This window comes from Neoarthrinium moseri (genome assembly GCF_022829205.1).
Source record: "Neoarthrinium moseri strain CBS 164.80 chromosome Unknown scaffold60_Wmoseri_CBS_16480, whole genome shotgun sequence".
Taxonomy (NCBI): Eukaryota; Fungi; Ascomycota; class Sordariomycetes; order Amphisphaeriales; family Apiosporaceae; genus Neoarthrinium; species Neoarthrinium moseri.
In genome coordinates, this window is record NW_026055174.1 from 1 (window position 1) to 133,217 (window position 133,217).

Here is a 133,217-nt window from a genome sequence, read left to right on the forward strand (position 1 = left end):
CCGCCCCCCCCCCGGCCTCCCTCTGGCCTCGTCACAATGCGACCAGCGCGACTGGTATCTTCAACCAGTATGAGAGCACCCGTGCATCTCATAGTTCGTATCCCCATGGGTACTGTGAGTCCTCTTATATTACCTGCTCTAAATTTTTCAATCCAAAGTGGCCCACACGCTACGCGAGATAATCTCACAATGTTCGTGGTGAACGTGGCGGGCGATCTTCGACAGGCCTACCCGGCTCGAGTGCCTCTCAGGAATTCGTTTTCGGCCTAGCCTGCCGCTTCCGCCAACCGCTTCGGGTTCCACAGCGCCCATCCATAGAGTGCCCAGGTGGGTAGTCAAGGCAGTGGCTGAAGTGCCTTCGCCCAACGACCTACCAGAATAAGCGAGCGCACATTCGACAAGGCCACTCTGCGCGGGGCCCCTACTATGTACAAGTGAGAGAGAATGGAACTCTGCTCAAGATAGCCTGACCGCGACGAGATATTCGGGCACCCAGGTAGCTGTTCCCAGGGGACAGGACCCGCCTCCAGATGGAATTTCTCTTCATCTCTGGAAACCAGGCTTCGCCCAAGTATCGTTTCAGACATGGTCCGGGTGTCAGGAGCTCGGCCCTGCTGATCAACCGTCTTGTCCCTAGGTTCCTCAAGGTTCCTCTACCACTGATCAGCCAGAACCTACAGTAAGTTAGTTAGTCTTGGAGTTGCGTACCTAGGTAGTGTGGATCTATCTGCAGCTTCCAACCGTCTATTCGTCTGTGCTAAAACCGGACCATTCGCACTCGCACCATGCCGGTCTGAAGGCTAGTTACTCTGGTAAGCTGGGTCGTGGGGTTATCTCGACGAGGCTGCAAGGAGCACGATGAATGGACTTGCTTGGGATGACGCAAAGAATATTGGCAACGACCCGGACGTGTCTCCATCGAAGCCCCAGTGCCAGATGCCAGGAAATGATTTTCTCCTTCTCTGGCTGCGAAGATATATCTAACTTAACTTGTCAACTATCGCGCAAAGTGAGACAAGCTTTTTATTAGCCTCTATATCTCCGCGCTCCCACCGCCAGAATGGCGGTACGAGGGTAACCACGTAGTTTAGGTCTGGGCAACGCGGTAACAAAGTACCCTCGGACGCCCTGTCTTGAGCCCAGGTGCTCTAATGCACTCCATGTGCGCAGTCCCATACGTGACTGACCTCTGTACGCCTTGGACAATGCGTCTGTTCAGCGCTGTCATGGCGTGGATGCCATCGAAGCACTGCATTGCTGTTGCGATGTGGCAGCAGCTTAAAGCCATCAAGATTCTGACACAAACGGCATTGTGTGATCGGCGGCTACCCCCTTTGGGATGGCTTGCAGCACCAACGGAACGGCTGTCCTTGGAGACAATAGGCTCCAGCAACCCAAGCAATTACTTCGTCCCTCTTCCAATACACGAATCCAAACCCAGATGCTACGGTCGACGAGCTAGTGCATGTCTGCCAAAAATCTTCGCCGCGTCTGAGTCAGTCCCTTTGCGATCATGCACATTCATGAAGTGTTCATTTCTGTTGTGATGCTGGAGCTGCCGCCACCCCCTTGTCCCCTGGCGTGCGCCGGCCCAGGGGGTGGAAGCGATTGGACGCGCTGGCGGCAAAATGAGCTGCACAAGGGTACACGACGACGGTGCATACCTAGGTACATAACAGGGCAGGGCCCTACGGAATTCGCCATAGGAGGGTACAGGAAAGATTGTTGATATCGGCACCAGACTGCACCAGAGGGTGAATCATGAGCGTGTACAGGAATTTGTTTCTATGCCAATGGTAACCTCCGAGTATTGTTCTACATACAAACGCTAGTAGACCTTCGGAGACATTCTCTCGTAGTCTGAACCCCGTTGGAGGCTAATGACCTTGACGTTAGATCTCCACCGGTAGTCATTAACTAACTTGGCTGGCTAACTTGGTGCTTGGTTAGCTCTTCCACCCAGCTGGGTCGGCAGATTGGGAGCAGCTAGACCAGATGGGCATGGGATTTGCGCCAGTCAGACTCGCCGGGCGGCCGACAACATCACTCGGCTACCAGATTGCGCGTCTTTGGACGAAACGGCTGAGGGTTCATTGGAGCCGCATGAAGAACCGTCGAAATCGTGATGTCGATATAACTCGGTCCAGGGTCAGGAGATTTGTTCGCGGGTTGGACGATATTGATAAGTCAATTATCTGAACTCTATGTCGGCCACTCGTGCTGAATGTGTCATGTCAACGGCATGCATGTTGGCTGACTCCATGTCGACCATGTGCTGCACACGTAGGCTTGGGCAGTAGGGCGAGGAAAGGGGTTGGGCCGTGGGCTTCAATGTGGTCGCCATGCATGAGGCTTAAAGAGGGCGTGCCGGGCCGCACCTAAGGCTGGTCAAGAACAGATGACAGGCGACCGCGGACCAACAAGCTCGCGGTGCATGCATGCCCACAACCCCAACTTAGAGTGTAGGTGATTAGTTGGCTACTGCTCTATATCATGAGCTTGGGGAGACGTCGAGCCCCTGCAAGATCGGATGTAGGAACCCAGTGGGAGGGCGCAAGCCATCAGCCCGCGGGGTGCTGAGCTCTGCTGCGTTTGCCGTCAACGTTGAGCAGAGCAGCACGACTAGAAGCTGCAGCATCTAATAAGTTTAGTAGAAATGGCAGTAACTTGGCTTTTGTATTGAATGCCAGGCCGGGCGCCGTTCTCCACGTGCCATCCCCGCCTCCGTATCGGGTTTGGCGCCCCCGCAGGCCTCCTCGGCCTAGCTCCGACGGGCAGGAGCTCTTGGTGTGACCGGGTTCGTAGGGGTGGTGGTGGCATGCGACAACCGGTGTCCGCGACCACGTCCACGACCACGACCACGACCACGGCTACGACTGGAGCAGACGACGTCCTTCCTGCCCGCCCGCGACCAGCCTGCGTTCAATGAGACACAGAGGCCGCAGCCCACTGACGGTCCTGACCTCGAGCCTTCACATCATCACCGCGTCCCCCCGCCCGTCCGCCCTCGGAGCCTCGGTCTGCTTCCCGCGCTTCTACTCGCCCGCCGCCAACATGGCTCCTCCCAAGTCGGCCCTGGATTTTCTCGACTTCGTCAATGCCTCTCCCACCCGTGAGTGCCGTGCCGCGTCGCTTTCTACCCTGCCTGTGTTTGCCCTGGGGCCGTTCTGCTGACTTGGTTCCCTCGCCCGCCAGCCTACCATGCTGTCCAAGCCGCCATTACCCGCCTGGAGAAGGCCGGCTTCTCCAAGGTCAAGGAGCGCGACAACTGGTCCTCCTCGCTCAAGCCGGGCGGCAAGTACTACATGACACGAAATGCCTCCACCATTGTAGCCTTTGCCATCGGCGCCAAATGGCGGCCCGGAAACCCCATTGCCATGGTCGGCGCTCACACCGACTCGCCCTGTCTCCGCATCAAGCCCGTCAGCAAGAAGAGCAACGTTGGCTTCCTTCAGGTCGGCGTCGAGACCTACGGCGGAGGAATCTGGCACAGCTGGTTCGACAGAGATCTCAGCATTGCCGGTCGCGTGCTGGTCAAGGATGGCGCCGGCAACTTTGTCCAGAAGCTGGTCAAGGTCGACCGTCCCATCATCCGAATCCCCACCCTCGCCATCCATCTCGACCGCTCGAGCAGCTTTGACCCCAACAAGGAGACCGAGCTGTTCCCCATTGCCGGCATGGTCGCCGCAGAGCTCAACCGGACTGGCTCCAAGGACGTCCCAGTGGCCGACGATGCCACCAACGAGACGTTCCAGCCGTTGAAGGAAATGACCGAGCGCCACCACCCTTACATCCTCGAGATTATTGCCGAGCATGCTGGCGTCGAGGTCGACAATGTCGTTGATTTTGAGCTGGTCCTGTACGATGTTCAAAAGTCGTGCCTCGGCGGCCTGAACGAGGAATTCATCTACTCGGCGCGTCTTGACAACCTGAATATGACGTACTGCAGCGTCATGGGCCTGATCGAGTCCGTGTCATCAACCAGCCTCGACGACGAGACGTCCATTCGCCTCATTGCGTGCTTCGACCACGAGGAGATTGGTTCGACCTCTGCTCAGGGAGCCAATTCCGATCTCTTGCCAGCTGTCGTGCGTCGCCTTTCCGTCGTTGCTGGGGACCGCCACGGTGATTCTGCCTCCAACAAGTCGTGGGAGCACGTCAGCGCAGATCCCGAAGTCGATCTGTCCACTGCCTTTGAGCAGACCGCATCGGGATCTTTTCTCGTCTCTGCCGACATGGCTCATTCGGTACACCCCAACTACGCCGGCAAGTATGAGGCGAACCATCAGCCTGAGATGAACAAGGGAACCGTCATCAAGATCAATGCCAATCAGAGATACGCCACCAACTCCCCCGGGATTGTCCTCTTGCAGGAGGCGGCCAAGCGTGCGGGTGTTCCGCTGCAGCTGTTTGTCGTGAGAAACGACTCCTCATGCGGGTCAACCATTGGCCCTATGCTTTCAGCCAAGATGGGCGTCCGGACACTAGATCTGGGCAACCCTCAACTTTCCATGCACAGCATCCGTGAGACCGGAGGCACGTACGATGTGGAGCATGCTATCAAGCTGTTCGATTCGTTCCTGTCACACTACTCAGAGCTTGAGGCCAAGATCTTTGTTGATTAACCGTTTTAGCCTATCAGACTCGTCAGAGTTTACTAGGTTTCCACAAGGAACTCTTACATGTACTGAGAATGTCCAAGCCTTGAGCCCTTGCGATACATACTCTGTTGGCTACATCTAGCCTTCGAACTGTACCACCCACTGTCGAATACTAGTTTGATTGAATACAATTACTGTTTGGCAGGTGCACGCGTAATCCATAGAACCCTTGATGTACTCCCCTGTTCTGGTCACACTGGAATGGAGTAGTTCCGTGAACTTCACTCTATAGCTTTGTGATACTCCCATCTCGATATTCAGCTTAGGTGCAGTACAGTCCCTAAGTATCCAGTTCTTTTCCCTGTTTGCAAAATACTCCTCACTCCCTCTTTCCGGGATCGCTCCCTACATGATTTTGAGCTGCTTTATGATGCAAGAGGCTCGTTTGAAGTGTATCCTTGAGGCGTTGTCGCTTTAAGTCTTGCAATAACGTCAGCAACCCAGCTGGCGTAAGGTTGTCATTGCCAGCAATGTATTCCCTTCTGATTCCTCTTGGTCCTTCTTGTCTTCTTGAAGAGTCCTTAAGCCTAATTAGCAGTTGACGTACTTTCCCCAAACATGAGAGTTTACTTCTCCATACCCCGTCGGTAAATTACCTCAGAATACTGCCGCTTATTGTAATTTCACTCAAAATGGCGGTTACTATCTCCATTTCCGTTTCCTCGGTCGTTTTGAAATTGTCCTCGTCATTTGTCATCAATCCTGGACCGTGAAATAATGTACTTCCTTTAGAGTCGTCAATATTCAAGGTTGCCTGGGAGTTGTTTAGTGCCCCAGGATCCTACAAAATCCAACATTGCAGCTTGGCTCTAGACAGCAAACGTCGAATACCTCGATCTGTCTGAACTACTCGTCGCAAGAGTTTCCATTGTAGTTGAGGAGGGCCTCATAATGTAAGTCCACGCACTACACATAGGGATATCACCACATCGGTACAACAAACCCTTCTCTTCAATTACAGCTCCCGTGCTTCCTAGCCAGGCTAAAGCACTGTAAACCGAGCCCTCGTTCTGACACCATACAACAGCAGACTTTGAATTCCACGGCATCCTCCCTGGAAACATTCGACGACACGCATGTTAATCATGCTTCCCCCCAGCCGGCAGCCAAATCTCGCAAATAGAGATCGTGACACGATGGCATGGGGCCCAAGCAAGCGGAATGAGTCACAGGCAACTTGTAGCGAATATATGGCCGCCCAAAACGATGAAATGTCAGCTCCGAGGGAGGTGCAGAGGCAAGCATCACTACCGCAGACCGACGAGTCACGCGGCTTGTCCTATAGATATGATAATGCTCAGCCGACCCCAGTGGATTTACTGCAGCTGTGCCGAGATATGGAAGAACACGACTTCATACTGGGTCTCCAAAACCCGTTCCCCATATCATCACTCGCCCCACCACGACTCAGCTTGAGCCAGGCCACATCCCCTTCAGTTCGTACCGAGGAAAACAACGAGTTAGTGCAAGGCTTAATCCAGATCCTTGGACAGCCACGATTCTCCAGCAGACACCTACCACGGACGAGCCCCGCCGAGGGGATCATGGTGCAGGAATACTGGCCCCATGACCCCGACTTCCAACGTATGAGTGAATACTCCGGGGTTGCCCCCGAGGATCAGACGCCCTGGAACCCTACGATTGGCAGACGTGAGGCCTTCTGGAATGGATGGAAGGTTGGGACTGCACATGGGTACACCACGGACTGTAGCGTCAGTATCGATCACCCGCCTGCGGCTGAGCGTATTCCGGGATACCTGAACGGATTCATAGAAGGCTATAGTACTGGATATGAAGCGGGGAGGGAAGAGAGGCAACGTATGCAAAGGGAAAGTTCGTCTCAGTTGACACAGCACGAGGCGGCGCGCATCGACGCGAGAGGCCGGGAGGTACAAAGATCCCTCGAGCTCCGCCTGAGAGCAATATGGCAAGTTCCTACGGAGCTATAACATGCAGCCAGACGGTTACGGCGAACCAACTATTGGCGGCTTGGGAGTCATGCCCTATCCGGGTGCTCTCAATACAGACTGCACCAATGGCACAGCACTTGAATCGAGGGGCAATTCAAGCTGCGGGAAGCGTCGGATTCGCTGCCCGACCGAAGAGCTTCCCGAAAACTCACACTGCTTCGTTGGCTACCTCCGAGGCAGGCAAAGAAGCGTCCTTCGATGAGCATGCCGCGCCTGTCGAAGTCAAGGATAGGGCTCACCGCGGAGGCGCATCTGAGAATACCCCGAGGCAGGAAGCCTGACCCAGGATCGACGATAATCATCATGCAGCAGAATATGCTTGCGTTGGGTACGAGATGCAACCCAGGCGAGATATTGGAAACGACAGGCGCCAGGAATCCCCCATGACTGCCAGGCAGCTCGCGTGTGTGCAGGGACTTACAAAACAAGGCATGTCCGCACAAAGGTCCGACCTACCCGACAATCGAATATTTGAAGGTTCCCGTATATCATAGACTTGTTTAGGATGATCGGGGAAAAGCAGCCTGCGACCAACAGGGCTTCCAGCGTCCCTGAACCTTGTCTTCGTCGGAGCTCAAGCTTACTAGATGGGGCATGTTAGCTGCTAGGGATTTGTGAAATGGCAGCTCCCGCTACTTCTGGTCGATAGCACATGTTAGACGTCAATGAGGCTATCTCATTTAAACGCCCCTTATATCGTCACCACACATTCGCACCTTGATGCTTCCGATACGGTATTGGAAATAATGCCCAGGGACACGCTCAGACCGTATGGGGATGAAGTATTCACTTATTACAAGCGTTTGACGCCCACTTCTTTTTGTTAAATGTTTTACAAACGAGCAGGTAAAGCAAGTGAACATCACAATAGGATACCACATCAGACACAAGGAAATTTTGAGGAATTGTACCATGGTCACAAGAAAGAAAGGTTTCGGCATCAGCCAATCAAGAAATCTAGATTCCGCCAGCTAGTTAGAATTGGTATAGTTCACCGAACTCCTTGTGTATGCATATGCTAGGAATGCCACTGCATGCCATCCTGAAAACTCTGGCGTGAATGGTCATGGCTATTCCCTTTTGTCTATTGTCTGAACGATTTTTGCAGCTCCTGCAGATACCTGGAGAAAGTCTTCCTATCGGTTGAAGTAGTCATGGGCCTGAGGAAGTCGTTTCCGTCAATGCCCAACCCCGGGAAGAGGGAAGATTGCAGGTGTTGGATGAAGACTTCGCCGGTTTTGAGGTAGATGGCCTGCTCCAAGCCGGCGATTTCCGTCAACACCTGCTTAGTTTGAGCATCTTGCGCCGGTCTGAACTGCGGGTCCCGCATGACCTCCCAGCACAAGGAATGGAACCGATCGAGCAGGAATTGGTCAAACCCGGGGATGGCTGGCGACGGCGACCCCGAAGGTGCAGAAGGAGATGCTGCTATGTTCGCGACATCCGGGCCTCCCCAGACAGCTGCCATTTTCGCAAGGAGCCCGAAAGCGAGGCGGCTCGCTGCCAGGTTTCCGGAACTTATATCCCTCGCCAAGTTCAGAATGGAACTGATCAGGGAGTCGAAGAAGCCCTGGTTGGCCTCGGAGACAAGCACGCCGCCCAGGTCATTACTGAGAATAGCGCCAAGGAAACTCAGATATTCGCGTCGCAGTTCGGCAAGTTGGATCTCGTCATCAGTGCCGTCCATGGGCTCAGACAAGCCGCCAAAGACTCGCTGTAGCAGAGGAGTCAACAGAAGGTTCAGAACATCGTAGATTTCTGCCTTGAAACCGTAGACTACCTGATCCAAGAGACGTAGAAACATGGCCATCTCATCCTTCGAAGAGCCTTGTGATAGGAGACCCTCGATCCACTGTGGTAGCTGTGGCAAGACTGCCGCCCCGAGTACTCCCAGCAGTCGAGAGAACGCAGACCTGCTGGCGGCACGAATGTCAGGAGAACCGTTCAGCTGGCCTAGAGCGATCAGTATAGCCTCCGCGGCCCGTGCAAACTCGTCAGACAAGACTTTCTCGGGTGGGGGACGCTGCTTCGCGGATTGCGAGCCAGGAGTCCAGTCCGAAAACCCGTGTGCCAAGGTGCCCAACGCCATAATGATGTGGTGAATCTGGAGGATTGCCTGCGCGTCTCCGGCCTTCGCACGCGGAAGGTGCTGCTCCATATCCGTGAACAATGGGTCCATAACAGATCGCGCGTACAGTGCTTGCTTGTCCGGCGGCGTACTGGAGGTCGACGAGATGCAGCCAATGGCCTCGAACAGATACAACTGGCTCGTGAAGAGGGCGTCGGCCGAGTTGTCGGTTTGATCGGATGACATGTCGTCGTCAGCATCGTCGCCTGGGACCTCAGCTTTGATCGGAAGCAAATCGCCGATAGAGTGGATGATGGTTTCCGCGACATTGCCGACATGAGCCCGAAGATGCTTCACGAACCGGTGGAACAGATACCATGAGCGGCTGCGTATGCGGACATGATCATGGTGAACAAAGCGGACAAAGTGCTCGAGCACTTGTGCTATAAGCGACGAGTTGTTGTCCGTCTCGAAGAAGCTGCAATAACGGACGCAGATTTCCATGTACTGGAGAATGATGGCCGGGTGAGGGAAGGTAGCCACGCCTGGTGCATCGTTAGTCTTGTGGGATCTGCCATTTCCTCGGCCCAACATACCTGATTGCACCATTTTGGTCATCAAAGCCATGAGCCTCTCAGAAGCGGAGGTCGGGGGCTGGTTCTTGGAGCTCATGCCTTGGGAAGGCATGGCCAACTCGCCAAAAAGGTACATCTCATGCAGGGCCACATCCAAGTCCCTCCAGTCCATCTGCGAGCCGTGTTCGTCTAGCCGCTGGAACGTGTTGGCGACGAGGTTGCTGAGAACTTCGATGTAGAGGTTCTGATCGACGGCTGCCACGCTCTTCTGCAGAAGCTGCAAGCGTTTCCTGAGCTCCTGGAACTCGGCCTCGTCCGTTTGCTCGTCTTCGTGGCCCCAGGATGATGTTTCATCATATCTCATCTTCATGATGATGGCGTTCAGAATAGGGGGGAGCAGTTCGGCAAACGGCCCGGGCAGTTGGGGCAGCTTCCGGAAGTAGGTCAAGATATCCGTCAGCGATGGGATCACAGTGGAGCAGATCTCATCAAACTCGTCCGAAAAGAAGCGGAGGAGCAGGGGGAGGAAGTCCTGCAGTTGCTGGTTGGCCTTTGTCCGCGTCTCGTCGTCGGTGGTCTTATCCTCGAGCACGCGGATGAGATCGGCCACAACGGTGTTGACCAGCTTGGCAACGGCCTCACCGAGGTCTGTATCATAGCGAGTGGTGCCCTTGTACTCGTTCAGCGGGGGGCTGGCGATGAGCTGAGAAATGATGTCGCGGAGGTTCAGAAACGAGATCATGTTGGTCTTGTCAGCGGGGCGCATCTTTTTGCCCACGATCTCGGTGAAGGCATCGACTGCAGCGTCCCGAACCTTGTCATCTCCACCATCAGGGCTGGCGCGGCCAATCAGAGGGAAAATGAGGCTCATCATGGCATCGTTGATGATCAGAGAGATGTCGGTCCAGCTCACCCATTTCCCGATGACCTTCAAGGTCGTCTCTGCGATAAGGTCGTTCTGGTGGGAGTACTCGGCAAGGAGGTCCTGCCAGGACTGGGCGATCTTGCCAACATCTCGTGCCCTGACCAGGTCCTTCAGGCCGGTGTGGACCTTAACATCGTTGCCCTGGCGCATGACCATCTGGTCAGCGATTTCATCGTGAACATTGCTCAGGAGGCGCATGTACAGGATGACGCCGATGGTGTTGTTGCGGCTCGAGCTGCCAGGCAGGACGGTGAGGGCCAGGAAATCGTCAAAGAAGGAGGCCCAGGCCTGTTCGTACAGGGCAACAAAGAGGTACGTCAGGGTCTGGGTAAGCTTGTTCTGCAGGTTGGACGAGTCGACCAGGTCGGGGTCGTTGGTGGCGTAGGTCTCCCTCACGTAGGCAAGCAGGGCGTCCCTCAGGTAGACGAGGCTCTGGCCGTCCAAGAGCTGGGTGTGCACAATGTTGCTGAGGATCTCGAGGCAGACATGGCGCACGATCTCGGAGGGGCGCGGGGTCCTGGTGAAGAGACTGACGCAGACATGCCAGGCCTGGGGGTCGGAGCGAACTTGGTTGAGGAAGTTGTAAGCCTGAGACTTGAGAGACTGGTCACCGGATGGGTTCCATACGATCTCGATGGCCTTCTCGATCTGGGAGTCCATGTTGGGCTCGGTCTCGCGGCGGCAGCCCCGCGGCTCCCGGTGGAGAAGTGGGTGATGTCGTCGGTGTGGTCAGACGCTGGCTATACTCTCGGCAGCCCTCGGCAGGGTGCATGCAGCATGCTTGAGCTGTCCACGGGGAGAGGGTCGTCCGTAGATCGTGTCTGCTTGTGCTTGGGCAGTCAGTGGGCGACCCGGGATTCCGTTCTGCGACGTGTGTGTGTGTGTGTATGTGTGTGTATGTTTGTACGTTTTGTATGCTTGTATGTATGTATCGCGCGGTGTGGCCTGGTGTGATGTGCGGTGCCGTGGTCGTCTACGGTACGCGGGGCGGTCTTGGTTGCTGGAGGGGCAGCTACGGTATTCGGATGGCAGATATGTGTGTTTCTCTCTCCCTTTTTCTCTGCCTTCCTCTCTCTCTCGCAAGTTTCGGACGGAGGAAAGCGACGGCGATCGGGACGGCTAGGCCTGTGAGTGAGAGGTCTGCACCGGGAATGCACAAGGCAGAGTCAACAGTGGGAGCACAGTCGTCAACACGTCACAGTCACAGCCGGCGGCCAGCGAGCAGCCCAACTTTGGCATTTTTGTCACCCCACCTTGACCTTGGCTGGGCTCACTAACTAGGGTCTTGGGATTTTGCCAGCCCGGGTTTGCCTAAGGTCTAGGCGGTGAGCGAAAACAAACAGGCGGGGGAAGACGGTTTTTTTTTCCCCCTTCCTCAGCCAACGGGTGCCACGAGGCTGTCGTGCAGGCCTGTCTTGTCTTGTTATTGTCCGATAACAAACGCACGTGCCAAAACCGTCCTTGGCCAAGGAATGCCTTGTTGGTACGGGTGCCGAACTCAATCAACTGCGACAGTCCAACCGTACGTCCAAGGTAAGTGGTAAATAAATGTGGGAATACGCAACGTTGCTATAAAACCCCGGAAACGTGCACATACCCACCGCCATATCTACCCTACATACCTACCAACCGACGTGTATGCTCATTCTAGGCTGTTATCACTGCCTCAACATGACGCTGGCAGACCTCCAAACTACACCCGAAAGGATGCCTACCTGGGTACCTTGGCTTTGCATCGCTGGTTGCAACCACCTAGATTGGCCTTGTGTCCATATACTATGGTACATACATACTACTCAGATACGGACAAGGTCCCTCTCTGGCCACGATGCTGTCGCACAGCTCATTAGTCCCTTGACTATGCCTCTTCAGTAGTCCATGGGGGCATCCGAGGTGCCCTGATCATGATTGTCCATACATCGCAAACCGGCCCTGGCCAGGTGGTCGTGGTATGTTCCCGAGAATCCTGGTCGTAGGGTTGATGATATAACCGCATATTTCCCAGTCAAGTACTGAATACTTGGCCTGTGGTACCGCGCACCCAGTCGCCGCCGCATGCAGAACTCCTGGCGTTCCGTACAATCTTTCGTATCGACCGCCATACCATCGTCTTGCTCGTCACTAGTGAGTTTGGCACTTGTTGGAGTCGCATCCTACTTCTTGACTCTCGGACACGCATCGGGCCATGGTACATCGAGCTGCAGACGTTTCGCCTAGGACTTGACTCACCATCATCCATCACCATCATCAAAGAAGCAAACTGAACTCGAAACGCCCTCTCAGGAAGTGCGTACCAGGAAGGAGAATTTCCTGATTCGAGCATGACATCGCTGCTGTTGTCAGGGGTTGGATCCCGAGTGCTACGCGCGCAGAGGCAACTCGACAACTAGGAGATCCCCATCGACAACTTTCTCTGTTTGCCTCGGTCGCTACTGCTCGCAGAAAGGTCTCGCGATATACAGGCAGGACCTGTCAACGTAACGAGCTCGGCCCGGATAGATGACGATACCAGAGGCACACCTGCCACCGCTTCTCTTGATTATACTCTGCAATGATACATCAGTGGTTCAGAGGCCTCTTGCCAGGTTGTGTCCGCGACGATCCGGTGAAACCTGCGAGGGTTCTCACAAGGCTGAAAGAGTCGCATATGGCTTGGAGGTCGAGGTTCAAGTTGAGATTGTTAATAAGCCTCGATCGAACAGAGTCGAGATATTTTTGATATTGGTTTAGTTGAGGAAGACTGGGTCGCTGTATTTGGCATGTCGTGGATGAAGCGGTGCTGCTCCGCCTCGCCCTCCCCAGACACAGCACTTGATGATTGTAGCACGAGTGCGCTATAATTAACAGCTTTCTGCATGTCAGCACCAGGAGCATACCCATTAGGCGCGCTTTAGCCCCTGCCATCGAGGGATGTGACGACATCATATATCATCAACGCGTTTTGCGTCTTTGATTGCTTTTGCCAAATTGGACAATCCTGTGGCCAGCCCAGACAACGGCATTAAGGCGGGCGCTCAAGCAATGTGCAACGCGGGTGGAGGTTGCTGATCTCGGAGCGGTTGTCGCACCATCAGTGATAGCTACTGACGATCCTCGCTCCATCACCGGGGGTCGGGGGAACCATGCTTGCCTTGTCCCTAATTGTGTACTATGTACGTACATCATGATTGCTCTTCACATGTACATTATCGCACAGTGACGCCCATTGTTGTCGCTACAAGGAACGGGGAGAGAGTGCTGGCATAACCGCCGCATAGCGAATGGTTCGTGGACCCAATTCTGGTGCCATCATGAGCAAATCACTATCATCCATCATTATCAGGTCGTTCTCCGAGACGAGAGTGCGAAAACTTTGAATGTGGTACATGAACATCTTACAGTCTCCACGGAAATGGGTGGCCCTGGCCCGTTGGCTCCAGCTGCTTGGCCCTGGCAATCCTTGACCTCGTGGCAGCATGTGCTTGAGGCAATTAACTATGAGTGCGTACTACCTACTATTAAGTAGCACATTAAGCATCGACCACGCGGGCCAATAGATTGCTAGCGACTCAAGTCGAACGAGATGAAGACTGGATAGCCTGGTGAGCCCTGGCGCTTGGCAGACGAAGCCCTCTTCTCTATTTATTCCTGATGTCCTGTCTTGACTGCATTGTGCCCGAACCCCAAGGGCCGAACAGCCTGGACTTGAATATCGGGATTAAGCTTGAATATTAGCGGATGTGAGGGGGCGCCCCCTTCACCGACCATCATATCCCAAGTCGCGACTAAACGAAATTACCAACGTACGCCGTGCGATTCTCCTGCTCTCTCCGTCGTTGGTTCGTGGGAACGTGACCCCCGAGCAAAAGGCGCAGGATAGGAGGGGCGCCAGTACCTGCATTAGCTCCCCCATCCTCCGCTGCTGTTGGCGAATTGTTGCATTGCCCCTCCAGCCCACGCGCGGCCGGTCCTGTCCTTTCCACATTCCTGGTTGGGCCGGCGGGACAGGGACCCCTAAAGCACCCCGGCACCCCTTGGCATCCCATCGCGAATGATCCATAGATTCGTCGGATTCGACTGCTGATGAGCGTCTGTCCACCCCTGGTGCATTCATTGGGTTACCTCAGGTACTTGGCGCTCAAGTAGACGGATGTTTTCGCGGGGAATCCTAGCTCACGTGTGAGCACGCACGATGCTGGAAGGCAGGCAGACCAGCGTCGATGAGAGAGACGCTGACGATTCGCCATCGCAAACTGTGCTGCCATTTCTTTTCTGGTTCTGCACAAGAGTAGAAGCAGAGTGGCGGTCGAACGTTGCCGTTGAATGTTCCAGCCATGTGGGAATAGCATTATTGAGTTCGGGTCCCGTCGGCAGTCGGGTCTCCAACTCTCATTGGAAATGAAGTGCCAATTCTTGCTTATTGCTGCTTAACTCGAGCAATAAAACGATCTAGGCACATACTATAGGATGTATGTCTCTCGTCCAGCCCTCGGGTCGCGAACGTCACGTCAAAGCCTCATGCTGTTAGGAAACGAAAAAGGTCGGATGGAGAGCTGTTCTTGAGGGTTCACTTGTCTCGAGAGCCTATCGCCATTGCATGCAATTCCCGTTCTATAGTTGCTTGAATCTGCTTGGGCCGCTGTCTGGTGCTGATGATGGACGAATTTCGGAGATACTTTGCAGCCAAGTAGTGCGAAGGTCTGGTTCAATGAACGCGTCCCACTTTGTACCACGTAGATTGCAGACAGCCATCAGCCCAGCGGTTTATGGAGTAAGCCCCCCTTGTCATCCCAAAAGTCAAGCACCACAAATCAGCATTCGCTCCAGGGCCCTCACGCCTTCTCGGAGGAAGGTCAATCTCGCAGTGAAGGCCGGACTGCGATGCGCCATTGGGTCAGCACTCGCTGCTGAAGTGGGCGTACTAGCCGTGTCTCGGAACGCCTGCAAATCAGGTGAGATCGCATCGTCCAAGGTCGTGTGCGCCACGCGATGGACGGTCAAGATTCTCCCCATCCCCATCCACATCCACGGCGGCTGCGTCGTGCGCCCAGACGACTAAAGGCACGGTCTTGTCGATGACAACTTTAATCTGTTTGCAAGCCATGGGCCAGGGGAGGGGAGGGGGGGAGGGTTGCCGGGGGGTTGCCTCTCCCATGCCCTTCACCCCGTCCTAGGTGGAGCGGCGGTCACAATGTCAACCAGCGCTTGGGAGCCCCGGTCCGCCTTAGTTTGCTATTCAGGTAATTTCCCACAACCCCGTCCGTTGCCTCCTATCCTTTGTAGCCTTGTGCGGGTGTGTCTATCCTATCCTATTAATACCGACCGTCGTCCGCCTTGTTCCATCTCTCCTTTCTTTCCCTCTCCAGCCAACAAGCCAATTCAACTGACTCAACTTGACCTCGGTCGTCCATTCTTTAAACAACCACGCTCAAGCTTCACGCTTATACGCTCTCTTAAACCCACCAACCAACCAACCAACCAACCTCGTCGTTTTTTCAACGTACAATCCAAAACACCGCCAAAATGCGTTTCGCTACCGTTGCCGCTGTCTTCGCTGGTGCCGTCTCGGCCAAGACTGTCTACTCCACGGACTACGTCACCGTCACCTCTTGCGCTCCTGAGGTCACTGACTGCCCGGCCCGCTCGACCGCCACCTACAGCTCGGTCTACCCCGTCGGCCCTGCCTCCAGCTCTTACCCGGTTGTCCCCAGTGCCAACACCACTGCTCCCTACCCCGTGAGCTACCCGGCCACCACCGGCCCGGCCGTCCCTACCACCGTCAAGCCCGCCACCTCCGGCTACCCCGTTGAGAGCAAGAGCACCAGCCCTGCCACTGGTGTCTCCTCGGTCCTGACCATCTCCACCACCACCTGCATCCCGACCGTCATCTACTCCACCGTGACTGCCACCCCCTACACCGTTTCTTCGGCCAAGCCCTCCGCCGGCACCACCATCCCCGGCCACAACGCGTAAGTCATCCCGATGGACACCATCACCGCTCGCAGTTACTGACCCGTCGCAGCACCGTCCCTGCCGTGCCTTCCTCCACCTACCCCGTCACTGCCGGTGCCGGAAGCGTTGCTGGCTCCCTCTTCGCCGCTGCCGCCGGTCTTGCCGTCGCCGTCATGATGTAAATCTCTTTCAACATTGGAAGGAATTTGCACAGCTGCTCAATGATACCCGGGGGAGTCCAGGAGGAAGAAGCCAGCGGGCCTTTTTGAATCTGGCTTCGGTATTCGACTTCATGTCAATACTATCAATGTACCTAATTTTCTAATTGTATTTACGGGCGTCGGATGCCTCATGACAAACAACCATTGACGTCTGTTTTTGCAATCACTGTTACGCTTTTTGGCCCATTATCAAAAATAACCAATATATCCTCCCGTGAGATCCTAAACATGCGACCTGGGCAAAAGACGGGGCGGTGCTACCCATGTACCGTGAGTCTTGCCGACCAGCGACCGCTGGCTTTCCGAATGCGTGGGGCGGCGATCACTGCTTGGTTTCAACTCCATCAAATTTCTTGCCCCTGTAATTGAAACGCACTATCTGCAGGTACGTACAGGGCCCGTCATGGGTATGGGTGCCGCATACCGCTTAGGAGCTCACCAATGGGGAAACTGAGGCCCTGATAGGCCCAAGTCCTACGCCAGCCATTCCGAAAGTAAAATCAGACCTGCTCCCAACGGCCGGTGACCATATCAGGTGTCCGGTCGCAAAGCTGTTCATTTCCGCAGAGATCATCGCAAGCTCATTTTGTTCTTGGACTTGCTGCGGCAAGTCCATGATAGCAGCTAAACTCACTCACTCTTACGAGGTGACGTTGTCTGGGGCTCGCGGCATTCGGCTCCGATAGCCCGGTTCGTCACACGTCACTCTGTGGTTATTTTTTCGAAAGCCGGGTCGCACCTTTCGGCACGTCGCAGGCGAGATGGACTGATAAACAAGATTTCAGTTGACAGGCGTTGTTTTATATGTTTTTTTTCCCCCCCAGTACACCTTCTACAGTGGCCAAACGACCGCGCGCTCCATTTATCTGTTCGCTAAGTGATAGCTTTGCAAAGTCACTATCCTTTTTCCACGCCTCCTTGTGGTTGTTTTGATAAGCTCAGCCGGACCAATGATGTCCACTCAAGATGTCTCTATTAACTGCGATAAATAACACGCCAAATGCATCCCACCATCCTTCACTATTACTGCTTTTGGCGTGACTGCGCTTCTATACGCAAAGGCTGACGTAATAACTACCCGGTTTCTACAGGTCATAAATTTTGCTTCGTCAGTGAAGTAGATTTGATGTTACAAGATATATACAGGTAAAGAAAACACCTCAGCCATAGCAGAAATAGCACCAAAGACTGGGACGTCCAATGGCGTAGGTGTGACTTGGTTTCCCCAGGCAGTCTAATACTTCTTTGGAAGACACATAGCAAACCAAGCTATGTAGACTGTCAGCCAAGTCTACCACTCAAGCTCGAGCGCATATGAAGCAATAGTGACTGAATCACACAAGTGATAAGAATAAGCGCATAGAGTGCCAGCTGCTGAGCAGCTTCAGGGGCTCATACGAAGGGGCTGTCAACTTCAGTGCGATGTCAGTATGAGACGAGCCTACAGGCAATTGTTATTATGCAACTTTGTTGATGTAATATAGAGATCTTGGATGTATTCCCAACCTTCTATCTTCGATACCTGACGTGTCCTCTCAGCGTTGGATACACCAGTAAATGGTCAGGGTTATCTGAAGATGCTGCACCTGTTGATTCGTTGTTCTGCGCTGGTTTAGCGTTTACTCGGGGGCACCCCTTGTCATTGTGTGTAACTCAAGGATCAATGGTGTGCGACACGAACACGAGCGAACTTGCATATATAACCAATTTTGGTGCTGCTCTCCAGCTCTGATTATTGCTCGTGGAATTTAATCACCGATGAAGCGAAAGCTCTCCAGCCAAGGTCAGAACTAGGACTCGGCGCGTTGTCCGTCGTATGTGCAATGCGGGAATTATGGGCATATAGTGGTTGGAGACAAGGCTTCCCCGATGTCTCATACCTTGTGAAGGATATGCAAAAAAGCTATGTGAGAGAACCACTACTCAACGAGAGTATGATGGTCATGCTGGCCAAGTGAATTCACGGATCAGATCGTAGGATCATTATATTACGGTTTTCTGCAAATGAGGACTCTTTTAACAAATGGTGGTGATTGTTTCCGTTACTATTAATTATTTGAGTAATTGGTACTGATAAGTTGTATACGGTAAATATCAAAGTACCTCGTTGTCGGGCAAGTGAACCTTGAAAGGCGCACTCTCGCCCGCTTTTCACTGCTCCTTTATATTCTAAGTAGCTGCCATGACTATCATCAGCCGAAGCTGTACACTACACGATGGCGAAGTGCTTCTGCAACTCACGGGTGGAGCTCGACTCGCTTTGGGCGTCGTCGTCTTTATCCTCCCTGATAACCTGGGTCTCGATCGTCCGCTGGATACCACCCTTGGGGAAGCGGTTATGGTGGTATGAGTCCTCAGTTTCTTCGTCAATTCGCGACTGTGTGCCAGTGTTGTGCCCAGTACGGACCATCGTGGTCATCTTGTGGCTTCCTTCATGTCGGTTCGAGTGAGAGTTACCGTAGGATCCCGTCTGGTGCGGGTTCGATGCCTTGACCACGCGGGCAATGAGATCCGCAATGTTCATCTCGATGTGTAGTTTCACCAAGTAGATGAGGGGGTGGAACTGAACGTAGATGACGCTGTTCGGAAGGGACATGACACCAATGAGGATAATCTGATTGAGATGTTAGTGTTCATATCAAACATCGACTCTCTTTCGCCTCCTTGGAGGGTTGCATACATCAAGTGCCAGTGAGATGGCGATCATGCCCAGGTTGAAGTGGAAGAGCCTTGTATACTTCGTGAGGCCGTTGGCAATGAGCTTCGCCCGGACTAGGTGAATGAAGTAGAAGTTCAGACCCATGTCGACGATGGCGATAATGGCCTTCTCGCACCTATCCCACACATTGTTGACATTGACATAAGTCTCGCTGATTTGCAACCTGGCGGGAATCCAGATACAGAAAACGCTGATGTTTATGGCAGAGATGATGGCGAAAACGGTCCAACGGATTTTGCGTGCTTTTTCTTGGCGGACCATGAGGAGGGCGATTCGGTTGATGATGATTTGCATGATGCATTGGATCTGTATCACCCACAGGCAGAGAAGGAAGAAAGCGAACCAGAAGCTAGCAGTCTGTGAGTTGAATGCACCGATAAAGAGCTATCAGCGGGGCGTACCTTATAGGGATGACACCCCTCAAAAACAGCCAGCTGATCACAGAAATAACCAGACAGGCTAACCATTCAAGCCATATCATGACAACATATGCGTTGACGTTTTTGGTCCTTCTGTAAGAGATCCAACTTTGCCGCGCACCCTTCACAAAGGTAAAGCAGGCGCAGGACAGTGAAAACCCCCAGATGATACTGGCGATGTTCATGTCCTCATCCGTGGGAGGGTCTGTGTGGTACCATTCTGGCACGAGGAATCCCCTTTGAGCCATGGCGAATTCCACTGTAACAGGCCGGAGTTCCTGCAACACGGTGTTATAGAGGTGCTGTAAAGAAGAACGGATGGGAAAGGGAATCCGGAGTCACAAAATGCATTGCAATGCGGTCGAGATATAGGGTGCCCTTCAGATAGGGGTCCCGCCCCCATAGGGGTCCGCTGGCTTCCTGATTCTGCCATTCGCGTTGATGGCAAGTCATGTCATCTCTAGAATCACGTAAAGCTTCTGTCGTTCTGGGCTATCGGCTTAGCGTAACCAACATTCCCCGTGTAGCATTACAAGGTCAGCCCCGTCACGTGGCGGCTGCACGACTCTATGACAGTTCCTGAAAGAGGAAACCGGTGCTTGGACCTAGCGGCCCACGAGGTTTAGACCGGCACCATGGCAAAATCAAGCAAGCCAAGGGATTCTCTTGGAACAATTTAGGACTAAATGTGATGGATCGGGCTTACCCGGATCTGTGCACTAGCAGCGCCGGCAAACTCAGATAGACACTAAACCAAGCAGCCGGGTCTAGTTGGGCTTCTAAGACGTTCTCGACCTAATGCCTGGTCTTGAGGGGACAAAAGAACTTTGCCTGTACGATATGGCTACGGCTTCATGCCTCTGAACTGCTGAACGACTCGCGAGTAAGTGCCGTTAGCAATGGTCCTCAAAACCCCATTAGAAATAGAAGACTCAGGGCGTCTTTCAAGCGCTTGCTTGGAACCTCATACATCAGGTCGGGGGGTATTCCTACCAGCCTACCACCAGCAAGTCACGTAGCGTCTGGATCTATTGATTTTCTCACAGTGAATCGATCTGGCTTTAGCAGAACGACGGTCGGCAATAGGAGATTTCTGAACGGTCCGACTGTGACCGCCCGAGCATGTGTCAGCGCTACAAGCTACTACTAGACGGAGATTGACAACCCGGGGTGCCTTGGCACATACGGCGTAGATACGGTTTGCTGGGAGGACTTGAGAGCAATATGGTAATGCCTATACTATGGTGAGGTCTCAGGAATATATCCGGCTCGAGCAACTCGACGCGGAGCCAGAGGTAAACACTACATGCTGCCTACCAGGGTGGGGAAGTGGCGTCAACACTGCACAAAATGCTGCATACAACTGACTGCAATGATTACTCTTCAATGCCACGCTATGAGTGCCGGGGGCGTATTTTACCTATGAACGCCCCATATGGGGAGACCCATGCCGGCCTGGGGGCAAACTTGAGTATGCATCCGCTAGCCGGTGCCGGCAACACAGGCAATCGGACGGGTACCCGCCGAGGCCGTAAATGCCCAGGGCAATCCAGATCCGCTGATCGGCCTTCTGAGATTCGGACGTTTTTTGCGCTCCAGAGTAGCTTACTAACGCCAAGCCTGTGTTGCGTTGACTCGGAAGTGCAGATCATCATCACCTTATTTCTCATAGCTCGCCATAAAGCTGGAGGCTACTTCCATTTTATGTAAGCCCTACGCTATGATCGCCTTTTGAATAGGACTAGCAATGGCACAGAGATGCCGCAATTTTTCTTACCCGCAATACAGCTAGCTTGGGTCTTTTCCACCGGCCATCGAGCTGGATTGTTGCTGCCCTTATTGATTGCAAAGTGCTACCTGGCATGGCTGGAAAGAGAATCCTTCTCACCGGCGGCGTTCCGATGATCGGCACAAGTTCATTTACCAAGACCTTTTCCTCTAAGATTTTGAGCGACTGGTTGATTCGTCTCCTGCACATTACTTTGAGTACATGACCGAAAAGATAGGCAACACTTCGGTGGCCATGATTTGGTCGGTTGGCCCGAGTCAGCTTCAAATTCCCTAAGTTACCTAAATTGTCCTGTTCCCAAAGGAGCTAGTGGACATTCAAGTTCAAGAGCCTCCAAGGCACATGCCCACTGTAGTTTTGCTGTTGAGAAATGGATCATGTTGGCTCTACTGTAATTTACTCTAATTTCACAAGTCACTCAGCGATGCCAACTATGCAAAGCTCAGGACGAGCTTCGCGACAAGCAACGCAATTACGCTAGCCTTGCTGTCCCATTGACGGAAATATCAATTGCACCGAGCACAGGCAGAGGCCATTACATACATAAGTACATTGGCAGATTCGCATAATGGCCGGCCTAGGCTCGAGATGCGGCGCACACTTCCATCCTCTTGCCAAGCTGCTTGCTTTGCGGAGCCAACATGAAGGATCCATGCGGCGCAGTTCACGGACACATAAATGTTGTATCGGATACATAAAACTAGTTTTTTTAATTTTTTTTTTTATTAATTACAAAAACATCTACCACACGGATGGTAATGTGAAGCATATCGAGCAGGGGACGTGCCACTGTGAGATTCAAGGCTACTCATGGCGTGAACCGAGGGGGCATAGTTGCAGCATGATGAGCTTCGTGATGGAAGGCTGGACATTATTACAGGATGCTGAAAGGAATCAGTTTACCTGTAGGGTACAAGTTTATAGAACGTAAAGAGTTGCTAGCTACGGTATTACAGAAATCTGAACCCAAGTCGGTGCGATCAAGTCAGAGAGTTGAGGTTTGATAAGTCAAGATTTGAGCCATGCGCCGTGTCTCTCAGTATCGTCTGCTTTCGTTTGAGGGTTGTGTAAGGCCATTAAATTGGTGAAGCTCAACGTATCCCAAGGCTTGCTGCGTGGCGATGATTCAAGTAACTGTGTTATGTGCGACTGATGTGGCTCAAATCGAGTTTGTGCTACCCCTGTCCATAGGATAAGGCGCTAAGCCCTGCAAGCATTGATCCGAACCCTGATGAGATGAAACCATTGCAATCTCCAGAGAATCCCAGTTTTGTCGTCGAAGCTCCCGAGAACAGGCTGCGAGAAATACTAACGTTGGCTTGAGCATCACTGCGGAGATCCTCACCACGAAGAAGACACCTTGTGCCCGGACTAAAGATGGTCGCATGCATGTGGATCGTCAGCTGGCTAGCCACTTTGGTAGTCTGCGCCAACGCCTGGGGACTGGTGTCCCCCATTGAACTAGAGAGCAAGTTCAAGGAGTCAAGCCTAGTTGCTGTAGCTTGTGAGTATTGCGGATCAAAGGCCGACTAAGCTCGGACATCAAACTAACAGCTTGCAGTCATCGCTGTGAGTGGCCCTTCACCCTTAAAGCAGAATGAGTATCCTGACCAAGGAGGGTAATATCAGCCATCGGAGTAAGTCCAGGTCAGGAAGTAATCTGGCCCAGCGTGGCGCTGACCGTCTGCAGAGCAAAATCACAGTCGTTAGAGACACAGTGGGAGGGAGCTGCATCTGAAGCAAACATCCCTCTGCTTAGCATCGACTGTGTTGCTAATGCCGATGCCTGCAAACCCCATACAGACTCGGCATATCCTACCGTGAAGCTGTTCAATAATGGCGAGGCTACATCGAAATTCCAGGGACCCAGAAGGGCTACAGCGTAAGCTGAGGGAGATAGCTGCTCGTGTCAAATACCTAACCGCTACACAGTATTCTAGCTTGGCTTGAAAGGACGCAACGACCTGTCCTTTCTGATGTCGACATCACGTCCCTCACTGCGTTCAGATCAGCAGATGAGACGGTATTTATAGCCTATATCGACCCGGAGGATGTAGAGTCTCGAGCTGTGTTCCAGGATGTGGCAGAAGCATTTTCTGCCGAATTCACCTTTGGCATCAGCACCGACGCAGAAAGTCGCGCATCAGAGGAACTACAAGCCCCGGCTATCAAGTGCTACAAACCTATTGACGGCGATACTAAAGTTTTCAAAGGGAAGCTTGATCAACAATCATTGGAGTCTTTTGTTAAAGAGGCATCGGTATGGAACCCCTTCCCCTTCCCCAAGCATTGCTGAAAGGCTGACTTATACAAAACAGCGTCCTATTATCGGCGAGTTGCTTCCCCATACCCACCAGCGTTTCCTAGACGTAAGTTGGCCAGTGCCCCCAAAGAATTCCGAGGTCTATAACTCATGCAACTACGCCCTATATAGCGCGAGTGGCCTATGGTGTATGTATTCGCCGAAACAGAGGCCGAGCGCACAGAGCTGCGGCAGTCGCTGAAGAAGCTGGCTCGCAGCCAATACAAATCACTGACCATGGTCACGGTCGACCCATTGGAGTTTCCGGAACTACCAGCCAAGCTTGGTCTTGAGGCAGGCGTCTTCCCATCTGGTGCAGTCCACCAGCTATCGACAAACAGGATCTATCCTTATCCTAAAGGCCAACCCATCAACTCCCGCGCTTTGCAGCAATGGGGATTGGACGTTTGGCAAGGACGAATCGACCCTTGGACGCCTGCTGGCGCTACTCCAGTGCCAAGGGCTGACACACCCGGTCGAATCAAGGCCACACGCAAAGTTTCCATGAGGAGCTTTCCAGGCATGAAGATTAATATTGGTCGCGATGAGCTGTGATGCCTTGACATCTCATTAATTGGAGATTTTTAATGTGGAATACATGGCCATACACCGTCGATAGTTTTGTATTTTCAGGTTAATCGGCAGTTTTCTCGACAATTTCTTGCAGTGCCTGCGTGTGTGCTTGTTCGGTCTTGTATAAGCCAGTGTGCATGAAGTCTACGGTGGCCCCCAAACCGCATTGCATCTTTCAACAAAAACGGTGCTTATTTTCTAGCTGAATTTGATATTATTTAATATAGTTATTCTCATCTTGAAAAGGAAATAGCAAGAAATCATGTGGTATCTGTCTATATGTGGATCTGTAACCCTGATCCGTGCCCCAAATACTGCCGAACGCCACTTGATGCAATGCCACCCACCACCCAAACCCAGTCGCTATGCATTTTAAATGCTTTTCGAAACCGAAACAAATAGTATAGCTCGGCCACTCTTTGAGTCACCCCCCTTTTCCTTTACTTCTCTTGGCTCTTGATTGGAGTGTCGATCACGCCTGCTTGACTTACAACCGTGCTGGTGTCAGACATCACGCCTCTTGTTGTCTCGTGGGGAAATTGCTTTTCTTCAACGTCTACCAGTTCAGCAACAGTCGGTTCGTCGTCGGCGGTGCTGCCACGCATCTTTGCCAGGACCTCGGCAGCCTCAGCAGCGAACTTGCACTTGAGTCGGATGGCCTCTCCATAACGGTAGAACAAGAACGGGAACGGAAGACAGGCCAATGCCAAGAAAGCTGGAACCGAGCTGGCCCAGTGTATTCCCAGGTTCTTGTACATGTCTGAAATGAAATTAGCGCTAGTATTGGAGTGGACTTGGGAATCTGCCTACTTGTCGTAAAGAGTGGGAAGGCTGCACCAAAGAGGGATCGGAGAACCGAGTTGGCCGCCAGCACTGACGCAGCGTAGATCACGTCTGGGGAAGCGTTAGTGAAAGTCCAACCACATAGCCAATCGACTGGCACTTACAGCTGTCAATCAGATAATTCAACAAGCTCAGAAATACAAGAACAAGACCAGCTCCAAAGAACCCGGACGCGATGATAGGAACAATCCAGTGGACGTTCGTGCCTATAATTTCACCACCGTTAGTTGAATACAAGGCTACGCGACTTGATGGGAACTGACCGTTGGTCCATGCAAACCAGAACAAGCCGATAGGTAGCAACACGGCCCCAATCATGGCGCCGGGAAGACGGGCCTCAGCAGGTGCGAGGCCGCCGTGGGCAGCAGCGATCCTTGCGTATCGTTTGTTGTCATACATGCTGTAGCCGACAGAGATCATCATACCAACAGCAACTCCTAGGAAGGCTAGACCTCCGATGCCGGGAGACCACCCGCGCAGCTGCTGGAAGACAATCGGGAAGGCTGCGAAGAGCATATACAATGTACCTGTGTATGAAGCATCAGTAATCAATGCATCAACACTACGATTCGGGGAACACTTGTTCCGTAGAGACCAAGCTCTGCGTCGGAGAATAGTGGTAACCCAAAAGGGGTTGGAAGCTTCAGGCGACATACCATAGACTATAGCAATGTACAGCGAGACCATCAACACAATGGGCTCTCGGAACAATAGAATCCAAGGTCGTGTTAGGGCGACTCTGAATTCTTGGCCAACGGTCTTTCGGGGTCTTCCAACGTCGAGCTTCGACATGTAGGAGTGACCTGTCAACTTCGAAAGCTTCTCCGCGCGCCGGCGTAGAATTACTGGCGCATACGTCTCGGGGACGAACAGTGAGCAGATAATCCACAAAAGACCTGTGAAACAGGCCATGAGGCCTTCAACCCATCTCCAAGAGACCTCGCCCAGAAATCCACCAGCGATTGGGCCAATACTCGGGCCAAGGAAGGGTGCTGTGGCAAAGACGGCGGTGGCCATTCCTCGCTCGGAGGCCGAAAACATATCAGCAATGACACCACCGGCGTTGGTGAGGGGAGATGAGCCAAATGTCCCGGCAAAGAAGCGAAGTACGATCAAGGTTTGGATATTCGGGGCAGCAGCAGCTCCGGCATTGAACGCCGTCAGTGCCAGGTACGTTCCGAAGAACAGAATCTGTCTACCAAACAGTTCTGATAGAGGAGCCCACAGGAGGGGTCTAGTTGCTAAGTGTTAGTGAAATGAACCAAACGAAATCCTAGAGGTACGGCATTTCCTTACCCAAGCGCGAATCCGGTAACGAAAAGAGAGATTCCCAAGATGGCAATAATCTGAGCCACTTGAAACTCCCTAATCACCTCGATGATTCCTCCCGAGAACGCTGTCGACACAAAAGCCACCGCCAGGACAGCCCAAGCCTGCATGATAGTAATCGTCCACTTCTTCCATTGCGGGAATGCCATGGGATTCTTGGGGTCGTTCTCGAGGAAATCCACCACGAAGGGATCTTCTTCTGTTCCCTGGCCCTTGTATCTCCATGCCAAAACCTCCGGAGTAACGCCACCTTGGTCCAGCAACAGCTTGAAATGCGAGGTAAGTGTCCGGGACTTTTGTGACTCAAGGTCTCGCCCCGGCTCGGTGGCCGTGACGGACGAAGACGACGAAACCGGCTGCGACGACATCGTTCGCGATAGCTAACCCGAGATAAGATAGCCGATCAAGATCTCAGAGCAAACTAGAACGGTGATCACGAGCGGGTAAGTGAGAGACACGGCAAGATCATCGGTCAGGGCAGGAATGCCCCTGGGGCCCCAGCAGATATATTCCTCGGCACGGAGTTCCTGCAGTGCTCCATTGCGGTGTTACCGTTGTCTTACCGCACAGAAACCAGGCCGAGTTCCATAAGCTGAGCCCCATAATTGGTGGGCCGTATTCCATGATGGCAATGTGCGATTCTTTAGAGATTAGAAATTCGTTGGCCTCACGCCGAGTGATATTTGCGGCTAGGTCCGAATGAGTATACACCTCCGCCAATTCCGGCACAGACCGTAGCACCAAACACCCACACCCTTGTGGTTTCGGCTGACTCTTTGGGCGAACCCACTGTGTCGAACGGCCTTTCGGGCCAACTCAACTTTGGAATCTAAAGAACGACCTTCTAAGCTCCACGCTAGAATCTACCAAGACCCGGCCCGCTGCAGCCTCGCCAAAGGTAATGCCTGTCGCACACTCGTCGATCTTCCGAAGCGACATTTGAAGAAGACGAGATTCACCAATGGCATCAACATGATCAAAGTCATGCTCTCTGTTCAAATACCTACAAAGAAGGACAACTCATCCAGTGCCTCTTGGATGTCGCATGTCGGCATGGGCCCTATCCTGTGCCCATATCGTATCAGGCATCCTTGTCGGGAATGTGCCATGGAATTAAGTGACACGCGGAAGTGGATCCGCGACAAGGAACTTATCAGCCGCCTCCTGGATCGCGCTTGCGATTTTTCCTGGAACAAGAGCGAAAAAATAAAAATGTATCCATAATTGCTGACGATGCCGAGGTCCTCGGGGGACTGTCTACCATTCTGGCCCAGCAACATCCCTTTTAAGTATGCGAGGAATCGACTGCCTGACGGCTGGGATTATCGAAAGTGGTTGAAGACAAAGCTTTCAGGGCCATCTTCGGGTTCGTTCCAGGTGCAGATTATTATCGATCCTGCTACAGATGGCGACCGGCACGCCACTGTCACCGAAAAGGCCGTCGGCGAGTTGTCAACAAAAACTACAAGACGGCGCGGCCATAATGGTGGAGCCATCCGCCGGAAAGGCCGTCTGTCCACTTTCAACACGGGGGTTTATGCGGTCGTCTCCATTGAGAACTTGAGATTGGTCATTGTTGTGCATCATCGTCATGGCCAACGATCAGTATTGGCGGTCTGCACGTTGGCCATTCTCCTTCGTACCCCTGCGCAAGGAAGCGGTAAATTTAAGCTTAACCACCTTTGCCGCCGTAATAGTGATCTGCGACACTCGATAGACATTCTCGTAGACTGGTGCAGACCGGATTCGTGGGGTAAGGTTATCATCTGGAACATCTTTGAATCCAAGGCCGCACCTGGCGTCTAAAGGCATCAGATAACCCATTACGGCATGTGGATTCTGGGTTCGTAATTATAGCAATGATATGCACATGGGTGTACAGTTCCGAATGCCGGTATGCTTGCTCTGCCCGTTTCGACTCTTCCCTCCTGACGGCTCGGGGCCAGGCTCATGTGATATTAGTGGATAGACTCCAACAACAGGCTGGCTGCCCGCCCGAATTCGAGTACCAGGCTAATCAGCAAAACCATCCCATTCCTCCGAGTCGCTCTCACTTCCGTCTCCGTCGGCTACAGAGTTGTCACAAGTGGCTGTTGAGCGTTGTGAGGTCTCGTTCGCCTTCGATTGCGGCATCCCCAGTACATCCCTGACAATACAACCTTGTTCGTCACGCAGATATGGCCCCTCGTCGTCAACCATACCTTCAGGCGTCTCACGAACAAATGCTGCGACAAAGAAGCCCATAACGCCCATACCATCATTGTTATAGGAGCGTATGCAGGCATCTGCAATGGTTCGATCGCCATCAGCACCATCGATTGTTCCTCGAACAGGCCACTCCTTCATCCCCCGAACTTGACGGTCTCGTGTTAGTATTCGCCAACCGCGAGCTCTCGCCACATTGGAGTGTAGCGCCTTCATGACGACTTGCTCATTCTCCTGGGAATGAATCGAGCAAGTAGAGTATGTAATTCTCTTCGCCGCTGGAAATTTGAATGCATGCTCCAGCAACATTAGCTGGAATGACGATAGGGTGTCTAGACGTGCTTGTAGCTCCTGCTCAGAAGACACGACAGTCTGTTGACCATCGTCGTCAATCAACACCCGTGCCTCTGGCTCCGCAGTGTCGTCTGGCGCCCGTTTCCGCTTACGGTCCTCTTTGTTCTTAGGTCTCGGGGCAACAGAATCCTTTGCTTCCGGCAAGTGAATAATGGGCAACACCTCGCGGCCAACAATTCCGCTTCCGGAACAACTTGGGTCAAGAAGGAGGCATCCGACATTCTTGTAGAGCTTGTGTTGGGGATCAACCTTTAAAAAGTCCTGTCTGGGTGTAACGTGGATGATTTTGTTCCCGCCAGCCAGCTTCACCATGCTTTCTAGAGTTTTGGCACGGTGTGGGTTGCGCTCGAAAGCGAACACTTTCGGCGGCCTGCCGTCTGTCTCAGGTGTGTGAGAAGAGATTATCGAGGCGAGGTGTGTTGTCTTGTTTCCTGGCGCCGCACATGAGTCAATGATGTCTCCGTCCTCGACGTGGGGGTCAAGAAGGTATGCGGGAAAGCAGGATGCCTTGTCCTGGAGTATAATGGCACCTGTCTTATAGGCGTTTGTTTTGATGATCTGGAAGCTTGGCGTGATGGCGATAAGATTCGGGACGTGCTCATCGATGTATAATGAGTTTTTACTCGTTAAAGTAACGTCTCCAATTGCATAAACTCTTTCGAAGGCTTTGAAAGTACTTTCCAGCTGCTCCTCGAGCGATGATAGGAGAGCATTGACCCGTACCCAGCGAGGATGCTGGGGGGTTGACTTTGCTGATTCTGCCTCGACCTGTTGGCGCAGGGCATCTATGGATGCCGCTTTCCTCTTGATTCTGGCTCTAGTCAACTCTGACGCCAGGCGGGCCTTGTGACGCTCAATGGATGCTCTCAGCCCGTGCGAAGCAGGGAGAGCGATGCCGCCTTTCGAGAGGAGCAAGTCGTGCACCAGCAAAAGGGCCAGGACAGGAGTGAGCTGGGTAGTTTTAGCGAGCTGAAGAGCGAATAAACAGGATCGCAACAGTCTCACCTTGCGCTCGAGACGGAGAATGTCTGCGTTCTCAATGACCTCCTTCAGAACAGAGCTCCACTTGCACGTTTCTGCAGCTAGGGCGTAGATCTGCTGAGGTGCGGTTTTGTGATCCTTCTTCCCAAAGACACGACTCTTCAGGCTGCCGCCCGTAGAGGCCGGCAGGGATAGTACCTCGGCTGTCTCATAGTATAAAGACATGATGAAATCCTGTCATTGATCTATGGTGTCATGGCACGCTGAAGGTCGTTGCAAGGGCCAATTCCAGAACACCTGGAAATTGTAGGTCGAAGCTTTTCAGCCAACCACAAGGAAAAATAACCAGACCCACCCGAAGATGTCCCGTTTCTGTCCAATTGGAAACGCCCGTGAACAGCCCTCCAAAAAAACTGCATTTCCTCTCTGGCTTCTTTTTTTTTTTTTTTTTTTCTCTCCTGGGACAAGCAAGGTAACTGCAAGAATAGAGCCGGCGCTGGTTCACAAGTGGTCTGAAAGAAACCCGGGCGCGAGCTCTCACTGAAGCCTCAACCAGTCATCACATCACAGCCAATCAACCGACTTTGGCGCGCGCATGCATCGAGCGCCATCGCAACCCGGCCCCTGGCATCATGCTTCCGGCTCACCAGCAAAGAACGTGAAAAATCCGAGTATGAGAATGAGTTGATCCTCAAGAGAATTCGGTTGGAAATCAAGTCCAAACGGCTGCATGCGCCCAAGAATGTGATGCCCAGTACTAGCTGTCCCTGATAGAGACCGTAGGGCCTCCCAGAGCCGCGGCTTGCTCTGTTGCTACTACGAGAATGTGCTGCACCAGAGCCTTCTGCCTTTCGTCAGTTGCCTCTTGCCGTGTCCCTTGATCCCATTCTAAATGACCATCCGATATGTCCGTTGATGTGACACAAGCGTTGACGGTAAAGGTTTGTCATGATCTATACATTTGAATACCGGTATATGAAGCTCGGCCTCTCAAGTGGTGGCTGAGTGTCTGCTAGGTAGCTGATCTAAAGAGAGCCTACAAGTTGTAGGCAGGCAAACCCTACATGCTGCTGCATTGTGTTATGCCCCTCGAATCGAAGAAAATAATGGAGACAGCAGAATCGAAGTGGCAGTGCAAAACTCAACACGGCGATGGCTATTTCGTAGCGTCGTGACATATCCAATATACAGACCCCGAGCCGATGCCAAATCCAGCCCCCTTTTCTATCACCCTGTTCCCTGCGCCTCTCCCTAGAGTATGTATACAAGAATTGAAGTTGGTTGTTTCATGATCTTCCCAAGTGACCAGATCGGCGGTGACGAGCCAGGTGTCCATGGTTCTGTCTCTTGACGTGCGCGCTTGCCTCGGCGTAAACAGTTTGAGTCTGGGTCACGGTGACGATGTCCCAGACGGTAGAAACCGCAGGGCCATTAGCAGCGGCCGGAATCGACGGTTGATCGGCTGCCACCACCGTTCCAGTGGTGGCGTAGTTACCAACGGCCTCGGGCAGTTCAGACGTGGAGGGAGCCTTGCCCTTCTGGCCGCCAAGACCAACACTGTGCCCTACGGAGACTTCTGCAGGGCTGCTCGTTTGGGCATCAGAAATGGCTGTATTGGATGTTGCTTGAGAGCCTGCTGAAGTTGCTTTGGCGGTTGACTGCTGAACGGTACCTGACGCCGGGTACGACCCAGCATCGTCGGAGGAGCCGCTGCCGCTGGAGTCGCCATTCACGCCCCAGCCAGACACTGGGTTATTTCCAGGAAGCGCCAAGAGGGGCCCCTCAAGACTGAGGGTTTCCACAATGGGCGAGTCGATTTTACAGTTCATGTCGGTGTTCAAGCCGCCAGGGATATCTGGGCAAGTTTGCATACCAATGGAACCAACGTTACACGTATCAATAATGGTCTTAAGCGTGGTCTCATCCCATCCAGATATGAAATCGGCGTGAGAGCTAAACCCAGTGCGGTCACCGTTGGCCAGTACGAAAGGCTGGTTCTTGCCGTCAGGTGTCCACAGATGATCGAACTTGGGCGTGTTCCAGTACAGCTCGAAGAAGATGTGAGGAACGTGGATGTGACCGGACGGGCAGTTCTGCTTGCCGTTTGTGACTGTGGGCCAAGCCATGTTATTCTTGTAATCCTCGAGCCCGACCTCGGGGTTGTAGCATGAGGGGAAATGGATATCCGCTCGGAGAGGCGCGCCGCTGGTGTCACAAGGGTAAAGAGGGAAACCAGCACCGGCACCCTGGTTATGCGGATCTTGCATGCCTGCCATGGATCCATCCGAGTCTGCGGGATAAGAAGGCGGGTTATAGCTGGTACGTGGGCAGGTGAACTGGACAGGTTGGATAGGCCCGGAATCGGGGTTCAGGTTGCTTCCACCACCGAACGCAGGAGGATCGCGGGTCTTGGCGTCACCAACTACCATCTTCAGCCCCGGAGGGAAAGACTTGATCTCGTCATCTGTTGGTTCGAAGCTGCCGTTATGATCAACACATGGTCCCCGTACACTTGATTCCGAAGGGTGCTTACAAGTAGTAGACGTTCATGTAGAACAAAGGCACTTTGGTGAAAGTCCCGTTCTTGGGGTCCTGAAAATACACCTGAGGAGCCCAGTAGTTGCTCTTGTCGTTCTTGATCTTGGCATTGGTGCAGGTCGAGGAAAGAAGTTGGTCGCCGACGACAGTGGTCCCAAAGGCATTTCCACCCATGATTCCGTGGAAGTGAGAAGCAGCCGTTCCGGGATTGATAATGGGATCTACCCTGCCTTCGGTCATGAACCCGTCACCATCGAATCGAAGGACTGCGAATGTACGTTCATTTTGGGCAGCGGCTGCCAAAGTGGCAATAGAAGCCAACACAGTCGTTGTTGGGGCTCTCATTGTGGATGTTGGGATGTTGGTTCAAGTATGGGTTACAGATATCTCTAGACTCTCAAGTGTCTATTGTTTCGAATCGAAAATGGTTTATGGTGATACCGGAGCACCAGGAGGGAAAGTATTTAGCTCAGCTCAGCTATGACTCGAGGTCGAAATCGTTGGTGATTTGGGTTGACAATGTGTGCACGTGTGGCCTGTCAACAGGAGAATGAAAGGACAAACAAAGACTGTTTGGCAAATGAATGGGAAGTCGGACTCAGCCGGTGAAAATGAAAGTGGTGAAGACAAGGAACGACGAGCGAAGCACAACCTCGGGCCTGATGGGGTCAATACATAAGTAGGAAGACTCGGTGTTGAAGGCCAAGGGTGGGACCGAAAGTTAATATAGCCCCGTCGACTAGCCCTGCCCAAGTCTTCCCAACTCAGCTTTATACAGTGGGGGGCGAGGCGCTGGCAAGGGACCAAAAAGGAAAACCCCCTAGTTACATTGGTAAGTACGAAGTACCTGGCACGTAAACATGGTGTGCACCCCAAGGGTACCAGTCGACAAGGACGGATTAGTTAGAGGGAGTTATGCAAGATAATGGAGTGGTCCAGTGTCGCCAGGGAGAGTATCTGACTGTCTGTCATTCGAGAGCAATTGTCCATGAGTCCCAAAGCGGTGGATGAGAATCCCCAGTATCTTCCATCAGCAAAACTAAATAAAGCAAAGGCGGGTGCGTCGGTGCTTCCATGGACAGGCTCATGCAGATAATAGACTGAAAAATCTTATCTTGGCTGCGTTGTCTGTATGCAGCATGTACTATGAATGGCGAAAGAAGGCTGCAAGCTCACAGGGGCTGGCTATATTGGGCTAGTTCTAGTCAGCAATCCAGGCACAGTTTGCCAGACCATCCAATCGGGCCAAACGCTGGTCCACCCCTCGAGGCAGCGCCAAGTCTCCGGCGGTTGTGTTGCATGTGGTTTTCACGGAAGGGCCACGACGGATTTGCCAGCGGCCAAACGCTAAAGAAAAGATTGTGGCGTTTCCTGAGACGTTGGACGAGATGCCAGGACCTTGGCTGCTTGGGTGTCTTGGTCTTGGAAGACGCCCGAAGCGCCCAACCGTTCTGCAACCCTCCTCAGCTTGAACCCAGCGGCTCTCCCACGTCGCGATTTATGAGCGAGCACGCAGAGCTCACGCAGAGCTCGTTCGCCCGCGCCGGTGTACCCCGGCGGCTGAGTTGCGAATAATCCATTTGCAGTCTGGCTGGATGGACTGGACAGGGTAACTAGCTAGGTTGGTGAGCTTTGCTCTTTCTACTCACGGCGGATAGCGTCTGCGGGCTTGTGCCGAGTTTGAATACTTTGAAGTCGGATATCGACTGTCGGATGACGAAGCCTAAAGGTCAATCATCCGCAAACGTGATCCCAATACGCGGTTCGTCCCATCTCTGCATGCCGGAAGGCGATCATATTCTGGCGATCATCGGCGTAGGTGGTAGGGAGCACCATGTACTGAAATGTCGTCCCTAATCCTGGCCAGAAAACGGGGGAAACATTCTGTCTCTTTTTCGGCCAAGCTGCCGACCCAGGGAGGCTTGCAGTTGAAACGCGCTAAAGGGACCGCCAGCCAGGATCAATTGGACGGCATCGGCGCTACTAGATGACTTACCAGGTCGAATGGTGTCCGCCTTTCCCAGGCGAACTGTGGTAGGGCGGGAGGGCGCCCCCGGCCCCATCACCCATCCATTACTCCCGAATCTACGCTAGCCCGGGGTTGGCTGACTTGAGAATCCCCCCAATGCATTTGCAGCATGACTTGCTCCATGGCACCGTCGTGCATCCAAAGTCTAGCATCCAAAGTCTAGACTTCTGTCTAATGAGACTAGTATTGCGATCGTAGCAGCGGACGTTATTCCCTGAACCTCAACTTACCAGGGTTGGGTCCTATTAGGGTTTGTTGAAGTATGCAGCTGCCGAGTAACTTACCTGTTGGAAGGAGCCTGCCATCGTCCGGGGTCCTATGAGCTCGTCCATTTTGCGACGCTGCCTCCAACAGCACTGCGTGAAGAAAAATATCATCATCCCCAAGCAAATGCGCGCTGGCTACTCGCCTAGATGTTCATCCAGGTGGGTACAGGAACCTATCGATCTGGACAAGATTATGTGGTGGCTTCACAAGAATCCTTCGCCGCCTGTGGACGAAGCGAGATATCCACGGATTGTCGCCCCTTGTAGGTAGAATCCTGCCAGCCCGGTAGCCTGATTTTTTCTACGGATCATGGAGCAGCAGGGCCCGCTGGCGACTAACATGATTTGGCTTCTCTGTATGAAATGAGCTCAACCCTGCCTCAGATCGTAAAATTGGGACGTAACGGGGGCTCTGTTGCACCACTGCTGATATAACAATTCAGACTAATTATGCAGCAAGTTTTGCTCGGGCCTGTCCTAGCTTTATTCCATGATTCCGGTCTTTGTCCAGAACTGACACAACCCATTTCTAACTTGCACAAATGTGTGTAAGCATGTAAGTGGCGGTTACTCTGTCTTTGCCCGCTGAGGAGTTGCCTCCCCTCCTCTGCGCTACCCATCCGTGAGGTTCTGCGAATCTCTAAAACGCACTATGCCATGGAAAGAGCTTCCGGCGCCTACAACTACGCGGAAAATATTTGTCTAGAGCTGCACCCGCTAGCATTGCATGCAGCTATAGCGCCAGGGGTCTATCTGCTGCAGACCATATGTCTTCCCGCCACCAATACATTGGCACAGGCGATGTCAGTTTAGATCTGCCATAGCATTGGGTGGATAGTACGCACAAATGCTAATCTCACCACGGGTGGAGGTGAGGGGGAAAGTCGGCGAGAAAGAAGCGTTGATCATGACTGCGGATACAGTGAGACTGCACCCCTGACGGCTTACTCCGAGGTCCGTTCTGTTGCTGATATGACCGTTGGTACTCATTGGCCGTTCCGGTGTTTCTTGTGCGAATCAACAAGCCCATCTCAGTACCACTGGCACTCACACTTGCAGACGCTGTCTCTCATCATATTGCAGTGTACATACCTAGCTGCCTAAAGACTTATCTATTTCAGTCGGACGTCAGACCAACATCATCCGGCCAGCAGGTGCCTACCTCCAAATTACCATCTGCTGTCTCTTCAAAAGAAAGAACAACGGAAGCGCCCAACTGTAGTGGATTGTTCTCCCACAAGACCATATCCTTATTTGGCTTCAATCCCAGTATATCCTCGACGTTCTTGGAAACTAACCGGACGGCATCATGTTCACTGAGCCCTGCGTACTTGGCCGTCCACGCAGCCTCTATGGCCAAGGCATGTATGCGTGAATCTGACACTGGAACTATTTCATTGGGTCGCTGCGTCAGTACTCTGGGGAATTAACGAGGGAAAAAGATCTGTCTTACCGTCGGCCGCAACCGAAATAGCATAGCGCACTCCTGCTTCGCTTAGGATGCTTGCAGGGCTTCGTGTCAAGGGCGGGCCTATCAGGCTGTCCTTCGTCTCCCAGGCGCCGGGCCCGGGACGGGTAGCAGATAGAATCACGGAAATGTTCGCTGCTGCGAGTTCTTTGGCAACCTAAAATCTACGTTAGTGGCTGCTCGTCTACGATCCTGCTGAGAAAGAGCCTGAAATATGAGAGAGTGAACAGCTTACCGAAGGCACGCCATGCCCACCGTAGATGACAATGTTGACTCCTGGGAAGTCCCTCTTAATGGATACGACTTGCTGAGTATACGCCTAGGACATGATCTGTCAGAGAAGATGACGTGAACACAGTATCGTGGTTGACATACCGCCCTTTCCACTTGTATGATCAGAGGAAGCTTTCCATCCGCCACAAGGCCATATGCGCTTTCGTTTCCTTTGCCTGTATTCTCGGCTAGGATCTCCCGCAGGGTCTTGACCGCCATGCTCACACTTCCGGTACCTTTATTAGCCTCGCCGATGGACACATGCAAACCTACGTCACCCTGAAAGATGCCGCCGTCAAGGATAGTTTTAGTGCCGCTGGTCTTGATGCCGACAGAGACGCCCCGGAGAAAGCCTGCAGGCTCGTCTTCGACAGTCGAAAGATCCGGCGCAGTTACGGCTCTGGTAACACCGCCGAGCCGTGCTCTAGAGAATGCCTTGCCATCCAGGAATACCCCGTACTTTGCGTAGTCCACGTAACTCGGGTTCTTGACGTCCTTCACATCCGCGGCCCCATTCCCCGTAGCTGGCTCCATGTATATCTCCTTGATGCCAAGAGTGTCAGTTACTGCCGTGAGACCCGGCAGGACATGGCCATTCTGCAACGCGATGTTGATTGCATTGTTTCCCACTGCAGTTACTTCCCTGTGACATGCTTCTGCCATTCCTAGACAGGATATCTCACCCCTCTCCACGACGAGCGTCAGATTATCGTTTCCAGACACCGATACAGAAGCCGCCACGTCAGAGTAGTGATCTAGGAACGATTTCCTTATGCCCGAGATCACGAAACTCTGGCTCTTGCGTTTTGCGAGGGCACAAAATTCTCCTGACTCTTTCTGTGACTTTCTGAGTCGCATGATGGGCTCGGGACTATCGGGTCTTTCAGATGATGTCTCCATAGAGTAGCCAGTAGACTCATAGACAATCTTTGAATCGAGAGTCGGAACACCATCGATGAAGACCTGTTGCGGTGTCGCACCTACGGAGAGAGGATGAGAGTCCCACTTCAATATCATGTCAGTTGCGGTTCTTCGTCGAATAAAACTACCACATTGAATAATAATAATGATAATAAAGAAGAGGGGAGGTCGGGGTCTCATCAACCTCAAGAAGAGATCACCACTTACAACAACTATGTCGGCATCATAGCCCTTGCGTACGTAACCGATCCGGCAGTCCAAATCAAGAGCTTTCGCCGGGATCGAAGTGACGGACTGAAGAGCCTTGTTGGCTGGTAAATGGAAAGCATGTCCCGTTGCAGCTTGCGACCTGTGAAGGTTAGCGTTGGGAGAACCCAGATAGACACGCCGTATACACACATCACATATTTAGCATCCGTAGACTCGCCGGCGTGGTCCTATCGTAAATTAGCAAGGTGGCATAAAGGATGATTTCTCTCTTTCCCATGGCACTTACAGATTTATATGCGACCGGCAGCCCGTGGGCATCTAGGATCGCTCCCGCATAAAGACTCGGGTTGTATGCCTCGTGTTTATAGAGAGCATCCTCGGCGAAGGTGGCAATTGTGACATTGCTGAGACCGGTCAGCACTCACCCGCGATGATAAATGAGCATCTCAGACTTACTCCCCATATGCCTTCAGCATCTCGGGCACCTGCCATGCCTCGATTGCATGGTGGAACGCGCGGACGCGAACACCGAACTCGTGCATGACACCCAGCATCGTTTCGAAATCCTGTGGTTCGTAGCAGTGGTTGTGCATCAGCACCTGCCCGCGTATCAACGCTATCGTGGACTCGAGCTCGAGCTGCTCCGGATAGCCACCCTTGTCGTCCACGAAACGGGCCCGCTCAGCGGTGTTGTGGAGCCCAGAGGCAGTATAGCACCAGGCCTCTTGCTTGTCCATCAACTCTCGGGCGCGTGTGAGGTGACGACGGAGGATGTAAGCCAACGCCATCCGCGTGTGGCTGTAGACGCGCTTGGGATTCTCACCGCAAGCAAACTTCATGTACCGGTGCCGGTCGGAGCGTGCAATACCATGTTCGAGGAGCATCTCTTCTACTACATACTCCCCGAGCTCACCAGGTTTCATGAGGTTCTTCACAACTGTCCCCTCTCCACCCATAGTGTTCGCAGAACCGGGAATTATCAGACTAGACGTTACGCCTCCAGAGGCGATGATTCTCGCCGCCTGATCGTATGCCTTCAGCGACTCAGTGATCCGAAGGAAGGGGGTCAATGGGCCAAAAACGGGGTCCATCTCTGATGACATATCAGCTCTGATGGCTTAACAAGATTGTGGGCAACCCACCGTTCCCATCTGTTCCAGTCGCTAACAATGCCGGCCAGGATTCAACCAGATGGTGCGAATGCATGTCAACGATCCCCGGGGTCACAAACCTCCCTTTCAAATCATATTCAATCCCCGAGTCCAATATCGACTCCGCGGCGGACGACGGCGAGACGGACTGGACCTGCCCCTTGGAGAACACTATGTCCACTGGAGTCGACAGGAAGGACTCTCCATCAAACAGAGTGGCATTGCGCAGAGCAATGGTCTCGTTCTGCCCGCGCACCGAGTTCCACCGGGGATTCCCCTCGCGTGTCTCGGGCGACACCTGCGGCGGGAGATGATTGCGCGCCGCGCATAGTCTCAGGGAATCGTCAAACCTCTGCAGCAAGAGCGCGGCGGACGCGTCTTCGGCGGAGTACTGCAGCGATACCTGCCTCTCGAGCACCAGGCAGAGATACAGAATCGTGGAGATGAGAATCAACGCGATGAAGCGCGACAACGAGCACGCCCTTTTGAGCCGTCGGTTAGCCCACGGGCGCGCGTTGTGTCCATAGGCCTCTACTTCGTAGGGCGGAGGAGAGTTGCCAACAACAGGCTCGTATTTGAGCGAGTCCATATGGGCTCAGTTCAGCGTGTACTGCCCAAAGTTAGTGAGACGCCATTCCTATAGGTTTCGAGGTGCAAGTACCTTCCTCAGGTTCGGGGAAATCTTGCTGATGGGGTTTTGGATGGTTGCAACCCACTGTTGCCTACCTTTACGACTGTATCAAGTTGTCGTCTCACAATGGGTTGTAGATCGTTCAATTCCGCGATACGGAGTTCGGGTATATCAACCTCAATAAGCTAGCCTCGTGCAAGGGCGTCTGCAGTACTGAACCGCCTGTTTGGGACGCTTGCACCGACCGGAAAGGTGACGAATTCCGAGATGGCGACCCCTGTTTATTATGAGGGGTCCCAAACCTTGAGACCCTCATCTTCGCTGATAGCAGTACAGCCTCGTGGGTTATGTACAATAACTGCAACGCAAGTCTCTGGGGGCTTTCAATGAGTATCCGTTGGTCCGACGTGGTTTTTGTCGTTATACAATATTTCTGCGGATCTATAATTCGAGTTGCGTCTATTTGACAGGTGCGACTTTCGATTCGAGCAGTATTCTTATCTAAGTTCTCAGCGCACGAAATGAATTCACTTACCATATCTAGGGACTTTTGAACGGACATTGACGGTAAGAGCTGATTGACGTCGACAATACCGTGTTCAGGGAGCAGCGGCCTATTTTTTTTGTGTACATTTAAATGGGCCAGATCGATGCAACGATGTTCTGTATAGTTCGGCGCCTGTTTAAAAGGGTATATATAACTCGCATTTCTAAAGGTGCCGAAGCCTACTTCACCAGCGCCATGCTTTGCATAGATATTGTCTATCCCCCAGATGTCCGCGGTTGCCCGCGTCTTCCAGTCTTTGACTTAATATACAATTCAATATGTCATCTACCACCCCTCCGGCATACATTTGGGGCATCGGCTGTTGCGCTGGGTCTGCTAAACCTGCGATGCCTTGGCCCCTTGGGTCAACTGGCCGGTACCCATACCAATTCCCTTCCGGCGCCCCCTCACAACGGCTTCGAGTGCCTTGCCGACGGCAGCCAGATCGCCAAGCATAGTAATGTGTCCTCGATCAGTGCTCACACGGCCGCCGTTGACGACGTCGTACCCCGGAGGCAACATGGCCTCGCGGGCGAGGACGACGCCGTCTCCGCTGCGAAACAGGAGGTCATCGTACGCGTCAGTGCACGGTATGGCGTCGCGGCTCGTTACGTGGACCGCGTAGACTGTAGGGATTTCCTTGCCGTACATAATGGCCATGGGAGGATATGAATTGGACTCCGTGAGATGCGGCTGGTGTTGTAGCTCTGCGCGAAACTTCTTGGTGTCGGCAAGAGTACGCTTCAGGTAAGCCATGTACCTTTCCCTTTCGGTGAAACTTTTGGGGCTGGCCTGCTGCTGCTGGGCAGATTTAGAATCCGCCGCGAGCGTACCCATTTGAGGAGCCAAGGTACGATCGTGGTGGGCCTCTGCTCGCCGCATACCATCAACAAAACCATGTCGTGTCGGTGAACCCTGAGGTCGTTCGCTCGCCGAACTGTTCCCACGGCTCCTCAATGGTAGATTGGGCAAGCTGTTTGACAGATTGAGGAACGAACCTAGAGAACTTTGCCGAGCGTTGAAAGCTGGTAATACCGTCTCGACACATGGAGAAAGGCTGTGTTTGGCCCAGTCCTCAGCATCGTAAAAATCTATAGGATACTCCTCGCCCGTGTACTTATTGATGAAGCAGAAACCATCTTCGGGAAGGAAGACGAAGCTCGTCCGGAGCGAAAAGTTGACCTGCGCCGTAAGCACTTTTTCGTTCAACAGCACGACATCACCGTTGCGAATCGGGCCCAAGATGTTGATACACCTCTGAGGAGTGCCTGCGTAGACGACACCGGCAAACAAGTCAGGCCGCTGATTCACAGCATGGCGTGTTATGAGACCACCAAGGCTATGCGCGATGACGGTTGCCCCTTTCTCCTCTGGGGTATCCGACTGGTTCGAGGGCAGCTTTTCTAGGAACGAGACCAATTTCCGGCTCAGTAGATATGGGCTGAGCCGCCAATCCCAGCCGTAATCCCAAACACGTAGCTTTCCGTTCTTCGCGTTCTCGCATTCCCGTAACCGCTTGAACAGCCTCTTAGAGATATCGACGGGGCCGATGTTCTGAAGCATGCCGGACGGATATATTGATTCCTCCATGCGCTCCTCATCCTCAGGGTCCAGGCCTACCTCCAGGTTGACCTTGCGAATATTCAATCCAACTTTCACAGGAACCCACACTTGTCGGTTCGTCTTTGTGGAGCGCAGTATGGATCCTCGGTACCCGCCCATGATTACCACATCACCCGTCAACATTTCCAAAGTGCGGTCAAAATCTGAGACTAAGCCGTCTCGGGAAGATGAAGCAAATTGAGACGTAGTTGGCGACTGAACTGTTGATCGTGGGTCTGGCGTCTCGGAGCCCAGTAGAGAATGCCGTTTCAAGACGTCAGGCAGCTGAGGTAATTTGAAATTTGGCCGATCTATACTTTCCTTAATCGCCTTGAATCTGATGTTTGTTTGCTCTCGGACATTGCCCCATTTGTCGTCGTCCCCTAGTGAGGACATCCTCGAGAGCGAATGATACAGCATGGACTCGTCAGAAGTTGATTTCCTGATTAGCCGGGGTCTGCTGGTTGCCATCGTACCGGGCCGGGAGGATGCACTAGGCGCTGCAAGCAGATTCGTGCTTGCGCCATCATCGCCGCTTTGAGTGGTTTGCCCAGGAAGAGGCGGAGCAAAGCGCGACTCGGAGGTGCCATCGAGGGAGGACTGTTTCAACTCCTGATTCGGGCTCTTCTGCGACGTATTCCCTGAGAAGAAGGAAGGAGACGTAAGGCTTGACAGGAAGTTGGTCGGGAGCGTTATGTTGGGCAATGCGTCCTTCAACCTCCTGAAAGCCTCAGCGCCGCCCGAAGAAGACCTTCGATGCCTGGTCGAACCAAACACGCTTGACAACGCCGGCCTCGACCCTGATCCGGACTCATTCTGGATCACAAGCTCCCTTGGTCCTGACTGCCAGGGCGATGGGAACCTCGGACTCAAAGGTTGGCTCGGCGGTAGTTGCCCCAAAGAAAACCCTCGATTTTGACGGTTTGGAGCTTTCACCAGCTTGCGTGGTCCCGGCGCATCTTCCTCTTTTCTGACTGATGCGAAATCCGACGTGGCGGTACCCTCAATAACGCTGAACAGATCACTACTGGGTATCCTATCCATTGCCGCCGCTTTCTCAGCTGCCGGTGTCCTTGGTGAGGTAAGTCTGGTAGCTTGCGGACTTAAGGCGGGCTGGACGATGGACTGGGCATCATCCGCGTCAGCAAAGAGCGATTCCTCGTCCCCTGCACTGTCCGAGGTCTCCCCAGGCGACACGACCAAGCCTTCCGGTTTCTGTTGGGAAGAAGACAACATGCCGCCATTCTCCTGCGGCTGAGGCAGAGAGGCGTTGGCCATCTCTGCTCCTTGCACCGGCTGACAGATCCTTTGTTGTACAGGTCTTCGTGTCACCACCGATTATGTCCTCAGCGTGTGGACGATGTGGCACGTATTTATGTCAGCGGGTACAGGACTTAAAACGTAACAGGCCATCCGTGCCTCGTGGTGTAGTACAACAGCTCACAACTCGACTTTTGGTTGCGCCGAGAGGGCAGAGACGGGCCGGATGCGCCGGTATTGCGGGAACTCGACTCGGTTAGAAGACCCCGTCGAGTGGGTATGCCCAAGGGTTGTGGGATTTGACTATGAGCTTCCTGGACGGGCTACTGACAACTGACGGAGAGTTAAGGTGCAACAGGAAATAACGCAAAGTATCGGGCAATTGGAGCTGTTCGTGCTGGCTGTTCCAGAAAGAGATGCCAGGGCGTTCAAGTAAACAAGTATGTATCCCGGCCGGGCATGCCAAGTCCAGGGTCCCTGCCGAAAAGTCTGTTGATTGCTGACGCCGCGGCGGTGCCACGATGGATTGGAACGGCGCGCCCCCGTTTTGGCCCAAAGCCCACTAGGGACCCCACGGCTGCCGGATCACTGCCTCACTTGAGTCTTTGGCTGACAAGGCAGACGGATTGCTCGCCTGCCAGGGGGTCTTTCTTCAACCACGGACCAGTCCAAGGCATTGGATGCTTCTCAGGGTAATGGACGATCCTCGTGGCTGTTCATTTCGACGGTGACGACGGCGGCAAGGAGGCACGTGCGGCGCGTCAAGCCTAAACTTTCGGACTGGTATTTTTTGACGTCATGGTGCTCTGCAAGCGTAGACTGTCATCATTCATGGCAGATGGTTATGGCGGGCAGTTTTAGGCCCGGGGAATGGTCTTGTCCGAGATCCGTTGATTTATCACTACTATAACTTCATCCTGCTAGCGAGGGAGGGAGGACTCCATGCTGGGCCACCTCCCCCCCCTATTGTGAATTGTACGAAATTGTGCGGGAAACATGCTGTCTGGCTCTACTCGGCAGGTTAGCATGGGGCAGACCTTTTCTTTCCCCTGCACATGGCAGCTGGAGTTGCTGGAATGCTGAGTTCAGCTGGTGTCTACATACGGATGATTGCTGACATAATTCGCCTATCACGGCCAAGAAATGCATCTAGTTGGTTGGGTCGTGGGGTTGACTTAGGCAGACAAATTAACAGCACAGCCCCCAAGGAAGCAAGATCACCCAAATTGCGGGATCCCGCAATCTCATCGTGGCTAGGGCTCAGTGCGAGGGCTCAGTGCGAGGATGAGTATGTAGAGGCTGCCCCATTCATCTGGTCTATTCTAACGTTTGAGTGCGATGGCCGCCCTGGAAGCCTTGGCCAATTGATTTGCTTTTGATTTACCAGGCTTGCCAGGCTGCTGGGCGCTTTTGGAGTCCCGACAAACCATACTCCAGCCTGTGATCGCCCGTTGACCGCATAACCCAGTTTTATCTAGTCATGAGAAACCGCCGTTCGAAGTTCTGCTTGACAAACCCCAGCGTCATTTCTTCACGACGGAGCTACTAGACATCTAGTTGTCCGCACCCCGGTCACATATGCAGTGTCTCCTCCACCGTCCATTGGCCATCAATATGTTGCTAGAAACCTCGCACGCTCGCTGATGCACCTTTGTCTAAACCACCAATAAGTGAGAGTGAAACGCGGAACTCCCTTTCCAGGGAATTCGAAACTTCAGGATAACGCCAGTCCGATCTAAAGATGCCATGATCCGCCCATGTAGTACAAAGCGGACGCGGCGGCACTCCACAGCGATGCCGCTGTTTTCTGCTCAGTTGCCAAGGGATCGCTCAAAACCTCTGTTCGATGTGATGCAAGAAAAGAAAACCCAAAAATCCTCCTCCTACCCCCCTATGAATCAAGGACACCGCAGCCTGAACGTTGCGATCAGACATGACAGGGAGGCTTGCCGTTTACCCCTTTGACTTGCGTGTTGGCTTTCTGCCTCTCGTTGATGGTGGTGGAGGCTGTTCACTGTGAAGATGGCCGAGGTCTTCCACAGCCATTGTATTCGACCAGTTCAGGCACCGGTATGACGGCTGCGGCTCCGGCGAAGGCTGGTTCGTTTTCCGGGTGCTCATGCGCTTCGGCTCCTTGGCCTCCTCCTTCTTGTCCTCTCCGTCGTCCTCTTCGGCCGCGTTCAAGTACTTGCTGCGACTCTCCATGCCGTTGATGATCTTATCCTTGAAGTTGATAAGTTCCTTTCGTAGCTTCAACTCGTTGAAACCTCGGGGATCCAGCCAGTTGAGTAATGAGTCCACATCGGCCGGGTCGGAATAATAGCCCCATTGGTAAGCGTTGAACACACTTGTCCGGCCCTCCTCCATCTTCTTCCGCTGAGGCACCGTGATCTTGAACTTTTGCTTGTACTCGGCCTGGTATTCAGGAGCAAGATCGATATAACCTTCTCTTTCTAGGTCGTCGGGGCCTTGCACCCAGATGCAGCCATTGGCGTAGCCCGCCTCAGCGGTCGAGCTTGTCGGCAACCCACCGTAGGGCATGCCATTCCGTTCAAACCAGTAGTATCGGTTCCAGAACCTGTCTTTGCCCAGGACTCGAGTGCGACCACAGTCGGCTTCCCGCAGATCGTTTTCGATCACCCCGACTTCATCCTCGCACTGTTTGATGTAGGCCTCTTTCTTTTCGATGTCCTTGAGCAGCTTTTGGAATTGCTTCGTCTGCTTGGACTGCTTGGCGTCCGCCTTCGCGGCAGCCTTCGCCTCTTCGGCCTCCTTTCTCCGCTGTTCTTCCTCCTCACGCTTTCGTTGGCGTTCGGCTGCCCGGTCGCCGCCACGGCGAGTAGTGCGGCGGGCGTGAACATCCTCATCACTCTCGGCAGTTTCTTCGTGAGGCTCTTCAGCTTGCGACTCTTCGGCATCCGTCATCTTGACATCGCCGTTCGTTTTGGAGGCTTCCTCAGACTTGGGAGATTGAGGCATATTCTCAGGTAGCAGAAGCTTGCGCTGGTCATTTAGGGCCTTGAGCTCCTCAACGCTGAACCAAAGAGTTAGTATGTGCAGTACAGTACCGCAAAAAGGGAGAATCTCGACTTACGCCTGCTTCCTATTCCTCTGCCACTCAATCTTCTCCTTTCGGTAGCCTGTCATGGTCTCGGCGCAGTCCTCCATGTATGCACGGACGGCCTTGGTCTCGGCGGTCAGCATGCAGATAATCTGCAGGGCCTGGATGCGAAGGTTGAGATCGAGATTTCCATAGCATTGGCGTACGGTCTCTTGAGTGGGTTCCTCCTCGTCGGCGGGGACCAAGTGGGCCAGCAGCTCCTCGCAAACCTCGGTCTTCTTGGGATTCTTTGACAACTGATGCAGCAATCCGACCATGATGAGCTCCCAGCCTCCCTCCTTGAAGTCGCGCTTTTTCAGATGCTCGATCCAATCATAATCCGCAAGCACCTCGGTGGCGCGGTGCTTCACGGGCGGCTCGGCAGCCTCCTCTTCAGCAGCGGCAGCAGCTTCAGCCTGCAACCTCTCGGCCTCGGCCTTGGCCAGGCTGCTCCGGGTTGCGCGGGTTGCTGGCTTTGGTTGTGGCTCAGGTTCCGGGGTGGCCGCTGTGCTCTCATCTTCGTCGTCGTCGTCCTCATCCTCGTCGTCTTCTTCAAGCTCGGGCATGCGCACTTGAAGCTTGCCACCATCCGCCTCGCTGCTGACCAGCTGTTTCAAAACTGCACAGTGGATCTCGGTAAACATCTCACATGGTAAATCGGCAGTGGTAACCTCCATGGCCTGGATGAAGTCGTCAAAGGTGAAGGAGTCGAGCTTGAAGATCTCGCAGTATACGTTCAGGGTGTCCCAGGTTTCCAACAGCGGCCCAATGGACTTCATCAGGATCTTGTCGTTCCGCGCGTCCGTGTCGACGACGCCCTGGGGCGGATCGCTGCAGAGGAACTTGAGCGGAGGACGCACGTAATCGTCGCGGGGCTCCAGCTGCAGATCTTCGATCGGATACTTCGGGGGCGGTGGTGGCGGTGGCGGCTCGGGTGCTGAGAAGACGGTCGGTGCAGGCGGGGGGGCCATGTTGTTCCGAAACGAGACGGGGAACTGGAATGGGTTGTTCCCAGGCATGTAACCGGGGTCAGGCCCAACGTGAACGCCCTGCCTCCCCTTGAGGGGCGGCTCGTGATGCGGGTGCCCGTGCTGGTGCTTCGCCATCTTGTGTGCCTTGGGCGCGGGCTTGAGCTCGGGCAGTCGCGTAGGGCCGAAGGTGTTGTGGAAGGAGCCGTTGGACAGGTTCGGCTCCTGCACGCCCAAAGCCTTCCGCTGGGCCTGGTGCTGCTTCCTCTCCAGAAGCTTGTTGTCGTAGCGCAGGTGCGGCGGCACGCGCGTGTCAATGTGGTACTGCGCGGCGACATCGTGCTTGACAAGCCACGGAGCTCCGTTCCAAGCCTCGCGCGTGACCGTCTTCTTGATGAAGGACCGCAGGACGGATTTTGTAAACACCTTTCTGTCCCTGTATATGTGATCCTCGTCGACTACGGCCTCGTCGTCGGGTCGGCCGTCTATGCTGGTGAAGTAGCGCGAGTAGGGCGGCGTCATGGTGCCGTCCGGGAGGACCTTGCTGCCCAGGCGCGCCTTGTCCCTGACCACACCCGTCATGCGCTCGCCGGTAGAGAGGTGTATGGAGACGGCCTCGCCGGGGTAGTAGTCGGCCTTGAATTCATCGTAGATCATGTCCACGAGGTTGTCGATTCGCGAAATCGTCTGGAACTGGACGCGTCGCAAAACGGGGCCCTTGAGCGCTTCCGGGAAGGCCTGCTCCACCTCCTGCGCACCGGCCTGCTCGCTCCTGAGAGCGGCAAAGAAGGTGAGGCCGGAGTGGCCGGTGATCTGGCATATGAATCGCGGCTGTACAGGATCCGTGTTAGAGAGAATCCCAAGTTGTGTGTTGGTGTCTTGGTGCTGGTGGTACAAACCTGGTTATAGAAGTCCATGCTAGGGTACAAGTTAGTGTCATGCATGTTAGATGCGACAAGCCAGCCAGCGCAACTCACCGGTTGAGGTAGTCTTCATACGAGAGGAATATCTCGCCAGTCTGGGTGATGTGCCAGACCTGTGGTCGGATCTTGTCAGCTTGGGGGTTGCGCGGAGTATGCGCCGCGTATAGGCAATTATACAGCTGGGGCGCGATAAGTATAGGTACATACCTCGACGGACTCATCGTCCACGACGGGCGTCTGCAGGAACTGCACCGGCTTTCGCTTGAAGAGCACCTGAACGCGTGAGAAGGGCGGCGGCCAAGTCTGGGAGCGGCAGCACGACTTACCATGGCGGCGGCAACAGTTGGGTGAAGCCGGCACGGGGCCGGAGGACTAGTCGCCGATCAATCTGCAAGGCTGAACGTCAGCCTCGTGCGTGTAAGTGGTAGGGTGAGAGCCGGAAATGGGAGATTGAGAGGGAGGAAAAGTCAGAGGCAGACAGGAGCGGCGCGTTGAGTTGAGGGCAATGTTGTGGTGTTTGGTTGGCGGCCATGGGGCCAAGGTGGGTAGTGCAGGTTTGGTAGTCAGAAAACCCACGGGTCGGGCGGGCACATAGGCAAGGGAGGGAGGCCGAGTCTACATACGGGGGGGTCCAGGGTGGGAAAACGCGGTCGGAGCCGGGCAAGACGCGTCTAATCGGGCGCAGGCCGGTCCAGCGGATGGCCAGCTCGGGGGTGGTGGGCGTGCGAGGAGGACGCTGGCGAGCGCGACGATGCAGGGCGAGTATGTTGTTGTGGAAAAGTTTTGTCGAGGCACGGGGAGTGAGTAGTAGCTTTGACGGGGGAGGGAGAGGAAGAGGGCGAGGGCGAGGGCGTGGGCGTGGGCGGGCGTGCGTGGGAGAAGGACTAGGGAAGAAAAAAAAGGCGAGCGGCCTATGCATGTAAGTTATGTACCTGGGTAGTGTGTGTGAGGTGCCGGTAGGCAAGTGTGTACCCAAGGCTAACAAGTTAGTTGACTTGGTACTATTACCGTCCAGGTATCCATAGGGTCCATGGCTTGACTAACTAATAAGTGCCTTGCCTTACTTACTTACCTGCAGTCTACGGTAGTCCACGGTAGTCCACGGTAGTCTGCGGTACCACCAGCAGAACCAGCACCACCAAGGAGGCGGACGCGGACGGGAAGCGAGAGACAGACCGGGGTCCCACGGGTGGGAGCTGGCAGAGCTGGGGCGCCGCTGGGGCCAATGCCGCACGCTGACTGGCTGCGCGCCGCCGCCGGTGGGCTGCCCATCTGCTCGATTGGGTCGCGGAGCCCACCTCGATTGCAGGTGGGCCGTCGACCGCACAGCATCACCTCCTACTACCCCGTCGTCTTTCTTCCTTTGCGCCTGCATCACACCGCACCCGCCCATCCAACCCGCCTTCTTATACTCGATCTGCTCGCCACGACGCGGCGAGTCGCCAGGGCTTTGAACCGCGGTTTTTCGTCGGGTTTTGCGCCGTCTATGCCCTGCAGAGCCCTTTGCCCTTTTCTCGCGCTCAAGGTAGGTCAATCCGCGCCACCATGTCCTCCTCACGACCCAAGCCTTTGTCGAGGCGCTCCCGCTCCAACAACCCGTCGGACACAACACAGAGAATGCCGTATATCACGTTTGGCCACCAGCCTATTCGTTGACACCAATTTCCAGCACATTTGCGCCCGGTTTGGGCGAGGTGCAGCCTAGTATAAGTCGACCTTGATTTTACTCCTCCTTTCCAGAGGCGTATAAGACAGGTATAGGGCCAATCAATGGCCCAATTCTACCGTGAATATTACCTGGACCACCCGTATTCCTGTCATGGACGCGTTGCCACATGCTTCTGCACCTGACTGCCGTCTTGATTCTCGAAAACTTTGAAAGCGTGTCGTGGAGCTCCATGGGCCTTGGTGTGAGACTGAGCCCAGCGGGACTAGTTAAGGTGGCCGACAGGGGTCTGTGGGAACGAGGCCAACCCTGGGCCTAAACATCAACCATCCTAGGGGGGTTCAAAATTGCCAGTGCCTCGCATGACGACACGTACGGCAATCACACACGGCCCCAGAACCCACCCCTGACTCTGCAAGAGGACGTTGGTATCGGGACATCTCAGAGACGGGAAAAAGCAATCAACTCGCGTTTCGATTCGCTGGGTATAGCCATCTATAGAGAACAAGAAAGAGATCTAACTAGCTTTTTCCTAACCACCGCTACCAAGAAAGACTCACGAGGTGAAATAGACCACCATGAAGCCCAGCCAGCTCCCCACCACTCCTATGGCGGAATAGGAGCTCATAAACATCAAGGGGAGGAACTCATACCTCTTCCCAAACACCATCTGGTGTATAAGCGAGCAGTACGCCATCAGGGGGATGCTGACGGCGATGTAGAGGATGCTGAAACGGTCAAAGAGGAAGAAGCGCTGCCTGTTCGACGGCGGTGCGAGCCGGTCAAACACCGTCAGGAAGAGGATCAACCAGAATATGGTGTATACCGTCTTGATGGGGAACTCGGCCGGCGTGAACAGCAGTGGAAACAAGGAAACGTGGCCGGCCACGGCCAAGGGGCGGAAGGCGCTCAGATGTCTACGATCCTTGAGCGCAATGAGACTGAAGGGAATGATGACGAGCAGGATGGCCTTCTCGTGGACGTGCCATCCAAAGAGGAACGATGCGTATCCGCAGAGCGTCACGGCTCCGATGAAGGCATCCCAAGTCGGCTTCAAAAAGAGCTTCACCAGGGGGATAGCCTGGAAGAGCAGGGTCAGCGCGAAGCACAGCCGGGGCGTGATCTCAGGCAGGACGGCAAACGATGTGTCCCCCACAAGGCCTCGGGTGACGCTGTTGAGCGCTTCTTCCTTGACGGGGAGGCCAAGCCGGGGAGCGGCTAGGTCGTATCAGTCAGTCGATCTATAGATCTGCACCGAGCAGACGGCAGGACGGGACAGGGGAGGGCAGGGGCTTACCGGATATCAGAGCGCGATCCATGAAGGAGTACAGAGCCCAGACGTTGGGAGCCCAATAAGCATGGCAGAGTCCGCGCGAGAAGGGGAAGAGACGGCTCAGGATCTGAGGGATCTGCCCCTTGACGGCAAAGGGCCCAAAGGCGGCGCCGAGGATGCCGAGGATGCCGGCCCCGAGCTTGACGCAGTTGAGGAATTGGATCCGCAAGATGGACTTTGGGGAGAGGCAGTAAGCCCGGAGCAGATAGACCACATAGGCCGGCGCAAGGTAGGCGTATATGTGCTTCATGCACAAGAGGGAGGCAAAGACAAGCCCGCTGGTGAGGAGCCCGGACTTCTGCTTGGCCAGCACCAAGGACGCAATCAAGATGCCGTACATACACCCGTTGTATTGGAAGTGGATATGATCGATAATCAGCAGCCCCGGGGAGAGGAAGATGGAGAGCGCCGCAGCCTGAGCCGCCCGTTTTGGTACTCCATGATGGGCATCGATGAACCTAGAGATCCCATCCACGACCCTGTCAGCCACGCCGTACTTGTGGATAGAAACGAGGCGCAGAACGTATCCCCGACTTACATCTGGAGCGCGTACACCAGGGCCAGCTCGGTCACGATGACGGTGAACCTCTGAAAGTAGACTGTCTGCCAGCTATCGTACTCCAGGTTGTATACACGTAGCATGAAGGGATCGACCAGCTTGGCAACCTGGGAGAGCAGCCACTCGAAGTAGGCGAAGAAGGGTGGGTAGTCGAGGGTCCATTCCGACGTCTTCTCGTAGTACCACTCCCAGACGGGCAGGCTGTGGGTGATGGCCAGCCAGTTGCGATGGACCTCGAAGTCGGTAGATTTGCTGGAGAGAGAGAGCGAGAGCGCGGAGTCAGTTTCGAGCGGCAAGGCAGAGAAGAGAACAAGGGACGGACGCGTCGGCACGTACTATGCTGGGAAGAGGAGGATCTTGAAGGCGGTCGCGACAACTGCGCATTGCGCAATCGTCGGGTAGATCTCAGTCATGGCAACGGCTGGGCATGGCCAGGAGTGCTGCGACGGGCTCCTGAGCTGCTGCGATGCTCGCCGTTTCGATTGAACGCGCTGGCTTCTCGGGGGTCGACGGGGAGGGCAGCTAGGTACGACGCAGGATCGGCTCGAGCCATGAAGTCAATTCGGAACCCTGCAGCGAGGTCTCTCTTCCCCCCCTCCACATCGGCAACGAGAGGCCACGAAGCGCCGACATTTTGGGGGGTCCCCCTACGGTGCAAGTAGCTAGTTAAGCCCCCAAGGTAAAGCTCGCTAAGATAGGTACTAACTACCTAGGTATGGTATGGTATCCAGGTAGCTTAGGTGCATGGATACCTGCCTTGACCCAAGCTTAGCCAGCCAGCCAGCTAACGGTGCAGGAAGCGCGGGGGGGAAAGGCCCGCCCAGCCAGCTAACCGCCTTGTACCTCTCTCCTCTCTCCCGCTCTCCCGCTCTCTCACACCACCTAGGCACACACTCGCGACCCGACACTGACACGCATGGTATGTACGCACAGGCACACTGCACAGAGCCCATGCAGCTTTATTTGCTACTACATTTGTACCTTGAACGTCGCCACTGGACAGTACCGTACGTGTGGCCCATTGGATCGGTTTCAACCGTCGCTACCCCGGCTTCGTCTCAGCGTCCTTGAAACCCTGCAGCCGCAAGGTTGGCGTCGCCTCGAGCTGGGAAACCAAGACAAGAGGTTGGAGAAGCTCTAACGCTCTAACGCTCTAACGTCAGGTTAGCTGACAACATTGATTTATTTGTGCTGCCCATCGCTGTGACGTTCAGTGCCCTCCATCACGTCCCATCACGTCACGTCACGTACACACCGCACCGAGCGAGCAGGCCGGGCTTCGAGCGATTGCTGGTGATCGTGACCCATCAATCAATCAATCAATCATCTATTACCTTGGCAGATTGCGAACACGTTAGTAGCAGTAGTCGTCCGACTACGACTGCAAACCTGTGGCTCGAGCCCATTGTTCTAGAAGCAGTCCTCGGAGCCAGAGCTGCCTCGCAGCCCCAGGGGTCCCCTTCCCCTCGCCCCCCCCCTGACCCTAGTCCTCTTCCTCCAGGGATCCGAGCAGGGTTGAACAAAGGTCCCCCGTTTTTGGAGCCAAAGTGTCCTCAGCTTACCGTCGATGAAGAGAAAATCCTCTGGGTTTTGCACTCGTGATACTTGCCTTTGCTGATACAAACCCGCCAATCGCAAGGCAAGCACCCTTCAACCCATCTCTCCTACAGCTTCTCGACAGCTCGCCCGCTCTCGTCGCCATCTCGCGGGCTGCCCAGAGAAACATGCGCTTCTCACACCCGGCCTCGCTGGCCACATGGCTAGCTGGCGTCTCTCTGGCTGAGGCGCAAGCTCAGTTCCTGGTCGACCAACTCAGTTTCGGCTACACAGGCAGGTGAGTGCCGTACGCATCGTACAGACCAAAGTCCCGTGCCGCCTGATTTGGGTATGCTGACCAAGCCGGCGTCTCCTCCAACAGAATAAATGACAAGGGCCAACAATCCGTCCCGCTCTTCTCCATCCAGGGCCAGCCCGACGTGCCAGAGGTCCTGTCCAACAAGCTCATTCTCACACAGCCGTCCCCCGGTAACGCCAGGGGGGCCGTATGGGGAGACAACCCCAACAAGTACAAGGAATGGGTCGCCGACGTCGAGTTCAGGGTCAACGGGCCGGAGCGCGGAGGCGGCAACCTCAACATCTGGCTGGCGAGACGGGGCCTGCAGGACGTGGGCACGGCCAGCGTATACAAGGTCGGCAGGTTCGACGGCCTGGCCCTGGTCATCGACCGGTCGGGAGGCGGCGCCGGCATGGTAAGGGGTTTCCTCAACGACGGCACCACCGACTACAGCACCCACCACAGCGTCGACAGCCTGGCCTTCGGCCACTGCGACTACAGCTACAGGAACCTGGGCCGCCCGTCGCAGATCAAGCTGCGCCAGACCCAGCACAACTTCAAGGTCGAGGTGGACGGGAGGACGTGCTTCGAGAGCGACAAGATCCAGATCCCCCCTGGCTACAACTTTGGTATCACGGCCGCCAGCGCTGAGAACCCGGATTCGTTCGAGGTCTTCAAGATGGTGGTCATGACCGAGGATCTCAACGCGCAACACGAGGTCTCGCCGCAACAGCAGGCCAACCAGCAGCAGCAGCAGCAGCAGCAGCAGAACTCCTGGGCCACGCCCCCCAACCCCGGCGGCCACGGTCACGAGAAGAACATGCCCGTCGACGAGCGCGGCTGGGAGAAGGACATTGCCGACGCCAGCGCCGACTCCATCACCAGCTCCAAGGCCCAGTTCGCGGACCTGCACAACCGGCTGCAGAGCGTGAACCACCACCTGTCGACCATCTTCCGCGTCGTGGCCGAGCAGAGCTCCGTCGGCGAGAAGCGCCACGAGGAGACGTCGCAGGGCATCCACGACATCAAGCAGCTCCTGGACAAGCTGGGCAAGATCGACGCCATGCAGAACCAGATCCTGTCGCTCGAGCGCGAGGTCAAGGCCATCCGCCAGGACACGGCCAACAAGGTCAAGGACTCGGAGAACGCCATCAAGAAGATGCTCGGCAGCTCCCACGGCGACATGCTGCTGCACGTCGCCGACAAGGCCACCCCCAAGCACGGCAAGCTCATCTTTGTCATCATCGGCAGCCAGGTCGTCCTCATTGCCGCCTACATCTGGTACGAGCGGAAGAAGACCCTGCCCAAGAAGTACCTTTAGAAATGTAGATACCCAAGTGCGAAAAGGGGGGCCGGGCCGGGGAACTTGGGACGGCTGGCCTAATATCTGTTGTGGCATGTATAAAACAATGATACCGGTAATGATTTTTAACGACGTCCTTGCTTTAGCGGTAATCCAATACTCATTCTATGGTTCAAATTGTTCACTGCGTCCACCTATCTATTCTAAGTGCCTGGAAAGCATCCGAAAAATCTCGTCTCTCAGAATTGTAAATCTACTTTCCTTCGGGGTGGGTAGACCATACACACACGCGCGCGCGCGCGTGCCCCTCGCACTCACACGGTCTCCCCATTGATGATCTTCAGGGCCTCGTCCCCCTTGGGTGCCCACGACAGGTTCTCCCACCCGTCCTCCGTGACCAGGATGTCGTCCTCGATGCGCACGCCGCCGACGTCCCAGTACCGCTCCAGCACCTCGGCGTCGATGTAGCGCGCGTGCTCGGGCCGCTGCAGGAAGTAGGCCTCGATGTACGGCCGGCAGAAGTAGATACCCGGCTCCACCGTGACCACCATGCCCGGCGCCAGCTCCCGCCGGCCCTTGTACTTGTCGCCGCCGTCGCTGCTGCTCTCCACCGATGCCAGGTCCGACTCGGCCGCGGCGATCATGTCCCGCAGCATCTCGGGCCCGACGGGGCGCCGCTTGCCGCCGAGGGCCCGGAAGCCGTCCGTCCGCGCGGCGTCGACGCTCAGGCGCTCGTAGCCTCCGACGTCGTGGACCTCGAGCCCGACGTGGTGGCCGAGGCCGTGCGGGAAGAAGGCGGCGCTGGTGCCGTTGCGGAAGATGTCGCGGGCGGAGCCGCCGCGCAGGATGCCGAGCGCCAGCAGGCCCTTGGTGGCGACGAGGTGCGCGTGCAGGTGGAGCGAGTAGTAGACGGTGCCGGGCCGGATGCGCGCGATGCACTGCTCCTGCATCTCGGCGACCAGGTCGTAGATGGCCCGGCCCTCGGGCGTGAAGCGGCCCGTCAGCGGTAGCGTCCGCGTGATGTCCGAGGCGTAGGCGGACCACTCGGCGCCGGCGTCCAGCACGACGAGCTGCCGGCCCGCGAGCGGCTCGTTGTTGGCGCCGTAGTGCAGGGACGCGGCGTTGGGACCGGAGCCCGCGATGATGGCGTAGGACTGCGCGTGTGCGTTCTGCGAGAGGCACGAGCCCTGGAACACGGCCTCGATCTCGCATTCGTTCTTGAGCGACAGAAGTTGCCTGCACACGGCCTTGTGGGCGACGGACGAGACATCGACGGCCTTGCGGATCAAAGCGATCTCGTGGTCTGTCTTGATCACCCGCGCCTCGCTGATGGCCGGTAAGAGGGATGTGGTGTCAATCTTGACATGGGGCTTGAGTGTCTCGAAGGACTTGAACCTGGGCAACTGGGATTCCCGAAGCACATATAACGACTCGACCAGAGCCAGGGTTGGGACCAGGTACTTGGGTAGCTCGGCGATGTACTTGACGCCGTCGAGGTCCGAGTTCTCCAGACACTCTGCCGGGCTGGGCGTTGTACCAAACCAGAGCACGGTCTGCGGCGGTGAGTAAGGGATCCAGAGAATCAGGTTATCTGCGCCTATATCGTAGGTTACAGCGCAGCCCGAGAAGTCTGCTCCACTGAGGTAGTAGAAACTGGGACGGGTGTCAGCGTTGGTGTTAGCAATCTGGGAAGTTATCCATCGCGAAGCTCACTATCGACGTTGCCTGAACGGAGGACCCATGTCAGAGTCCTCCCAATTCTGCTCGAGCTTGCCAGGGAGATAGATGATGCCATTCTCGACGCCGAGCTCTTTGGCAACCTTCTTTGCATGTTCCCTTGCTATACTAATAGTCAGTAAACACATAGATAAGCAACACCAACCATGATGCGTGTGAGTTGCACAGTTTGAACTTTGCTAGGAGAACAAGGGATAACGGCATGCCTAATTTGTCGTGGTTGCAAGCCTTGGCACAGTAAGATGCAGGTTCAATCACTCACCTGGATATTTATTGCTTAGAGGTGTCTTGATTTCAATCGCCCTGGAGCCGAGGAGACTTGGTCAGTCGATATCTATCAATCGACGGCTGAGAGCTGGAATGGAACGAAATATGGACAACGAGATCTTCGAGGAAACTCACAATGCATCGAACTCGTCCACAACCACAAGCTCGTGGTCGAGGGTTTCTTCGGCATCCATATCGCCGTTTGACGTCCAGGTACTCGACGTCGGTGGCGCGTGTTGATAAGAGACCGAGCTGTGGCAACTACAACCCCAGTCGCCTCTGCCAGAAAACTCACGGTGTCGGTGTGTTCGGAATGATGGCGAGAAAGGTTTACTCGGTCAACTCAATGTCCCGATAGCCTAGATGTCTTGGTACAGGTAGGCAATGCCAATAAGGTCTGTGATGTCGGGAGTAGTGGACAGGCGGTAACAACGTCGCAAGCCACCTGGGCATGGACCGACCGACTCGCAAGAACTGCGGGGCTGCAATGCGGGGACCCGTGTACGGCCTAGTGCCTACGACGGGAATTTGGGGCACCCGCATCCATTGCTTATTAGTCGGTCTTGTACGGAGTATACCCCGTTAGTTGCGGCCGTCATTCTATAAGGTTGCCGAGAAGATGATGCATGGACACAAGGCTAGAAAAGGGGCAGTTGCGTGATGCATGTAAAGGCGGCCGATCTCGGCATCTTCGGTAAATTATACTATGTACGAATCAGTGGCCGTCAAACCATCTCCATTCCGCGAAGCGGCCAACCGTGAACTGGCCCCCTCCTTTACTCTTTCTCGCAGGTTGGCTCCGATGCCTAGACTAACAAAAAAATGGCCAGTAGGAAAGGACGAACCATGTCGTGTTGCCTAGGCTATTCATACAAGTGATCCTTTCTATGCGTCTGTCGCAGGAAGACCGCCAGAACATCGCCGTAAATCCACCTGAAAATAGGAAAGAAGAAACAAATTGGGCCAAGTCCTGCCACAGTAACCTCGCTTGACCCCCCGTGGATATACCTATCCCCCACATCGTACGGCTGGGACCATATATCGACCGTCGGGGACTGCCAAACTCCAACTGGACCGTGAAAAACAGAAAGACATTTTGTAATCGGGCGTTGCATTCGTGCAGGGGTATCATCGTTCTGCGCACTCTAGTCGTACTGAGGAAACATGCCGGACCATGGTTGTTGATTACCAAACTGGTTGTACATCCGCCGCCGCTGCGATGGGTGCTGAGGTGTTGACTGATGCGGATGAGGGACCTGCTGAGGGCCCCGCTGCATCTGGATGGCCAGCATGGGATCCGGGTACATCTGGGTCGGAAAAGGAAAGCCTGGTTGTCCTTGCGTCGGCATCATGTACGGCGGGAGCGGGTTCATCAGTTGACCTTCTATGCCATCGAAGAGGTTAGGCATATAGTATTGTGACTGGTCATGGTGCAGCGTACCTCCGCCAAACTCCATTCCTGGTTGGTTTGGATAGGCTAGCGGGTCACCTGACGGGAACATCATGGCGTCAAGCTGATGTATCTGGTTGATCCCACTGCCAGGCCCTTGCTGCAGGGTTTCCGGCTGCGTTGTAGACACTGCATCCGGGGGAGTTGCTGTCAAGTCCAGAGGCGACATGCCCTGTACACTTGGAGAGAAGTCGGGCATGCTAAACCCCGTATCGAGGTCGAAACCAGCATTGGAAGCCATTGGCCCAAGAGAGCCCCCCTTTCCATTTGCCGAGATATGCCCCATACGATCCATGGTCTGCACTTGCAAAGTCGAGGGCGAGACCGTCGCTGCGATGGAGTCTTTGGATGCAGCTGAACGTTTCTTGGAAGGCGCAGCGGTGCATCCGGCCGTCTTCATGGTCTCGGGAAGTTGGTCAAATAAGACCTTGTTTTCCATGTTAGCATTTGGAAATAAACCACCCAGTAACGCAATCGCAACTCACCTCTAGCGCGTTTGATATGCGGTCAGCAGCCACGCTCCTCCGGGCGAGCTTGCTTATCATGTCTCTGCCTGCTACTGCATCCGCCAGAATCTCTGCCGTGCCGGGTTTGTTCTCGTTTTCTAGGACATAGAATACCAGCGTAATGATGGCGAAGAACTCGGTAAAGAGTGTGAACCAGTATGGACCGACCAGTGAGACCTGCTTTCGCATTTCGATACCAATATGGACAATATTTCGGGCCACATTGATGCCCGCAGCGCCGAGTGCATATGAACGATCATCAGGCTTCTTGTCGGCTGTCGTTCTTGACGAGACGGCATGCAAGAAGGGCCGGTAAAGTACCATCTGCACATGTGCATAGCCGAACCTGAGGAGATTGCGGACGCTAGTGGGGAGTAGATTAGCATCGTGAGAACCATCCATGGGGTATATGTGTGGATCAAGTAAAGTCCCATGTATCGAGACTCTAGTGGCTCCGATGCAAGGTCTGTTGTAGGTGTGTATATGCATAGGAGATAAAACGCGAGAAACTTACCGAACGACTTCCTCAGGGCCCTCGGATCCTGGTCGCCAGGCAGCTGGCAAGTCTTCATTCCACTTCTGAAGAACCTTCTCCATCTCCTTGACCTGTGCATAACTGATCATGAAGGAAGAAGCTGCCTGGCCGCCCTCAGCAGCATCCTGCTCAAATCCTTTCAGGGGGTAGATTTGTTTGATGATCTTGCTCAGAATGTCCATCAACTGGGCATGTGCGTTGAATGCTTCAAAGAAGGACGTGGTTCCCGCGGGCACAGGTATCAACCCGCCCTTGGTGATGAACTGGTCATCCACGGGCGTTGGTAGCGGCTGATCGATGTCTTCGTCATTGAGCAGCATCGGGAATCCCAACACAGCCGAAACATATATGTCGAGTTGTCGACATACCGAGAAGACACGTCGCCTCGACTCTACGTCGATGACGGTGTCCCGGGCATGAGGGAGGTTGCGGTGCAACCCCATTCGCAATGCCGAGCGTAGCGCAATTCCCACAAACCCATAACACGTGCTCAGGTTCGAAATAGACTGGACGAAGAGGATCATGAATAGAAGAGCCTGAAGCGACGTGAGATCTCGGCAATCTGTAATATCCGGAAGCAGGAACCGCGCTGAGTTGTAATACTTCAGACTACACGATTGTCAGCCTTATCTCATTCTCCGTGAGCGGGACCAGATGGTGCTTACCCCTGATCTGTGGCAATTTCGTACGGTGCCTTCTTCGACTCTTTATCATCAGCAACATTGTACATGCATCCCAGGGCTAGTACCGAATACAGCAGTGCTAAGCCTCTGTCTTCATCCGTGCCATAGGTTCCCAGTTTCCCAGGTGGATTTTCGTAGATGTTGTCCAATATGGTGTAGAACGATGGGACATGTACAATGCGCAAAAGACACGTCGCGTACTTCAGTGAGTAGGAACACAGCCGCCGGGCGATCACCTTGGGAGGCAAGTCGCACACGTCGGACGGCACTCCTCTCCTGCTACTCCCGGGTGAGCTGATGGCCGATAACTGCGGCGAGTCGATGTTCATGATGCTCGAGGGCTTGGGCGGGCGGGGGAGCACTGGCACATGGTAGTCACGGCCCAGCAATGATTTGAAGTGGTTCTTCATGCGGCGGAAAAAGACATTCCCTGAGGAAGGACCATGGAAGTCGTAGTCGCCCTTGTCGTCGAATTCCAGCTGCCCAACGCCCGAGATCATGGACATTAGCCGTTCCTCTGATTTGATGGATGCGGAGCCCGACACGTCTTCCTTCTTGACGGCCTTGTTGCGTGCCTGTTCCCTCAAGCGGAACTCCTGCTGAACTGCCGGGTCGAGGCTGGCGTCGTTGAGATCGACGTCAGGCATGAACTCGCGCAAAAGGGCCTCAGCTCGCTGTAGTCTGTTTTCAAGTGCCTCAATGTACTGGGGCGCCGGGTTCCTACGTCGGTTAGACGGCTTGTCATATGTGCACTCTACAAGCGGGTGTCAGTGACCAGATCCTAACTAGGGGCTCGAGTGCCAGCCGAGAGGCGCCTACCATAGCTGTACACTTGACAGTGGGTGCAGGGCTGTTTGCCATCACACTTGATCTTCTTCCCTAAACGCGGTGGTTAGTTTCTGGTACCCATAGGCGCGAAGGCGATAATGGCAGGAGATGACGTACTCCGACATTCGTCGCACGCTCGAGTGACTCTTCGTCGTTTCTGCAGTGGTAGCGAAGGTGTGTCGTCGGCTTTGCTGCCGTCCTGGGGGGTGCCCTCGTCGTCCGAGTGGACGCTGGATGCCTCAGCATCGGACATTTCGTCGTGGGGCGTCCCCGTTGCCTTCTCCTGGGCCTTGGCGGGTGCCATCTTGGTCGCGATGCCGGGTTTGACGGGCGGTGAGTCGACAGTCAACAATTCAGTACGTAGTCTAGATGGCGGTATGTTGCGCAAGCATGGTGGACGAGACCTGCACAGTTATCTCATCTCCAGGAGCCCCCTCAGGCCAAGGTCCGAAACGAAAGTCGTCGATGGCGTGGGGTAGGGGTCGGAGGGAGCCAACAGCGAACGAGCGTTGTCCCCGTCGGTGACGCGCGCGCGGTCAATCGGCCGAGCGATCAATTGATGAGGATGCCAGTTGTCGCACCCAATACCGGCGAACTGTAGAGAGGGAATGGAGAAAGCGAGAGGGCTGGTCGTGGTCCACGGATTGATCACGGATTGATCACGGTCGGGCCACAAGGTGTCGAACCAGGCAGGAGGTTTGGATGCTGGAGGGTCGGTCGCTGGGGCGGACCTGCGGGCGGGAAGGGGAGGGAGGGAAAATTGGTGCTCCGGCCTTCGAGTCTACGAGTCTAGCCAGTAGGCAGTGGGCGGCCGGGCCACTGGAGGTCAAGGCGGGCTGGCTGCTTGGGGCGGTGGGGACAGTGGGACAGGCGCGCAATAGGCAGTCAGGCAGTCAGTCACTCAGTCAGACAGATCCAGCAGACAAGGCCTTGGGCTCCTTCTCCTTGGTTCCTCGGGCTTGGGCTTGGGCTTGGCCAGGCGCGGCATCACACAGTAGATATGTACCGCCATCCACGGATGCCGTATGCAAGTTGTGTATCCGTACATCCACCCATCAATCATTTACCTGCAGATGTCATTACGTACGTCGCCTTGGGGCCCCGTGTCTGTGTCTTAATTCGCGCCGACTCGAAAGCCAGTTTTCATATCCATCCCTGGTCATCCCGCTACCATGTAGGTACCGTAAGGCTCTGAAGTAGGGAGTACCCTACAATCGTTTCTGCTCTGCACAACGGCATTTGCAAAACTAATGTCGAGCTATGAAAACTAGCCGGTTGTATCGTAGTCTACTGCACGGTGACCGCATGTGCTATAACCCGACAATGCGAGAATGGATGGTAACGGCGCCAACTATTGGCCGATGCTACTCCAAATTAGTGATCAAGGCACGGCGATGCTACCACGGTACCATGGTACCGTACCTAGTCCAGAGCGAATTACCTATTATCGACCTCTACCTGCTGTACATAGGCGCCTAGTTAGGGCTGGGTTTCGGATTTGCCAGCAATTGAGGACCACAAAGACAGTCTAGTATACCAGCATGAAAAGACTGACATGACGATGTTCCTGGCGCCTGGATAGGAAACGGACATGACCATGAAATTCGCGGTCTTTCACTCGTCTACGCCAATCTGAGAGACAGAAAAAGGAAACGGGCTTCAGTACGCAAATGCAGAGGTACCGACTTGCGTGCAACCAAGACTCACCACCTTTGACGCCACCATCCGCAGCCACGAGTGAAAGCATTGATTCATCTCCAGGCAAACGCTCGAGGAAAACGTAACAATCCATCAATCTAGATGTAGATGGTTCTGTGCCAAGACGAATATGCATACATAGTAGTCCCACGCATACTATGGCTATGCAGCGGTGACTCCGATAGTTCCCAAACCGCCAGACTCTAGAGCCAAATTAAGCTCGACAGCCTAGGATATGGCTTCAGAATCAGAGTTCCGACAATCTGACCCTCGGTCCCGGCCGCTGCGAGAGCCGACCCATGTGACGGTCGCTCGGTTCCATCAGTGCTATACCTGGATGAGGTTTCGTGTTTGTGATGTTGAGATGATGCACGTTGGCTGTAAGAAACGGTTAAGAAACATAGAGTATACTCGGTGTTCAACCAGTCATCTATGGTGAGAAGCTTGCCTGCGCAGCGGAACGCAGCAGAAAAGATAGCGCGGTTACAACTGCTGTAACAGGCGGCCACTGGGTGTTGACTGGGCACGGCGCCAGTCACGGCGGAGCTCCCAAGAGCGTTGGCGTGGGTTGGCAACTTGAAGAGTTTCAGCTCCAACATGACTCTTCCACACAGACAATTGGTCGACCTAGACTGCCAAGCAAGATCGAGAGGTCTTGGCCAGGCCTAGTGCAAAAAGTGTGCCGGATAGCCGTCGATCCCTTCTTTGCCCGTTTCATTGGCTCTGCCGTATGGGCAGTTCCATCACGATAGATGATGCCGGAAAGATTGACTCTTTTCCCAGGTCTGCCGTCCGTGTCTATAGCAATCTGCGACCCGAAAATGGACGCGCACAGCGTGAGAGTTTGACCCTATTTGTTGGTTCCTGACAGCAGCAACCAGAAATAGCACAAGCAGATTAAGATTCGGGCTTGCAGGGGTTCTCGAGTCAGCGGTGCCTACCACAGTAGAGATGTGCAGAAAGAGGCGTCGACCAGCGCGATAGTGGCGACCCATGTCAGCAGTAGGCAAGGTAGGTAGGGATGCAGTATAACCAAAGCAGCCCAAGCCCAGTCTTTGCCAGGCGTTCCAGAGCGTGTGTCATAGTATGCGGACGGAATTGCGTCCACGGCCAAATTAGGAAAGCTGCAGGTAAGCCGCAGAAAGGGAGTTCCACAGTCCGGTGAAATCCAACTGAAGTACGCTGGATCCAAAGCTGCTGGAGCGTTGCGAAGCGGGCGGGTTGACCTGCACGGTAACTTCCGATGGTGGCCGTGGTCTGTGATGGACTCTCAGATTTCACAACGGCCCCATCTCTATACAGGAATCTTCTAGTTCGTTTACGGGGACGAAACCAGTCATCATTCTCCACCACAAAAAGCCGGAATAAGAAAATTGAAGGTACAAAGCGGTATCATATCGTCTTTCGCAGCAGGGAGCGAGTTTTCGCACTCTGGAAACAGTCACGGGATACCTACATGCAGGTAGTAGGCTTTCTGATCCACCGCTTCACCCCAGATTCGAGATGCTCGAGGGGGGGCATCGAATCTCGTAGCTACTACCTACATCATAAGCACCTGGCTTGGTTTTTCGAGGTACGGGAGACACCAGGGCACGTTCTGCTCGAGGCATGGCCGGGCCTGATGTAAGTCGCGTCGAGCGGGATCGTGGATGGAACATCCGTCCTGGAGCTTAGGGCTTGGGATGGGGAGCCTTCTTGTTGGATTCTGGTAGCCCCGCGTGAGGCTGAACGAACCGAACGGTCGGCGGGCCTCCAGTGCCTCTCTGCCAGCCCGGCCCACTGGGGCCCAGCCAGCCAACCAGCCTCAAGGGAGGAGTTGAGTGGGCGGGCGCCAGGCCCGGAGCTACCCCGCCATTTGATGACGGGCAAGTCCCAGGCAGGCCAGGCGCCCATTGCCCAGCTCTGCCAGGCTGCTGATCCCAGCGGAGGCTTGCAAGGCTGCCAAACGTTGCTCCCGAGTTGTCTCCATCCACTCTTGACGAGGCTGCCGATACCAACGTGCTGTAGCTTTGAATGTCAACCGCCGAGGCCATCACCTCTCAGCTTCTCCTTCTCATGGTGACAGACGCCTTTTGCAACACTTGTTCCGTCCACCACCGCCGCCGCGCGAGCTACACCGATCAACATGGCAGGCCAGAGCGGCCAGAGCGGCCAGCTCCTCACCTTCTTCACTGCCATGGACAACCAGGGCAACGTGATTGTTAGAGAGGCGCCGAAACTCGACCTAGACCTCTACATCTCAAACTACAGAGGTGCATTCTTCCCGCAGCCGCCGTCGGCTGGTCTACGTGCTGACAATAGTCAGGTCGCACCCGGTTCGAGCGTCTTCTCCTCATAGGCCAGTCGTCAGTCCCTCTGTGTGTCGACGCCCTCAAGGCCGCCGTCGCCGAAGCCAAGCGGGGCAAAGACGTCCAGCGATACCGAGACGCCTGGGAATGTATCCGAATCGCTGCCCCCAACGAGCAGGAGGCGCAGTGGGATCAGCCCTGGGCAGACAAAACCGACAAGGCCAACAAAGTCGAGACCCACCGTCTCGAGCTGGAGCTCAAGGGCTACAAGAACAACCTGGTCAAGGAGAGCATCCGGGTAAGTTACACTGTAACCTCCTTTTGCTACTCAAAAACAAACGGCGCCTGTCGCGTTAGCGTTGCCTTTGATCTTGGCAATTGAGCACGGCGGCCTACGGCGGGCTTACTAACCTCGTATCAGATCGGGCACCGTGATCTAGGCCAGCATCTCGAGAGTATTGGTGAGCTTGTAGCTGCGTCGGATGCCTACGTTAGAATGAGAGGTGATGCGAGCACGCAATCTCACATCCTGGATGTCTCCAAACACCTCATCGGCGTCATGATACAGCGCCGCGACTGGCCTAGTGTGCTGGCCAATGTCAACAAGATTCTAGCTGGCAGTCTCAGCGAGGACGACATCAAGGTTCAGCAGCCGTACCAGAAGATGGTATCGGGCATTGCGCACCTGCACTCGGAGAAGTACTACGATGCCGCAAAGAGTTTCCTCGAGACAGGAGACCTGGCCATCTGTCAGACCTACAACGAGATTGCCAGCCCCAACGACGTGGCCACCTATGGTGGACTGCTGGCATTGGCCTCCATGGATAGATCGGAGCTCCAGGCCCGAGTTCTAGACAACGCTAACTTCAGAAACTACCTGGAACTGGAGCCCCATATTCGCAAGGCCGTCTCCATGTTCGTCAACGGACGCTACGCTGCCTGCCTTGCCATGCTCGAGTCCTACCGACCCGACTACCTCTTGGATGTGCACCTGCAGAAACACATTCCCGCCATTTATGCGCAGATCCGCAGCAAGTGCATTGTTCAGTACTTCATTCCTTTTTCGTGCGTAACGCTCGATAGCATGAACGAGGCTTTTGCCAAACCTGGCGAGTCTCTCGAGGCCGAGCTCATTACTATGATCCGGAGCGGTAGGCTGCAAGCCCGCATTAACACCATCGACCGGCTCCTGGTGGCCGTCTCGTTAGACCGACGGGCCGAGATGCAAACAAAGGGACTAGAGACAGCTAGGGGTTACGAGAAAGAAGCGCTGGAACGAATCCGACGAATGAGTCTCATTGCAGCCAACTTGGAGGTCAAGGGCAACCCTCGGGAGCGGGCGGGCGGCCCCGTCACCGACCAATGGTATGAAGATACTCGGCGGCAGTTGAATGCGGGTGAGGCGCCAGCTTAGAAAGACGGAGCCTCTCATTCACCCGCGCAAGAAGAGGAAGACACATGATGACTTGATATGGCATGGCATATTGGCGTTCAAGGGGAATTCGGCGTTGCGCTGCAGCATTGAAGATCGCTCGCTTCATGGCATAAAGTCTGCATATTTAGTCCAGGAGAGAGAAGAGCTGGCATGGCCACACCATAGACGATGCTATTTGACTCAGGCCTTGGGAACTACCAAAGTCCGCTCTGATGACGTTACAATGAGAACAATCAATGGAAACAAGCTTGACATCATAAGATTTCGTCTTGAGGGTATCTCTCTTGCTGAAAAGCATGGGTGAATTCAGAATGGGCCATCCACCATCTTCATTATAACAGCCTCGCAGTCGTCAGAACGAGCGAAAAACGCCAGAACGCCTGTGCTTCCTCCCTCTGTGTGAACAGTACCTGGCCACTCAGTACCGGCCCCTGCCCCGTCCCCGTCCAAAAGGCGCATCCGGCAGAGCCTCCCCTCTCCTCCACTCGCCGACCGGGATCCCACGGCCCCCTCGTCCGGAGAAGTCTCCACGCCTCCACTCGCCCACGGGCTCGCTGCCGCCGCGGCCGTAGCCGTCGTGTCTTCCGCCTCGGCCACCTCTCCGGCCTCCGCCAAACCCGTCCTCCCGATCCCTCTCTCGTTCCCGGTCCCGTCCGTAGCCCGGCGCCCGGCCCACCACGCTTCCTGCCTCCCCGACACCAGACCCGCGGCCCATACGCGCGGCGCTCGCGGGCGCCACGCTCCCGTCGCCCAGGGGCGGCAGAATGGCAACGCTGATGTAGTCGCCGACGACGAGGCGGGCATCGGCCAGCGTCTTGGCGCCGTCGTCCTCGGGGGACAGCGACTTGGCCGCCGCAGCGTCGGCCGGGTCCAGGCCCGGGCCCCCGTCGCCGATCACGACGGAGCCCAGGTCTTTGACCATGAAGCGGGCCGGCACCGCGGCGGCGCCGCCCTGGCGGTGGTGGTGTTGGCTGTTGGCGGCCCGCGTGTCGGCGAAGATGAGCCGGAAGGACAGGCGCGTGCCGACGGCTGGGTCCGGCAGGATGCTGGTCGGGGCGAAGGCCAGGTGGTGCGACAGCTCGGCCAGCGTACACGAGGGCCAGGTGTGGATGGTGAGGTGCGGCGGCAGGGTGGGCGAGGCGAACTCGTCGGGCCTGGAGGTGAGGCGAAACAGGTTAGTCCAGTCCAGTCCAGTCCAGTTCAGTCCGAAAGGGGCGTGCTCGAACAAGCAGACGTGCATACCTGTGGAATGCGCCGGTGCGATAGAAGAGTCGCAAGGCGAAGGGCGGGCTGGACCGGCCGTCTTGATCCATCTTGGGTCCTGTGTTTTATCTTGTCCCGTCGCTCTGCCTCTCTGAGGGTGCAGTGCCGCTCTGGGGGGAAACAGCAATGTTGCAGCTCAAATCATGTCGGCCCCTGTCCTCTTGTACGAGCCTGCAAGGGAGTGGGCGTCGTCGGCGTGTGATGCTGGGGGTGTACTCTATGACAAGGCTGCGAGGGCTTGGGACGGTAAGTTGGAAGTACGTAAGTGGTAGCAGGTCGTTGAGAGACGCCGCTAAAGCTTAGGCCCAGTGCACCAACTGCCCCTCCAGAGCTCGCGCCACAGGCGGTGCAGGCCGACGTACCCACAGCCGTCCGGTTAGCGACTGGGCCAGGAACCCATTTGTCGATACATCGATCAAGTGCTTTGCGATACCATAATCAACATCTACATTTCGACTCCGGCATTCAGTGGCTAAGGCCCTCGAACAGGTCTCCACTGCGTGAACCAGCTCATCAATTTCTGCGCAAGGGAATAACCAGAGGTGGTGTCTGACACCAGCCCCCATCCATCATGGATTTCGCATCCCTCATGTCCAAGGAGATCGCGAAAGCGAAAAAGCCAGAAGCCGAGGCCGCCGCCTCTGGCAAATACATCAAGCGCTCCGACGCCGAGGCCGCGCGGCAGAAGGCATACCTAGCGGAACAGAAGGAGCTGGAAGAGAAGCGCGCCGCCCGGGCTGCCGAAAAGCGCAAGCGCGAGGAGGACGCCGCTGAGGAGGCCCGCGTGCGCGATGAGAAGCGCCGCCGACTCGAGGAGGACACGCGGAGGCGGCGCGAGGAACAGGAGCGGGAAGAGGAGCGCAAGCGCAGGAAACGTCTGGGCCTGCCGGAGCTCAAGGAGCAAGAAGACGGCGCGGACGCGGATGCGGACGGCCAGGACGGCGGCGAGGACATCCCCGATGACGACCTCGTGGCCAAGTTGCGGGATCTGGGGCACCCCGCGACGCTCTTCGGGGAATCTCACAAGGGTCGGCTGAGACGATACAGGAAGCTGACGACAGTGGTGACCAAGGGCCCCATACCGACGACGCTGCAGCTGGTGGACGAGAAGGACATGAAGGTCGACGGGGCCATGCCCAAGGACAAGGAGGCGCGGAGGTACCTGTTCCGGCAGCTGGCGTCGTACTTCACCATGGTGCTGCGCGAGTGGGAGCGGGCGCTGGCGCAGGAGGAGCGGCGCGACACGTTCGAGAGCAAGGCGGCCGTCAACGCCATGGTGCAGAGCCGCGAGAACATGACGCCGCTGTTCCGGCGGCTCGAGAAGGACGAGCTGGACGACGACATCCTGCAGCCCGTCATCGAGATCGTCAAGGCCGCCCAGGAGCGCCGCTACGTCGACGCCAACGACGGCTACCTGCGCCTGAGCATCGGCAAGGCCGCCTGGCCCATTGGTGTCACCATGGTGGGTATCCACGAGCGGAGTGCCCGCGAGAAGCTGCACAACGGCGAGAGGGGCCACGTCATGGGAGACGAGGTCACGAGGAAATACCTACAGAGCATCAAACGCTGCCTCACGTTTGCGCAGGTGAGGTGGCCGCCGGAGGATGTTAGACAGTTGATGGGCTAGTCCTGGGGATAGCGCTTTGGCACAACCGAATGAATATCTGTCGTGAACCATTCGCGTATTGGCCCCTTCGAGTGTCCCGGAGCGAATCTGCGTGTGTTCGCTGCCTTGCGGTCCATAAACCTGTCACATTACGGGATGAACGGGATATAACTGTAGCCGATGTTCCATTGTATGCGTTTCTCTGCATTTTCCCAACGGGGATTCCCCGACTTTATGTACAATCCCGCTTTCCTCAGCCCGTACAAATGAACCATCCAATGCCTCTAAAATTCGGCGATGAGGTCGCCCTTCCTCTTCGCTCGCAGATCCCACTTGCCCTGTGTCCGAGCGAATTGTATTAGCACCAGGCCGTCGCTGTCCGCACACGCAGCGGCATTGGGGGCCTGTACTCACGTCTGTCTGGTATGCAACGACGCCAAAGATAGCCGGGACGAAGACGGCGTACATGAAGGTGATGCGTGCGGTCCGCGGTGTCCATCGGAAGTACTTGTGTCGGGTCGTGGTCATGTCTGTAGTCCCGTCATGTCAGCCTGAGCTTCTCTGCCAATGCCTCGTCGGGTCTCGGTCCGCTCATCCACAGCTCTGCCTTCTCTCTTGATTGTTTCTTGCAGACCTCAAACCGAACGTCGTGGATCAATTGGGGAGTGGTGGGGGGAGACATACTGCCCAGCTTCTGGATGGCCGGGTCCATCGCCATTTCTGTTCGCTTTCTGTCAGCCTCTCTCTCTCCCTCACACGCCGGTATGCGGCATAGCCGGACGTACTGAAGTGCTTGAGGCCTGCCATCTTGGTCGCGATAGGCAGTACGCCGGGCACTGGGTTCAATTGGGTTGGTTTGGTGGTGGTGCGATTGAAGCGAATCGAGCTGTCGCAGGGGAAGCTTTGGGGATGTCGTCGAAATTGACGCCTCAGGCACGGGCGTCGCCGGTGGGGCCTGCTGCCAGCAGGCTGAGCCACCTGTGGCGTGCACTCATCTACCGGACGATTTAGAGTTTTGGGGCTCTCATGCTGGTCAGCCCCAACGGCCAAAAGAGCAGGCAAGACATTCATATGATTGGGTCAATAGTCCGTATAGGGTATGTCAATGAGCCTGTAGAGGCTTTCAAGTGCGTACACGGGGTGATCTCCATCCTGCCTCGGTGCTGCGCAGTCCCATGTTGGGATCGCGACGTCGAAGAGATGTCGTATACGTCAATGCGGCGTAGCTCAGTGCGGGTTTAGAACTTGCCGAGGCCCCGTCGTAAGATCATGCTGATCACCCGTGATCAACTCTTCTTGCTAGAAAAGCCTTGAAATACCCCCCTCTGTTTATCCAGACATTGGTCTACATTACTGTGCATCTTGAGTATTACCCAGGATTGCAGTACGGGAAGCCTCACGAAACCTCAAAGTTTGAAGAATAGACAACTTGTAAAACGACACAATATGGCTGAGGAACAGAAACCCAAGGTCAAGCTCTATTGGTAAGATCCAACATAGATCCAAGGAGGCTTTTCATGACACGAATCTAACCATACGGCCCAGGCTTGAGCAATCGCGCGCGCAGAGTATCCTGTGGCTGCTCGAGGAGTTCAAGATCGATTATGAGTTGGAGCTCTTCCACCGGAACAAGGAGACCAGACTGGCGCCTCCAGAGTTGACCAAGATTCACCCTCTGGGCAAGTCGCCCGTCATCAGCGTCACACCTGTCGGCTCAGACAAGCCAATCGTGATTGCCGAGACCGGCTTCATCGCCCAGTACCTCAGCGAGCACTTCGGGCAGGGCACCACCCTGCTGCCGAAGCGGTGGAAGGACGGCCAGGAGGGCAAGGTCGGTGGCGAGACCGACGAGTGGATGCGCTGGATGTACTTCCTGCACTACAACGAGGGCAGCCTGATGCCCACCTTCATCCTCGCCATGATTCTCGGCATGATGAAGAGCCCTAAGGTTCCATTCTTCATCCGCCCCATCACCAGCCTCGTCGTCAACAACGTCATGAACTCCTTTGTCATACCTAACGTCAAGAAGCACCTGGGATTCCTCGAGAGCCAGCTCGAGACCTCCCCCGGCGACTATCTGTGCGGCAAGAACCTGACCGCGGCCGACATCACCATCAGCTTCGCCCTGGTTGCCTTCCAGGGCCAGTTCGGCCAGTTCGGCACCCGGGATACGCCCCCCGACAAGCTGTACCCCAAGCTCTGGGCTTGGATCAGCCGCATGGACGCAGAACCGGGATTTAAGAAGTCCGCCGAGGCCATCAAGAAGATTGACGATAGTTACAAGGTCAAGTGGACTTGATTGTCGATTCTGTCTGTATCTATTCGGAGGGAGAGGTCGTGGGAGGGTGCTATAGGCGGAATTCTGTACATATAATATCCGCGCTTTTTGCATACTCCCTTCTTGATACCATCAGTACCGTACTCTCATAAAAATACTCTAGCTTAATGTTGTTTTCTAATGTTATTCTCTCGAGCTCTCGGTCGTTGTCGCCATCCTAGGATTGCCCCGTTGATTGGCAGAAGACTATGCGCATCTGTGTCATCCGTACCATGACGGCCGTTCGAAGCTTCATCCAACATCTACATATACATGGCTTTTCAAAGAGAAGGGTTCACCGTCAACCCTGAAAGGCAGAACTCCGCGAGAGTATGCATATATGGGGCCGGCACCACCTATGCATACTCGGTGCAAGTCGCGTTCCAAGCCATCGATGCATTCAGCTCGGATAACCGAAACGCTGCCTCAGGTGGCCTGAGCAGGAGTGCCGCGATAGGATACGGGATCAGAGTACCCGTAGCTGTCATTCTACTCCTTGCAGGTGCATTCCTGCTCTGAAGAAATGGGTGCAGGATGCAGAGCTAAACCTACAAGCACAACCTCACGGCCATGAGCAGCCCGGCTCCAGGTTGTGGGCACGCACCTTCAGATAGAAGTGCGCAGGATGCGAGCAAATCAGCCAAGATACTGGGTACGCCGCAAGAAGTACCCAATATGGCTGTTGAGGTCCCAAGGCCTTTGGGCAAGATACCGGTTGAGCTGCCTCACGAAAACGAGATCTTGGGCCATAGCCAGATACCAATCCTGGGGGCTTTAGGGGATGCGCTGCCACCCGGGATGACGCATGCGCGGTAGTTCCCTAGCATGTTTAGTACTTGTGTATCTGTTTACTTAAATATGTGACCTGGGATGGAATGTATGGCGTGTCGAATGGCATACCCAGTAGAAAAGTTGTTGTATGGGATGACAAACGTGCTATTGGAGGCGTCAGTTACGCAAAGGGGGTGAAGCGCGGCGGCGTGTCCCTGTGCAGTCCATAGCGTTTTTGAACATCCCGATTCTGTTCGAGGTCTTCCAGCTTGCGAGCCATGATCTGCTTGTAGTGGAGTGTTCGCGTCCGGGCAAACTCTACGGGTAATCCATCATCGTGGCGAATGTCTGCCAGCGAGTGCTGCGGCGGCGCATAGCCAAGCATGCTCTCATCGTACTTCGCTACCGCGGGCTCTGGTTCTGCGCCGATGTCCATAATATCCCATGGAGGGAACGCTGCCCCTGGCTGCTGGTCTGCCACGTCCAAGATGCCCTCCAGTACACGTCGTCTGAGTCTCAGGTCGCCGCCGTTCTCTGTGACTAGAACTGAATCCGGGCTGTAGAGCGGGTTCTGATCGCTTCGTACGAAGATAAGTTTTTTCAGGTGCGAAAAATGTTTCGTGATCGTTCGAAAATAACTTCTCAAGACCGCGCCCGAACCCACTGCTGTGTTCAGTTTGTCCCAGGCCGCAGCATTGATAGCTAGATACCGAGTATGGGCTACATGTTCCATGGAAACTGATTCCACGAAGTCCGAGAAGGTGGTATCGCTCCGGGCTTCAAAGTAGATGATATCAATGCTCGGGTCAAGGAAAATTCCGCCAACATGGCCATGGCCTCCAAATAAAAGCCGGTATGTCCTCAGCGTCTCGGCTCGTGATTCGCGGCACACATGGAGGTTACTGGGAACTTTGGCGGGCGACGAGAACACGCGAGTCAACACGGAATCATTGGCGTCTCTGAAAGCTCTGAAAGAGCATGCATGAGCATGTACCGGTAAGATACGAGGTCCGGGGAGATTGTAGCCCCATATTTTGAGACGAAGCTCTATCGGCAGCTTCGAAAAGTCATCCTGCTTTCCTATTAGATCAGACGGTTTTGAACAATGGTAAGAGCTACGAACGAATACCAGAGGTCCTAGTTCTTCAACCATTGGAAGGCCCTCTCCGAAAACCATTGAAGTTTATGCAGAGAACTGGCGGCAGTATGACAAAGTTGCCTCAAGTCTGCTACTAGCTGTTCGGATTGACTCGGAACCTGGGATACCCTTTGGACAATACGGAAGCATTCCAGTGCGATCCGAGAGCCATTTTATCTTTCTGCTATGCAGCGTTGGTTATCTCCCATGATAGTGTTTCTCTGCAATGTTTGGACGGGCAAGGTAAGTGTAGGAAGATTCCAAGGCCCGAGGACCGAATAGTTTGGATTGGCCCAGTTACCTTCCGACCCAACCCTTGCATAGCTTTATGTACAGATGATTCGAGTGGCTGTTGGTCTCAGATCCTCTGTATCATTACGAAGTTTGACGAGCAAGCTACGCAACTAGGCTAAACTTGTGATTGGCCCAGATATCGGATATGGAATCAGCTGTCTCGGCCATTGTATACTTAATGGTCGACCTCGCCCAATCGCATGGGTTCCGGGGCTATCGCTCAGATCCCAAGCATCTCAAGGCTGAGAATCGCAGCCAACTCATGTTACACAATACAGAAAGGTCTCACAGTGGGAAAATCGGGCACCGGCCCTCTGGAGAGAATCATCCTGACCATTTAATATGTCTCGGGTGGTGGCAGTTATGACCTTGGGTTTTGTAATAACCCCACATCTTTATGAACTACCTGCACCATATGGAAACATGATCACACATGATCATGATTCAAAGAGTTTCAGTACGTCTTCCGACCATCAGCGACGTACCTAGGACTCTTCATGAGCCTCAATTTCCCCAGTCGAGGGAGAACTGGTACACAAGAGGCTTGCAATTTGTAGATGACCGAAGAGGATTTCATGTGGATTTGAATTGATCTGGGCCGCATAGTCATAATCGGAGGTCTCATGCAAAGGTGTCTAAACTTCTTGCGCGACATAATCAATGACCAACGTCATAGACACTGTCAGAAAGGATGTCGACCTGTGACTTCCGTTTAAACAGTTGAACGAGGACATTGCATTTTGCCTCGATGTAGGTGAACGCTTGGTCTGAGGTGTTCCTCCCGGTACCATTTCTGGCATGCTACCTTCTCTAACAAAACAGACTATATTGTCTCATCATGAGCAACACCTGTTCTTGCCTCTACATTTGTCTCTGAGTCAGTGTTATATCAAAGCCGTCCATCAGTCTTTGCTATGAATTTGCATTGAAAATACAAGTTAGCCTTTCGCGAACGCTGCTGTGTGACACCAGCTGAAATACTGCTCGTGTCCCGGCATCTTTGATAAATGACATCCGTTCGGTATTGGTGTACTACCTCAGATAACCTAGGACTTGGTCAGAAGTGCAGTGGGAAGAGCAGGCGCCAAGCAGAGCGATTTTTGGTAAGACCCCTGCGCTGATTGCAGCACACTTGCAACCTCTGTGTCCAAGATTCAGCTCTGTCTAAGCGCGTAGCAACCAGGGCGGTAACGACGGCGCTCTCGATACTATACTAGGACCGAACGGTGTGATATTTCGAGACTTTGACGCAGTTAGCTTCTCTTTGTGTGCCGCAACTTTCTGCGACTTACCCTCTGCTGCGATTTGAGGGAGCAGGAAATGGACGGATTACATGCAGCTGCGATACCACACACAGTTGCAGTGGATTTTACCGCCCTATACTCCATTGGCCCCAAACAAGCCCACCCACCCCGCGCCCTCTAAGCGCCCAGGGGGTGCCAAATTTGGATCTCGTCGCACAGTAGCAGCCAATCCGAGAGCCTCACGGCCGTCACCCTTGTCTTGGACTTTCTAACACCCTGGTCCCATAAGATCTGAATGGCCGCGAGAGGATGCGCCCCGTGCATGAGCGCATCGCTCTGAAGGCCGACACACCTAGTGGACGTTCTATCCTTAGCACTTTGCATGTCGGAATAGCAGCGGGCTTCTGCTAATGGTATTGGAGATTTCGAGCGGCTATCTGTCGTCGCTCATTCATATCTAGATGTTTCGCATCTTCTGAAGACAGGCTAGTTCGTTTCTCTTGACATCACCTCTTGTTTGCTCGTGCTTGAGTATTTCGTTCCTTCGCCTTTTCATATACCCCTACTGTGAGCATTGGGGCGCTACTCTCGTTATACTTTCGGTTCCTTGGTCATCTTGAAACGGATCGTCCTTATCTTCGATCATAATGTCGAGCGAGACGAAGAGTGCAGCTTCTGCCTCCAACTTTGAGGTCGACCCCCATGAACACTCGAGCCAATCTCACCTTCGGGCGACACGTCTAGTTGATGGTGTTAGAGTCAGTCTGACAGCCCTCGGACTGCTCCTAGGCCTCACGGTTCTTGGTACATCCGGCAACACCTTGTCAGTGTACAATACGACATCTGTCCCTACGAACAACCTGCTGCCTTTATGGCCAGACGAGTTCGATCTTCGGCCAACAGTTGCACTGGTTGTCGGTAGTGCTATTGTCGTATTCGCAAGCATTCTCTCTCTGATTACCAGCAAGGTGCCCAAGGTGAGGAGAAGAACGCCAGACAGATTGCATCTCAAAGTATTAACCATGTCATACAGCTCCGAAGCCGAAGCCCGGTGCATACGCCTGTGAGCCTCGGTGCTCCATTCCTCGGATTCGCTGCTGCGATGATTGCAATGATTTTCTTCTACGCAGTCAATTCTTCCACTACTGTCGACACATTGCAGAGCTGGAGCTGTCAATGGGAATCCGTCGGCATGGACATGCAACCGTACTTCGGCACACTCTGCCGCGAAAGCAAGACAGCGCTCTATCTATCTGTAATCCTGGTACCCGTAGAGGCCGTAATTTTGTCCTTCGCTGCGTACCAGACGACCCTAGAGCGTAAAGCAGTGTTCATCGCGCAGCCAAGAAAGCAAGGAAGCCCAGTTCCTTCAGCATAAGGGGTCACAGGCTGATGCCAAGCATCCACGAGAGATCACGTCCATACTGTTATATGTCGACCCGTTTATATTTGGCATTCGGTAGTGCATGTTCATGGTGGATCAAGGCGTTGCTATCGGGTTAGTGGGGTGCTGGGGATCATCAATACATTGATGATATGATGGACGGTGTGATCTCCAAAGCTGGTATAAGGCCAGACTTTCATGTCTTTGGAATTGTATATTATAACGATGCAAGGGGCTATTGGAGGGAGGCAGGGGTCCACTACCATACGGTTTGATGACTAGGTTTCTACGCGAGTCGTAGCTCAGCTCTAGAGTTTTTACGACGCATATCAGTGCTCACTTGAGTGTCTCCTATGGAATATCATTGTAGTAATGAATACATCTTGACAGCGCTTTAGCGTGGCTGTTGAGTGGAGGATAAATAACATGTCGCTGCACGATTCATCTCATCATTGGGTAGCCTGCAGAGAGTTTCTGGACACTGGTGCCAATCTCGACAAAGTTATGCAACGTTTCGCGGATACTTGCAGTTTCGGCCTCCATCGTGTTTCCCCAGGAAGAGTCTCAGCGTCTGACAGCCCAGATACTAACCAGTAGCTGAACTGGGCTGTTGTTGGGAGTCCGGATGGGTAGGCCTTGCAGTTGTCCTTGGAATTTGGAATTTGTAAGTGAACTGGGGCGATCCTGATGTTTGTTCGAAAGCAGTTCAGGGTCTAACTAAGCACGCCCGTAGTTTCACCCAAGCCCCCGCCCGGGTCGTGGGCGGAGTGGGACCCCTCCCCCCGGCCTATCGCGGCAGACTCACCGTAGGGCGGAGCTTCAGCAAATTGTAAGGGATGCTTGCCAATCTGCACAACTGAGACCGGTGCGTGGTTCAGCAGCAGGCCGATGTAGAATGCGACTCTATACCAAGTACGAAGGCTGCCCACTGGTTTCAAGGGCAGTCGCTAGCCGTTCGGCCCTTATAAGCGTTCATTTATTTTTAATCATCCCACCTGAGCTGTCTCTCATCTACTTGTCCAAGGGATTTTCCTTCCGCGACAGACTATGCACGCAACCTGATGACCGCCTTCGTCCTTGCTTCAGTTGGCAAACAGTAGAATGAGCAAAGGATCCGACTGGCACACCAAATGGCACGGCGATGCTCATGGTCGGGCACAGGGCACATGATGGTTTTCTGTCTCGGGCTCTCCAGCGATAGCCCGCTCGTATTGATATCAGCATGCTGCCCTCAGAGAAGTAGGTAAAAAAAGGTCGGTAGCCACGGAGACATGTCTTTCGTCTTTCGCATAGGGGGACAATTACTACACACCCAGATAGTTCGATCACCCTTCATTCGTCTCTTCGTAGAGTGACCACGTCTGTCGCAGCAACGACCGTGCTAGGCCTTCTTCGATTGGCTGATAGGTCAAGACGAGTGTTCGGCTATCTCACTCTGCTATCTTTGAGAGGTCAGGTTGAGCAAACATTCACTGCTGCACGAGACAGTCACTTTTCTTTTCCCTTTAAGACACAACCTGCGTGCAGCAGGACCCCTGACGCGATATCAAAAACCCTCGCGTCGAACTTGACAACCTGAGTTTCCACCGCCGTTGGCATTGCGCTGGAGCTCGCCGGCCACAGCCCATGTCCATCTGGGCAATGAACGAAGCGCGAGAGCTGCTTGCAGGCAGAGAGCATCGTACGGTCTGAGTACCACACTCTCCAACTGGCAACCCCATCTAGAACGCTACCAAAAGTCGACTAACGTTCGGCCTGTTTCTTAATCAGGCGTTTGCACTCCGCCAATTCTCAGGTTGGTCTGAAATACGACGCTCCCCAGATCGCCCAGGCCCACCAGGGCGCCGGTTCAGCAGGGAACTAGCACAAACACCGCTGAGGGATGCGTGAAGCTTGACCCCTTGACGGCGCCAGTCCGTGCTATCGCTCCGCTTGGGAAGATGGAACGGCCAACGACACCCGGTCTGGGCGTCAACCCACCTAAAAATCGAAGGATCCCACCTGCCAAACAGAATGTCGCGCCCTGCACGAATTTATCCTTTGCCGAGCGAAAGGCACAGTTGTCGCGGCGGTCCAAGTCCAACATCGTCGAGGGCAATAGCGTGTTGAGAAGCATAGAACGGCCGCCGCCAGGAGACGTAATGGGTCGTCGCAAGTCGCAACTGGAGCCGGAATTGGCGAAGAGGAGAAGTGCATTCTACGAAAGCGAGTTTGCAGTTGGCCGCGAAATAGATCCAACCAAAGACCGGGTTCGCAATGATGCCATAGTCCTGGCGGAATTGCGGACCAACGTGATTGTACGTTGAACAATGGACCTTGGTCGTTGGCCCGCAGCTTACACAGAAATTGCAGATTCAAGACGAGTTCACCTTCATCACTGACCTGTCCTACCATTTATCCAATCGGTATCAACGGTCGGTATCCTCGATTGTGATCAACCTACAGCATGGCTGTTGTATGATGTTTGGCGGTTCTTTTGATCCAGCCTATACCCTCACCATCTTTGCGCTGCCCAGTCTTGTCCAGCCTATCACGAACAAAAGGAATGCGGCCCTGATCCAAGCCCACATGATGGAGACTCTTGGGGTCGTCCCATCCAGAGGTTACCTGCGTTTTGTATCCACGCCAGAGGAAGACGTCGCCATTTGCGGCAAAACGGTGGCAGGCGAAATGGAAGACTTAGAGAGGGAGACAAGGGATGAGACCGGCAATGAACGAGATGCTGCGAAACTGTCGACGAAGAATAGGAAGTTGAGCGTACGTGTAAGTTTTTGGGTCCGCCTTGATGTTTCAACAAGTTGGAAACGTCGACAAAATCTGCGGCTGACCACCTAGTAGTCTTCTTGGGCGAATTTCAGACCCTCCACAGCCGGAACCCTTGTATCTGAACCACTGCCTACGCCGCCGGCGAGCACAGATGACACGCCAATGATTGCAACGTCCATTCCGGAGCACCCGCCCACCCCAGAAGAGGAAGGTCCGGTCGACGAGAAGGCGGCAAAGACAGCAGCTCGTAGGAAGAGCTTCGTGTCCGCGTTGCTCTTCGGAAACAGAGGATCGACCAAGGACCGACGACCGAAGACCTCAATGGGGTTCTAGCGATGGGTACACTGCATTTCCATGGGAATTTTCCTTTGTCAATGGCATAGTCACAGCTCGGTGTCGGAACGGATTTGATTTGGGGACTCCACTTAGGAGGTATGCAATAATGTTGCCTGATTTGGTTCTTGTGCAATTCAAATAGAATCAAGCTGGCGGTCAAGTTAGCTGAAACAGATACCCATCGCACAAACATATGATCAGTCCCACTAGTCTACCTCGACCTTACCTTTCAGGAACATGTCCGTCATAGAGCTCGGCCAGCAGGGTTGTTAATGCGCATACCGGTCTGCGACAGCTGTCCGCGAATCTGAACGTCATCCCGATATTCATGGCTTACTAAACAAGGGTATGTCGCCAGCAATCAGCGTAGCATGTGTGCACGCATCAAGGTTGGCATAAACGCTTCGAAACTGAACCGGCCACTTGCCGTGCAAACCCTTGAGAGGCATGGAGAGCGAAGGAACTGGGTTGGCCGCATTGCCTCATCGGTTCGGTAAAAATTGGCTGTTTTGAAGACGAGGAGATATAACGACACCTTTATGCCTGGCTCTGAGTATGGAACTCTGAATAAGTCGCCTTGCATTGAACCCCAAAGCTTTTACCACGTTCACAGTATTTAAACACAGTAACGAGAGTACAGATTTAGCGGGGTCTTACAGTTAGTGTGGCTTAATGCACACGGTAGACCTCGATCCAGAACCCCACGCCCTGGTTCGGCATCTAGCCTACATACACGTAGGGATGCAGATTCAGATGTGAGTCCAAAACTGACATCCTGTTCATCGAAGACCTGGTTGCAACATCTGCGCCTCATGAGACGGCCCATGACGTGACGTGGACTCGATCACAACCCCGAGAAGGACCTTTCGGACGACAACATCGACAATTGCCTAACCCAGCCTCAACCTTGGAAGGCTGGGACGTTGGCAACGTGATCGCGACAGAAAGGCAACTCGCTCCGCCGCCCTTCAGAGCCATTGCCCAGGTCGCTCTGCAGTTCTATATAGGACATTGCGTCGAGCTCTCGGGCTCTTCTCGTTCGTTTCGTCGCTCACACCTCTCATCTGTGTCTACCACCTCTTCAAGCGACTCACTACCGAGCTGCCGCCGCCGCCGCCATTTGGACGCTCTCTGCTGTACGACATTAGATCAATCAATCGGCCCGGACCGTTCAAGTGCGCCAGTCGACTAGGCTGGAGAAGTCCTTCTCTGACTCAGATCGCTTATTATAGTGATCTTGGTAAGCCTGGCCGAGAGGCGCAACTTGCGGCACATATTGTCATCGTGCCCACCCCATCAAGCCTGCGGCGTACAGGTTGGAGGAGTGCGGACTGCAACGTTCAGTAAACCCTGGCACCAGCAGCCCTTGGCTGTTGGCTTTAGAGTCGCCAGTATGGAGGTAAGACATCATTTCTTTCTCATCATGTCAGCTGAAGAAGGTCCGTATGTCATGTCTCCCTCCGCAGCCTCGCGGCGGACGAAACCCTCCAACCTCCCGGGCCGAGTGGCACACGAGCTTGCAGGCCTACACACGTCTGTTATCTTTCCGATCATGGAAGGTACGAGAACACAGATGGGAGATCCCACTATTTGACATCATCATACCCTGGATCCCAGAATGACCCGTGAACGCCGCGCAACATCCTGATTGAACGGATCCAACGAGAGGGCTAGGCAGGCGTCGCAGACGGGCCCGAGCTCGACGGCCTGGAGATTGAGTCACTACAAGAGAGAGCTGAGTCCGGGGGCTGTCCATTCGTACAACAGTGAGATGAGCCCAACGAAAAATTTCACTTCTAGGATCCTCAGAGGCTTGGGCAGCCGACATGTCTTGTCACAAATGAGCTTTGTCACCCAGCGCTTCGGTGTATACCTCATTTCCGCTCATGGTATTTGTCTGTGGTTGAGATCGCCTGCCTGCACCCGTGCCGACATCACCGCCCGGTGAGCACGGCCAGTTGCGAATCGTCTCGCCGAGCCCGTGGATTTGGCTGCTCTCACCATACATCGACCCCCTTGCCAATCGAACGTGCAAGTTGGAACAAACTGCAAACGGGAACCGATCATAAGTTTTGTTGGCGGTTTCACAGACGAGAGTCCATAGGCTGCCAGATCAACGATTATGGAGTGAGATTATCTCGCGCCGCCCGCTATCTTGAGCGCAGCCGTCCTCTGGGGTCATATCGACCATCGAATATGGCGGAATAACTTTTCAGACCTCGCTCTCTTGTTTCCAGCCTCACACTTTGGCTATCATTTTGCGCCTGAAGTCTTCCATTATGTCGTCCCGGCTAGGCGGATGGGATATTACTTCCAAGTTGGAAGGCATCCACGAAGGGCCACGGGGAGGACAAAGCAGCTCTCTTAGTCCAGCACAGCTAAATCTTGAACGTGTTTTTGAACAGAGCCGGCAGCGACAGCAACAGCAGAAGAATGGACCAAAGGCTCCAGATCTGCCGAACCCAGGTCCCCCGACCAAGGGAAAGCCAAGACTACTGCTGATGGGCCAGAGAAGGTTTGAAACTAGCCTCGACAACTATTTTCGTCTGCTAATACATCCCAGGAGCGGTAAATCATCGATATCTAGCGTCGTCTTCCACAAACTGCCACCGAGCGAAACTTTGTTTCTGGAGTCCACCGCTCGCATACAGAAAGACTCGATGGCGTAAGATTCTTGTCGTCACATTCATGTTCCGTCTGTATACTAAGAAGAGCCAGATCTTTTATGGATTTCCAGGTCTGGGACTTTCCAGGTCAGATTGATATATTCGAGAATCCCACGTTTGATATAGACGCCATGTTTGGTGAGATTGGGGCGTTGATATGGGTCATCGACGCGCAGGACGACTATCTTGAAGCAGTGGCCCGCCTCAATGTGACGATACTTAACCTGCAGCGGACATATCCCAACATCAAGATAGAGGTTTTCATCCACAAAGTGGACGGCCTCTCTGACGACTATAAACAGGATATTCAGAGGGATATCACGATACGTATCCAAGATGAACTTTCCGATCACGGATTTGAGAATGCGCCTGTCAGGTTCCACCTCACGAGCATCTACAACCACAGCATCTTCGAAGCTTTCAGCAAGGTCATACAGAAGCTGATCCCACGTCTTGGAAGCCTTGAGGCAATGCTTACGAATCTTTGTCGCACGTGTCGCTTCGAGAAGGCCTATCTCTTCGACGTCCTGTCCAAGATCTACATCGCTACCGATAGCGCGCCCGCAGACATGGCCAGCTACGAGATATGTTCAGACTACATTGATGTCATTATCGATATCACCGAGGTGTACGGTAGCTGGCCGCGTTCCAAGGGCTATCGTGAGTCGCTCGAGGGCGAACCGTGGAACCAGAAGCTCGAAGATCAGGTCGCAAGCAATTGGGCCGAGAGCTGCATGGTGCTGAGTGACGGGAACAGGCCGATCATGCTGCGAGAGGTCGACAAATACTTGGCTCTTGTTGCAATCATGAAGGAGGATAGCTATGACAAGATGCCATTGGTCAACATGAATGTGGAGGTCGTCGTAGACGGGCTGAAAGAGTTTTTTGAGATCACGAAGCCTAAATGAGCGGCAAATTGTCTCGGTGGCTGATTAACTCTTTCTGCTCAGGGTGTTTCGTGTGTTCCAAACACTGCGCCGTATTGAGCTCGAAGGGAACGAGGCGATTGGCAGGAAAATATTAAAACTACTCACCTAGTTATGTAGAGACCAGAAAATGCTCAGTTGGCCATGGACATCCTCGAAATATCCTAGATTCTACTTAAGAATGTCCCTCTAACCAAGCTCCTACCCTACGATCTTCTTCCACACATCAACTCATCCGCACATCGATACACAAATACACTGCCGATCTTCTTCACCCATTCCACAATGCCTTCCTTCACCGCCAACGTCGTGCTACTGGGCGCTGCTGCCGTCGGCACCATGGCATCATCGTTTACGACCGTCCCTTCCGGTAGCTGGCCTTCTACTACGCAGACATCCACTACCATGGAATCGTCGTTCACAACTATTGCCTCTGGTAGCTGGCCCCTTATGCCTGCACAGTCATCGTTCGAAACCATCCCTTCGGGTCACTGGTCTCCTTCCCCCACGCAGGAATCGACCACCACGGAACCATCGTTCACAACAGTTGTGTCTGGCAGCGCGCCTGAATCTCCTACGCAGGCATCGACTACTCTTCCCTCTGGTGGCTCACGACAACCCCCCAGCCAGGGACCAACTACCACGGAGTCGTCGTTCACGACTGTTCCCTCTGGTAGCTCGCCTGAACCCACTAGCCAGGCATCGTCTCAACTGTTTCCACCACCTGCCGGGTGTGTCGGCTCACCGAGCAGCACGACGCCAGGTGCTCCGTTCACCACGGTTATAACTTATCAGTCCACCACGACCTTGACCGTCTCGTTGATTACGATATCAGATGCCCCCTCCAGCACGACATCGCAGGGTCTGCCATGAACAGGGGGAGGCGCCAGGTCGATCATCTGAAAGTAGCACGGGCGAGGACGGGGACTGGGAGCAGTACACGTGGCAGCTGCGAATGGACGCCGAGGAAGAGACCGTTACTGGTTCCTGAGCACCGGCGCCGACGTGTTGGAGCTTCAAGTGTTTCCCTACTTATTTTGCTACACTTCTCATCGCTTTCTTATTTTCTCTTACCCATTGCATTCATATGAGCACAATTGTCACATTGGCGTAGTTTTCTCCCCCCTCCACCTATCCTCTCCCCTTTGCCCGGTAATTGTGCGGTTGTTTTTTCTTCTTTTTCTTTTGTGTGGCGTGGAAAGGAAAGTCGCTTAAGGTTCCTGTTACCGAAAACTTGGCTTCCAACTCTGGAGAGAAAGGGGGAAAACCTCAGAAAATGGGACCAAAGCTTGATTTTACATCTGAGCCGAAAATGGTGGGCTATATTGCCAGCTTGCATAAGGACAGAGACGCATTTTGATTCCTTGCCAGTACTATTATATATCTTAAACAGTGTTCTACCCTCCTCCGCTTGATCGCTATGATATCGCAGAACCACTAACTTCTAGAAGATGCCTCTTTATGGAAACATTGTGTCGACCTTTGATAAAACTATAAACACGAAGTTGGATGGGGTCAGTTCTCGACCGGCTTGATTTTAAGTCTCGGATGAGCTTGTGTATTTGGGGTTCGCAGTTGCTGAAACCGCGCTTACAGGGCATTGTTTCTGTTATGTAAATGATCAAAGTTATCCAGCCCATCGGCGCTGATTTTCGGTCAATCCGTATCGAGTCGTTGTATCAGTAACCTTGCGGCATGTTGCTGACGGCAATGAGCCAATCAACGGCCCACGTTGCTTAACTCCAACCTGGTGGTCTCGCCCAACGCGGGACGGGACATTCGTGCTTCAATATCTTTCCAGCGTCGGCACGTCGCCCTCCACCAGGATCATATAGCAGGCCTCCGAGTCTCATAGACTCGTCTTTATCGACATACACATTGCGATGGAGCTCAATTAGAAACAAAAGCTTGATTGCGTCGCGGCCACTGTTCTCCTCATCATTGCCGGCCTTGGCCACGACGGGAAGCCATCAGCGCCGGAGGTATAGTGTTCCGCACAATTATCAAGCGAGGCTCCCCTGAGGATTTCCTGTGATATAGGCCCGGCATGTATCTACTCAGAATCCTCACAGCGCTCATCTGCGCACACCGAGCACTCGCTCTCACCACCGGCAGCCCGTACACCTCATCCCTAGCCCAGCATGCCCTGCAAAAGGTCCTCCACGACGCCTCAGAGATATTCGGCCTCCCGGCTCCGCCCTCCACACGCACCAACGTCTCCCTCTCCACCTGGATGTCCACGTACCCGGACGAGGCCCTTCTGACCTCGCTCACCATCCCAGGCGCCCACGACGCGGCGACGTGGAACTACAGCGGGGCGCGGCAGGCGGCCCTGCGCCCCGTCACGGACCTGCTGAACGCGAGCCTGTCGGATCCCCGCGCGTACCGGTGCCAGCGGCGCAGCGTGGCGGCGGCGCTCGAGGCCGGGGTGCGGTTCTTGGACCTGCGGTACGCGCCGGACGCGACGGGGACGCGGCTCGTGTTCTGGCACCGTGATGCGCTGCTGGGCGAGGCCGCGGGCGTCGAGGAGCTGCTGTTCGCCGTCTTCGCGTGGCTGCGGGCGCACGCCTCCGAGGCCGTCCTTCTCAGCCTGCAGTACGAGGGCGCCACGAGGGCCGGGGCGGCCAACTCGGCCGCCGTACAGCGCATGCTGTTCGACGTGCTGACGTCGCCGGCGGCTCGGTCGCATCTCCTGCAGACGCGCGCCTTGGGCACGTTGGGCGAGGCGCGCGGGAAGGCCGTGCTGGTGAGGCGGTTCGACATGGACCAGCTGCCGGCGGAGTACGAGGAGGCACTGCCAGGCGTGCACCTGTCGCCGGCGCAGTGGGTCGATAACTCGGCCAATATCACGTTGGTTTACAACCAGTCCACGGGTGCCACGGCATACATCGAAGATCTTTACTCGCCGGACTCGGTGCCACTGAGCGCGAATGCGAGTTCCAACATTGCCGCGAAGCTAGAGGCCGTGGCTACTCACTTGCACGAAGCAGCTAATGGATCCGAGGAGGATTTGTTCGTCACGTTCGCGTCTGGTCAACGGTTAGATGCTGAGATACCGGTGTATCCCGAAACCATGGCGTTGGGGAGCGGGACGAAGGCAACACCGGACGGAGGCGTGAACCAGCAGCTCCTGCCAACACTGAAGGAATTGGCAGGGAGGCGGCTGGGTATTGTGGTATTGGATTTTTGGGACGAACCAGGGGCGTTGGTAGAAGCTGTTTTGGGGCTATAGATATATGCTCCTCTGCCGAATTGACAGAAAGACTGGTCAATAACTATCAACCTAAACTCGTATCCTGGGGAAAGCCACAGTAAGCAAACGGCGATGGTGGTGATCGTTGATCAAAAATCCTATGGCAATGGACTGGGCCAACTCGTTGTAGTGTTGCAAGGTGCTAACAGAGCTCGTCTTGTTTATGAAAAAGCACAAATGGAAGTTGCCGCTCTCTAGGACCGCTGGAATCCCGAAATGCATATCCAGTACTCCCAACATCGCAAATGGTAATGTGTCCAAGACGTCCAGGACAGCAGGTTGGAGGTTTATTAGATTAAGCATTGACTGCAGTCGCTTCCAAGCCGGTTACCCTATGATCCCAAGAAAAAAACAAGTCTAATGAGGCAACACGAGAGATTGTCCTGAACGCCCGTCTCGCCCAATGCCAACAACTCCGTCATAATGTCAAAGCAAGAAGGACGGCACCGTCGTTATGCCCGAAGATCATAGGACCGCTACCTCTGGAGCTCCGAATCTGGGATACTCTTCCGCACTGGGTATGTACACACCCACGTCACGCTCCCGAAGCCAAGCGAGTGAAAATGGGCCCTGACGGAACGCTTGCTGCTATTGTTGTGGTGGTGGTGGTGGTGGTGGCAACGGTGGCGGTGGCATCTAGTAACCGGCATCGTAATTTTGACCGGGAACCGAGACCTGCGGTGCATAGCCCCTGGCCTGGGCGTGCATGGCCTGCTGCTGCTGCTGTTGCTGCATCTGCTGTTGGACCACAATGTCACTGAACCACGGGTGCTGGAGTGCGTCGTGGGCGCTGATGCGGTGCTCCGGGCGGAGGACCAGCATCCGCTGGAGCAGGTCGATGCCGAGCTGGTCGATCTGGGGCAGGATATTCCTCAGGTCCTGGGTGGCGTACATGTGGAAGGTGGGCTTGTACTCGGCAAACTGGGTGATGCCGGGCCAGGTGCGCTCGGTGGGGGTGCCCATGATGCGGAAGATGCGGACGATCTGGTCCTCGTTGGTCGTTCCGGGGAACAGAGGCCGGCCGGTGTACATCTCGGCCATGATGCAGCCGGCGGACCAGATGTCGATGCTGGTGTTGTAGGTCCTGCTGCCGAGCAGGACGTCCGGGGCGCGGTACCACAGGGTGACGACCTCGTTGGAGAAGGTATTGACGGGAATGCCAAAGGCTCGAGCCAGGCCAAAGTCACCGAGCTTGAGGGCGCCCTTGGGGCTGATGAGCAGGTTCTGGGGCTTGAGGTCGCGGTGGAGGACGCGGTTCTGGTGGCAGAAGTCGATGCCCTTGAGCAGCTGGTACATGAAGGACTTGATGGTCATGGGCTTGAGGGCGCCCCTGTCGCCGTTGGTGTCCATGTACTTCTTGAGGTCGCCGTCCATGTACTCGAAGACCAGCATAAGTTTGTTCTCGGTGTGGATGACGTCGTGCAGGCCGACAATGTTCTCGTGCTTGAGCTCCTTCATCAGGGAGATCTCGCGGATGGCGGTCGAGGGGGTGCCTTCTTCGGAGTCGAGGTGGATCTCCTTGAGGGCGACCAGCTCGCCGGTCTGGCGGTTGCGGCCCTTGAAGACGGTGGCATAGGTGCCCTCGCCCAGCTTCTCCAGCTGCTGGAAGGAGCTGGGATGTCTCTTTGCGTCCATGATGTCGGATATAGAGCCTCACGCAGGGCGCTGGGCTGGGTTGGGCTTGGGGGAGGCGAGATGAGGTATCGGGCGAGGGGCGGGGGAAGGAAGGCTGCTGGGCGAGCGAACGGCTCAGCGTCGTCAGGGAAGGTCTGGGGTGATGGCACAGCGGCTCGATGGCGTCTCAGCGGTCCTGGTCGTGGGCGAGGACAGTGATGATGGCGGAAGTACTACAGGGAAAGTCCCAGCAACAGAACGGGCGACTTGGACCCTCGGGAGTGACAATACGAGAGGCTCTGCGATAAACGGGAATAGACAATGCTCGGCTCGACTCGACTCGACCGCACAGAGATATGTCGCTGTCTGACGAAGTGTGACTTGGTGGCTCGACGTCGAGTGTAGGGATGGATATCGGATCGAGGAGCAGGGTCGTCGTCTGTCGCGGCGCTTAACTGTATGAACTGTTGGAGCTGAAGTGCCCGGTTGAGGTTGGCCTGGCCAAAGTGAAGAGGAGTTGTTAGTCAAGTTACTGGCTTCCACTTTCTCTCCCCCAATGAGGGGCACAGAGAGACACGGGCAGAGCTTTGAGCGTCAACTTTGGAAAGGGTCGTGGAGCCAAGACCCCGGCCGACGGGGGCAGACCCAGTGGTCCCAGTGGACCCAGTGGCAGGTACTGGACCATAACTCTTGCATGTAACTTCACTACCTAACTTAGGAGCCGCCCCTCCACTCCCCTCCTGCTTGTTGCCTCTTCTGGCATCCATGGACCTAGAGGCGACAGGCGACAGGCGACAGGCGACAGAGAGAGAGAGGGAGAGGGGGAGGCCCTTATTAGCACATGGGCGGCGCATCTGGCCGGCCTGGGTCCGCTGAACGACCCCGCTGGCCCGAATAGCGCAGCACGTCACGGCGTCGTCGCGCCTCATTGGGGGGATTGGGGGGACTCGGGGGACGAGATGCCAGGCCAGCGGGGATCGACGTCCACGGGTGTGTTGGGTTGGCCCGTTGGGCGCGAGGGCAGAACGTGGTATCACACTGCCACCACCACCACCACCCCTCATTCCATCCTGGGACTATGATGGGATCGCCCCGGTGCGGGGTGTCCTCCAGCCGGGCTGGCTGGCTGTCTGTCTCAACTTATCCTTTATCAGGACCAGAGCGATCAACTCTATGTGCTGCCGCATGTGCAGTACACTCACTCCACGCTTGTAGACCACCTGGGTACATTGACTGCCTGCACTTTTGGACTTCCCTATAGGTACCTCTACCTACCGTAGACCGCTCAGCTGACCGACCCCCCTCTATCCGGCCCTATGCTATCCTGTCCTGTAACTACTTACCTTAGGTTGTCTGTCCCTTACATCTATGTCACTGTCATCGGGTTCACACGTCGTCCAAGTTAGCCTCCCAACGGGACTACGCATCGTCTGTCTTCCATCACGCTCCTGGTCTCTTCTTGCTGCTCCATTCCTCGCTTGATGAGACTATAGCATACCGACCCCGCCGATGCTGCCCTTATCGTAGATGTGATCGACTCCAACATGCGACCCCTCCCAGGCGACGATGCGTTCGGGCGTCGACGGCCCGCCGAGTCTCAAGAGTTCCACTCCGTGAACCCGGGCGCGAGCCAGATGTCCTTCTTCCTGGCCGACGAGGCCACCGTAGACTCGCTGCTCGACCAGCCGAGCGTTGGCCCTTCCCGCATCAAGGACCACAGGAAATACGCCGAGTCGCGCCATGCCCTGCCCTCACGTGCCGTCGAGGCCGACGCCTACACCTACGCCGACGCCGACGCCGACACCTCTCGCGCCAGGGATGCATCGCGGCCGCGCGGGAGACAGCGAGACCTATCCTACTCGCCTCTGTCCGTAGCTTCGCTGCCCAGCCCGACGCCCGTCCCCGCTGCATCCTCGGGCCACGCCCCGCTATCCCGCCCGATGACACCGATAACGTTGGGAACCTCGGTCACCGGCTCCGTCATGAGCACTCCGTCGTCCAGGCGGAACTCGTTCTCCGGCTTCGTGTCCGAGAACGCCATCAGCTCGGATGACGAGGGGGAGACGCCGATGCGGCCAACCTCGGACCTCATGATGGACAGCGGCAGTGCCCCGCAGCTCGTCATGCCCAGTATCAAGATGCCCAGTCGCCGGCCCTTCACCGAGACCGGCAAGAGCCTGGGCCGTCTCAAGGTGCTCATCGCCGGCAAGTCCGGCGTGGGGAAGACGTCGCTCGTCAAGGCCATGGTTCAGACTTGTGACCATATAGTCCATGTGGATCCCATTATACCCCACCCAGACTCTCGGAGGTCGTCCAAGGCGACCGTGAGACCCAGTGCTGCCAGGAGACGCAGCTCCGCCGCGACAGAGGGCATATCCGAGATATTCGCCAGCACCAAGTCCTACCCGGAGTGGTGGACCGAGTTGGACGACTCACGCAGTAGCCAGAGAAGGAAGAGTCTCGGCGATCAAGTCTTGGATCGCAACGTTTGTTTCGTAGACACCCCGGGCTATGGCACTGGATCATCTGTAAGTCGGTGCCCTTCCTGCATGCCCCTTTCAGACTAACGCCTCTATAGGCCATGGAAACGATTGTGCCTTGCGTAGACTATGTTGAATCCCATTTGAACAAGCTGGCCTCGGACAGCTTGAGCGACTCGGAGATGCTCAAAGTTCTCGGCGGCGATGGCGGCTTCCAGGTTGATGTCGTCTTATACCTGGTGCAACGTAGTATGTTTAACCCGCCTGCATTGTCCAGCTCACTTGTCTGACCCTAGTTCTAGGTCTCAGCCCTGCCGATTTCGAGTATCTCAAGCGTCTGTCGTCACTGACAAACGTGATTCCACTATTGGCCCAGACGGACCGTTTGAGTGCCGAGGAGCAGGCCGTCTGTAAACAAGAGGTACTCGGGCAGCTTCGTGAAGCAGGCATACGGCCCTTTAGTTTCATCACCTCTCTAGAGCAGATGCCCGAGGTCACTGCCATAGACATACCATATGCCGTCTCGAGCGCAACCGGGTCGGATCACGACGTGATGGATGCGAGCTTGTTGATGAGCCCAGACTATGTCCAGCCATTGGTCTCATCAGAGCTTGGTGCTCTTGTTGACCACCTCTTCAGTCCCAACGGCTCATCATGGTTGAGGCACTCAGCAGCCAAGAAATACATGCAATGGCGCAACAGCCCTAACCCATCTCGACCCAGGCATCTCTATCGGCCTCTTAGTCTTCCCGGGCCGGGAGCGGGTGCTCTCGTAGGACCTACCTCGCTGGCACTTGCGCGCATCAGCGAGCAGCCAAACGACAACGGCCCGGTGCAACTTCACTTGGTCGACTGGGCGGCAGACCTCCAGAGAAGTCTGTCCAGCGAGCGGGCTCGTTACGAGGCCCTGGCGCGTGGCGAACGGGCCCTGTGGCTCACCGAAAGATTAAACGACTGCATCAAGGACGGCACGCTGGTGCCCGTCAAGGACTCGAAGGAGCCGGGCTCGGCGCAGAGGAGACGGCGGCGAGGGCCCCAGGCGCGGAAGACGTCCCGCCACCAGGACCCGCTCGGCCTGTTGCAGGTCGCGGCGGACCTCAAGGCGAAGGGCTGGATCGCGCTCGAGGTCCTGGGGAGCCTGGGCATCCTGGGCGGCATCGCCTTCTGGATGACGAGGCAGCGCTGGCAGGCGGACTCGCCCGTCCAGTTCGCGGACGAGTGGGCGAGGATGTGGGGTCTGGACATTTGAAGGTGAGGGGGATGTCGAAGGCGACATTGTGATTTATATCCGGAGCGGTCTTGATGTTGAGCCCAAGTCAACACCTCCAGGAGACGGACAGGACAGGCGTGACGGCGTGACGGCGTAAAGGCGCCCGGTAACCATAACAAATACCAAATCTCCAGTTCTTGCGAATTCAAAGACAAGACCTCTAATACTCGCACGGGACAGTCACCTCAATATAGCTTCTTCACTCGGCCACAAGTCTCTGTAATTAACTAGCTTAATTGAAACTCTCCCTGGCCCGTTTCCAACTCTGCCTGTCTTGCTATGGCTCAGCTCTCATCTTCGTCCCCCTCGTCGCCGTCAGAGTCAAGGTCCATATTCAGATGCACGCTCTCATCGTCGTCATCATCATCACTCCCATCACCGGCTTCCGCATCCCCGCCCGCGCCAAACCCACCCTGCACCTCGGGGCGCGGCGCGGGGACCGTCGCAAGCGTCGACTCGACCAGCGTCCCCATGGCCCCGAAGCCGGGGTCCAGGCCACCGGCGGACTCGTCGTCGATGCTGATCCGCTTGGGCGAGATGACCATCTCGACGTCGTCGTTGTCGTTCTTGCGCTTGAGCGGGTTCGTGTCGGCCCCGGGCTCGGATATGAACGGACTGGGGGCGGTCTCGGCGGCGATGCCGGGCACCGGGGGCGCGGTCCTGGCGACCACGGGCTCGTCCGCCCCGTCTTGTGCTGCCGGGGCGGCGGTAGGCTGGAACGGGCGGTCGAAGGCGAGCCCGTTCCTGGGCTTGTCGGACGAAGCCGCGTCGCCGGTCTGTATCGTCATCATCTCCTCGTCGTCCAGGTCCATCAAGTCCCCTCTGGCCCCGGTGGATGCGGGCCGGAAGCTGAAACGCAGGATCTCGACGGTCTCGTCATGGGGGAACTGCTGGTGGAGGTAGGGCAGGATGACCTGCGGCGTCCGCCCGTTCTTGTCCTTGGACGGGTGGAGTATGCTGGCAACCTGGGCGTCTTTGATGCTGCACAAGATGGCGGCCCTCAGCATGCGGGATCGAAGCTCGGGGTTGAGGTAATGTTGTGGGAGATGGCTGAACAGGGTAACCAGAAACTTCTCGGCGGCCGCCAGATGCTCCGGGGCAAGAGTAACGGCCACCGATTCCTCTTCTATATTGGAAGAGAGGAAGGCATCGGCGTTCTGTGCGGTGTTTCTGGACTTGGCGCCGTTCTGTCCTGCTGACGAGGCCTGCTGCTGCTTGGGAGCTTTGATATGGCCGGCCGCTCCTAGGAGGTCACGACAACACGTCATTGCAACTAAAGACAAAGCGTCCACGTTGGCCTTTGACATGGTGGGACCGCAGAGCTGGAGCAGCTCGGTCGTCAAGGCGAAGGCGGCCAGACGAACTTCTGGAAAGCGGTAGCCGCCCTCGATGATCCGCATGGTCTGGTCCAACGTATCCTGGGCAAGGGGGGTGTAGTTGCTTCCTAACCTCCGCGCCAGAGCCTGAAGGAGGCGCATGGTGGCGATTTGTATCTCTGGAAAGACGGTCCACAGCTCATCCTTCTCCTCTCTGCCGACGGCGGGGTTGAGCTGGATGGACGCGTCCTTGTCCTGGCCCGGATGAGGCGGTACAATGGACGAGACGCGGGCTGCCAGGTCCGCAAGGGCGCTCACCGGTACCGTGACGGGTACCTTGGTAGCACATTGAAGACAAGAAGCCAGACTCTGCAGCAGACCAACCACCCGCTCACTTCCGGCCTGAAGACCTGTCCACTCGGGGAGCTGCTCTGCGGAGCTGCCGCCTCCGCACGGCTCGGTGTTGTAGTCTACAGGCTGGCGAGAGTACCCAGTGGCCGACTCCCAGGTCTCCTGTACAGCTCGGAACACTTGATCTGCCGTCTCGTGGAAATCCTTGATCAGTGCAGCAGTGTGCTTCGCCCACTCCTCGGAGCCGCCATTCTTGGCGGCCGTCATGTGAAGTCGGATCACCAGGCGCTGAGCGCTGCTCTTCAGGCTCTGGGGTACAATTGCCTCATCTGAGTTGGTCGGTGCAAGATATGGCCTTGTGATGGACCGGATCTGGGAGGCGGAGGGGCGCAAGGTGGTAGGGTAAAGCGGGATGAGGCTAGACAGTGCCTCGAATATCGTTTCCGTAAGGCCCAGGGGAGCCTTTCCAGCCTTGCTGGAGCTCGGGGGCTTCAGGATCTGGAGGCATGCAGAGGCAAAGGTGGGCAGGGTAGGGGTGACGATCTCCCGGATCAATGTCTGGTACCTGTTCAGCAACAAGTAGATCTTGGTAAGAGTAACAATGGCCAGCTCTTTGGTCACTGCGGGATCTTTCTTCTGCTGAGAGGTCAATCGGTGAGCAGGCATGGGCACGGCGCCGAGACTTACCTGGAGTATGGACAAGAGGCCGCGGACCCAGGCCTCGGACGTTCGAAGGCATTCCCACCCGCCGACCTCGGTGTAGGCCTTGACCAGGGCGACGGCGGCAAAACGCCCCTCAACACTTCTCCCGTTGAGGAGGGTGCCGATGTGCGTCCTCAGCTTGTGCACCAGGACACCTGCCTCGGAGGAGTTCGCATTGCTCTTGGACTCCTGCGGCGCTGATAGCGGGCCCTGGCAGCGCTGTAAGTCCTTCAGCAGCGCGGGGAGCAGACCAGGGAGCTGTTCTGGCTTGTATGCCGTGAGCTTCCGGCAGATGCTGCGGAGCTCTGGCGGTAGAGCCACGAACGCCATCTCAAGTGCGATGATGTCCCCGGGGTGTGTCTATGTAGAGATGGGCTGTGTGGGTGATATGGGTACGGCTGCAGAAGTTTCAGTCGTACTATACCACAGGTACTGCTTTGTGGGAGGATACGTGATCTCCCCCACGGCGACGGATGTGTGGTGGCTTCTGGATGGTCTCAGGCCAACACGGGCACCCTGTTGAGACACACGGCTTATCAATTGACGGTGGCTTGTTGCCAAAGTCGCATGTGAATTTCTTCAACATGAAAATGGCCCATCGCCAACTTTGAAGCTTTCAACTTTTTAGTGGACCCCTCCAAGCTAGCCTGCGAATGGACGTGGACGTGGACGTGGACTCCCGCTCATCAACGAGCTACCCGCGAGTTGCTGGTCTGGTACCGTCCAGCTACATTGGACCCCTGCTAGTTTACTTTAGTCAGTCTCTTGGCCCATCATATCATCTGAACCTCGGAACTCTCCAGCGCTCTCTCAAGCAGAGAACAGGCCCGTCAGCTGCCTGCCGCTTGCAGGTGGTGGTGATGTAGTGCAGTGGAGGTTCCGTGGTTGTCCCCTCCCCCCTAAACCAAGGCCCCCCAAGGCCCCCCCCCCCGAAAACTACGGGTGCCGTCCGTAGCCAGACCAGACGACCCCGTCCGCCCCCGTCGCTGGGGGGCTGCAAGTCAACGTCACAGAAAGTCAATGCCGACCCCTGGGGACCTGTCAGACCTGTCAACCCTCCAGCTTTTCGAGCTTCTTGGGCCACGCGCATTCGACGAGCCAAGCTTCGAGGTCCAGCCTCGCAGGTTTCCCGGGACAGTCGCTTTGCTGTTGTTATTCACTCATTGACTCGTCCTGATTGCGACGCCTCCGCCACGGCCTGCCCGTGCTGCCTCGCAACACCTCGGGGCATGCTATACTACGCGTCCTTGATTGCTCTCTAGCTCTTCCGCTGCTCGTCCAGTCCCTCACTCAGCCGCCGCTCCTTTTTTTTTTGTTGGGCCGGTCAGGTCCTCCGTCACGTCACGATGCCGGTATGTTCCTGCGGAGCCCGTCCCGTACTGCCCTCATTGTCTGGCTGTGGTGTGGCTAATTGGGAACCACCTCTGCGATGTAGAAACCGTCCAAGGCCGAGACCTACCTGCAACAGCTGGAGAATACCCGCTGCGAAGACGACTGGGATGCTGTCCCGGAAACTGTGCGCAAGATCCGCAAGCACGCTCCCAACAGATCATGTACGGCCTGCCTCTTTGCGCGCCCTCTCCTTCATGGCCGGGGTTGCTTGCGCCCTCACCGTGTCCTTCCTCCCACCTGCAAACCACAGCTTCTAACCACACCGCCCCATAGGCCTCGCCACGACGGCAGAGACCGAATATGCCATCACCAAGGCCCAGTTGAAGCAGACGGCCAGACCCGCCACCGCCGTCTCTACCAAGGACCTCGAGATCACCAGCCTGCTCCCCAAGCTGCTCGACGCCATCGACAATGAGCATGCCTTCCCCGAGGACAGATACCAGGCCCAGGTCTGCGTCGGCTGGCTGCATTGGGCCGTTGGCGAGTATAGCCTTGCCGTCGCTCGCCTCCCCGACGGCCTCGAACAAGACCACGACGCCTCCGAGTGGACGAGGGTGTGTACCTTGAAGACGGCCTACCTCAAGGCGAATTGCCTCTCGAGGGACAACGAACGCGTCCAGGCTCTCGCCATCTTCGAGTCGGCCCTATCTGCCCTGTCCGATGTCTGGACCGGCCAGAGGGGTCGCAAGCAGCTGCAGTTCTGGGCCGAACTGTTCCTCACCGAGTTCTGCATGCTGCAATCCCAGGCGCTGGAGAGAGGCGAGAAGTCCTTGGACGATCCCAACTCCCTTGCCGCCTATCGCTCCTGGGCGAGGTACTGGGAGACATCAAACACCCAAGGGACCCCTCTCGTGGGAGGTCATGGATTCCGGGGCGCCGTACCGAGGCGCCGCGTTTGGAGCGAGTACTACACAGCATTGTCTGGCGTCTTGGCGAACGACTTGCCTTTCCCAACGGGCCATGTGGCAGCGGTGACAAACGAGGCCTCTGCAAGAAACCAGCTCAGGATGGAGTTGAAGAAGGTCGAGGCAGCCTACGAGTCGCTCTTGCTCAGCGAGACTACATTCCCTCGGGCTGATGAAGAAAGAGAGGAAGTGGAGTCCTTCGTGGGTCTCGTTATGAAGAGTTGGAGTATCCTGAGCGGTCGCGACTGGCTTGAGCATGATCTTGGACCAAATGGAAAGGATGGGCTAAGTCGAGGCGTCCTGGAGGTTCTATACCGAGCCGCCACCAAGACGTTCCACTCGACTGCCATACTGCGCCACCTGTTCACAGTCCATCTGGCTGTGGCCGAGTTTGACTTGGCATTTAAAGCATTCGATTCGTACCTGGAGATCGTCAAGAAAGGAAAGGCGCGCGTCGACAAGACCGGCCACACCGAACCCAGCCTTGACGATGATGCCACCGTTCTGGGGACAATTTCCACAGCAATCACGGCGCTATGCAAGTACGGCTTCCGGGACGAGGCAGAAAAGGCCTACGAGCTTGGCATTGAGCTCGAAGACATGCTTCAGAAATTACCGGCCCCTCTTCCGAATACAGATGAAAACATTTCTTCCCTGCAAGAAGAGAACGCCAATGGCGTTGTCGTTCACCCGAGGATACCTGCAAAGGTGAATGCTCTGGCATGGCAGGCTATCGGGTTATCACAGGCCCAGTGGTCGCGCAAAACCTACAATGCCGCATCTCGTACTGAAATTCAAGGGAAAGCGATTCGCAGCTTCCAGAAGTCTCTGTCTCCTGACACTGGTAACCCTACCGATGTCAGGACCCTCTTCACTCTGGGTCTCCTGCTCGCCGAGCAGAGAGAGTTGTCGGCAGCGATTGACATAGTCAAGGCTGCCCTAATGTCTAATAAGAAGACGGCAGAGCAGAACCCAGCGGCGGGCTCCTATTGGCGTGAACGTTCACTGATCCCTCTGTGGCACCTGCTTGCCTTGCTCTTGAGCGCGAGGCAAGACTATCTTATGGCCGCCCGAGCGTGCGAGGGTGCCTTTGAGCAATTCGACGACCCGACTGTGCTTTTTGGGACCCAGGGACTTCAAGGTCAATATCGAAGCGACCATCTTAATGAGGTGGAGGCTAGCAATGGCACACCCACTGCCATGGGTTTGGTTGACGAGATGGATGACGTTGAGAAAGAAAGCATCATCGAAGTCAAGATGACCCAGCTCGCCCTCATAGAGCTCCTCGAAGGCCCCGAAGTGGCGGTCAACGCGAGTCACGAATTGCTTGTCTTGTACACAAGATTGTTCGGAAGTCTTCGGTCAGAATCTCCCACCACAACGCAAAGGTCGAGTACAGCCGTCCCGAAAAGCTCGGCTGGCACGCTGCGAAGCATCAGGGGTAGCATATTTGGCCATAAAGACAGAGGCACCAGCAACCTCAAACACACAAGCGTTGTAGAGAGTGTGAGAGAAGAGTCCCCCGAGCGGCCCCGAACTGCAGGAACTGCGACAACTACAGGTACTACAGCACCGACTATACAGATTACTAAGGAAAGCAGTGACCTGGGGGATTCGCGTTCTCGAAAATCAGGAAGCATCCGTGGCCGTAGAAGCGAATCAGTGAAAAGAGCCAACAGCCTCAAGAAAAGGGACAGCAGCACTCACCAGCGGCGACGGGCCGCAAGCAGCAGCAGCGTACCCCGCCAGCCTCTCCCACCGCAGCCGACAATCTCAGATGGCGATGCTTACTTCACGCCCATGGGAGACGCTGCTGCCAATGATCGGCCTGACTTCTTTACCTGGAATACTAAAACCAATGCCGGTAGTCAGCAGTCCTTCGCAAAAGGCAGGGGGTTACTGCGCTTCGATTCGAATGTCTCATCAATCAGGGGCTCAACAACCGGGTCAGACACCTTTGTTCTAGATTCACTGTCACCTCCGACCCCATTACCCATTATCCAGTTCGCCACGGATCAAATCAGGCGGCAGAGGCAAATTATCCTCATCAAAGTCTGGCTGATGATCGCGGCATTCTATCGAAGCGCGGATATGTATAGAGATTCACAGGGGGCAATTGACGAGGCCCGAAAGTTAGTGGGGAGCATGGAAGCGGAAATTGCAAGTGATGGTTCGGACTCGGTAACAGCAAGTCATGCCGGGTGGGGCGGCAAGAAGAGCATCGAGGAGTTATGGAGCGATGTTCACGCAGAGGTATGTACTGCCACTTTTCCCCCCTCGACTCATCGACCCTTGACTAACGAAACCTAGATGGGTCATCTTTCTGTTTCTGAAGGTGAACCGTATAAGGCCCGTGCCGAGTTCGAAGAAGCCCTCATGCACTATCCCGACCATCCTTCTGCCATCATTGGTTTGTCCAATATCCTCCTTGATATCTATAGCGAAGTGCTTCTGCCCACATCGCCAATACCGGGCATCACACTGCCTGATGGCGAGCCAGTGGATTTGAGCGGCACTTCTCAATCCCAGGCCTTGGTGCAGCGAGCTGACCACAGCATCCCAATCCTACCAAGTACCCCCTTGGGTTTAGGCGGCCAACACGCAATTTCACCTGTGGCTCAGTCCGCAAACAGGTCTGCGGTACTCCATCATAGGCCTAACAAGTCCTTGACAATCGAAGAGCTCCCTGCGCCCTACAAGGCCAAGTCTCTGCCTCTCGTCGACCGACTTGCTGCAAGGGACCGTGCATACGGACTGTTGTCTGGCTTGACGAAACTGGGCACCGGGTGGAACCACTCCGATGCCTGGTTCGCTCTGGCCCGGGCTCACGAGGAGAGCGGTCAACCTGACAAGGCCAAGGAAGCACTGTGGTGGTGCGTGGAACTTGAGGAGGGCATGGGCGTCCGTGGGTGGAACTGTGTTGGTGCGGGCGGGTATGTTTTGTAAATACGGAATGGTTTAATCTAAAATTAAGACTGGCGGCTGGAGAAGAGAAGGCGTGTCCTGTATTGGTAATCCAAGAAGACTATCGAGTGGGCTGTACATGTCAAGGATTGGTATATGATTATAGCCAGCAAGATACCCGGTGCAGAACGAGAGCGAGCCTGGTGCAGTGGTTAAGAGATTCTGGATTTGAACGAGGGTCGAAGCTCATTCCGGTAATGTTCAGATGTACGCCTAGATTTTGTCGTTTCAGCAACAAGCATGGCATTACCTTGCATGGCTGGAGAAAACCAAGTCTCTTCAATCCCCCATTCATACCAGTCTTGAACACACTCTGATCCAATATGCAACGTAGGTAGCTAGCTTCGTTGGTAGCTCACTTTGGAACTGTCTTCCCCTCCCAAGTTCAACCCCTTCTGCACAACCTTGAACTCCTTGAAATCGGCCTCGCTGAAGACATTGACCCGGGCGCCCTGGATGTCGGGCCGGGCCAGCAGGCCCTCGTAGACGGCGGCAAAGTCGGAGGCGCGCGAGGCGTAGTCGTGCTGCGCGGCGTCCTCGTCGACCTCGACGCGGAACGCCAGGTAGACCTCGTTGAACCGCACGTTGGTGCCCTTGGTCTCGACCGCCGCCGCCGCCGCCATGCTGAACAGGGCGCCCTGCGTCATGGCCGGCATGGCGAAGTTGCCCATGTCGCCCTGCGCCCCCGTGCACAGCGTCCACGTGCTGTTGGGGTTGTTCTGCTCGAGCAGGTAGGGGAGCGTCGCCCGGTAGGCGACTTTTCCTTGCGTGTTAGCGGGCCGTTTGAATCTGAACTCGGCGGCTCTTCTGCTTCCCCCTTTTCTTGCTCCAGCCCCCCCTTTCCCCAATTCACTGACAGCCTGGCCACAACCCTACCACACTTGGCCTTAAACGAGAACTTATCTCTCCAATCGCGGTGATTTACCATCACGGATTTGTGCAAGGCTGGCCCAAGAAAGGAAGAGTAGGCAAAAGGAGAAAAACATGAGACAACTTACAAAAATTCGTCTCGAAACTCCTATTCATTTGCTGGCGTAGATATTCGGTAGAGATCTTGGTCAGAGGCGTGTTGACATAGTCGCCGCCAACTATTATTGTCAGAGAGCAGAATCAGCTTTCATGCCATCGAAACGAAGCATACGCAGTGCGGTGTGTGTCACGCACACACATCCACATATATGTATATATATTCATATACGTGTTTCGAGGGTAGGGAGTAGGGAAAAGAAGGCTAGGCCCATCTTACCACACGAGTACACATGCTGGAAGGCGGGCAGCTTGCCGGCCCTGACCTGGTCGACGACGCCCTGCACGCCCTGGTCCGAGGTGACGTCGGCCTGGACCGTGGTGATGCCGTCGCGGGTGCCGACGTGCTTGAACAGCTTCTCGGCCGAGGCCTCGCTGCGCACGACGGCCAGCACGTTGCGCTTGGTGCGCAGCGCCGCGATGGCCGTCGACACGCCGATGTTGCCCGTCGCCCCGACTATGAGGACGGTCTCCATGACTCGATTAGCAACACCTGTATTTCCCTTTCGTCCTACTGTGATTTCTGAGGTTGGAGGAGCTACGAATTCGCTCTCCACCGAACTGTCTGGTCTTCTGAGTATATCCTAGGTAGCTCAGACGAGGGGAGAGTACGAGTTGTGAGCTATACAGCACGTGTGAGTTTCTGGGCCAGATAATTTCCTTTCAAACACGGCCAACTGGCTTGGTATTTATATATGATATAATTCTGGCATTCATATGTAGCAATTATTGGTCCCCGCAGCCAGCCTAATCCATAGTGTGTTGTCAGTGGAATCTAACAGCAATCCAAGGTGCTAGGGCTGCTGGATGACGAAGATGAATATCTAACAAGGTTTCACGCTGGGCGCCATGATTGGCTGGACGAGACTCTTGGACTGGACAAGTCGCGAAGGGTGCATGGGTCAATCAGGCATAGTTTACTATTGCTTATAAATCCGGACGACGAGCCTCAACAGCGAGGGCCGTCTCGGACAATTCATGATGGGTATTGTGTCCGAATATTGATTCAGCTTTGGGTGAAGATGCTTCGATGGGCGGACGTCGGCGAGGTCTTCACATGTGATATTGTTTGAGAGCTTGCGTCAGCAATACAAGATAAACACGGCGCTGAGCTATAGCTATTCCTTCCAGTAAATTGTGTAGTCTGGAGGATGTTTCGATGATTGTACTTAGAGCAATGTTTCTTGTTCTTTGAAATTTTGTGCTTATAGAAAAGTGTCGTGATTTGGTATGTGCAAGTGATTCTATGGTGATGCAAGTGGTGTGTGTCTGTTACAGTCCTTGATACAACCAGTCCACAGGCAGTTGCTGTCTTCGTGAGCTGTCGCATTATATATCCAGTCCGTTCCCAGGACCCATGATGCATGCAAAATGTCCGTGTAGACGCCGCTACAATGCTTCACCAACCATGGCGCCAATGGCTCCCCCAATCTCGCCGAACAGCACGCCTTTGAAGACCGTCTCTCCCATGTCCTCGACCCAGTGGCCCGTCTTCTTGAGACGCTGCCTCCAGAGGTGCTGTTCTCGAGTTTCTAGCTCATCCCACGGCTTAGCCGGGCCGTGCAACTCTTCATCGTGAACGTGAGCCTTGAGTTGCGGCAGGCCATCGGGTCCAATCTCGCCGGTATCGTCATGCCGAACAATGATCTTCTCATGTTCGGCAGGTGTGACGGTGGTGAGCAGGTCGTCGAAAGTCGTCTGCTTCAACACCGAGCCTTCACGAGGTACCACGCGGAAGGGGACCGTCCAGGACTCGGGGAGGAAGCGGTTGGTGCCCAATACTGGCTGTGAGATACCCTTTGCCTCCATAAAGGTCTGGCCAATCAGAGCCATGAGCAGGCAGATGGCGGCCGTGACTATAATCAGGGACAGGTGAGACTCGCCCTGGGAGGGGATGGCAACGACATAGCGGGCTGGCCTTGGAGGGCCACCTTTCCGGGGGGCTGCCTTCTTGTCGACATACTTCTTGAGGGGTATGCTGTGCACGACGGCGGTCTGGCCCAGCGAGACGCTCGCGAGCTTGAGTTCCAGGTTTGCGGCTGGCTTGGGGCCCTTCGGCGAAGTGGAAAAGGACAGGCCCGTGATGGCCTGGGGATGGACAGAATCGATCTTGGCAAAGGGGGCCAGGTCGACCAGGAGGTCTATGTTCAGGGTTGACTTGTACTCGAGCGTGTACAGCGAGATGGAGTTGTCCTGGCCCGAGACGGCAATAACGTACTGCGAATCGCCCTGCTTGTCTTGGACGGAGGAGGGCGGGGCCAGGTTGCGCACGGCAAGGCCGGTCGAGCGCGAGACGGACTTGGGCAGGGTCTTGACGACGGCCAGCCGGGCACGCTCCTGGTCCTTCTCCGGGAGACGGTAGCCGTGGAGGAGGACGCCCTTGCCGGCGGGGCTGTTGGCGACGGCAAAGACGAAGCCCGGGGACAGGTAGCGGATGGACTTGAAGGAGGGTCTGGCCTTGGGCCCGTCGTTCGAGGTGAGGGTGTAGACACACCGTGGCTCTGAGACGTCGGTGCGGGAGATGTCTACGGTGAATATCTCGTAGTCGTCGCAGTAGGCCAGCTGGTACGTGTCGGGCCCGGTCTGCACGACGTCCAGGTCCATGGCTTCATTGGGAATTTGCAGCCGGCCCCGGGATTTCCACCTTTGGGGACCAGCGGCTGGGGCATCGAAGATGGCAATCTGCGACTGTTGGGCGAAGCCGGTCGAGACGGCACCGAGCTGGGAGGAGGAGGAGGCGGCGGCGGCGGCGGCATTATTCTCGAGCTTCTCGAATGGCTGGGACAGCCTGAGGCGGCGCTGGAAGGTATCCGCATCGGTGGATGCAAAAAGGGTCTCGCGGGCGGTCTCCGAAAAGGTCACACCGCTATTCTTGGCCGACCTTGCAGGCTGGGCCAGGCCAAAAACGCGAAAGTGCCGACTCTTGCCCTTCTTGCATTCGTCGGGCGCTGCATTGATGCCTGCGAAGACGGTCTTGCTGGTGCTGCTGGTGCTGTCCCTCCGCGCGCCGACGGCGATCGTGGCCACGCTGTCTTCCTGCCCGCTCAGCTCCGTCTCGCCCGCATTCTCGATTTCTCGGCTGCCGTCGCTCGACAGCTTCAGCAGCGTCTGCAGGAAAGAAGGACACAGTTAGCGACGCGATGCCTCCTCACGGAGATTGTTTCGAACGGCACCAAGGGCCAAGAGCGAGAGGGGGCAAGCAGGCAGACGTACCATCTTGTTGCCGACGCCGTGTCTCCCCGCGCCGCCGCCGCCGCCGACGACCAGCTGGTTCGCATCATGCGGATCAAAGTCGCAGGCCCACAGCGGATAGGAGAGGGTGATCTTTGCGTTGGGCAGCGTCCGGACCACCATGATGGCAATGTGACGATGATTAATGAATTAGGTAGGGATTTGCTGCTGGTTGCGCACTTTGTTATGCCATCGTGAGCCTGTCTGTCTGTCCGTTGTTGGGGCCGGGCCCAGGCTTCATAGTGCTGAATAAACCTTTTTCCTCCTTTTCCAGGTTCCCCCCATCCCCCCTTTGACCTCCGGGCGCACTGCAAATTGATGACGCTTGGGGGGGGCCTGGGGGTGGCCTGGGTGGCCACGGCCCGGCGAGGCCAGATCTCCCACAGGCCGCCATAGCGCGCTCTCTCCTCTCTCAGGCCACTGGACGTTAGCTGCCCCCGGGCCCCCCCCCTGCCACAATTTCCTCCGGTGCTGGCCAGATCTCTGTTCAGCGGCTGTCTGCCCGCAAACGGACTGCTGGCCCGTGCTGCTTTCTTTCTTTTAGTGGGTCCGGGGTAGAAATGTGCCCCATGGCCCCCAGGCCCAGGTAACATCCCGACTCTGGTTGCTGTGTTCAGCGCCCCGTCTTTGTTGTCCCCGAGTCTGACACTCGACTCGAGACAGGCCGTCAAGGTCGATTATTTCTTGAGCACAAGGATCTCGGCCTTTATTCCGTCTTCCAACTGTGCGAGGTTTGGAGCATCTTGGCACAGTCCGTAGCACAAGAACTGTTGTAGCCTTTTCCGTCAGACATTCCCCGAGATCCACCTTGGCCGTCCATATAATGGGTGTCTTCCCTCGCGACCTGACAGATACAGCGGATCATCATATACGCGCCCCTTGTAACTGTCACCCAGCTATTCGAGGGTCCATATTGAGAGATTTTACTCTTGTCCCCTCCACCTCCCCCTATCCTCTCTCTGTTTGCTCCGTCGAATTTCGTCCCCAGGTGCGTTATCCTCATGTATGTACACACTTCACAACTTGATGAGGTTGGCCTTGGACGACCAGCGTTGCAAATCTGTGTTCCTGGGTATACTGTCGTCATCTCGTAGCCATGTTTTTGATGTATCCATCTCCGTCAGCTTTATAGAGCAGCCGAGGCCAGTGTTGATCGCTATATCTTGCAGCATGTGCCGAGTCTTTGTATTCCACTTCATTTTTATGTGGCCTAGATTTGCAATGCGACGTGAATTGCCCAGTTACCTATATTGACGTCGACTCATGCAACAAGCCGGGGCTTGTGTAACTATGCGAAAACAAGAAAACAATAAATGATAGATGAGTTGCCGTCCTGGAATCAATATCGAGGTCTCGGCAATTTGCGCTCCTAACGAAACAACGCCGGCGTCCTATCCTGCGCTTGCAGAAACACGATAGCAAGGGTAAAGCCAAAATGGAGTATTCCAAAGGCCAGGTTTTCCAGGTATGAGGTCTCCGGCAGCTGCAGAAAATCCCCTCCAATTCTCCAAGGCTGCAATGAGCAGGCTCAAACTGCCATGGGCCAGAGTCTAAGAAAATGTTCCGGCGGGCAAGAAAGGGTCAGGAATCGACCACCCCGGAATAGCAGCCACCGTTCGCCCGCGTCCCATGCTTCGGCACGAGGCCCTAGTGTGTGGACATGCCAAAGACGTGAGGTCCAGATAGAGTTGGGCTCGCACTAAAAGGGGAATGCAGGCTGGGTCAGAGGCCGGCCGGGTCCCAACTCGGCAACGTTGCCGAGTTCAACAAAGAGCGGGCTCGGCTACGCAAGGGATCCCGGGTGATGCATATCTCGCGGGCTTTTTGGCGCGGCCAGGGATCAGACCTACATACCTGCACACACGCGGTAACATGCGTGCGTACATATTTGAGAAGATTTCTGGGTTTGCCCCTTCTCAGGTAGTGTGGTCTTGGCGATTACCCAGGGCTCGGAGACTCAGTGAATGGTACGGGGCCCTACTCAACGTTGTTTGGGACAAAAACGTGCATTCTCCAAATCTTGTCTTTGGGCTAGCATAGTGGCAAGCGGATATATATGTCTTGCAGTGTTGTGAACCAATTTTCTTATAAACCGGCTGTGATCTAATCACGAGGCCCCCTCTGAACCGAGCTACGCCGAAACCCCAGCATGCAGTTTTTTTTCTTTGATCTTGTCCAATCTGAAATATATGTCTTGCAGTGTTGTGAACCAATTTTCTTATAAACCGGCTGTGATCTAATCACGAGGCCCCCTCTGAACCGAGCTACGCCGAAACCCCAGCATGCAGTTTTTTTTCTTTGATCTTGTCCAATCTGAAGAAAGAGAGAGTAAAACAGAATATTACCGCAGACAGATGAAATCAAGAAAACGCCAATGATATCCTTTGATGAGTCTGTGAAGACTTTGCCAACTCCATGTCTTTAATACAACCAAAGCTGGTCCCAGGCGGGATCTGGGTGCTCCGCCAGAATATAGGAACCAATGAAATCTCGTACGCTGAATGCAAATGTCTGTAGTTCCTTAGGTATTCGCAATATCTGGTAACAAACCGCACGCCTGACGCCTGATGATAATGAAAAGCAAAATCAGATTCGACAAACACCTGAACACCTGTAGGCTTAGGGATATGTCCGTTGATGACGCTGCGCGCCCGATTCTGTTGGTCGGTATGGCCAGCAAACTTGCAGGTGCAGGGTAAGGCATACTGAGCTGTGTAAGTTTGTTCGTCTCCTGTCTCAACACCCTCTGCCTTTTCCGTCAGCGCCACCCTCGGTAGAAGAATGACTACAGCGCAGAAATATGTGCCCTCAATTTTAGCGCCGGTCAGCCAATCAGCGCAAATCTCCTGGATAATGAATGCTCAAGATTTCCAAGGCAGGTTCTGTTGCCACCGGCTGCAACTACTTGTGGAAGCAGTGCCTTATTATAACAAGTAAAGTATGAATACGGTATGTGGTACAATCGAAGTAAGTCAAGTTTGCTGACGGGCTGGCTGCTGTTATTGCTGCCTTTGGTCAGGCGGCCCACCGGGCCTGGTTGCCCAGCGTGCTTCGTATGGTTCGCGCTTGAACGGTGAAAAGGATTGACCCTGACCTGTAGGATTCCCCGAGGTGTGCTCCGATGGGGCACTTGGGCCAACGTTCGGTTGATCCAGTCGAAGAGGCGGAAGCCTTTCAGAAGTTGAGGGAGTACCGGGTTGCGATAAAGGTGCGTTGTAGCTTAGCGGAGGTGGCAAGGCTGTCGTGTATGGTGGACTGATGAAATCCAGCTGGGGATCAGTCCTTCGCCGTCTAGAAGGCCTTTCTTCCGACCCAGATTCTGATGTCCCATATGTCATCGGCAGAGGCGGCGGGGGAGGAACGGACCCGTGTGGGCTCCTTTGGGCAAAGGAGCCCACGCTTGTCGAAGGACTGTGTACACCCTGGTAGGCCAGCTCCGAGATTCCGGGTGTTCGCTGAACGACATCTCGGAGACGGTCGCGGTCTGCCGCGTACAGTTCCCTTTCTTGTTCCAACTCGCGAATACGCTTCTCGAGTTCTCTGTTTTGTGCCTCCAGTTTCTCTATAAGACCTTCCCTGTGGTTGTCCTTGTCCTTCTTGCGCTGCCGAAACCTCGCTGATGCTCCTGCATTTCGAAGTCGCTTCTCATCAGCCTGTTTTGAGGCAGTGGTCGTATTAACAATCACGGGAATAGCCTCCACCCCTGGTGCAGCAAACATAACTTCATCTGGGAACCCGCCACCTCTCACACCTTGCTGACCGCCAAGCGATTGTTGCCAATGGGTGTTTCCATGCGCAAAGAAACTTCGCTGAGGAGGAACGCTGGTTGCGTACGGAGGTGGGCTAGGCAAGATCGGCGGTCGATGAAGATGATGCGGGGATCCCTGAATCGAAGACTGCTGCTCTGGATGTGGGCGGATCATAGGTTGCGATAGAGACCGAGGCGGCGCGTTGAGGTTCGGCACACTACCAGGAGACACCCCGGGTAATCCAAGCCCGCTCAACTGTGGTGCAAGCGGATGGGCCGACTGACTTAGGGGAGCCCTTTCAGAGGGTCCTTCGGAGACAAAACCTCGTCCCGGCCCAGCTAGACTTGTCCCAGAAAAGTGAGATTGTTGGCTTTGTGTCCGCGGCGGCGGACCGTGACTGAAGCTGCTGGCTCTGGGCGACCTTGGTGTCGCATACCGCCTTGGTGCCCCGAGAACTGGCCATGGATGAACTGCTGCCGGTGACTCGCGTCCCGTCGATGGAGTCGTCTCGCCACTCGGCCGCACCATAGCTCGATGAGGAGAAGACACGTCTTGCCCACGCGCCATGTACGCTTGTTGTGCAGACGTGTCTAGTCTGTGTTCGCCTTGGCTCGTCATCGCTGCACCTGAAATGCCCCGTCCATGCCGTTGTTGAGTCACGGAAGGGCCGGGGTTTGCGGGAGAAGGCTGGGAATCTGCCGGGTTCAAGATGTTGCGAACGCCTAAACTTCTTTGTGCGAGCTGCGATCGCTCTCCGCTCGTGCTCGAACCGCTACCGGTCTCTTGAGATCCATCCTCCGATGGCGGACCACCGCCTCCCCGCAGACCAGGCTGATGTGTATCCAGAGGCGTAAGTTGAGCTGAAGCTGGTGACCTCGCGGAAGGGGGCGAGACAGGGCGAGACGCAGGCCCCCTCTGCGACATCGAGACCTGTGCCCCTGCTGGGTGGTGGTTCTGCAGACCCGGACATTGACGACCTTCGACGTCTTCTTGCCGAGGTCGCTTCCCAGGCTTTGGAGAGTCCGACCCTCTGCAACCTTCGCCAGTTTCACTCGACGCAGCCCACCGATCCCAGAAGTACTGGTTAGTCGTGGTCTGATCTTCCCTTGCCTGGCGAGGCGAACGACTCAAGAGCTCGGTAGAGTATCTTTGGCCCTCTGAGATCGCCACGGCGTCGGTTTTTTTCCTCCTCCAAAGGGCCTGGTGGGTTCGTTCGAGTGGCAGCTGTAGTTGACCGTGATAAACGTCTTGCCCACTTTGTTCCGATATATATACCTTTGAAGCTAGGATCCGGAGAACGTAACCTTGGGGTTTCCTAGAAGTAATAGAGTGACAAGAGGGTTTCCAAGGTCCTAGCGCATGCGAGAGCCTGTTGAGTATAAATTACAAGGTTGTGTTCCGTGGTACGCGACGGCAAGGCGCTTCCGATGTCGAGTGTATGTTGGACGAGCACCGCCAAAGCCGACTTGGGTGGGTGGTTATTATTTCGAAATAAACGACGGCTCGGATCGAATGGATTGTAGATGCCTTGGGGGATGATATGCCCAACTTCAGATGTCCAGTAAGGGCTAACTCTTCCAAGAAAGTATGGGATGTGACAAGTGGAATGCGATGCAGCAAAGCGGGCCAGTCATAGTTCTTGGGACAAGCCTTGCGTAATGAATGGCCACGGACAGCCTTTAAACGCTTGAAAGACCCTGAAGCTGGTCAAATCGACAGACAGGCGTGTTTAAGAGCAAAGCTCGAAAGCCTAGTCTGCTACAAGCCTCTGTCCCTGGCAGACACCTGCGAATAGAGGTGAGGAACCAGGTGGAGGGCCAAGTTGATGGACCCGCTCAATCAGGAAAATACGTCTTGGTGGCGGCTGAGCCAGTCTTACTGTTTGTTTGGCTTTGTTGTCGTTATCTGGTAAGTCGAGATGATACTTTTTTTTTTTTCCTCTCTCAGAGCGGCCGATAGAGTGCTCGAGTGTAAGTCAGCTCTCCAGAAGGACTGTCATGCCATATTGAGTGCGAGCGAGGCTGCGTTCCGGGGGTGTTTTGCTTATTGGTTTCTCGTTGCAAGGTATGAGCTCTCCTTCATGGGAGCAAAAGTATTTCTTATCGAAATGTTCATTCTTTTTTCCCACCTAACTGATTCTAGTAATGAATCGCACATGGGGGTTACAGTCACAGAGACCTTGGCAAGCTTTGGAAACCAGCCGCCAGCAAAGCTGGACTGGGGATGGGGTGCAGAAACTTTCAGGGGCCCCCATGTCAGTACTGTATGGGTGCTCAGACGTTGACAAGGCTTGGATGTGCGTCGTTGGTACCCGTATCTTGGGGGCCCTACCCAGAGCTACGGGGGCACCCCCATGGCGGTGTTCTTTTTTAAACCTGTTGCTGTGCCGGGATGAGGATTCAAGCGCATCATGGCGCCATGGGTCTGTCTGGAATCCACAGCATGGAAGGCGTTAAATTCTTCTCGACTGACCGCCTTGCTGCACGTCACTTGCAGAATGGAGCAAGCAGAGGCTGGCTGTTCTTAAGGGGCATAGCGGCGGGGACCTCTGGTGATCCGCAGAAGCCTGAGGCTCGGAAACGTTCCGGTTGGGATCCTGCAAACTGAAGGACGAAACATGTGCCCGCGAGCTGCGTCTTCGGCGGCCTGACCTGTGTCGCCCACGAAGCCCCCGAGGCCGGCTGCAGCGCAGGCGGTGCTGTTGTGGCCAATGGCGAGATATCGATGTGACAGTTGTCATGATCCTCTCAATATCGAGCAAGTGCCTAGATCGCCGAGCACGCTGTGCCGATCACTGGGCGTGGATTTGGTCAAAGGGCGGCCAAGCTTAGTTCCATCATACGAAGACCTCATATTCTTCAGGTGAGCACAGGCGAGGCCAATTACCACAGTACAGCGATCATTTGGTCTCGTATGGTGGCTGTGCCTCGTTAAGCTCTGCATGCCTGCTCTCTCGCAATAAACTGGACCATATTACGGAGTAAGTTAGCCCAAAGGGACTCTCCCACCTACCGTATCCTGTGGCGCGTTCCAAGAGAACCGCCCCTCGTCAGTAAGTTAATGATTACCGGCAACAGCAGGATCCGCCAGGGCCGGGGGTGCTTGTACCACGGTGGTGAGGTTCTGCCGCTCAGCATATCCAGTGATCTGGGTCTGCGTCTTTGTATCCACATGGACCAGATCCTCAAGATGGAGCTGGTGCGTCCAGGCCGCGGAAAAGACGCCCAGGCGGGCATAGCAGGATGAAAGACACCTTGACACCGCTGTCAACGACGCATCAGCCCGCAGGGGGGGGCGTAGAGGGTACCGGCGTGGGATAGCATTGTTTTCGGCCAGCTACGATCCCGGGAAAATCCCCTAGTTGGCGTCCTCGACAGCACGTCTTCAGCAAGCCCAGGTCAAGACCGGTGGGTCTAGGATCAGTGGCCACGAGGACCTTTGATGAAAGTGGGACGTATCAGGGACGGGATGGTGTGTGATCATGCCGAGTGCTGACTACTGCATATGGCTACACAAGTTAACTTGCACAGTACCTTGCCTTGCTTTGGCCCTAGGCGCGGCACGTGGCGGGACCTAGAAAACGTCTACGGCGGTTGTCGTCAACGTGCTAACCATCAATAAGTTGTAACTAGCGCCCTTGGGGTAAGCGGTCTTGAACTACGACGGCCGGGGGCCACGGAAGACCTCAATAATCCTGACACACAACCATTTGCACCCAGATTACGAAACACTTGCTCACCGTGTTTGGTGCGGCGGCAGTTCGATGGCCTTACTGGCCAGCAAAAGCGCTGCCAGTCCTACCCCCATGCTGAGCCATACATAACACCTGCTTGATATCGCTTACCGATCAGTAGAAGACCCTGTCTAACAGACAGCCCTTGATCAGGACCCCCCAACCCGAACGCAATCCCTACTAATCCGCAAATCCGGACCACCCCAGGACACCGGTCCTGCAGCGGTTGTTGTGCATATCTCTTGCAGGAGATCAACAAGCCCAGAGGGTTCTCGCTTGTCAACCCAGTGCTAAGAGTCGTCTGAGTACAGAGTACATCCACAACTCCGCGCCCGACTCAATCTGGTTATGGCGGTTGTCTGGCCTGCGAGCTAATTTGCAGACTGCGGCATAGTTTTGGCCGCATCGGCGACCGCAGCCCAGGCCTCGTCCACTCATCCAAATCCTTCGCGGACCTGGTACTTTACTGAGCCTGTCAATGTCGATTCGTGGGGGACAAGATCTAAGTTGACCCCGCTGTTCAGGCCGCCGAGACACCCGGGCTGCATCGTGCATGTATCGTGTACGTGCAACGATGACTGGCCTCCTGCGAACATGCAAGGACCATGAGGTTGCTACTGCTGCGGCGTGATGGACAGGGCTTGATGCGGCCAGTTCTGCGGCCGCCCACCAGCACCACCGGCGTCGCTCGCGCGAAATTACGACCTCAAGCGTTTACCTAGACGCAAGGATTCTTGGACTTAGACCCTGGCGAACCCAGCAGGCTGGGTAGGGAGAGCCACGTTCTATACTCAGTATGGTATAGACCAGACCATCAGGGATGGGCTGTGGCTACGCTACGGGTAGACGAGCAAGTGAATTGAATCCTGTACGCCATTCAAAAGGCCAAGAACGCAAAACGTCTAGTCGAGCAGTCATCTGCGACCGCCGTCAGCAGCCATGACGGGATCCAACAGAAAGCGAGTGATTAAAAAGACAAGTGTCATCTTGCCTGCAGCCGCTGGGCACCATGGACTGGCGGTTCCTGGGCACGGTGGTCACACCGCGAGATCAATTGCTACGCCACGAAACAGGTATCATCGATGTAGGATGACGATTTGCGGATGTCAGTCAAAATTTTATTGTCCGACTGTCACGAGATCTGTGGCCCGGATATAGCGTCGCAACCTCATATCCCGAGTCCTGGTCATTATTTATTAGGTTTAATGATCTTCCCCCCTGGTTGCCTGGTATCGGAAAATATTCGTGGTCGGCGAAGAGCTCAATAATGAGCCTGTTGTCTGAGACACCGATTCGTCACCAAGGAGCCTGTTGGCAATGTCTCTCCATCTACTAAGCCACTCAGCTGCAAAGAATACCAACGTCGCTGCTTATCTGCATCGAATGTCAGAAACTCGTCGGTCGATCCAGAACTCGGCCGTCAAGGCTGACTGGCGAAAATGCAGTGTCGATTGCTCTGCTCCAGGCCCTGAACTGTTCATCCTCCCCTCATTTCATTGGCAAGTTAAGTCACCACATCTGCCGGGGGTCACGCCCGCCGTCACCGAACAAATGATGAGAGGGCGTCTGGCGCATCCCCAATGATCAGACGCGCCACCCCAGCAGGATCGCATCGTTGGGCATCGAGCTAGTCGCGGCATTCATACCCGTAATGAAAGATCATCGAATCCTGGGTTATGGAGCAAGGGCATCGTCAATCAACACTATTGCCTCGTACTCGTGCTAAGTGGGTTATGGCGAGATCAGACAAATTGTCGAGCCAGTTCTAGTCCTAATAAAACAGGAAGGGAAATCGCGGTAGTTGTGCTTGATAACAGTGCACCCTGGCGCTCCACACACAGACGTGACGAAATATCCCCAGCGTCAAATTCTGTTGTATTCTCTTCTGGGATCATCCCTCGCGATGAGCGTATAGGTATGACCTGTCTGCAGCTACCCACCATTCGTCATTTTATTTGCCGACGCTTGTTCAAGTTTGCTGTCAGTAAGTTAACTTATATCATTCTTGTACGTGGCACCAGGGACCTGGTATCCTGGACGGTTGCCGAATGCTCCATAGCGCCGGTCGAGCACTACCATGGTATTCACAGCAGCGTACTTCCAGACACGACACCATTGCATGCAGGTCACATCTGCAGCTAATATCATGCTTCTTTGAATGGCTCTGCTCCCTAGTACTTCCCCGGGCGCTCGCTTCCGCAGACCCCAGCTTGACCCAATTTTCAATGTGACGTGAGCCAGGACTGGGGGAGGATGCAAGCGTGAATTGCCGCATTGGACATAACGTAGGAGGGTGCTGGTTGCTTTTTATTCAGGAACAGCCCTGCCAAACGTCACACAGCCTCCCACCATTCCTGACCGTGGTTGTCATAACAAGCGTGACTATAACCAGTTTTGCGAGACTTCGGAAACTATGCCAAATTTGAGTCCACTGAATGAGTGTCTTGCTCGCTGTCTTTCTCTGGTCTTCTTCTGGAAGCCACCACCAGCAAAGACACGTCCTGCCACCAGTAACCGTCAATCTCTATTGACTCCACAAGACGTTGAAGTAGACACTCAGCGCCCTGCCCTGAGAAGCAAGGTGCAGGCTTGACCTGGAGAACGAAGGCGGAGTTTAGCATCTCGAGCTGTGAACTTTAGTCGCCTGCATCAAGTGTAGATCATGGTGGTGGTTGGGTCTACTAGAGAGCTGCGGGACGGCACGAACACAGTCGGGCTGCTCCATCTTGCTGGGTTGAAAACTTGATGCAGCCAGGTCAAGCCCTGTTCGTTGCAGTGCGTTGCGATAGCTGCAGGCTGCCCCTCCAGGTCTTGGGATCCCAGGCGGGGGTGGGCTCCATCTGAGCCCGACGGGCGGTGACGACACCACACCGACACGCTCTTGTTTGAGGGACAGTCACCGGGAGAAAACCAAGCACATTTGCTGCCAACCCCATAGGAGAAAAGCAAACTGCTGGGCATGATATCCCGAGGCCATCCTCCCTTTCCAGAGTGGGCGTTGTCTCATCCCGATGCATTTTCTCGAGACAAGTTACCAGTCAACTATGTGAGGCGGCGGCGGCGGCGGCGGCGCTGCACCACAGAACCGAACATCCTCGCACTCATTCGATGAAGCGGTCAAGCACCCAAGGGGTCAAAGCCTAAAGGCCCACGATGATGCGCAATTATTGATCTATCGACTGATGCACTGCAGCAGCGCAAAACTATCGTGTCCGACTATGTGGGTGCTTCGGCGCGCACAATGTGAAGTTGCGGTCTGGTCACCCAACACAAGACGGTGGATGGAACGTGGACGTGGTGTGCGTGTGAAGGCATCGCAGCGCGTCTCGGGTGCATGCCATACCCTGGCTGATGGTGCAGTAACTTGTCTACTCCCAACCTCCTCTGAACCGGCAGGTTGATCCCGGATCCGGCCCGGCACGCTTGAGCTCAATCTGTCATAGGAGGGATCGCAGTGTCTCTGAAATTCTCCATGGCGGCATGGCCACCGTTGACTCTCGCCCAGGCTGTGATATCGCAGCGCGGCTTGGGAGAATGCCCTAAGCGACCATGATATATAGCCGTGAGCTTTACTGGTGCATTTGAACCGAAGCGCCGAGATGCAGATAAATGACGGAGAAATATCGCCCTGAACGGAGTAGAGGCCCGTCTTCCGTCGAGGACAGCTCGCCTGCTTTCAGCGACCACTGTTACGTAGAGTCTCCTCTTGTCTGTGTGGTAACAACCCGGGATGAAATGATGTCTATAACTTGAGGTCGAGTACCGATGTGCTCTCCTCAGGCTTAAGTTCGACCGACCCGTTGGAACTCTCTCGGATGCGTCCCGAAGCCCTGAATTAAGCCGATCCGCTCCGAGAACCGCAGACTCCACTGAAACCGACATCCAGCTTCACGCGGGAGACTCGTGAACCCCATGCCCAGTCTTATCTCACGATTCCTCGAGCGATTGGGTATCAAGAAGGAGAACAAGGGAACGAACGCTACGATGTCGGGCAGCACAGCAGCATTGCAGGAGTGGCAGGTCAAGGAGCCGTACATCAAGCTCCACTGTGCGCTGGGTGAGGGGCCGTACTTTGAAAAGGCAACCAACAGCTTGCGCTTCGTGGATATCATCAAGAAGCGCGTACATACGGTGGACCTGACCAAAGGGCCCGATTCTTTATCGACTTTGGAGTTTGACATTCCGATTGGCGTCACCGCCGACATTGAAGGCGTGGATCCGCAGGACAGGATTCTGATAGGGGCCAAGCATGGGATGGCCGTGCTACACCGCAAGACCGGCAAATACGAATACATCACCAAGTTCTTTGCCGAGGAGAACGTGCGGATCCGCGGTAACGACGGCGCGATTGATCCTCATGGCAGATTCTGGCTTGGAAGCATGACGGATTTCGGTCAAGGCCCAGTACTGCCCGAGGGTAAGTCCAATGTTTGCATTATTGCGTGCATAGGTCGCCATTGATCCATCGGCAGCGGATGATCAAGTCTCCAATCTGCGAACTGCAATGTGAAAACCACTGACAATATTGATAGGCGCGTTATGGCTCTTCCATTCCAAGAAGCCCGGTCAGTCAATGAAGGCCCCGGTCTCCATTCCCAACTCTGTCAGCTGGTCTCCTGACAACAAGGTCATGTATTTCACGCACTCCTCGTCCAGGGTAATACACGCCTATGACTACGCCGCAGAGGACGGCAGCATCACCAATGAACGGACATTCTTCACGTATGAGGGGCAAGGAGAGCCTGACGGCCATCGCGTTGATGCTGAAGGCAACATGTGGTGCGCTGTGTATGGGGATGCTGTTGTATTGAAAATCTCACCTCAAGGCAAGCTGGTTGGCAAGATTCATATGCCCACTAAGAACATTACTTGCGTGGAGTTCGTGGGGACTGAGCTATTCATCACGACTGCGGGAATGGAGGAGGGCCAAGGCACGCCAGAGCAGGTAGACTTCAGTGGTGGATTGTACAGAATTGATGTCGGCGTGAAGGGACTGACTCCTTACGCCTTCAAGCTGAGCGAGTAAAATAAATAGCTCAATGAGTATTATGTCTGAATTCGTGCAAAGCTTGCCTATATAGGTTCATATTGATCCCTCAGTTTACCCCTAAACCCAGGGGACACTCGGTGGCCCTGAAGCTGACGCATTACGGAGACCAACCCTATTGTCTAGCACATATCACAGCTTCAATTCATACATTCGCACCAGAAATAGCTGCTTCGGACCCAGTTTGCAACTGTATCAGAACTACTCTTGAGGCGCTTGTAAAATTGTTGGATAACAAAGTGAATCCCCTACCATAGCTGCACATGCTGTATCCCTTGATACAACATCGCCGAACCCATCGCGTGACATTGTGTCCGTTTCATCAAAGCTATAGCATCCGTTAGTCGTTATATTGTACTGCCCCTTTTCCCAGCTCATCCCGAGCGAGCACTTTGGCGCAGCGTTGCAGGCAGTCACTAAACCAGTCAGGCAGTTAACAGACTACAATATGTAAAGAATTTTTGGTTGACTATTTTGAAGCTACGCTGCTGTAGTGCTCATGCGAGCCCCTTATCAACGCATTTCCGTGCCTGCTCGCTCTAAACAGAGGTGAAATCGTGTGCTGGTTTGGTGCTTTTACTAGGCCTTGATACAGAACGTGCAAACTTTGCCCGAGTAGCTGCCATGTTTGCTGCAGTAACCTTCCATTGTGTTTGTGTGAGTTGAAATTTTCGGCGAAAGTGTTTTAGGAGTCAGGTCGTTGGTTGGAATGAAGACTTCGTCGTGTTTGCGTTTTCCTTGTGTTGTGATTTGCTTAATAAGATCTGGGTACAAAATTCCGAAGGACGCAGAGACTAGGTATATTTATAGAGTTTCCCATGCGACGATTCAGAAACAGTGACGATAGTCAACTGGCTGCTGGAGTACAGGTCCTACTTCACGGCGGTTTGACTCGCTTTGGAAGGGTCTCAATGAAACAGTGATCAATGAATCACAGGCGAAGCACTGCATTGGCATAGGGCAGTCTGTAGTCTAGATTGCAGATTACTCGATCAGGCTCTCCTGATAGGCTCGAGTCACTACAAACCACCAATCCGTTGGGCATGGACGCCCCAAAAAAAAACGTCAGCCTCAGAGTCACCCATGGTATTACACTAATGCGACAATGTTCACAGACTAGAGCCGGACAAGGACAAGAGGTAAAAGGGAGGAATACGTACGCCTTGATACGAACCTGTGAAGCCTACGGTGGCGATGGAAAATTACCTCAAGTAACGCCATTGCACGATGGTGCCATCGAGCCAAGTTAACCGATGGTTATAAGACTATGGACCTCAGAAAATAGAAGGATTCGTTTGCATCCAGAGTTGACTTCTGGGCAACCGAAGAAGTCGACCTTCTAGACAAAGGTACTTTCCAATCTCTCAATGCGCGCCTAGCCAGGGGAGTGGTATGATCTGTTAACTACACCCCCATGCCACATTTGATTGCACTCAGCTATGAATGGTTTGCCGCAGCATGGTCACCACCTCGGGTCTCGACCATAGCGGCGTTTGCCATGCAAGCTTCGCACTTCGTCCTCGAACCTTGGGCTGACAGAAAGCGAGGCCCGTTCGAGGGCATACAGCATATTGCGAAATGTAGCGCAGGAATGATTAGCTCACAAGTTCGTGGGTGATCGGAAATCGGCTCTTCTGGATATCAGGGAGTACAGTTCCCGCATGCTTATGCAAGTCTTTGCTTATACATACATCAAGGCACGTTTCGGGTTGACAATATAGTTAACAAGATCGTATATAATATTACAATGTAAAACAGAAGGCTTTGTCGACTGTAGAGATTCTCGTATAGGCGACTAGAGCTCGACAGCGGTACCTTGACAGCGCTTTGATGCTGTGGGGGTGGATCCCATAGTGCAAACCGCATACTCCCGAGGCCGTGATGCCCCAGGTTACTCCGCACATCAACTTGCATATCGGGGAGAAGTGCGGGCAGCCAGTCCGCTTAGTGCGCCATTCCGGTAACCAGCGACGGGAATATGACGGCGAATGCACTATTGAGTACCTGGCGCTGGAGCCATTCACAAGGACGCCGATATGTTCGCCGATGATCTTCTTACCTTACCCCGACTTGGTGGCCTCTTCTCAAAACTGGTGTTTCGGCGACGTTGCTCTTCTGCATCAACTTTATCAATTCCATTTTCTCGGCGGCCTATAACTCTGCATCGTGATGTCACCCGATAATAAATTGCAACCCCCCGGGCCGGAGACGCCTGGGGAACGACCTAGTGAGGTGCCAAGTGTGGGAGCTGATCTGCCAAGTCTGCTTCCGAGCGACCCAGAGCAATACCAAGCCTTGGAGAGAAAGCTTGTCCGCAAAGTGGATTGGAGGCTTATGCCTGTCCTGGTCGTCATGATTGTGTTGAAGTATGGCCCCATTGAGACTGCCGCCGCTTGCCGCCGAATTTCGCTGACGTGCAATTTAGTTATCTCGACCGCCAGGCGCTTCCCAATGCCCGGGTACAAGGAATCGAGAAAGATCTTGGGCTTGAGGGAGATGATTACAATGTCGCTATATCAGTGTTGTTCGCAGGATATATCGCTCTGCAGATTCCGTCGAACATGCTGCTCACCCGGGTACGACCGAGCATCTACTTGCCCATATGCATGGCGTTATGGTAAGTTCACCCTTGGAATAGGGATAAGGCTGTGCAAATCGAAGCAGGTGGAAACTGATATCAGATAGGGGTGTGGTTTCGGCATGTACTGCTGCTGTCAAGGGCTTCCAGAGCCTCGTGGTCTGCCGATTCTTCCTTGGTTTCCTCGAAGCGCCATTCTTCCCAGGGGCGCTTTTCCTCTTGTCAGCTTGGTACACACCCAAGGAACTTGCCACTCGGACAGCCATTCTTTACACGGGCAGCCTGCTTTCGGGAGGCTTCGGGGGTTTGGTTGGTGCAGGCGTGCAGTACGGCCTTGATGGAGTCCACGGACTCTATCCGTGGCAGTGGCTCTTCATTATTGAAGGAGCAGCCACGGTGTTTCTATCTCTAGTCTCCATCTTCATCCTGCCCGACTTCCCCGCTACCACTCGATGGCTTTCCGACCAGGAGAGGGCGATTGCGACTCACCGTCTCCGAAAGCATAGCGGAAGCCAGGATGAAGAGCGTGGACCTCTCCTCCAAGGCGTCAAGCAAGCCGTTGCGGACTACAAGGTATGGCTGCTAGCCGCCATAGTCATCACAAAGACAACTGCCGCCGCAGTGACTTCGTTCATACCAACCCTGGTCGCGACATTTAAGTTCGACTCTGTAAAGTCCTTGCTAATGGTGGCACCACCGTATGTTTTCGCTTCCATCGTCGCCATGGCCGTATCGATCTCTAGTGATAGGCTCTCAGAACGATACTTTCATTTGGTGTTGCCGTTGGCGGTTGGCATGACAGGATACATCATAGCTGCTGCGACGACAACCCTGGCGCCTCGCTATTTTTCGCTCTTCTTAATGTTGGGAGGCGTATACGGCAGCTTCAATGTCACCTATGCCTGGATATCCTCTACTGTAGGGATTGAAACCCCTCCCATCTCTATATACTTGTTACTGATTGCTTCATAGCTTCCTAGGCCCTTGGAGAAGCGCGCCGCAGCCTTTGCATTTACTAACATGGTCGGAAATTTCGCGCAGATCTACTCGCCCTACATGTATGACTCCAAGAGCGGTCCGCGGTACCTGCCAGCTATGACGGCCAACACCATATTTGTCTTTGTCTCGATCATCTGTGCTACGATCCTTCGATTCTGCCTTGTGCGCGAAAACCGTAAGCTAGTTGCTGCAGAGCTGGATACTACGGAAACGCCGGACCCCAAGAACGGCGACGAGATCATCCAGAACGGGCCCGGAGGTGTTCTCGTGCTGAATCCGGGCTTTAGATATGCTCTGTAACGTCACCAGGGCCGGGCTGCAGTCACTGGGTTGGCCTAAGTGTCATTTGCCATCTAGGCTGGCAATTTAGAGCCGCCGTTGATCACTGGCTATAAAGTGGGCGGTAGCTCACACTTTAAGCAGGGAATGCTTGCGTGCGAGTCTTACAAGACAGAAGCATGGGCAACTGGCAATATGAACACGTCACGACGTCGATGATACACCTATCTAGAGAGAAATCTGCAATCAGACAACGAAATCCAGACCACGTATGTATTTGAGCAGTTTTCGGTAATAATGCACTGGAGCGTAGCCGCGTCTTGCATAAATGCACGGATTCTCGATTTTCTTTGGTTACGCGCGGCGGCTATCTTTGATACCCATTATCCACGAGTCTTTGCCGTTTCACCCCCAAAAGCGGCGCCGCTGGCTCCTATTATAATATAGGGACTTTAATTTGGGCCGTGATGAGTATAAGTAAGAACACCCCATAGATAATTGCTCTTCCCTTACAGAATACTGGTACCGTGCCATTCTGTGCCGCAGCCCTGCTTACAATGGTCCACAGGCGAGTCTTGGCATGGCTATCTCCCATCGATCACAGGGATCAGCAGAGCCGCATATATATCCCAGACTAATACGACATAGTGGAGGTAAAAACTTGTTCTGATTGCAATCTTCAACTTTCACTATGAATAGAGTTGCAGTTTTATGAGTCCGGTCTAGCCACTCTACAGTCGTCCCCGGAACGCCCGTTCCCTTTACCTGACCCTTGCTCGACCGCTAATTTTCCGCAGTCTGACAAACAAATTCGAAGCCCCTTATCTAGAGTGCCCATTAAACGCCTTGTCAAATGCCCTTGCCTTGCTCCCCTTTCAAAATTTTACATCATTCGTACAATACATGTCTCCTGGGTCGCCAGCTTCGTCAAACCTCGTCGCGGGACCTGTCAGGCTGAGGATGTCCCCTAGGCTACCAAGGCATCAAACCTGGTGGTAACATCGGGTATTCGACCCCATCAATCGTCTCGGTGCCGTAGCCGAACCCGCTGTCTCCGAGGCTGACAGCGCCAGGGTGTCCCATGACACCGGGATGCTCCCATTCGTCCATGTTTCTCTTCCAATTCGTGTGACACTCGCCAGGTACGAATTGCGCCGCATCCATCTGTAGCGTCATCTTGACCTCGGGGCAGTAGTCCCAGATGTGCTTTCGCATCTGAGGGGTTCCCCAAATGCCACCGTGAAGCATACTGCCGCTGCCACCTGTGTGGTAGCCCATGGGCTCATAGAAGCCTTGTCGCCAGTCGTCCAACTCCTCGACGTACGCGCCGTGTTTGGCAGCTTCCAGAGTCCCGTTGTACTTGGCGGCCTTTTCTTTGTCGAGGGCTGTACCGGAGCCAGAAAACATCTCGCCGCTGAATGTCAGGGACACAGTGCCGTTGGCCATCTTGGACCCGGGCCGGTGTGCCAACCGCTCAGCGAGCCAGACATCCTCGGGCTCCGAGCCGTCGACCCGCAATTGATCGCGCAGTACCTCGATCATGGCACTGACGCGGCGCAGTGACAGGCCACCGTTGCCTCCGTACCGGCCGTTGGGGTTCCATGGCGCGCCGATCCAATCATAATCCAGGTAATCATTAATGTTCTGGCGACTGTTGGCGCAGAGGATGCTGTCGGTCTGGAAAACCAGAAGCCATTCGGCGGGCTGCAAAACCGTCTCGTAGAGCCAAAGGTTCGTCATGTAGCGGCTGATCATCTCCTGACCTGCCGTGCTCATATTCGAAGGAATATAAGTCAGGTCGAGCTTGCCGTTGGCGACCTGCTCACGGATGGCCATGGACTTGTTGATGTGAATGACGGATTCCGTCGAGCCCATGAATCGAAAGCGCCAATCCGGCGGTACGACAGACATGAAATGCAGCATCAGGGGGGCCAATATGGGATTGGGTCGATTCTCAACGAGCAGGGCCACTTTGCTCGCATTGTAGGGAGACGGTGGTGGTGGCTCAGGGTATGCCAGATGCACCTTGGGGATCGGGGGAACCTCCACCGTTCTTATCGAATCGATCGAGATGTAGAATGCGGTGATGCTGTCAGGTCGCTGTAAGTGGTTGCGCCGTGAAGTTGCGTCCGGCACGGCACAGTGGCACCGAAATCACTTACAGGAAGAGGAAGAAACCGGTAGCGAGTCGCACGCGGCGCGACGTTCGCGACCAGGCCAAATGCACGACGGCCTTCAACTTATCCCACAAGTCCTGCATCGTCATCTCGTCCTGTCCGGACGGGGACAGTGAAGGAGAATGAGGAGCCATGGCGCGAGGGCAGAAGCGTCCACCGGCAACAGGATCGTCGAGGGTCGAACGAGTTCGGCCTCGTGGGTTTGTCGGCTTGCTACTGCGCAGGGGGGGAGCTTGCTGTCTAAATGGGCAGGTCCACCTGGGAATACAGGATGGGATCAGGGCAAGGGTGCTGCTGATTGAGAGACAGCCGATGGGCACAATCGGCTGAACCGGATGCAATGCAGTCGACAGGGAAGCGGCTGTCAATCGTGTAACAGGGTGACGCAAGCCCGAGCGATTTCGTCTGCTCTTGGGCCCTCTCGACTTTGACTCCACGCGCGCTTGAGAAGACACAGCCGACAGGAAGAAGAAAGTGGGGGGAGCCCTGGAAGTCGTGAAAGTCTATTGAGATAACCTTGGAAAGGGTCAAGTGTCAAAGTGTCAAGTGTCTAGTACGGGTGGCGCTGAGAGGTTTGAGACAACGCGAGAGGCCCAGATTTCTTGTCTTTCAAACACCATGCGTGATAGACGGGTGGGAGAACCACAGTACGCCCACAAAGAACTGAGAACTGCTGGACCGGCAAAGGCATCAATGGTATAAATTCTTGGCGGCGTTCCTCTCCCAGTCTTGGCGTCCGGTCTCTCGCACCAAGTGGTGGGTACGACGGTAAGTTGACCAACTACTAGTTTAAGTACTTGCATTTCGGGTCTCGTTCATCAGAGCAGGACGGCCGATAGCCTGCCCGACAGGCTGCGTCAATTGCGAACATTACAGCAAACCAGCTCGAACTACAATCACAGGTCGTTGCTTTGTTCGACTTGTTTTTCTGGGTGGCTGCAGTCTGGGTAGCGCACACTGAAGCCACCAGCAGTCGAAATGCAGCTGATAAGAGATCCCCTCCCTCCCTCTGCCTCTGCTGTGAGTCGTAGGGTGGGCATCAGTAAGTCGCTGCAGCATGCTGAGTATGAGAACATGTGTTGCCAAACGCTCTTGCTCCCTGTTACCAGTGACCACGGGTGCTACTGTGCTACCATTTCGTGCGTGCGTACACGCTATCTGCACGCTGAGTCGGACAAGACCGCCCAGCGGAGTATGTTTTAATAGATGTCGCAGAAGAATCTTGGGCGAGCTTGGGGCCCTAGACACCCCTGCATGGTGGCGCTGGCGTCCAGCCCGTCACATCACGGGTGGGCGCCCGTGGCGGCCCAAAAGGGCAAGATTCTGGAGGTACGCGTAAGTACCTTCCGCGGCCCCCATATGTGGGGGAAGAGGGGAGGAGGGGAGGAGGGGAGGTTCTGGAGGCATCAGGAGCAACACCATGAGGGATCCTACAAAGTTAGTGATTTCGTGGTTGTACCTAGGTAGGGTCTCTCTCTGGCAGTTGAGCTCGGGCACCGGTAACCTGAAAATCCGCGCGCCCAGGAGTCGGGAGAAGATAAGGGAGTGGGAAGATGCTAAAGCACATTGCGCTGCACTAGGTATGTCCGCCGCGGACTGAACTGGTACATGACCTAGCATCGCCGCAGGGTATCTAGAGATTCCCTCGAGCGAAATGGCCTCAAGCCAGGCCCTGCCAGGTAAAGGGTCAACCAAGACATCGTCATTCCAGGTGTCTGGGTAGCGATGATGATTTGCTCGCCGGAAATACCTGGGTGGGACCTGTCATCCCTTTCGACCTCGGGAACAGGAGCTGTCTCGCTGTCAGCGTCCAAGTAACTCAGAGAAAAAAGCAACCCAACATGAGAGGCTATTGCTCTGTAACTCGTACTATCTTGCACAGCTTCGAAACGTGCAGAGAAACATGCAGGGAACCCCCCGGTTCTCCTTCCTTGTCGGCGCGGGTACACAGCACTGCGATGGGTGAAAACGGGAGACTGACTTCGCTGACTGTGAGAGGCGCTGACGGGTTCTCGAAGGCACTGGTCTGTCGTCGTAAGAAAGCTCGCAACTTGGATGCTGACGACGTCAAGCCGCCAGAGAGGCCAGTGTCTACTACGTACATTCATGCCAGCAACCCAAGAGTCCACGAGTACCGGCTGGGTGCTTGCCAAGAACCATCCCTGGAGCGGGCCAGGTAGCTGGGAATTCTAGGGCACCCGTCGTCAGCTTCGGCACTAGCCCACCACCCCGAGTGCCCGGGCTGGAGACGATCATCCAACGGGGGGCGCTAGTTACATAGTACCGTAGTACATCCATAGCAGACCACCACCCACTCCCTCCCCCTGCAACCTGTAAGTTAGGTACTGCAGTACTTTCGAGACAACTAAGTTGGCGTCTGATACATGGCACATAATCGAGAACTCGGGAAGCATGTGGGCGCGCCTCGATTCCTGCAGCTTCCCTAATCACCCCGGCTTCTGGGGACCCTCAGCTCTCACGGGCGCGAAAGCAAACTGGACATAACTTACACACAGCCGCATTTCTTGCAGCCCTGTCTACAGGCACAGCTCCGACGGGAACGTGCTAGGTCCAACTCTGATGAACAAAGGGTTCGCGGGCTTATCGCAATGACATGACACCATAATGTCCTTGTGACAATCTGGTCTTTCCGACTTCCAAAACCTCGAATTGCCGTCTCCCGGGCCGTCTCTTTACTCCCTCTCCCTTCTGGCACCCGGTCGTTGCCCTCCAGGCCCGTCTCTTGCTCCTCGACCCATCTTGCGCAGCCGCCGCTCGACACCAGATCAGGATCATGACCGGCTCCAAGGCTTCGCCGGTCTCCGGCATCTTCACCATAACGAGGACGAAAGTCTTCTTGGTTGCCTCGCTGGCGATCACGTACGTGCCATTTCCCATTTTCCTACCGCAGTCCACCTGTGCCGTCTGACCATTCTCCTCTAGCTGGTATATTGCTGGTCTTTTTCCCCACTACAAACCTCAGCTGGAAGCGTCCTTCAAGTCGCGGCTGGACGAAGCCCGGGAGAAGATGCCTTCCATCAAGGTCGATTGGAACCCGAATCTGGATCAAGAGGAAGACCTGGACCCGCGGGACAGGTACAACTCTTCCAAGATAGCTCTTCTGATTGAGCCCCGACCGATCCCCCATCTCGTTCCTCAGATTCTTCACATGATCAACGTGGTCCCACCGGACTGGCGATTCATCTTCATTGGGTCTAACCGATCCGTGATAAGCGTCGGCCGCAGCTATGCCACCAAACATCAGCAGCTCAGTGGCAAGCTGGACTTGATGGTCCTGCCTGAGCCGTGGGACATCGGCAGCAAGGAGCTGGTTCATCGCCTGTTGACTGACATCCGCTTCTATGAAGAGTTTCTCCCTGGTGTTGAGTGGATTCTCAAGTATGAATCCGACAGCATCCTCTGCGCCAACTCCGATGAAAGTCTGAACGACTGGCTCCATTGGGACTGGGCAGGTGCTCCGAGGTTTGGCGTCCTTCAGGCCTGGCTTGGCACCCGATACTAATCGACTGCGCAGATATCCTGGGGACCGATTTTCCGGCAATGGTGGGCTGTCATTGAGGAGGGTTTCAGCCATAAAGCGTGTCCTCAAATTCCAGGAGCGTACCAACGATACACAGCCTGAGGACGAGTGGTATGGAACGAGAGTGTGGGTCCTACCAGGCGCCAGAGTCGCATCTGGTACCGAGGGTCAACTGGCTGTCGAGGATACCTACATCCCGAGCCCCATGGGTGTCCACGTCCGAGACGGAGGCAATCTCCTTCCCGAAGCAGTGTGGCAAGAGCCCGAGCAGAGAAAAGCGCTGTTCAACTATTGCCCAGAACTGAGTCTCATCATGAATATGAAACTCGAAATCGAACGATGCCCCGGCGATGACAGGCGGGGCCATCTTGAAGAACAACAGCGCGACCAGGAAAGCTCTGATCAAGACGAACAGGAAGGTTCTGATCAAGACGACCAAGAGGAAGGGTCGCCGTCGTAGGAGGGCTGGTGATCCTCTACACGACCAGGTGAAGGACGATACATGATGGGGCTGGTGGTTTTGTTGTTTTGATACCCAAGCAGTCACGGCTAAGCAGTGCTGTTTGCCTCCCGCGGCATGTTACTGGCGTTTGATACATACATTTCCGGCATGGAGTTCATTGGTGTAAGATACGGCAACGAAAACGTGATTTCGGTCAGAAGGTCCGGACCCGAGCACGTCAGCTACTGAGTAGAAAGCTCGACCAGGGAGAGAAATGCAACGACACTTGAATGGCAGTCGACGCCTGACATTTGCACCGAGCCCGGACTGGCGATGGTCCCTACGCAAAGTCGCCCAAGAGTAGTGGGTTGCTACCTTTCCATGCAAAGGGGCGATTGCCAATTAAGCATACAGGCTTGGGACGCGCGTTCAAGTCGTATTGCTACGGGCGAAGATGATATAGTGAAGGATAAAATCACAGAGCACGGACGACTTTGTCCACGTGCTTTTAATGAATCGATTTTACTATTACGTCTCACACATCCCATGGTACTTGAATCACCAGCATTGGCCCAACTTTTGGTGCAGAGTCGACCGGAAGAGACGTATCAACAAACTGCGGCCAGCTGCGAGTAGTGACGAGAACGTAACAATCCATCCCAATTAATGTACACCTCATCTACCGAGACGGAAATTTCCTCCAGTAAACAGCTGCAGTGCAACTCCGCGAGCAGCATTGTCCGTCGCAGGGGCTTATGCAAGGTGTGGCACAGGTATTCCGCCTAATCTCCTCGATTTGCAGATCCGGAACTTCGCACCCACCTACCTTTTCAGCCCTTGCAGGCTGAACAACGGGGCGAGTCTTGGCATTCCGAGTGAGCTCATCTGGAAATATTCTGGACCATCTCTCTATTACCGAGTAGTTGATCTTGGGCCCTTGATCTGCAGCTTCACCCGACCGTGATCCCACTAGTGCTTTCACAAGTGTCTATAGGCCATCTACCTGGAAGTAGTAAGGATTGTTGTTTTCAGAGATAGATCTTGAATCTTGCCTGATTGCGGTACTATTATTGACGGTTTGCTGGCAATTTGATGGCTGTAGAGAGGAGCGACTTTGCACCGTCGAACGCAACCAGTCAACAGCAATAGAACAAGCTCCCGACTACGCTGCAAATGCCATCGGCGAAAATTTCGCCGGGCTTATGGATCGTCCACGGTATAGGTCTGGTAGCATCACGCCCACCCGCAGACCTAGGATGTAAAGCGTTTTCCGCTCGCGACCATCCACCAGGGAACATGAACTGGCATGTTTCTTGAGCTACAACAACGCGAAGCATGCTAAATTTGGGTGAGCCGGCTTGTCGGCAAGCATGGGGCTCAGCAGCGAGGCGTACATGTGGGAGTAATATTGAATATGCAATGTAGCCTCTAGACTGGTGCCCATGCTGATGAGGTCGTATCCGGCTATATACCAGCTTGCGCTTCCCCAGACCCCGAAAACCGTCTCCAACCAATTGCAGCCCCCAGAACACTATAAAAGCTTGCTATAATAGCCATAACCAAGCATCTATATAACAGAGATCCGAGCCCCCGATGCCAAGTCTTTGAGCCGTCCTTCCACGCGGTTTGGCCAGTGCTGCATTTGCAATAAGAGTTGAGATTCGCCGGTGGTACAGCCAATTTTGTTTCTTCTTGCTCTTGGCTCTGTGTTGTGATTTCAGGGACATACTGCATCTCCTACCGCCATGCGCTGGTCGTGCGCGTTTACCCTGGCCCTTTTTGCCGGCCTATCAGCGGCACATGCGGATCCAAATGGCCCTGAGCACGCAGTGCCGAAGATTTTCGGTGGGAGAAAGTTCCTATCGGAATTGAGAGGAAGGAAGGCATGGGAGAGCAGGACACAAGCTTTGCGGCAGCGTCAGGTGTTGGAGGACGTAGGCTACGTCGACCAACGAGACAATGCAAGTCCCAACGACGCCAACGATAATAAAAGCGGGCGATGCGGAGGAACCCGTGGTGCCTGCGCAGCCGGATACTGCTGCTCTGCTGAAGGGTAACGAACCTGGATGAGACAGTACCCAATGTTCGTTGAGTTTGCTGACGAAGTTGAAGGTGGTGTGGTTTAGGCACGGATTACTGCGAGGCTCCCGACTGTCAATTGAATTACGGACCCGGATGTGATGGCAACCAAAAGCCGGACGGAGTCGACACCTCATCTATTGTTCGAACGAGATTCGGCAAGGTCCAGTACGGCGGAGTGGGTGTCTACGACTGTGTCAACAAGGGTGATATTGCCATCACCTTTGACGACGGCCCCTACAATTATACCAACGACCTCCTAGACAAGTTCAAGGTGAGAAAGGCAATAAAGACTATTAAATAGCTCTTCTGACTCTGTCCGTGAAAGAAATATGGTGGCAGAGCTACCTTTTTTATCACCGGGAACAATATTGGTAAAGGAATGATCAACGATCCAGACCTGCCCTGGCGGGCTGTTATTCAGGTACGTACATACACCCGCTTATTGGCTACCAAGTATCAAGTACTAACATTGGCGATTCCAGAGAATGGCCGCCGAGGGTCATCAGATAGCTAGCCACACTTGGTCGCACCAGAACTTCAGTCAAATGAGCGCGGTTCAGGCTCAGAACCAGATGTTGTGGAATGAGATAGCGCTGAACGACATTCTAGGCTATATCCCTACGTACATGAGGTCAGTTTCCACTTCACAGAGTTTTCAGAGTATTCAATTCTCATTACCGTATAGACCCCCCTTCTCGATCTGCCCTGCGGCTTGCCAATCAATGTTGGTCACACTAGGATATCACGCAATCTACTTCGATTTGGATACCGAGGGGTATCTTCATGATGACCCTACGCAGATTCAGACCAGTAAAGATATTTGGGACGAAGCCATCGACGGCTCCACTCCTTGCAAAGACAGCTACTTGAACATCGAGCACGACATCCACTATCAATCTGTTTACAATCTGACAGACTACTTCCTGGACTCGCTTTTCAAGCACGGATACAGATCAGTGACCGTAGGGCAATGCCTTGGCGACCCTCCAGAGAACTGGTACCGAGCTGGAAGCTCGCCTGTTCCTAGCTACAGCTTTTCCGTGAAACCCGCGACTGGGACATATAGCTGCCTGAGGACGACGACGGCGAAACCCACGACACCAACGACGCCCACAACCACAACGAGGCGCACCACCTCGACAACCAGAACAACCTCGACGCCAACAGCTACTCTTAGAGTCAGCAACGACGGCCTCTGCGGAACCGGCGTTACGTGCAAGGGGTCAAAATACGGAAACTGTGTGTACCTATTAGTCGCCCTAACAGTCTATATCCTAACCAATATCCCCAGGTTGCTCTGAAAATGGTTATTGCGGCGCGTCGGTCGATTACTGCGGTGATGGCTGTCAGGCCGCCTTCGGTGTCTGCTTTGTAGGTGACAGCACCATCCCACCCCGAGATACCACCACCTCCAGATCTACAGCACGGCCCAGCCCTACAGGCCCCGGCATCCCTGACAGCCCATTGTCGCCCACGACCCGCACCACCACGAGCACGGGACCGACGTCCACCGCGACACTTGGGGTAAGTACCGACGGCAGCTGCGGCAACGGGATCACCTGCTCCGGCTCAGCTTACGGAAACTGCTGCTCCGAGCACGGGTGGTGCGGCGTCGACATCGACTATTGCGGCGACGGCTGTCAGATCGCCTTTGGCTCAGGTTGTCAGGCAAGCGGACCCCCTTCTCCAAGTCCAACTACCAGCACGTCCAGCACGTCCACTGCCACGGTCCCTCCTCCTCCACCATCTACTACCACCACCTCATCGTCCACCACGAGTGCCAACCCCCCAACCACAAGGACAACTTCCACTAAACCGCCGCCCACTACTAGTAGCACTAGCATCCCCGTGACCACGCGGACCTCGACCGTCCTCCCCCCGCCAGCGCCCACGCCGACAACCATCGTGCCAAGCAGAGACGGACGATGCGGACCGGTGGCCCCGGGCTACGCCTATACGTGTCGCGGGAGCGGCTATGGCCTGTGCTGCAACGGCTTAAATAGGTGCGCGTTGCTGTGTCTCCTAGATGGGTGCCAGCCCGAGTACGGAACTTGTAGCATTCTGATCGGTCCCGGCGGCGAGGAAGAGGCAGCTGCAGCATAATTATTTCTGTAAAGCTGGAGTTGCTATTTTAAAAAAAAAGAAAAGTAGGAGAGTGAACCGGACTGCACATGGGGTTCGTGGCATGGAGTCTTTTCATTGTATATAGTTTGCATGGTGCGAGTGTTGCATGTTATCTTGTTATAGCTTGTCAATCAAGCACCAGACCGTAGTCGTGTCTTTGTCAACATTGTTCCAGATGTTGCAGTTATTGTGGTAGTTCATGTAGGCCAATTTTGATATTTCATGTTCATTAGATGACCATATACTTGGCTAAGCAAGTCTGCAAGCAGCCCATTCTATCAACTCGAAACTCCATCTGCTTCCGACGCCCCTTCCACCTGCTGAAGACAAAACTAGCATACCCAGCGCAATAGATCAGTCACCAAGAGCCCCACGCCTATGCAGTGCAAACCCAATCCATACATCGCAAGCGTTTCCATACCCACACGAAACTAGCTCGACATCTTCTCGAACTTTTCAGCCCCCTCAACCCCATGAAACCAGCTGACGCGATCTGCGGTGTACTGCTCGACCTGCGGCCGTAGCTTGGTCTCGTGCAGATTGAAGTCGTCGATCGGGCCCATGCGCAGGAAGCTCAGCCCCGGGAAGCGGTCGCCGACACGGTACATGAGGCCGCCACAGGTCCCGCAGAAGTAGTTGGTCATGGCCTCGCCGGAGCCGATGGTCGTCTCGTTGCGCCACGCCTTCAGTTGGTCCTGGCCCCGCGTATACCGCACGTGCGAGTCCTGTACCGTCACGTTGCTCGCGAACATGGACCCCGTGATCTTCCGGCAGTCGTAACAGTTGCACACGAAGCTGTTGACCAAGCCTGGCGCCTTGAGGGGCTGTTTTGGCATGTCAGACCCCGATAAGGACTAATGGCGAGCATAAGGGGATGCGGGTGGACTTACTAGTACGAGCTGGACGGCGCCGCAGAAGCATGTCGAGGTGGCTTCATCCTCATTTGACCAACCGTCCCGGGCAACGCCGGCTAGAGGGAGGAACGGTTTGGAACTATCCTTGGCGAATGCAGCAGCAGCCATTGTGAGCTGTCTTGCTCTGTTTCTTTCTTCGGGAGTATAGTTCGGCGAAGCGAGAAGATACCCAAGGTCAAGCAACAATTGCAAATCACGTCCTGGCAAGGTTTTGAAGGGTTTGAGTTCTGGAAGATCGTAATGTTTGCGTCACTCTGAGATTGTGGAAGTATAGTTCTCAATGATGAGAGTACGATTCTGAACAGGCCAAAACATGCATGTTATATAGAAGAAACCCATGCAGGCTTGGACAGAAGGTAAGCGCCTGTCAAGCTGTGCCGGTGAAACATTATACCTACCAATGCACTTAGCTTCTACTCCGACACTCCGGCAAGCTTACTCGCGTGGTATGTTAACTGAACTCAGATTGTGGGGTAAACTCTCCGGGTTGCAGGGATCACAACAGTCTCCGCAACTCCGGAATCGTTGGTAATCAAAGAGCTGCACCAATGATCAGTCAGCCCTGCAACCTGGCTGTGTCTTGCACCCTATGGAATGTTGCTAGAATGAGCTACGCCTGTTGTGAGACATAGCACAGGGATGCTGCACAAGTCGTGTTGTTCGCCGTCGTACCTCGCCGCATGACTAAGTAGATTGTCGACCAGGCTCGAGGAGATAGCTCAATGTCCAATGTTAGAGCATGCAGGTGTCTCGCCTATAGATACCTCAGCCTATCGATGAATGCGGGGCAAAGAGGGGTGGTCGTTTTATACTGGCTGTAGCTACGGGCAACGGATCGAGGCTGCCATCAAACAAAAACACGCCAGCGCACAAACATGAACAATAACGGGGAACTCGACTTTTTCATCCAGTGTCTCGGACTCAAAGAACAGCCACGCAATGGATGGCGTAGAAGAGGCATTAGCGATGGAGAGTCCGTCGCAGACCACACGCTGATGATGTTGCTGATGATGCTGTGGAAAACTGAGGGGTTGCCAGCCGAAGACAGGCTCAAGGCCTTGGAGATGGTCATCGCCCACGATCTTCCAGAGGCTATCATGGGCGACTACACTCCGGCAGACAAGGTCCCTATCGATCGTAAGCGGACAGAGGAATCCCTCGCGATGGATTATCTGCAATGTCTGTCGTCAAGCGAGACTATCGGCACCCTCAGGGACAGACTTGCGGAGTATAATGAACATCAGACTCCAATCTCGAGCTTGGTGCACCAAGTCGACAAGCTTGAACCCTGTCTCCAAGCATTGCGTTACCAAAAGACACACCCTGACGCGCAGCGCTTGGAGGATTTCCAGGCTCACACAGAGTACCTCAAAGATCCGGCTTTAGTAGCTCTTGGGAGAACGGCCGTGGAGCAGTGGAATCTCCCTCGCCTGAGACTAGAATATATTTTCCTCATTGGTGGGTCACTCATGGCATAAATCGTGTTCGAGGCTGACAATAGCAGGGGGCCCTGGAGTTGGCAAGGGGACACAGTGCCAGCTCTTATCTCAAGAGAATACTACTGCCTGCTTCTCGCTTGGGGAACTTCTACGCGAAGAGAAAGATGATGCCGAGAGCCAGTTCAAAGATTTCATCGAACGAAGTTTCAAGGAGGGCGTCGCGGTCCCGGGATCGTTAGCCATGCGGATTCTTCGCGGAAGAATTGCTGGTGCAGCTGACAGCGGAAAATCCATTGTCGTCCTAGATGGGTTTCCACGGAGCTTGAAGCAGCTACGAGAGTTCATGGCAGAGGTATGACGATATATCTTTCCGGTATTTCGTGTCGAGCTGACCGGAAAAGATTTCCCCAGAGTTCTGCACGCTCTATTTGCGTTGCGCTCCGGATGTCTTGAGTCAACGTCTCGAGACTAGAGCGCAATCATCCAGCCGCACCGACGATCTAGATGCTAGCGTTCGTTCATCGAGAGCAAAGCGATTTGAGGCAGAGAGTCAAGCTCTTATCACAGAGCTAAAGAAATATCCATTCCGAGAGGTATGTCTAGCAAGCTCGGTCAATAGTAGAAGTCGCTAACAAATCAAAGATCGACGGCAGTCGCGCACAGAATGACGTGGCTAACGACATTCAGAGTTGCTTACAAAGTATGCGCGCTGACACATAACTCGATGAAGGCTCTCAATAAGTGTGCTTTATTGAAAGAAATATACTTCATGAAATCAGAGACGATAGTTCGCTGAGAAACCCCCAAGTAATTTAAGAAATGTCATCTCCTGACTACAAACAACACTCTCATATCGAATTCGTGATGTTCAATAATTCGACCTAGTGAACTCCGATGGACCACGACCGGCCTTACTGTAAGAAGAGGGAAAATGGCAGTACACAATCATCTCCTTACGCATTGAAGCATGTGCAATTAGTCTTATCATATTGATCGTACTGAGCTGCTGAAATGTGCAAACCCG

At 54.8% G+C, this 133,217-nt stretch overlaps 43 protein-coding genes across 43 annotated transcripts; 21 read left to right on the forward strand and 22 right to left on the reverse strand.

Annotated features, from left to right (window-relative positions):
- Positions 1 to 2,925: 2,925 nt before the first annotated feature.
- JN550_010858 (uncharacterized protein) lies at positions 2,926 to 4,625 on the forward strand (the record flags this gene model as incomplete). Its single annotated transcript, XM_049309159.1, has 2 exons — positions 2,926 to 3,112; positions 3,196 to 4,625. The coding sequence occupies 2 exons, from the start codon at positions 2,926 to 2,928 to the stop codon at positions 4,623 to 4,625; spliced, it is 1,617 nt and encodes a 538-aa protein (XP_049167098.1).
- Positions 4,626 to 5,797: 1,172 nt separating this feature from the next.
- Positions 5,798 to 6,610, forward strand: JN550_010859 (uncharacterized protein; the record flags this gene model as incomplete). Its single annotated transcript, XM_049309160.1, has 1 exon — positions 5,798 to 6,610. One exon carries the CDS (start codon positions 5,798 to 5,800, stop codon positions 6,608 to 6,610), a length of 813 nt encoding a protein of 270 aa, XP_049167099.1.
- Positions 6,611 to 7,715: 1,105 nt separating this feature from the next.
- On the reverse strand, positions 7,716 to 10,859 carry JN550_010860 (uncharacterized protein; the record flags this gene model as incomplete). Its single annotated transcript, XM_049309161.1, has 2 exons — positions 7,716 to 9,244; positions 9,296 to 10,859. The coding sequence occupies 2 exons, from the start codon at positions 10,857 to 10,859 to the stop codon at positions 7,716 to 7,718; spliced, it is 3,093 nt and encodes a 1,030-aa protein (XP_049167100.1).
- Positions 10,860 to 15,701: 4,842 nt separating this feature from the next.
- On the forward strand, positions 15,702 to 16,312 carry JN550_010861 (uncharacterized protein; the record flags this gene model as incomplete). The annotated part of the gene is made up of 2 exons (XM_049309162.1): positions 15,702 to 16,147; positions 16,201 to 16,312. 2 exons carry the CDS (start codon positions 15,702 to 15,704, stop codon positions 16,310 to 16,312), a joined length of 558 nt encoding a protein of 185 aa, XP_049167101.1.
- Positions 16,313 to 18,560: 2,248 nt separating this feature from the next.
- Positions 18,561 to 19,737, reverse strand: JN550_010862 (uncharacterized protein; the record flags this gene model as incomplete). Its single annotated transcript, XM_049309164.1, has 3 exons — positions 18,561 to 18,965; positions 19,032 to 19,419; positions 19,472 to 19,737. The coding sequence occupies 3 exons, from the start codon at positions 19,735 to 19,737 to the stop codon at positions 18,561 to 18,563; spliced, it is 1,059 nt and encodes a 352-aa protein (XP_049167102.1).
- A 2,918-nt stretch (positions 19,738 to 22,655) lies between these two features.
- On the forward strand, positions 22,656 to 24,135 carry JN550_010863 (uncharacterized protein; the record flags this gene model as incomplete). The annotated part of the gene is made up of 7 exons (XM_049309165.1): positions 22,656 to 22,782; positions 22,840 to 22,847; positions 22,908 to 22,915; positions 22,969 to 23,160; positions 23,211 to 23,538; positions 23,597 to 23,647; positions 23,713 to 24,135. 7 exons carry the CDS (start codon positions 22,656 to 22,658, stop codon positions 24,133 to 24,135), a joined length of 1,137 nt encoding a protein of 378 aa, XP_049167103.1.
- Positions 24,136 to 24,593: 458 nt separating this feature from the next.
- Positions 24,594 to 26,693, reverse strand: JN550_010864 (uncharacterized protein; the record flags this gene model as incomplete). Its single annotated transcript, XM_049309166.1, has 6 exons — positions 24,594 to 24,913; positions 24,964 to 25,047; positions 25,101 to 25,202; positions 25,260 to 25,523; positions 25,653 to 26,230; positions 26,293 to 26,693. The coding sequence occupies 6 exons, from the start codon at positions 26,691 to 26,693 to the stop codon at positions 24,594 to 24,596; spliced, it is 1,749 nt and encodes a 582-aa protein (XP_049167104.1).
- An 865-nt stretch (positions 26,694 to 27,558) lies between these two features.
- On the forward strand, positions 27,559 to 28,131 carry JN550_010865 (uncharacterized protein; the record flags this gene model as incomplete). Its single annotated transcript, XM_049309167.1, has 1 exon — positions 27,559 to 28,131. The coding sequence occupies one exon, from the start codon at positions 27,559 to 27,561 to the stop codon at positions 28,129 to 28,131; it is 573 nt and encodes a 190-aa protein (XP_049167105.1).
- Positions 28,132 to 28,338: 207 nt separating this feature from the next.
- Positions 28,339 to 30,090, reverse strand: JN550_010866 (uncharacterized protein; the record flags this gene model as incomplete). The annotated part of the gene is made up of 2 exons (XM_049309168.1): positions 28,339 to 29,835; positions 29,890 to 30,090. 2 exons carry the CDS (start codon positions 30,088 to 30,090, stop codon positions 28,339 to 28,341), a joined length of 1,698 nt encoding a protein of 565 aa, XP_049167106.1.
- A 1,061-nt stretch (positions 30,091 to 31,151) lies between these two features.
- Positions 31,152 to 32,748, reverse strand: JN550_010867 (uncharacterized protein; the record flags this gene model as incomplete). The annotated part of the gene is made up of 2 exons (XM_049309169.1): positions 31,152 to 32,343; positions 32,399 to 32,748. 2 exons carry the CDS (start codon positions 32,746 to 32,748, stop codon positions 31,152 to 31,154), a joined length of 1,542 nt encoding a protein of 513 aa, XP_049167107.1.
- A 3,067-nt stretch (positions 32,749 to 35,815) lies between these two features.
- Positions 35,816 to 39,310, reverse strand: JN550_010868 (uncharacterized protein; the record flags this gene model as incomplete). Its single annotated transcript, XM_049309170.1, has 9 exons — positions 35,816 to 36,087; positions 36,152 to 36,323; positions 36,402 to 36,485; positions 36,542 to 37,444; positions 37,568 to 37,709; positions 37,760 to 37,797; positions 37,857 to 37,974; positions 38,027 to 38,663; positions 38,713 to 39,310. The coding sequence occupies 9 exons, from the start codon at positions 39,308 to 39,310 to the stop codon at positions 35,816 to 35,818; spliced, it is 2,964 nt and encodes a 987-aa protein (XP_049167108.1).
- A 925-nt stretch (positions 39,311 to 40,235) lies between these two features.
- On the reverse strand, positions 40,236 to 42,779 carry JN550_010869 (uncharacterized protein; the record flags this gene model as incomplete). Its single annotated transcript, XM_049309171.1, has 1 exon — positions 40,236 to 42,779. The coding sequence occupies one exon, from the start codon at positions 42,777 to 42,779 to the stop codon at positions 40,236 to 40,238; it is 2,544 nt and encodes an 847-aa protein (XP_049167109.1).
- Positions 42,780 to 44,714: 1,935 nt separating this feature from the next.
- On the reverse strand, positions 44,715 to 48,081 carry JN550_010870 (uncharacterized protein; the record flags this gene model as incomplete). The annotated part of the gene is made up of 6 exons (XM_049309172.1): positions 44,715 to 45,795; positions 45,856 to 47,660; positions 47,729 to 47,747; positions 47,807 to 47,865; positions 47,960 to 48,025; positions 48,079 to 48,081. 6 exons carry the CDS (start codon positions 48,079 to 48,081, stop codon positions 44,715 to 44,717), a joined length of 3,033 nt encoding a protein of 1,010 aa, XP_049167110.1.
- Positions 48,082 to 49,974: 1,893 nt separating this feature from the next.
- JN550_010871 (uncharacterized protein) lies at positions 49,975 to 51,723 on the reverse strand (the record flags this gene model as incomplete). Its single annotated transcript, XM_049309173.1, has 4 exons — positions 49,975 to 50,636; positions 50,716 to 51,209; positions 51,290 to 51,562; positions 51,647 to 51,723. The coding sequence occupies 4 exons, from the start codon at positions 51,721 to 51,723 to the stop codon at positions 49,975 to 49,977; spliced, it is 1,506 nt and encodes a 501-aa protein (XP_049167111.1).
- Positions 51,724 to 53,034: 1,311 nt separating this feature from the next.
- Positions 53,035 to 54,465, forward strand: JN550_010872 (uncharacterized protein; the record flags this gene model as incomplete). Its single annotated transcript, XM_049309175.1, has 2 exons — positions 53,035 to 53,144; positions 53,229 to 54,465. 2 exons carry the CDS (start codon positions 53,035 to 53,037, stop codon positions 54,463 to 54,465), a joined length of 1,347 nt encoding a protein of 448 aa, XP_049167112.1.
- Positions 54,466 to 54,761: 296 nt separating this feature from the next.
- Positions 54,762 to 56,645, reverse strand: JN550_010873 (uncharacterized protein; the record flags this gene model as incomplete). The annotated part of the gene is made up of 4 exons (XM_049309176.1): positions 54,762 to 56,100; positions 56,161 to 56,287; positions 56,447 to 56,487; positions 56,587 to 56,645. The coding sequence occupies 4 exons, from the start codon at positions 56,643 to 56,645 to the stop codon at positions 54,762 to 54,764; spliced, it is 1,566 nt and encodes a 521-aa protein (XP_049167113.1).
- Positions 56,646 to 57,596: 951 nt separating this feature from the next.
- JN550_010874 (uncharacterized protein) lies at positions 57,597 to 60,757 on the reverse strand (the record flags this gene model as incomplete). Its single annotated transcript, XM_049309177.1, has 6 exons — positions 57,597 to 58,328; positions 58,387 to 58,771; positions 58,922 to 59,551; positions 59,608 to 60,379; positions 60,445 to 60,504; positions 60,571 to 60,757. The coding sequence occupies 6 exons, from the start codon at positions 60,755 to 60,757 to the stop codon at positions 57,597 to 57,599; spliced, it is 2,766 nt and encodes a 921-aa protein (XP_049167114.1).
- A 3,064-nt stretch (positions 60,758 to 63,821) lies between these two features.
- Positions 63,822 to 64,184, reverse strand: JN550_010875 (uncharacterized protein; the record flags this gene model as incomplete). The annotated part of the gene is made up of 1 exon (XM_049309178.1): positions 63,822 to 64,184. The coding sequence occupies one exon, from the start codon at positions 64,182 to 64,184 to the stop codon at positions 63,822 to 63,824; it is 363 nt and encodes a 120-aa protein (XP_049167115.1).
- Positions 64,185 to 64,276: 92 nt separating this feature from the next.
- Positions 64,277 to 65,853, forward strand: JN550_010876 (uncharacterized protein; the record flags this gene model as incomplete). The annotated part of the gene is made up of 3 exons (XM_049309179.1): positions 64,277 to 64,403; positions 64,457 to 64,737; positions 64,861 to 65,853. The coding sequence occupies 3 exons, from the start codon at positions 64,277 to 64,279 to the stop codon at positions 65,851 to 65,853; spliced, it is 1,401 nt and encodes a 466-aa protein (XP_049167116.1).
- Positions 65,854 to 66,292: 439 nt separating this feature from the next.
- Positions 66,293 to 67,187, reverse strand: JN550_010877 (uncharacterized protein; the record flags this gene model as incomplete). Its single annotated transcript, XM_049309180.1, has 2 exons — positions 66,293 to 67,028; positions 67,117 to 67,187. The coding sequence occupies 2 exons, from the start codon at positions 67,185 to 67,187 to the stop codon at positions 66,293 to 66,295; spliced, it is 807 nt and encodes a 268-aa protein (XP_049167117.1).
- Positions 67,188 to 67,708: 521 nt separating this feature from the next.
- JN550_010878 (uncharacterized protein) lies at positions 67,709 to 68,764 on the forward strand (the record flags this gene model as incomplete). Its single annotated transcript, XM_049309181.1, has 1 exon — positions 67,709 to 68,764. One exon carries the CDS (start codon positions 67,709 to 67,711, stop codon positions 68,762 to 68,764), a length of 1,056 nt encoding a protein of 351 aa, XP_049167118.1.
- A 263-nt stretch (positions 68,765 to 69,027) lies between these two features.
- Positions 69,028 to 69,550, reverse strand: JN550_010879 (uncharacterized protein; the record flags this gene model as incomplete). Its single annotated transcript, XM_049309182.1, has 4 exons — positions 69,028 to 69,081; positions 69,158 to 69,273; positions 69,428 to 69,463; positions 69,529 to 69,550. 4 exons carry the CDS (start codon positions 69,548 to 69,550, stop codon positions 69,028 to 69,030), a joined length of 228 nt encoding a protein of 75 aa, XP_049167119.1.
- Positions 69,551 to 70,189: 639 nt separating this feature from the next.
- Positions 70,190 to 71,042, forward strand: JN550_010880 (uncharacterized protein; the record flags this gene model as incomplete). The annotated part of the gene is made up of 2 exons (XM_049309183.1): positions 70,190 to 70,227; positions 70,289 to 71,042. 2 exons carry the CDS (start codon positions 70,190 to 70,192, stop codon positions 71,040 to 71,042), a joined length of 792 nt encoding a protein of 263 aa, XP_049167120.1.
- A 970-nt stretch (positions 71,043 to 72,012) lies between these two features.
- On the reverse strand, positions 72,013 to 73,008 carry JN550_010881 (uncharacterized protein; the record flags this gene model as incomplete). Its single annotated transcript, XM_049309184.1, has 2 exons — positions 72,013 to 72,903; positions 72,955 to 73,008. The coding sequence occupies 2 exons, from the start codon at positions 73,006 to 73,008 to the stop codon at positions 72,013 to 72,015; spliced, it is 945 nt and encodes a 314-aa protein (XP_049167121.1).
- Positions 73,009 to 75,154: 2,146 nt separating this feature from the next.
- On the forward strand, positions 75,155 to 75,885 carry JN550_010882 (uncharacterized protein; the record flags this gene model as incomplete). The annotated part of the gene is made up of 2 exons (XM_049309186.1): positions 75,155 to 75,484; positions 75,541 to 75,885. 2 exons carry the CDS (start codon positions 75,155 to 75,157, stop codon positions 75,883 to 75,885), a joined length of 675 nt encoding a protein of 224 aa, XP_049167122.1.
- Positions 75,886 to 77,831: 1,946 nt separating this feature from the next.
- Positions 77,832 to 78,990, forward strand: JN550_010883 (uncharacterized protein; the record flags this gene model as incomplete). The annotated part of the gene is made up of 3 exons (XM_049309187.1): positions 77,832 to 78,188; positions 78,244 to 78,654; positions 78,730 to 78,990. The coding sequence occupies 3 exons, from the start codon at positions 77,832 to 77,834 to the stop codon at positions 78,988 to 78,990; spliced, it is 1,029 nt and encodes a 342-aa protein (XP_049167123.1).
- A 2,282-nt stretch (positions 78,991 to 81,272) lies between these two features.
- On the forward strand, positions 81,273 to 82,567 carry JN550_010884 (uncharacterized protein; the record flags this gene model as incomplete). The annotated part of the gene is made up of 3 exons (XM_049309188.1): positions 81,273 to 81,508; positions 81,557 to 81,658; positions 81,712 to 82,567. The coding sequence occupies 3 exons, from the start codon at positions 81,273 to 81,275 to the stop codon at positions 82,565 to 82,567; spliced, it is 1,194 nt and encodes a 397-aa protein (XP_049167124.1).
- Positions 82,568 to 82,870: 303 nt separating this feature from the next.
- On the forward strand, positions 82,871 to 83,458 carry JN550_010885 (uncharacterized protein; the record flags this gene model as incomplete). The annotated part of the gene is made up of 1 exon (XM_049309189.1): positions 82,871 to 83,458. The coding sequence occupies one exon, from the start codon at positions 82,871 to 82,873 to the stop codon at positions 83,456 to 83,458; it is 588 nt and encodes a 195-aa protein (XP_049167125.1).
- A 1,174-nt stretch (positions 83,459 to 84,632) lies between these two features.
- On the forward strand, positions 84,633 to 85,817 carry JN550_010886 (uncharacterized protein; the record flags this gene model as incomplete). The annotated part of the gene is made up of 1 exon (XM_049309190.1): positions 84,633 to 85,817. One exon carries the CDS (start codon positions 84,633 to 84,635, stop codon positions 85,815 to 85,817), a length of 1,185 nt encoding a protein of 394 aa, XP_049167126.1.
- A 657-nt stretch (positions 85,818 to 86,474) lies between these two features.
- Positions 86,475 to 87,473, reverse strand: JN550_010887 (uncharacterized protein; the record flags this gene model as incomplete). Its single annotated transcript, XM_049309191.1, has 1 exon — positions 86,475 to 87,473. The coding sequence occupies one exon, from the start codon at positions 87,471 to 87,473 to the stop codon at positions 86,475 to 86,477; it is 999 nt and encodes a 332-aa protein (XP_049167127.1).
- Positions 87,474 to 88,996: 1,523 nt separating this feature from the next.
- JN550_010888 (uncharacterized protein) lies at positions 88,997 to 91,181 on the forward strand (the record flags this gene model as incomplete). The annotated part of the gene is made up of 3 exons (XM_049309192.1): positions 88,997 to 89,980; positions 90,031 to 90,181; positions 90,235 to 91,181. 3 exons carry the CDS (start codon positions 88,997 to 88,999, stop codon positions 91,179 to 91,181), a joined length of 2,082 nt encoding a protein of 693 aa, XP_049167128.1.
- A 305-nt stretch (positions 91,182 to 91,486) lies between these two features.
- On the reverse strand, positions 91,487 to 93,901 carry JN550_010889 (uncharacterized protein; the record flags this gene model as incomplete). The annotated part of the gene is made up of 1 exon (XM_049309193.1): positions 91,487 to 93,901. The coding sequence occupies one exon, from the start codon at positions 93,899 to 93,901 to the stop codon at positions 91,487 to 91,489; it is 2,415 nt and encodes an 804-aa protein (XP_049167129.1).
- Positions 93,902 to 94,917: 1,016 nt separating this feature from the next.
- JN550_010890 (uncharacterized protein) lies at positions 94,918 to 98,814 on the forward strand (the record flags this gene model as incomplete). Its single annotated transcript, XM_049309194.1, has 4 exons — positions 94,918 to 94,923; positions 95,007 to 95,124; positions 95,237 to 98,121; positions 98,179 to 98,814. 4 exons carry the CDS (start codon positions 94,918 to 94,920, stop codon positions 98,812 to 98,814), a joined length of 3,645 nt encoding a protein of 1,214 aa, XP_049167130.1.
- Positions 98,815 to 99,170: 356 nt separating this feature from the next.
- On the reverse strand, positions 99,171 to 100,334 carry JN550_010891 (uncharacterized protein; the record flags this gene model as incomplete). The annotated part of the gene is made up of 3 exons (XM_049309195.1): positions 99,171 to 99,589; positions 99,831 to 99,920; positions 100,079 to 100,334. The coding sequence occupies 3 exons, from the start codon at positions 100,332 to 100,334 to the stop codon at positions 99,171 to 99,173; spliced, it is 765 nt and encodes a 254-aa protein (XP_049167131.1).
- Positions 100,335 to 101,247: 913 nt separating this feature from the next.
- Positions 101,248 to 103,212, reverse strand: JN550_010892 (uncharacterized protein; the record flags this gene model as incomplete). Its single annotated transcript, XM_049309197.1, has 2 exons — positions 101,248 to 102,966; positions 103,072 to 103,212. 2 exons carry the CDS (start codon positions 103,210 to 103,212, stop codon positions 101,248 to 101,250), a joined length of 1,860 nt encoding a protein of 619 aa, XP_049167132.1.
- Positions 103,213 to 106,088: 2,876 nt separating this feature from the next.
- Positions 106,089 to 107,762, reverse strand: JN550_010893 (uncharacterized protein; the record flags this gene model as incomplete). The annotated part of the gene is made up of 1 exon (XM_049309198.1): positions 106,089 to 107,762. One exon carries the CDS (start codon positions 107,760 to 107,762, stop codon positions 106,089 to 106,091), a length of 1,674 nt encoding a protein of 557 aa, XP_049167133.1.
- Positions 107,763 to 114,483: 6,721 nt separating this feature from the next.
- Positions 114,484 to 115,597, forward strand: JN550_010894 (uncharacterized protein; the record flags this gene model as incomplete). The annotated part of the gene is made up of 2 exons (XM_049309199.1): positions 114,484 to 114,988; positions 115,104 to 115,597. 2 exons carry the CDS (start codon positions 114,484 to 114,486, stop codon positions 115,595 to 115,597), a joined length of 999 nt encoding a protein of 332 aa, XP_049167134.1.
- A 2,190-nt stretch (positions 115,598 to 117,787) lies between these two features.
- On the forward strand, positions 117,788 to 119,495 carry JN550_010895 (uncharacterized protein; the record flags this gene model as incomplete). The annotated part of the gene is made up of 4 exons (XM_049309200.1): positions 117,788 to 117,984; positions 118,044 to 118,235; positions 118,304 to 119,114; positions 119,169 to 119,495. 4 exons carry the CDS (start codon positions 117,788 to 117,790, stop codon positions 119,493 to 119,495), a joined length of 1,527 nt encoding a protein of 508 aa, XP_049167135.1.
- Positions 119,496 to 120,446: 951 nt separating this feature from the next.
- JN550_010896 (uncharacterized protein) lies at positions 120,447 to 121,785 on the reverse strand (the record flags this gene model as incomplete). The annotated part of the gene is made up of 2 exons (XM_049309201.1): positions 120,447 to 121,563; positions 121,637 to 121,785. The coding sequence occupies 2 exons, from the start codon at positions 121,783 to 121,785 to the stop codon at positions 120,447 to 120,449; spliced, it is 1,266 nt and encodes a 421-aa protein (XP_049167136.1).
- A 2,660-nt stretch (positions 121,786 to 124,445) lies between these two features.
- Positions 124,446 to 125,652, forward strand: JN550_010897 (uncharacterized protein; the record flags this gene model as incomplete). Its single annotated transcript, XM_049309202.1, has 3 exons — positions 124,446 to 124,531; positions 124,595 to 125,134; positions 125,187 to 125,652. The coding sequence occupies 3 exons, from the start codon at positions 124,446 to 124,448 to the stop codon at positions 125,650 to 125,652; spliced, it is 1,092 nt and encodes a 363-aa protein (XP_049167137.1).
- Positions 125,653 to 127,379: 1,727 nt separating this feature from the next.
- JN550_010898 (uncharacterized protein) lies at positions 127,380 to 129,819 on the forward strand (the record flags this gene model as incomplete). The annotated part of the gene is made up of 6 exons (XM_049309203.1): positions 127,380 to 127,687; positions 127,747 to 127,987; positions 128,042 to 128,137; positions 128,199 to 128,347; positions 128,402 to 128,955; positions 129,008 to 129,819. The coding sequence occupies 6 exons, from the start codon at positions 127,380 to 127,382 to the stop codon at positions 129,817 to 129,819; spliced, it is 2,160 nt and encodes a 719-aa protein (XP_049167138.1).
- Positions 129,820 to 130,271: 452 nt separating this feature from the next.
- Positions 130,272 to 130,862, reverse strand: JN550_010899 (uncharacterized protein; the record flags this gene model as incomplete). The annotated part of the gene is made up of 2 exons (XM_049309204.1): positions 130,272 to 130,664; positions 130,731 to 130,862. 2 exons carry the CDS (start codon positions 130,860 to 130,862, stop codon positions 130,272 to 130,274), a joined length of 525 nt encoding a protein of 174 aa, XP_049167139.1.
- A 767-nt stretch (positions 130,863 to 131,629) lies between these two features.
- On the forward strand, positions 131,630 to 132,913 carry JN550_010900 (uncharacterized protein; the record flags this gene model as incomplete). The annotated part of the gene is made up of 4 exons (XM_049309205.1): positions 131,630 to 132,212; positions 132,259 to 132,545; positions 132,595 to 132,786; positions 132,836 to 132,913. The coding sequence occupies 4 exons, from the start codon at positions 131,630 to 131,632 to the stop codon at positions 132,911 to 132,913; spliced, it is 1,140 nt and encodes a 379-aa protein (XP_049167140.1).
- Positions 132,914 to 133,217: the final 304 nt, after the last annotated feature.